This window comes from Athene noctua, chromosome 1, assembly GCF_965140245.1.
Source record: "Athene noctua chromosome 1, bAthNoc1.hap1.1, whole genome shotgun sequence".
NCBI lineage: Eukaryota > Metazoa > Chordata > Aves > Strigiformes > Strigidae > Athene > Athene noctua.
The window spans coordinates 59,141,944-59,286,122 of record NC_134037.1 but is presented as its reverse complement, the minus strand read 5'-3'; the positions used below and the strand labels follow the sequence as shown (position 1 = coordinate 59,286,122).

At 40.9% G+C, this 144,179-nt stretch overlaps 3 protein-coding genes across 11 annotated transcripts; all 3 read right to left on the bottom strand.

Moving 5' to 3' along the window:
• Positions 1-39,236: 39,236 nt before the first annotated feature.
• On the bottom strand, positions 39,237-52,448 carry SMPDL3A (sphingomyelin phosphodiesterase acid like 3A). Of its 3 annotated transcripts, XM_074896231.1 has the most exons (9): positions 52,113-52,445; positions 51,518-51,570; positions 50,434-50,647; positions 48,795-48,939; positions 45,726-45,822; positions 44,277-44,455; positions 42,927-43,107; positions 40,869-40,993; positions 39,237-39,695 (listed from the first exon to the last, which is right to left on the bottom strand). In XM_074896231.1, the coding sequence occupies exons 1-9, from the start codon at positions 52,259-52,261 to the stop codon at positions 39,384-39,386; spliced, it is 1,455 nt and encodes a 484-aa protein (XP_074752332.1). In that variant the 5' UTR covers positions 52,262-52,445; the 3' UTR covers positions 39,237-39,383. The 3 variants fall into 3 exon arrangements, with proteins under 3 accessions (XP_074752332.1, XP_074752333.1, XP_074752334.1); XM_074896232.1 differs by lacking the exon at positions 51,518-51,570 and having other exon boundaries at positions 52,113-52,448; XM_074896233.1 differs by lacking the exons at positions 51,518-51,570; positions 52,113-52,445 and adding an exon at positions 51,803-51,875.
• A 2,688-nt stretch (positions 52,449-55,136) lies between these two features.
• Positions 55,137-58,631, bottom strand: FABP7 (fatty acid binding protein 7). Its single transcript, XM_074896230.1, has 4 exons — positions 58,502-58,631; positions 57,681-57,853; positions 56,959-57,060; positions 55,137-55,503 (listed from the first exon to the last, which is right to left on the bottom strand). Exons 1-4 carry the CDS (start codon positions 58,572-58,574, stop codon positions 55,453-55,455), a joined length of 399 nt encoding a protein of 132 aa, XP_074752331.1. The 5' UTR covers positions 58,575-58,631; the 3' UTR covers positions 55,137-55,452.
• A 13,535-nt stretch (positions 58,632-72,166) lies between these two features.
• Positions 72,167-133,822, bottom strand: PKIB (cAMP-dependent protein kinase inhibitor beta). Of its 7 annotated transcripts, none has more exons than XM_074896223.1 (4): positions 129,471-129,587; positions 79,209-79,275; positions 77,462-77,636; positions 72,167-72,986 (listed from the first exon to the last, which is right to left on the bottom strand). In XM_074896223.1, the coding sequence occupies exons 3-4, from the start codon at positions 77,607-77,609 to the stop codon at positions 72,901-72,903; spliced, it is 234 nt and encodes a 77-aa protein (XP_074752324.1). In that variant the 5' UTR covers positions 77,610-77,636; positions 79,209-79,275; positions 129,471-129,587; the 3' UTR covers positions 72,167-72,900. The 7 variants fall into 7 exon arrangements, with proteins under 7 accessions (XP_074752324.1, XP_074752325.1, XP_074752330.1 ...); XM_074896224.1 differs by lacking the exon at positions 129,471-129,587 and adding an exon at positions 129,214-129,341; XM_074896229.1 differs by lacking the exons at positions 79,209-79,275; positions 129,471-129,587 and adding an exon at positions 133,722-133,822.
• Positions 133,823-144,179: the final 10,357 nt, after the last annotated feature.

The window sequence follows — 144,179 nt, the reverse complement described above, 5'->3', positions numbered from 1 at the left end:
GAAGAAAGTACAGAATTCAAGAGTGTATCAAATTACACTGGATCTCTTTGTCTGAATCCAATGACATATTATGAAAAAACATGGCAACCATTTGTAATTTGATTACAGGAAAACAGAGTTTTAGAGAAAATTTAGTAGGTTGATTTATTTTTAAGTTAAAAATGTCTCTTTTACACTGTTGGAGGGGGGTTTCCCATTTAAAAATGGAAGCCAAAATATTTAGACAAAATCCACATTTATAATGGATTTCATGAATCATAGAATCATAGAATGGTTAAAGATCATCTAGTTCCAACCCCCCTGCCAGGGGCAGGGACACCTTCCCGTCCAACCTGGCCTTGAACACTGCCATGGAGGGGGCAGTCACAACTTCTCTGGGCAACCTGTTCCAGTGTCTCACCACCCTCACAGGAAAGAATTTCTTCCTTATGTCTGACATAACTCTACCCTCTTTCAGTGTAAAACTGTTTACAACTCATCCTATCATTGCACTCCCTGATGAAGAGTCCCTCCCCATCTTTTCTGTAGGTTCCCTTTAAGTCCTGGAAGGCTGCTATGAGGTCTCCCCGGAACCTTCTCTTCTCCAGGCTGAACCACCCCAACTCTCTCAGCCTGTCCTCATAAGGGAGGTGCTCCAGCCCCCTGATCTTCTTCATAGCCCTCCTCAAACAAGTCCATGTCCTTCTTATGTTGGGGGCCCCAGAGCTGAACACAAAACTTCAGGTGGGGTCTCACCAGAGCCGAGAGTGGGAGAATCACCTCCCTCTACCTGCTGGCCACACTTCTCTTGATGCAGCCCAGGACACAGTTGGCTTTCTGGGCTGTGAGCGCACATTGCTGGCTCACAGTCAGTTTTCCATCCACTAATACCTCCAAGTCTCTCTCCACAGGGCTGCTCTCAATACACTTATCGCTCAGCCTGTATTTGTGCTTGACCCATGTGCAGGACCTTGCACTTGGCCTTGCTGAACTTCATGAGGTTTTCATGGGCCCAGCCCTCAAGCCTGTTAGGGTGCTTCTATTATCATAGGAAAAGCAGTTTTTACAAAATTACTCAGTCACTTGTTAGCAATTTTGAAAATGTTACACACAGTGTACACTGTAGTGCAACCAACATAAGCACATTATTTTGGTTGTGTGTTTATAGACATGTCATGATTTTGTTGCAAATCATAATTTATACTTTCATTTGAAATGTGTTTTTCCTGAACAATTTTACATATTACACTAAGCAGTGTTTTGTTTTTACTTAGGAAAACCTTTCTCACACAGTTATGGTTTTGCATCTCACGAAGATAACAACGGGAGATGCTCTTTTACATACACAAGAATCAAAATACAGGTATTTGAGTTTTTTTCTGGAAAGCCTCTGGAAGATTATAAAGTGAAATGAGCACTGTGACATGTTCAAGTTTCATCCCCCTTTTTCATTTCCTAAAGAACAGTGAGTGCTTGACATTTTCTTATCTTTATGGTGTCTCAGCAGTAAAATTTCAGTTAAATTATAGTTTGAGATGTTAGCATTAATATGTTAATTGCTTGAACATCGATGTTTAAATATACTATGACAGCTACTGAATAGCACAAACTATGTATGTATACTAATGCACTTTTTCTCAGGTTCCTGTATTCTTCTAATCTTGCCAATATCTTTGAACAAAAAAGGTTTATTTTTAGAGAGAACATGTTCTTCTACAGGTTCTGCTTGTTTATGAAGGTATTGACATAAATGGAACTTGGAGTCCTTTCAGTTTCAAAGAGGTTTTATCAGAGAGATTTTTAGAAATCATATATCCTACTCCATAGGTTAAAGATATATTCATTACAAAAGAAAGGTCTGTGCACTTATTGACAAAGCTTTTAGCAAACTCAGGCAACATGTACATGGGTTTAATTCAACTTTGATTTCATATCTGCGATGAATAGCTTCTAAATCTATCAATGCTCTGTGTATTCCACACAGTCTAAAATAACCTGTGGGTATTTTACCAAAAGCATTGCTGCAGTGAAGTACCTTGTCTTGTCCTCTTCCTCTGTGTAAATCTACTACTTCTCTCCCTCTCTTGTGCCCATATAAATCTTCCACTCCTCTTCATCTTTCTCACATTACAACTGCTCCTGAATGGAGCAAGCTGTTTAACATGGATAAAGAATATAGAAAACAAGAATTTTTACCTGTCCAGTAATCCCGTGTCTTTGGCTCTTGGACCAAGACAAGAATTACCCTTTTGAAACCCACCATTTCCATGTAACCTTAATGGTGGAAGAGGAAAGAAAAATCTTTTTCCTTGTACTTGGTGGAAGAAAAGTGAAGGAGTTAATCTCTCCCTGCTGCACATCTACAAATATTAGACTGGGACAGAGGATAACCCATTTTCTACATCCAGTGCTTCACAGGAAGACACCTGAGACAAAACAGCCACACTGATACAAACACAATATGATTTACTACCACTATGTAGGAAAGAGATGCTGCGTATAGCACTATGAATATGTCATCCCTGCTCAATTGTAGTCAAAAAATCCATAAGCAAGGATCACAGTTCATGACAGCCTCACATCTGGAGTACTGGGTGCACCCCAGTTACAATATCTTAAAAATACACAGTTGACTTGGAAAAGGGAACAAAGACAATGGGAAGTGTGGAATGGCTGTTTAGGGGAAGAGTTTCAGAGAAGAGCCCACATAGACCATGACCATTCAGCCTGGAAAAAAGGCAAGTGAAATAAAGCCTAAATGTCTGTACAACTAGAAAGACAACTATAGTATCTTTCAACACACCAGCCAAGAACACATGATCTACTGATTAGACAACAGTTGCACTCCATGCATAACTAAACTGGGAAAGTCACTCCCAATGTCAAAATTATTAATGGGCTTAAAAGTAGATGAATAATAGAGGACTAATTTAGCTTGTAGTTGTTAAGCATAATGGTCTTAATAAAGCCTCAAGAAAACCCTATGCCACAAACTGCTGTGAACTGGGAGAAGACCAAGGGAGGGAACGCTCCATTTTCTCAGCTCCACAGCATCTGCTTTACAGCATTGCAGGAGGCAGGATTCACAGCTGGATAGAGCTTTTGTCTAAACGAGCAGGGCAAATATCGAACTCTTATGATAACCCATAACTGACAAAGTGCTTCTACTGAGACTTGTTTAAATTCAAAACAGTATGTAAAGCAGCCACCTGCTTCCCTTTTCACCATAATGGTTCTGGTGACAATTGGAAGACTCAAAATGAGCCAGATTATGTTTTATGCCTTTCCCCAGAGGCCCTTCTTTCTTAGTGCAATAGTACTCTGTAGCCTATTATGATGTCCCCATCTGTCTTAGTCATCATGCAGCCAAGCTATTTGTATTTAGCTCCTTAACCTTTCCTAATGAATCAATTTCTCTAACTCAGTAATCAAGACTGTCTGACAGGAAGGGAAAGTAAATCTTGGATTTGGAAATAGGGCTTCAGACAGCAACTCCTGCAACAAGAGATGTAGAAATTCTCTAGGTCCTTTTTATTACTTTTATTTGGGTAAACATGTATATTTACAGGGGGAAACAATGACGCAAAAGGGATTGACCATGTTCGGAAAAAAAGTGGGCACTGTATAGGAAAGACCATTGAAAAGTCTAAGAGCAAAAGTCAGGATGAAGATGTGCTTTTTTCTTTTCTGTTGGATTATGAAAAAAAATCCATCCATCCTTCTGTTCCTCCTTCCTTCCTTTGTGCCTTCCTTGCTTCCGTCTTTCCCTTCCTCACCCCTCTTTGTTTGTGCTATGGCTAGTCCATAGTTTTGAGACCTTTGAATCTCTAGAGATTCGTGCCCTAATAGGCAAATGTGTTGAGGAAGAAACAGGGCAAACCTTTGGTTATTCAGAAGAAACTACCTATATTCTAGAATGTTTATTTCAAGGCAGTCTTTTACAACTTTCTTGACTATTTCCTTGAAATTGTATTTAAGTAAAAAATTATATCTAGCTGTGAGGAATGTAAATCAACTTGTGCCCCATCTTTGGAAATTTTCTTCTTTGTGGTCAGTGAAATGCCGTTTTTCGTTGCTGATTTAAACTAGACTTTGACAGATGCTGAGACAGAAAATTTCCATGGAGCAAAGCCCACATGAACTGCATTTTATGATGAACAAGAACCACTACACACTGCAATATCAGCTTTTGAAGTGAATTTACAGATATCTTTGATAGAGCTCATTTTCACGCTCTGTAGATTACTGACTGTTTAACGATACTGAATTAGAAACAGTATCAATAGTTGGTATGGAGGTGTTGATTCTTATACCATATACTTTTTTAGAAAGGTATGCATATTATATATCTGGTATTACATTTTTTCCAATTAATTTTGTCTTTTTAATTCATCAATTAAATATGACTTATATTATCCAAGGGAGCTTTCAGTTGCAGAACACCACAAACCTTGATCTGAACCTATTTCCCCGTACATTTTAGGAGGTTACATTGAAACAAAAACTTTTTAACTAGGAAGGACATGCTGTTACTAACTGTGATTTTGACTTTGATCTAAGCAACAAAAGTATACTTGAGTTATTTGACTTAATGTTCACTTAGTGAATGTGTACAGTCTAGTGTGGTACAAAGTTTGTCCTGTACAGAATTTTGTTTAGCAATGTGCTGCCTAAAAATATGAGTAACAGCTTTCAAGAAAATTTTAGAATCAAGTTGAATGCCACAGACTTCTCATGCAAATGAACTAAGTTTTTGTCATTGCCCAGTAGTGAGAGTAGTCATTAATGAAGTATTAATGAAGCTCAATAGCTGTTACAGTTGCTTCTAAATTTGCCAAGGTTTAACCCTCCACATTCATGTTCTTAGCACTTCTCTGCTTGAGGGTTGCTTTTAGATAAGTAAAAAAATCTCACTCTATCCAGTTCCAAAATCAATTAAGGAAAAGATATAACATTGCTCTGAAGCAATTCCTTGGATTGAAGCCAGACTTCCTCATGGTTGCCTTTTCATGGACTGTTTGCCTAGGTTATGTTCATGATTGTCTCAACAGTTAACATTACAAGACTCAGGGTGTGACCTTATGGAAGGGGAAGTGGTAGTCTCTCACAGGTTGCACTTGCTCATCTCAAACTGACATTCTCACAAGCAGCAGGATCTATGTGTCAAAGTTATCTGTCCGGGATTTCTTGTGTGTAGCCCGGAGAGCAAGGGACATCTACTGAGTCCTTGCTATGTCTCCTAGGTTCCTCTTGGTTGGTAATGACAGGTTTGTGTTTGTGCAGGCCTTTTAAGTCTCCCTTTAGGAGCCAAATAGTTATTACAGTGGGATCTTTCAACTCATAACATTCTTTACCTCATCCTCCATCTTAGTCAAGGTTGCCAGGCACTGCCTTTGGTTGCTTCTTTGTGGCTACCATTTGCGTTTCGGTTTGGAAGAGGAGAGTACATGCAACATGACCTACAGCCTGTGTGTAAAATTTGTTCACTGAACAAGTTCAGCTGAAAATCATTACTCAAACATCTCGGCAGAATGAGGACTAAACAGCACAAGCTCATGTGTGGGGTCCTCTCTGTGGTGATAAAGTGATCATCACAGTACTAGGACTGAGGGACTATAAACAAAAACTGACAAGGTATGCTGCAATGTTCATTACCCTCAAACAGAACAGAAATGTGAGACTTACTTCATGCCTTGTTTTACTGTCTCTTGGAAGCTCTTGCTCAGAAAGAGACTATGAACTGATGACCATGTTAAAGACAAAATGGAAAAGTTTAGCCCAAGAGGAATTCATCCTTTTTTTATGGACTCTCTTGCCTCTCTCAGAATAGAAATAATCCACAGATTTTAAGGATTTGATCCCTCCTCATATAGATATCTCACCCTTTTGGAATAGGCAGAATTTCTGGCATTCTGAAATGAAATAATCTTTTATTCTTAAATCTTTTCTTCTCCAAAGAAATCAAAGAGGTGTATTGAATGATCAAGACATAAAATCCCTTGGAATGGTGGAACTGGCTGAGTTTGGGGCTGTGAAAACTGGCTTTTCTTCAGAACATGCTATGCTGAAGAGAAAGTTGGTATCTGCACATAAATTAGTGCTGCTGGTCTGTACTGCCTCCCTTTCTTCTAATAGCATGATCACAGCCATAATCTTGGCAACTTTACCTGGATATTACTGGCATAATTAGGGTTTTTTTAATGCACAGAATGAAATTGTAAATGAGTAGCTATTAGTAGGAAGCATACTGTGGACAGGGGTGATTTAGTTTAATGCAGCCTTCCTGAACTGTATTTTCTATCCATTCCATGTGACATAAACGGCTCAATAGCTGAAAATCCCTTTACTTTAATATTAGAAATTTTTCCCATTAATAATGTGTAACTCTGATAAGAAGAAAAAATGATTATATGAAGGCCAGAAGTGAAATAGAATAATATTGTCTCGATGATAAAATTGAAACAGCAATAAACTTTGATGACATTTTGTGCATAACAAAGGAAGGGAAAAATGTGTATTATAGACCAATATGCAAGGGACTGGGGGATTTATAATAAATATGGCTTTATAAAATAACATTTTAGCAATTCAACTTGTGACAAATTAAACCTTTAAAAATCTCTTAATATTCCACCTCACTTGCATTATTTAAACTTTACCTTTGCCACTGAGCAAACAATACTCTACTAATGGACACATAAATCTTTTGTCAGAATTATTTCAAGACACAAGGATTGGAAAAATCATTAAATATTTGATGAGAGTTACAATATCTGCTTGATTTGGAAGCAGATCTATTCCCAGGACAATACAGAGAGAATCATAAAAAGATCAATAAAACTCTGTTTATATGAATCATATGAAGGAAATAAAATGAAGTTATGGTAGATGCAATGGATTCATAAATGAAACTGCAGATGGAATATGATTTGTTTGTTTCCCTCATATGTTTGTTCCATTGAAAGAACAAAACCAAAACAAATTCATTTAAGACATTTGAAGGTAAAAATTTTACCCCACTGAAGTCCAAGGGCATTTTATCACTACCTTCAGCTGGGACGGATCATCAGTTATGCTTAGCTCTTGCTATAACTGGACCCTTATCTTTCTGGAAGTAAAAAAAAATTGTTGACATGATATAATTCATCTACAGATCTCTCAACACAGCTTTCAATCACTTAGCCCATGTTCAGAATAGAAAGCATATTTCACCTGCTTTTCAGTAACATAGCTACAATGAAAGTTGTACTATGGATAGGATGAAGACATATCTATTGCTGTTTTGTCTCATTCTACTGATGTAGCTAAGTGAGATAAAAATTATTTTAGACAGAGATGCATGTGCTTCAAATCTGTTAACATTAAGCCTTACACATTATTTTTTCCAGCTGTACTGATAGTAACACCTGAGGTAGGAAAGCAGAGTGCCACAAAGCAAATTAGAGCTGGAAAAGACAGAAGTTTATTTATGTTTCTATGGTAAACTCAAACTACTCTTCTCCTTCGTACCTTAAGGTCCCAGGATACCATTTTTGGAGTGGTGCTGGTTTGCTGGGGGTGGAGGGGTGCATTAGGAAAAATGCTTGTAGTACATGGCTTGAAATGATACACAGCAATCGGCCTGTGAAAAGTTTCAACTGCATATTTTCTTCTTTTCTGCTTCCATTTATCTTTATGACCCTTCTGACCCTTCTTCAACATATCTGAGCATCTACTTATGAATAATGAGAACCAAAAAATAAATTTGCTTCCTAACTCTTAAAAATAGCAAGATTCTCTTCTTTCTTACGTGTACAAGCAATTTAATTTCTTTTTCAAGTTCAGAGCAATTTCATTTGGCTGCTTTGGTTCTCAGATAATTCATAATTGACTTGGAAAAAAATCAAACTCAGCTTGAATCTAATCCATATCACAGGAATCAAAATCACAGCTGACACTCTTGTTAGCACAGTCAGCAGAGAAACCCAGAGCCTGCTCCTATAAACATTACTCAAGCAGAACTCCTATTCTGAGGAATTTAATGTTAAGAATTTTGCTAGCATGAGGACATCAGAAATTGAGACATCCCTCCCTTGAAATAGACCCTATCTGTTCCCAAAATTGCACCAGTTTAACCAAAAGAGTGCTTTTCTAAACAGTTTTTGTTCAGTGCTTATGTAGGAGTTAGAAATTTTTTTGGTTGAAGCATGATTTCTTTTGCTTAGAAATAAACAGAAATTAAATATTTGACATAACCTGCTTTCCATTTGAGTAAGAATATTCACAGTGGTTCTTGTACTGATTTTAATTCAGCTGCAAATAAAAGCAACCCACTTAGGTAAGCTAAGGCAGGACCATCTCCTCAGTAGAAAGGTTAATTCTGCCAGGAAAAGGATAATGCTTGGCCTTGTATCTAATCAAGCCACTGATAAGCTCTCATTAGTTTTACTTAACCTGTAGAACAAACTGGAACGCCACAGTTTGTGGTGTGCCCATCTGATAGATTGATTGCTTCCCTTTCCCACTCTTGTGCCTGGGTCTACAGAGCGGTTACACAAGCTCAGCTACATCAGATGTCACAGGAGCGTATGTGCAGCACCAGTTGGTGCTAATGCAACGGGCTTAAGCTCCTTATCTCCCTTTCATCCCTAACCTTAAATCCATTCTAGATTTTTTATCATTCATGTTTGCCCCTTTTAAAAAGTAGAATAAAAAAGACTTTTTCGGTAATATTTCTTCCTTCTTCCCCTACTCTTTGGTTTTAGTACTGCGTCCCTTAATTGCTATCTTTCACTGAAGGTTTCCAGACTTCATCATGCCGGTAAATAAATTATTTTAATTTATAACTCCAAATGTCTGTTCATAGCTGTCAATAGCTAATGTATTCGTTTGAATCCTAAAAGGGCCCCAGGCTGCAAAACCTAATTAATATTTACTAAGCAGCAGAAAATTGCATGGAAGAAATCATTTCTCTCTAGCATGTATGTATACTTGTTCATTCTGTCTTTCCTCTTTCTCTGTCTTTTACCCATATTTGAATGAATTTGTCATGACTCCCTTTTCTTTAGGCGTGGCACATACAGATCCCCCTATTACCCTGTAGATGCCACTGAGCAGACATCCTCCTGAGAGCTGGGAGTGTACTGGTGGCATGGGAAGGCTTCCCACAGTCTCCAAGTTCATTGTGAGCTGACATGAAGAGCCATGGCCCAAGCTGCATTCCTGTACTGCTCCTGCTGGTCCCACAGTCATATGTTTGAGGAGCTCATTTAGTATACAAAATTTAGTAGTTAAAATTAAGATCTCATTTAGTAGAAGAGGAAGTAATTCTCCAGTGGTTCAGACCATCTCAAACTGTGTTCATTCCATTCTGGGGAGCATCCCTTTAACTCACTGTGACAGATTTTATTTTCTCCCCTGGCAGTGGACAGTTAACAACCTAACGTCCTGTCCTAAACATCACAGAGATGCAGGCTAAGTGGACTGCATCCCATGGTGTGAATGCATCTGTCATAGACCAACATGTCCCCTACCATTCAGCTGAGATCTCTCCCAGCTGCACAGTTTCTTTGCTTGGGTCCTGGCAGCTGGAAACTTGTCCTGTCCCCACTCCAACCTCCCTGAATCTAATCCAAACAAGACAAATTCTCTTAGCATTCAATATGGGAACTACGCAGCCAAGCCTTCAATAATTTGGCACTAATTCAATACCAACTCTCTTTGTTGGAGGCGCCTGGAATTTCTGTTGTGATAAAAGCTTTCCCGGATTGAACTTCGTTCTCCTGCCAGGTTTTTTGTTTGGTTTTCCTTTTTGAGAGTGGCTTATCCAGAAGAATTTATATGTATACACACCTACCCTACTCTTTCACAGGCAGAATTTGCCCACAGGAGTGGGAGAAAATTCAGTGATGTCTATTTGGTTTCCAGCACCAGTACTACCTTGGCTGAACATTGTAGAGGCATAGCATACAGGAGAACCTGCTCATTGTTATCAGTTTAAAAAAGTCAATGTAAATCATTTAAGCAATTAACCAAAGGCTTCCTTTTTTACAGCGTGGTCTAGTAAATTGGTTTTGCAGAAACATAATCCTCCAAATGCAAAATGTAAGTAATTGCCTTACTGGATCCAGGCCCTGGAGACCTCTCTGTTGTTACCTACAGAGATTTTTTTGGAACACTGTGATGGAAAGGCAGATAATAAGATGAGAGTCTGGTAAGTTGAGGTAGGGAACTTTAAAATATTTTATGAAGAAATGAAGCCTTTTCTATGAGTTCCAAAGCTGAATTTGATATGCACAAGAGAAAGCAAACTTTTTTACTGCAAGTTAATGCCTTTGTCCATTGCAATAAGATAATTATGAATCACTCTTAATTCTGGGGAAAAAAAAAAAAACAAACCACTATATTAACTAAAGAATTTATTGATTATTTTAGCATTTAAAAATTTCACCTTGTCTTGCTTAAACTGGAAGGGCATAACCCATTAGATAGCAAACCACAGATGAAATGTTCTTTCTTGCTTTTCAGTGAGACTGTTCAATGAGTTGTCATAAATCTGTGAAGTGCAGCTCTTTCTTTATGAACTTTGGACCTATTGTTCCTATGACACAATTATTATTCAGTTTTTTATTTGCATGTAAAACTTAAAAAAAACCTGCTTGCAGATTAATTTTGTCCTTCAAAGGTCTAATCCCAGAGTTATTTTCTTTGTAAATATTTAGAAATTAACTACTTGGTTATTTTTAAGATGCAAGAATAAAGAAAGAAACTACTCTTTTTTTAACTTAAAATATTTTGTCAGGTGTTTTTTTTGCAGGTTTTTTTTAAATTGATTTTACTACTGCAATGTCATTAAGGGGTTCTGTTTAAACAGATATCTTCTAAAAAAAATCATTTCCTGTGTTGTATCTAAATAACTCATAGCCACCTCAGACTGTAGCATCAGTCTGCATACAACAGTGCTGGCCATCAGGTGTACCCCCTCTCTGTGGGGCTGTTGTAACAGGTGTTATTCAGGTTTCTGTTGTAAATTGGTGTTTTAATTTGTAAGCTTGAATGCCCTTGCCTTAATAATCCCTATGTATAGCAAGAGCAGAAAGGCACCCTCTTAGAGAAACATGGCAATACCCAAATACCCTAGAAGGTTCAGTATAAAGCATGGTGAAGTCAACAAAAAAATTACTTTAAAATTAATCTATTTTTTAAAATGGGTGTTTACTGTAGAAGTTAATATATTTTTCTTGCATACCTAAATTTTAATAGCACACTTAAGTACAGAAAATAACATTGGATGGATTCCAAGGAGGAGGATAAGAGAAAGAAGCCACTGAAGCAGAAGGGAATACAGTACTTGGGAAAACGCTGGGTACTAGCCAAACTGGTTGTCTAGACTCCCTGTGTATGGAAAGAATACCCAGAGGGCAATTCATGTCAACCTAGATACCTATCTTAGTCTGAGATGAAATGAATATGCTCTGAAAGTATACTTTCTCTCCACTAACTATAGGGGAACTTAAACACCTGATTTAGCCATTTGACTCTTTAAACAGCAAAGTTAGGTGAGATGTATGGCATGCAAAGGAAAAATGGGAGCAACCCCAACATCTGAGAAATAAAAGGAAAGCAAAGCGCCTTTGGGGTAACAGGAAAGAATACAGAAAATGACAAATAACATAATTAGGTAATCAAGTGGGGCCACACAAAAGGATTTGAAGAGCACAACAAAATTATTTTGCAGCAATTAGGCAAATCTGAGCTGTCATATGATATAGAAGAAAACAGAAATTGCAATAATCAGTGCAAATGTTGCTCAATGCATGAATACAAGAGTCTCCTGTAGGGATGCAAAAGAATTGCTGATCTTTGGGATATTGTGAAAATACAAAGAGTATTCAACCACAGTATCTTCAGAAGATGAGAAAGGGACTGAGGGTGAAAACAGGTTGTATTTTCACTGTAGTGGAGATAAAAGATATGATATGCAAAATGCAGTGAGAAAAGATATTTCTTCTCTTTGAACTGGATCTAGACCTCAGAGTGAGCAATAGTCTACTGCATATTAGTATGTATTTTTTCTGGTTGCCTATCATGGCAAAATTGCTGACAGAGATACTAGAAACACTTAAACAGGAAATCTATCAAAGGGAATCTATTTTATTGAAGGAATAAACAAAATTGACATGATCAGATAGAGAAATCTGCTCCCTGATTATGCATTATACTACCTCATCTTAACAGTCTGACTACACATTTAATACTATCAACCTGTAATATAACAATAAATATTACACAAATCAGATTAAGGAAGAGCAGAATATTTGATTAAACCAAATCTTAATTGTGAACGGATAAATATTGAGTGGCTGCAATGGCTTCCAAAGCTGGCTCGTTTGGATGTTTTGGGATATTGTGCAAAGTATTATAAAAGCCTGTGGTGATCATCAATACCCTGTGTTATTTGAAACCAATCACAGGGTAATTGAAGGCACTATTAAAGGAAATTACTGGTTTGTGAATCTTTTTATTCAACTCAAATATTTTTATCTTTTTCTTGCCCATCCTCACAGCTTAAATCTGAGCTGTACTCCTTGTGTTTCTCTAGGAATTCATCTAGGGTTGTTATTTTTCTCTGTGATGTTTTGACTATATTTTAAGCATAAATATTATGAATCCTTTCCCATCAACTTTTGATTTACCAAGCATTTGGCCAAGTCAATGAACAGATTAAGCTCACTACATAATACCAGATGGCTTTACGGTTTTGTGTCCTCTCCTGGGCAAGTCCTGCTGTCATCTTTGAGCATCTGCACAGAGCCACAAGGGATGTGTGCACTTTTCATTCATTCAGCTGGGTCACTCAATCATTAATATTCGGAGGAGGAAAGTAGGTGTCAGACAAGAGAATTGGTTCTGGCTTCTGTTAGCACATTGACATGTCAATCATTCACCCTAGAGGCTGCCAGGCCCAATTTAGAACAAAAGTAACTGCTGGGCTGAGCACATCACAAAAGGAGATGAGATTTCTTTGTATCAACCAGTCCCTTCACAGGGTGGAAACGTAATTAGAGTCTTCCTCACCACCAATAACACATGAAACCCAGTGATTAGCAGGACCTATTCTGAGATAAAATCGCTGACCTCAATCACATTATGAATGATTCTGCTGCAGTCATAGGGTGTTCTCAAAATGAAATTGTATTTAAAGCACCTCTCTTAGGAAAGCAGTCCAATCCAGCTTGAATATGTTAAGTTCCCTGCAATTTCTTACATGACAGCTTTGATCATTCATAAAAGGTACTGTTGTTTTCCAAATTAATATAGTCACCTTTAAAAGAAAAAACAGCAGAAACAAATTAATCCTCAAACCGTTTGATCTCAGTGCAATTTCCCAAGAGCTGCACGTGTAATAGCCTCTTAGTGCACCCTACTGGACTCCCTAAAGAATGCCTCCCCTAAAGAATGGAGCAGCTTTAATGGAAAAAAAGGTGGGTACGGTGGCAAAGTCCACATGGGCTGAGATGCTCAGACTAGAAAACAGGAATTCCTGTTCCATAAACCCTTCAAACTTTTCCTGCAACGTTTTGATCCTTTTTGGCACCTTGAGTTAATCGAAACGAAGCATTGCTATCACAGTTCATATCTGTCCACCTTCAAGGGACAATAGTTTCATTTTGCTCTGGTGGGCAGCTTCTCTTCCAACAGACAGGCTAACATAGGACAGCTTTCAAGTCTCTGACATTATAATAACTCAATACATATATTATATATATTATATATATTTTAATGCCATTATATATAACTCAAATCTCTCAGACACCAGGATCTGAATGCTAAAACTAGCTTCTTCTCTGGCAGAAATTGAACCAACATCCAGGCCACAAATATTCTAAGGATGGTTAAATATTTACTCTATTGATCAGCTCTATATCTGTGTGTAAAATCTCCTACCACCCAGTGTCAAAGAAACATTTTCTCAGGACAAGTCACATGTAAACCAGTAAATCTCTATCACAATCAATAGACACTTTTCTATACCAGCTGCAGAACTGATCTGTTTGGTTTTAATACAAGGTTGTCAAATATGTGTTTTCTTCCCTTATGCTTGCAGTTATCTTCTGTTTACTATATGTGGCACAAGCAATCCACCCTGAACTTCTGTCTTGGTCAGAAGTTTGGAAACATTTCATCTCCAGCATTTCTCATAACAGTCATTGTTTCATATACTTATTCCCTCAAGAAAAGAAAAAGAAGCATTTCAGTGTCCTTTATTCATTACCTCCTTTAGCCCCACTGTCTGTACCTGACTGCATCATGAAAAATGTATTCTAACTGTGGCCTGGTTTTGTAATGAAGTTTTATGGCCAGTTAAATTTAACCCCAAGTATGAACCCCACATCTCTAGTTCAGATACTGTAGAACAAACACATAACATCATCAGCCAAAGGTTGTAGCTAAACTGCAGGAGTAAGAAACAGTGACAGGGGGAAACAATAAAGCACTTCTCTTTTAGCTCTCATAGGTATATGTTACTAATGCTGTTTAGTAATAAATTTATTTGAATGGCTGCAACTCATGGGCAGGTGAGCAGAAAACTAGATCTCCCTACTCACATAGCCATCCTGAGTACAAGAAATGACAAACCGTAAAATATTTGGCTTTGGGTCTTATTTATACTGCTACTTTATCGATACAGTTATTTTGCTATTCAAGTACCTACAGACTGATTGTATGGCTGACTACACCAATTATTCTGCATCTCAAAAATCCGGCACCATGCCCACAAAAAAGACTACAAAGACAGCGGTTTGATGAACTTTTAATAGTGCATGTTTATCATTAGCATAAGACCATTTGCCTTTTATAGTCTAAGAGACTAAGTAGGCAACACAGTGGCACTTTTACGTGCCTTAATGAATGCTACTATTATGTAAATTATATTATTCCTATTAATAAAAACACCTTCAAATAACATGTTCTTGACTATTTTATGTAGGGTTGCAAATTTACTGAAAGGATACAGCACACAAACTCTGGCTGAAATATCTGGCAATGTCAGCAAAGTATATGTCATGGCTAAAGAAAGAGGTGCAGAGGAGATTTTGTTCTCTCTCACAAATGGCCAAAAGTCACTGTGTGTCAGTCCAGCATACTTTCTGAAGCCATCTCCTCTAAATTATGTGAACAGCCAAGAAGCTGATGTTCACCTTCTTTTTAAAAGTTTTTCTTCAGCAAAATTCTGATCCTTCAATATTTCAGGCAAAATTATTATGCAAAGAAACTATGTACATCTTAAGTCATTCTTAAGCCAAATTTCCCTACCACCTGTCACAACATGAAGAAATGGAGGCTAACTACAGTACAATTCTGGATAAACGTCATCACTAATAATGTAATCCATTTGCATGGTAAGTAACTCCAAGTTCAGTAATGTCAATATATGTCAAAACTATGCTACAAATACATGCATATGTAGGTAGTGTATCAGAAAGAAAGAGCAGATCGGTGGTAACCTGTCAGAAAAGACAAGTTCAACTCTTTGCTCAACAGGGATTTGCTCTTCAGTTCCTCATCTCTAAAATTGGGATGACTGTATTTTTTTACACACTAGAGAGATGTGTGAAGTCCTTAGAAACAATACTAATAGCATTTGTATAAATATCTTCAATAGATTGACGGGGGGGGGTAGTTGAAATTGTTTTTCCATAAGGAATGCTGTTGTTTCAGTATAAAGATGCTCCAATTTTCAATGTGCTGACAGTATTTTGATTAGTAGGATTGTATTTTCTTGCCCTCATTTCCATCAGCTTGATTTTTACATAAGACACAACTGGTCCCTCTGTAATTCTTCTCCCTTACATTGCATTTCCATAAATAATTTTATGACTTCAGAGACAAATAGTTTGAGAAGGTCATCTGCTTTCATTTGCATCATTCTTGTGCTCTGCTCTGAGGTATGTTGTGTTTAGCAGCTGCTTAAATACTGATCCCAAAACTGAATTGCCTCTGTTACTTTAAAAGAGGATGAGAACTCTTTTTATTATGAAACATTCTATCTGCTGCAATACAGGAGAGTGGCAGATATACACAAGATGTGGGGATGGACTTGCATTATTGTTCACTTAAATATTTAGGGAATTATTTTCACATTTAAAGAAACTGCATGTGCAAAGTAACTGTATCGGAGTACTGAAATAATCAAGATTCCTGAGTTGTATTTTAAAGAATGTATTACCTATGAAAACTCAGATCAAAGCTTCAAAGAGAGCATGCAGTATTTATTTATTGTTGAAGATAGGTTTAAGAAAATGTCCAGTAGAGACTTCTCAGCTACCAAACAGAACTTATGTTGAAAAAGTGAGGAAATAAAGTTACTAAATTAAAGAAAATTTATATAATACATTGATTGTCAGAGGACAACAAACTGACTAAAACCCTGTATTACAACAATATTGAAAATAAAGCATTTCCTGGTGATAAAATCAGTTGAAAGTCATCTATGGGACTGACAAAAACATGGCTTCTTACAGTGAGCGTTTAAGATAAAAATTTCTCTGAGAAGGCTATGTCTCTTGATTTTTGATTAAAGACATAGTCTCAGCAACCTACATCTTCATAACATCCAGGATGGATTAATACTCCTCATCGTACTGCCTAACGCACATGCTGAGATTAAAAAGAGCTTCAGCTAATGTAAATCCCAGCAATCTCTTTTAATGGTACTAGGCACCAAGAACACAACCCCCTAGCACTCTGCTCCATAGCACGTCTCCAAAGCAAACAAAGAAGCCAAGTAGCCTTCTGTGGTACAGGGTTGAGCTCTCTAGTGAGTTTTCTCAGCAGATGGTCCAAGAGCTTCTTGTTGGAAGAGGTGTTCATCACATTGCAGAATTAGAGGCTGTATTCACAAAGGAATTTAAGATTGGAAATACCTCTTCAGGTCCTTAAGTCATTGGATTTAAGCACCACCAGCATTCACACCTGTGGCTAACACTAGCTCCTACCTCACAAACCACCACAGAAGATTCTCCTGTAACACTGTGGATGGACTCCTCGGGGTGTTTGCTGTAAAACAAACCTCACCTCAAATGGTATCTCTAAAAGAAATGTGCCATATTAAGATTGCCTTAATACCAACTATGCTTACTATAGAATGGTCCTTACTGTCCTAATTAACTTCTTTTCCTCAACCCCACCATTTCCTTTTTAAAAAGGGACAGGGATGGGTTGTAGCACCAGTAAAATCCTGCAGACCTTGTGGTCTGCAGTGGTGGGCCTGTGAAATTCCAACAGTGTGGTATACTGCACTGTGAGTCATCAGGGGCCACCAGCCCAGCTGTTCTGTCCCCACAGTGAGGTGCATCCCAAGGGTCCGGGGACCAGCTCGGACAGCATCATCGTCCTCACAAGATGGGGCAGAGAGAAGAGCAGGGTTCTCCCTCATATCTACCACTGCAAGTGCTACAGTGCTCCTCTGCAACGGGGATCTTCCCATTCCCCTGACTGTGCCCCCAGCTCTGCATGAGGCTCCCACAGTCCTTCACATGGAGGTTGCAGTTGCAGGCCTCCAGGATCTGGCATACAGGGAGAAGGCAGGATAAGAAACTCAAATCCTGAGTGGCAAAAGACAGGTGGCGGCTGCTGGTGGGATAGAAAGCCCAGAGGTGACACAAAGGGAAGGCCAAACGCAGTCTGGACAGGGAATGTCTTCTGGACGCCAGGCTAAAAGAAATGGTGTTGCAAGAGAAGACGTGCCAGAGACTGGCACAGGAGGAAGAAACCAAGTGCAAGCAAAACTTGAAAGATGAAAGCTCTAAGGTGAGTACAGGAAACATGTTCATGAAAATCAGCTGAGAGAGAAGCAGATCATGGAGAAGGATACTAGAGACTTGAACCATAATCTGCTCAGAGGTGAGGTTGCCCAGGCTTTTGAGAAAAGGTGTTTGAACGAAACTGAAGGGAAGAAGAGACAAGAGTTGATCCAGTACAAAAAGACAAGACAAAGACACCCAAGTGAGTTAATCACCAAGTCAAATTTCATGAGCTTAGCAAGAGACTTGCTGTGGAACAAAAGCTTCAAAGATCTCAAGAAATCCTTGATCAGCTGATGGAGGAAAGGATTAGGGAATCAAAAGACAAAGCTCTAAAGAAAGAACAAAGTTTTATGGCCAAATTTAGAGCAAAAGAGAAAGTGGAAGATGAAAGAAGACATAAAAGTATGTTGCTAAATATAGCTGAAAGTTCAGCAAGACCCAGAAATGCTGGCCAAAACTATCCAACAGAAAAGTAAACCACATCAAGAAAATTAACAATCTGAAAGAAAGAAACTACCACTCTCAAACACAAACCTCGATGGTGATGAAAAATGTCAACTACAGTAAATAGAAATGCAATCAGCAGAAGAGATCAGAGAAGTGATTTAGTGTTAAGAGATAAGGATTCTGTTGGAGAAAAAGTTTGAAAAAATACCCGAAGTGTCTTACAGCCTGAGACAAAAAGAGAACTGATGAATAGTTTAAAAAATTACTAGATGGCTTCAGATGCCTCTTAGAGTCTTAAGACTTAAAGAAAGATTACAGCCATTTTTGTGCCAAAAAATATTTTGCAATTTATTCTTTCTGTGATTTGGCAAGAGCTCTGGGTTGTACCATGCTATAATGGCTTCATTTTAACCTTGCTGCATCCAATGGATATGTCAATCACCACCTGAGATACTACAGTTCTGGCAGCCTGGTCTACGTGCTTGTTGTTCTGATATTCTTTGGTGACATGACATTTGGGCATCTGAGCATCTATATGACATACCTTTACAGCAATGTTCTTTACCCAGGTGGAAGTGTCTTGCCACAGTGCAGCAGCACGGGTAAGTTTACTTCTCCACTGCCAGTTGGTCCAATTCATATTGCTGTAGCCACCTCCACAGGGAATTTACCACCATCCAGGAGACAGTATTAGAGATAGAGTACTGGCCACTTTTCTCATTCAGCAGTCCCTAGGGCTAGATGGATGGCTTTCACTTCCACAAACAGACTTGATTCACCTTTTCCTTCAGTGGCTTCTGCAACTCATGTGAGACTCCACACAGCAGCTTTTTTCCACTTCTGACGGTTTCCCACAACATGACAGGATCCATCAGTCAACACAGCATATTGCTTCTCATGTTGTGGGGCCACAGCACAAGTTACCTCATTGGGAAGTACTCCAAAATCTCTGCTTTCTTGCCAGTCTTTCTCAATTCCAGGACTCTTGGGTGGTTGGGGTTCCGCATTTGGGCCTGTTGCTTGTTCAGCACTACCCACTTACTCCACATAGCTTCAGTTGCATGATGCTCCCTTTGAACATCCAGGGCAACACAGGCAATCACGATGCCAAGAGGAATTGTGCTTCTGTACCATCTACTTTCACAGTGGCTCAAACTGCTGCTAATACCTCCTTTTCAGACACGGTGTATTTTGTATGACATTGCCATGAAATATAATTTAATTTATAAATAATTTATATTATATATATAATGAAAATAAATTTCAAATGTATTACTAGATAACCCAGTTCACCTATGTAATAAACAGACATCTCTTCACAAATAATTCTTACCCCTCATTAACTTTTGCAGCTTCGAGGAGAATGAATTACTTCTATCTGTCACGTAGGTCGGCTGGTTTTGCCTTCAGTAATGCACCGTATACCACTAATGCAGCATTAATATAATGCAGAAATATGTTCAGTTTTTTTCTCAAATTAGAAGAATTAGTGGTCCTAAAACAAAAACGTAATTATGTTTAATCTAACATGTAGCTGTTTATTAAACAATCTGAAGTGAAAATTTATTTGATAAATTGTTGAGTCAGTCAATTAGTTGACTCATTGCAATGGTATTTTCTTATTATATGATTTATATTGAGTTCCAGTAAAGGTTTTTTTACAGTATGTTTAATTTTAATTTCAATTTTTAAATTACTATATCATTCACAGTATGATAGATATAAAATCCAGCTTATAGTTTTTAAGAAAAAAGAAATCCCCACGATATGGAACTTTGGAGGGTGGAATTCTGTGCATATCACTGAGTAAAATATACCCCAGTTCAAAGGCTCCAACTTAGACCTATTTACTTGAATTCTTTTTTTAATCTTTATTTATGTTGTTAAATATACCTATTGTCAATAACCTAGGACAAGCAGCAGTGTCATCTGAAAATGTATAGAGCTTCCTTTCCTGGAGAAGGAAGGCTGAAACCGTTAGTGGCATTAGGCTCTACACCTTAGTGAGGAAGAGCAGCTGAGCATCCCAAAGAGCTGGCAGTTTCAGCTGATGTCAACTACACAGGTAACAAGTGATGAATGAGAATCAGGCCAAATTTGAGGGCAAGCCTTAATCTGAATGTCATCAGAGATCTTTGGAGGCTTCTACCTCATGAAACCAATATTGGCTTCTCCCAAGCACATGGTCTCTTTTCTAGAAAAGCAAAAATCTGAGCAAAGCAGAGAAATTTAGCAACTGATAGAGCCTTGCCATTTCACAGCCACTACTGGAACATCACTACATTGATTTGTTTAAGTGTCTGTGTGAAATTTCCTAGCTTCAGGCTGCAGCCCAACAAGTCAAAAGCACTTCTTGCCAGAAAAGAAAGTAAAGCTGTATTTTGCCAATATAAGTCAACTACGATTTGAAAACCTGTTCCTGCTGAAAATTCAAAGAGATTGTAGAAGTGAGATAACCTGTCTAAGAACCCCAGAGTTGGAAATATGCCTGCTCCCAGCAGAATTGAGGAATCAAATTTGTAAATCATAACAGCAAGATATTTGCACAGTTAGAAGTCTACAGTATTTTCTACACTGCTTTTGAACATCATAGTCAACTGCTGGGAGATTTTGGTTAACCTTTCCCACTTTCAGCTAGAGTCAGAAAGGATAATATGGTGATTCTGATTTCTGTGTGCCGAGTCTCTAGTGATGCACAAGCAATGGACTGGTTTGATGCTTGCCACCCACTTAATATGCAGTACAGAAACTCACTCCAGCTCAGTGAGGAATACTCTAATACTATGCAGTTCATAGTATTTCATGATATATGCAGCATTATAACCGATCTCTCTCTTTCAAAGAAAAGATGACGTTACCTCTTCCTAGCCTGAGCAGGTAGCCAAGAGTCTGTGGTCTTGTGAGTTATTTCACAAGGAGGAGAAACTGGCAGAGTCCAGCATTTCTTAGATTCTTAGAATCAGTTTATTACAAAAAGTGTTCAAAGTCACCTTTCCTGAATGCAAGAGAAATTAAACAGCAAAAGCAGGTTTCTTAGCACACAAGTCAATAACATCCCTTTCTAAACAACACTTAGACCAAAAATTCTGTCTATTTTCACCCATGCCTTTTGCTAGAAAATTGCCTCTTGTAGACTTTTCTCTCAGCTATTTCAGTCATTCTGCATCCCAAAGATCTGAAAACCATCATATAGCAAAACCCATCCATGCTGTGTCTTTATTTTATGTGGAAGCTGTTTTCATTTCAGTTCTCTGAATACCTACAGAAGCATAATCATTTTTTACCTTTATACCTCACAAAGACCTATTGTTAAACCCAGAAGCTTTTAATGACATTTAGCCAACTATAACAACACCTTGGTTTTGAACACTTAGCAACAGCTACAAAATTTCTCATTGCTCCAAACAGTAGACACATATGACCCCGTGTCCCAACATTTATCTTCAGCAAAAGGCAGATAAAGATAAATTATCCTGGTCTTTGGAGATAAAGAAATGACAGCATAATAGTTCTCATATGTTTTAGTGCTTCAGCTTCACAGTGGTGCAGTGATAAAAAAGGAATTGACTCAGAGTGGCCACAGGCAGACAGCACAACCAGACAATGCAGGTACTGGTGGAAGGCAAGCTCACTGGTAGTGCTGTCTTTCAAAATCCTGTCAATGGGTAAATGCTATAAAATATACAACAAATAATAGTATTGATTCATGCTTAGCAAAGCCATGAAACATGGTATTACTTCTCGTTCGTGCTGCATTGCTGGAATACTGTTTTCTTTGTTCTGTAATTTAAAAAATCTACTTTTCCTAATTAGTCTTATCTGAGAAGGGAACCCACTGTTCCTTCTAGTTTTGAACTGATACGGGCAGACATCTATCTAGATGTGTGTAAGTATGTTTGCAGTGAATGTCAATATCTTGAAGCCTTCATCTTAAAGTGAACTCTGCACAGATTCACGGGTAGAGATGGTCGTGATATACTCAATGCCAGAATATAAACTAGCTCCTGGTTGTTTTGGATGTTCTGACAAATGCTACAAATCTTCAGTTCAGACTTGGCACAGTCAGTCCAAATACTTGGAAACAGAACATTTTCAAATCACCATTTGAAAACATTCACTTCCAGTAGCCAACAAGCAAGATACATATTTTTGGTATTTACTTTTTTTTTAATCAAGATATGTAATATTTACAAAAATATTTTAAAATATAAACTAAAATCCATGAGGGATTTTGAAGACATGTTTATAATTGATTTGAATAAGTTCAGCTTTAAGGATTACTTTCGGCTTCTCTTTAAACTAACTGGATTATCTGAAGGATGAAGAAATCTTTGACCTATATATTCTAGTTACTGTCTTTCTGTCTTCCATTTACTCGTCTTTAAAGCATATTAAGACAAGCCAACCCATATAAATGTCTTGCGGGATATAAGATCCAATTTTAGTCATGCAAAAAGTACCTGTGTACCAAAGGAAGACAGATGGACATATTCTTATTTTAGCACACATTGCATGGCAGAAGGAAACCAGTGGAAAACAGGACTTAAATTTCTCTCTACCCCAGAAAATTACAATCACAGAATTATACCAGAAAATTATAATGAATTAACAAAGAGACAAAAAGCAACAACAACAACGAAAAACCACCTTCATGCTGCTTATACTGATACCTCTCATATCACAGCTCATCAAAGCTATGAACTTAACATATTAACAAGGAGAAAGGACAGACCAGAATGTGGCAGCTCAATTTACCAGTGAATTCCACTTTCCGTAGGGAGGATGTGACAGGCAGATGAGAGAGCAGCACACGGGGAAATTGTTCTTTGCTAGGAAGGAAATGAGATGCATGTGGTGTAAGTAAATATTATTGGAGCAGTGGTCCAAGGACATGAAGTAATAATGCTTTTGCCACCAAGCACCACAGCTAGCTCAGATAACCTCTCCCAAAAGTCTAAGGAAATCGGAATCTTTTGGCTGTGCATCAGAACTTCTTGCCCTTGCATGGGACTGTCCTGCAGTAGCATGCGGTGGGGCTGCACAGATACAGTCCCAGGGCAGACAGGCAGTGGACATGGTGCCCTGGCTACCCACAGTGAGGGTAAAGCCATCTTAAAGTACCAATGAAGTGAGTCTCCTGCATCTGCAAACACAATAGATCTTTTTCTTCACTCTCCTGTATCTTGCCTCCACCTTCCTTCTTTCTTTGATTAATGCATCGATTTAGATAACACGTATAGCACACCCATCCTCTCTCTAATCCACATGAAATGCACACCATGTCCAATGCTAAATGACCCAGATGAAAGAATATTTGAATGGTGAGTTTTAACTGTTAACTTGAATTTTTTTTCCACTTGCCTCTCTGACATACTTCACTGAGAAGTCACTACCATTATGACCACTGAAAAACAATATGCAAAACAGAAAGATGGCACACACACACTCCTTTAGTGGTCTTTGGTTTCTTTTTCTCCAAATGAATGAATTGCCCCCTTCCCCGCTTCTGAGACAAATAGATTAAATTGGAAGGAAAACAGGCAACAGTAATATTTCATTTTAGGAATGAAGTCACAATATTATTTTCTTAACCAGAGGCAAATAGTTTCCCTACCAGACGTAGGCATTTCCAAACTGGGACAGGGGAGGGCACTAAAGAGTTACACATGGATCTGAAAAGTTGAAGAAATGCTTAGTCCAACACCTAATCTGGCCTTACAATTATTTCAGGCTCATCATGTATACTTCTTTCATGAATAAGAAGCTTTGATACAGCCTATTTTAGCTGACTGAACTACTTCCTTAATCTTTGGGAAAAAGCTGCTGAAGCTAAGCCTTTCTTTTGTGTTTTATCATCTTTCAGCCAAGTAAGGAAAAATACATCGTTGTCAATAGTTTCTAAGAGTGTGTTGGTCTCTGAGAGAAGTAGACACATGGTGTGAACCAGACTAGTATGTTTTGGGATTAGTTTTATTTGTCTCCAGTCAATCAAATCAAGTTCTAGGGTAAAAAATGTTTATAAAGTCCTTGCTCTAACTGGACTAATACCACTAAAGAACTGACATATTTAGATAATGGACTGCAACCCTCATTGCACTTCCGAGAAATCTACTGCAAGGTTATTTGCAAATTTACTACACTTGCTCAGGATTTGGCTCCCTATGGGAAGCAAGGATTCATCTTCATGTGCAAAGGGAGTGTGTTTTGTCAACAGAAATCAACAGCACACATCTATTTACATAATTAATTACCATCAAGTTCACAGTAGCATAAGACACTGAGACAATTCTTCCTATTTTCTGCCTGTCAGAATGTACTATCACAATTGAGAACATACACTTCTTTGTAAAAGCACATCTGAATGAAGGCTCTGTTTTAATTATAGCAACTTTTTTTTTTTTTTTTGGTAGTGGATAATTCTGTAACCAGTGGTAACATTTGTAATGGTGCAAGGCTATAATCAGATCTCATGGATTAGTGGAAAAATTTATCACTGCAGAGATCAGTAAGGCTTTATGAATAGATGTTCAATGGAAGTACAAGGTTGTGTATTTTTCTAGAGACCTTTTATACCACACAGCATGTAATAAAGAAGGAGTAAACCCGGGTGTGTTGGTCAGTCACAGGATAGTTATGAAGCAATGGTATGCAGTGTCTGTTAGTGTTAGGACATGTGAGGAAAAGCAATTCTAACAGAGAATGAGAGGTCTGAATGCAGCTTTACAGGCCACCAAAACAGTTCTGGTCCACCGTTCTGGTCAGCCCTGACCAAAAAGATGAGATATAAGTGGAGCAGATCAGAGGAAGACTACCAAGGAGCTCTGAAACACTTCTCTTGTAGGCAATGAACACGTATATACCCCACCCTTGGGCCTGATCTTGATATGCATCCAATTCCACATCACAGTTTTCTCTAAAAGGAAATCCATACGCATAGGCTAGACAAGAATCACATCAAATGGTGGTTTAGGAAGAGTTTGGCTTTTTGGATGTCTCCAAGAGAAATCTGGGAAAGAATGATTGCCTCCTATATATAAAATAGAAGGCTAAACACTGGAAAAGGGTCAGACTAACTTAACTTATGTGTCAATGTTGTCACAAAAACATACGGTAAAAGACTGACAATAGTGAAAATGTGTCTGCAAGTTAGAAGAGAGCTTCTGATACTTCTCAGAGGTGTGTGCAGCACGAGATCTCAATTCCCACATAAATGTTTACAATGTCACTGTCACTAGCACAACTGCAAAACAGCAACAATAGATGCCCTACGGCAGATGAGGTTCCTCCCAGCCACCCAGATGACATCGTCCTTATTGATGTTTTAGAAGGAATATCACATGCAGAAGTGGAGCTAGGGGAAAAAGTGAGGCGTGAAGGAGTGTGCCTGCTGGAGAGCCCTAGAAAACCCCAGCCTCTGCAAAGGTGTAGAGGAAGAGTCCAGCAGCAGAAGCCTTCCAAAAGCTCACTGCTCCACAGCCAAGCTCTGCTCTGGTTTCCAGAGGAGCACAAGCTTGCTGCCTGCCTTGATGATACAGACAGAGAAGTCCCCTAATGGCTCATGAAACTTGTTTCTCTCTCCGTGATTGCAGTTTCCCATGACAACCATGTTTCTCCATAAGGACACTACGCCTGGCTGCCAAGAGATGGCTGTTTGCAAATGCAGAAATTTCACAGGAGCTGGACCTGTCCCCAGCAGATGGAATGGTTCGGGTGCTCATGGTGTCCAAAATATATACAAAGACAATCCATTTTCCCATTTTTGAAAGAAGCAACAACTAAGACCCATTGCAAACAGAAAAATTCAAGTTCTTTTGAATTTCAAAACAGAACAAACAAGGTATCACTTTCTCTTAAGATAATATCACAAGCTGTGCGCATGTACCCATCTTGACTTTGTGTGGGGAACAGGAAACTAGAAACACAAACACACATTCTGTGTTACAATCATTTATTTGAAGGAGATCCAGCTGCTGTGCTACTGTATCGACACAAACTCCCCAAATCGATTGCAAGGGCATCGCCATGAAAAACAGGAATGAGGGAAGCGCCCTTGGCTGCTTGGCCTTCCCAGAAGCTGCAGCGCGTTTTGCAGGTGAGCTGCCCCCAGGTGCTGTGAGGGGACTGGCACTTATTTCCTCACCGCGCTGTGCTGCCCTTGCCCACTCTTTCCGATTACACACCCCGCTTTTGTGCGTCCTGGCTCGCAGCGGGGAGAGAGCCGTGTGTGTTTTGTGGTTTTGTTCCCTTCATTACCATGCAGACAATATTCGGCTGTTCTCAAGGAAGGTCTGGGATCCCTGCTCTTTTCCCAGGCTTTCTTCTTGTCCATGAAAAGAGAAAAAACAACGAGGAGCCTGTTTGGCTCCGTCCGGCCGAGCCATGGGCTGATGGTGATGTAACGCTGAGCCCGGCGGTGACTGGCTGCAGCCAAACTGGTCATGCTCTGTCCACACATGGCGCGGCCATCGGCTGGCGGCCGCCTCACACCTCGGCCCCCGCTGCCGCACAAAGGCTCCAAGCGGGGAGCATTCAACGGTGAACAAAGCGCCAGCCAAGCATGAAGCTGAAGGGATCTCCCCCTCAGCACAGAGATGGCTCCCAGCCCTCACCCGACTGCCTGCCCAGAGCTCACACGCTTCCTGGCTCACACAGGGGCACCCGCCTGGGGCTCAGGGGATGGTGATGGTGACTATTATTAGCTGATGGAACAGGATTTTGTGAAATTGGGGCTGGTGGGGGAAGAAAGCGCAGAAGGAAGAAAACCGGATTTGTTTTTGTTTCACAGGATACAAGGCCAGAGCTCAACTGATGTAAATCAGCATAGTCTCATTGCTTTCTGTGGCAGATATATTCAGATACATAAGGGCACAAAAGGTGATCCATGGTGTCAGATAACTGAAGGCGATTTACCTCTAGAACTGTTGCACAGCTCCTTGTTGGACAATTAGTAATCTAAATGGCTACTAACATCTATTTAAACAGAAACATTTAGGCAGTGGGTTTAAAACTAGTTTGCAGCTTTTTGTCATCTTATGACTTTCCATTTTGCCTAAAAATATTCATTATTCTCAATGAAAAACAAACAAATTCTTAGTCAATCCTTCTGTGATGGCTTATAATCAATTTTTCAGTTTTGATTTCGAAAATTATTTACATTCCTATAACTAGAGATAGTTTACCACAGGAAGACACTTAATAATTCTCACATTGCTTGTGTGATCTTAGCAGACACTTGACATAAAAAGGTACTATTAAATATTTGAGGTTCCTTCAGAGTAGAAGGTAGTAAATACAGGATTTACGTTTGTTAACTAACATGTAAACTAGCTTTACTTTTTCAGGCTTCATTGTGCCTTCACTCAGACCATCAAAGACTGACTCCTGCGGTGACACGTCCAAACATTTTGTTGCTCACAATAGTTACAGCCTCTTGACAGATCCAGGGGGAATGAAAAGCAATGGAAGCTTGAAGCTTGTTTTCAGAGGGGCAAGACACTGAAAGCATATGATCAGATTTTTCTAAGAAAATATTAGACCTCAACTGAAAGACAAGGAGTATGAGTGGAAAGGATTAAGCACTCCACGTTATCTGAAACTTTTGTCGCCTTTAACTGGATGAACTTCCAAAGTACCAGTCAACTTACCTTTCAGATAGGTAGCTACCCAAGATATGGTATCATTTAAACTTGCATAATAGGTGTCCGACAGCATGCAGCTTCATCCTTTTAAATGCCTTCCAGAGCCCTGAGTTTGAAACATTCTGTATTTAAATTCAGCCTAATTAAACGTTGGAAATTAATTCATTAATTGTTAATTATAATGAAAATAAGTGCCCAGATACTCGATCTGCATGCCTTTGTATTCATTAAAACATAGAGTCAAAGTACAAATAAACACTAAAGCCCTACTAAGTAAACTCATGCTTATCACCCAGCAACACGAATATTCACTAAAAAAAGCCCTCCCCTCAACATTTTCATCAGCCTTTTTAAGTGCTTCCAAATCCATTTGTAATCTTCTTTCTATTACAGACCATTTCTCAAAAGTATGCAGGTGCTGCCTATTTCTGCAGCTCAATGACATACAGTGCATGCACACAAACTGTAATGAACATTTTCATTCAGGAGATCAGAAGTTGCCTTCCGGGCAGTTCAGTCTCTCATTTCCAGGTATTGGCATTTGGAGACTGACACATAAAAAATGATGCAGCCAAAACAGAATTACAGCAAACCCATACATCCATTAGTATATTCAGAGCCTGTTTCTCTTTACCTTGGTATACCTATCTCATACACGCACACGCACATACATGTATATTTATGTATGTGTGTGTTATACATTTATGACAGCAGGAAATTTATGCAGCAGAGGGGCTACAATAGCACTAGTAAAATCAGAAATTAGAAGTGCCTGGAAAATGGAAAGGATTTCTCTATTAAAAAGTAAAGCTTAAAAAAAAAAATAACTGGTGAATTCCCTGAGCTTGCCACTGTATGTTTTCACACAAAAGGGAGCTTGAAAGAGCAATGTTTGGGGTTGATTTGTTATTGAAAGAAAAAAAGCAACACAATCTAGAAAATTTGAAAATCTTCCCCCAAGCAGTTTTCTTTGATAATTCGTGTTCATCATTAGACTTTTTTCTTTTCCTATAATAACAAGCTCTGTTATGACCTCTCCCAGTTTGTTCATGGTACTTTTAATCTCAGGGCTTTGCTCTTCATTGCTGCTAGCTAGCAAAGACTACAATTAGTACAAGGTGTTACTTGCAGCCCTGTGCTGTCAGAATTTTTATTAAAACTTAGCAATTCACAGTTCAACCTGATTTTACCTTACTGCCAGTAATTCCTTGCCAAAGCCGCCTTCCAAGCATGAAACCTGAAAATTTAACAACAACTTCTTCAAGACTTGAATGTCTAGTCCTGGTTTTGGGGGCTATCCAAAGAAACGGCATCTCTTGTATTTCTTCCACCTCCCCTATTTTTTTCACTGGGTCTTCTATTTACAAAGTCAAGAGCTGCTTGAGCTATAATTTTTAACAACTAAACACTTCAAGCAGTGTACAGAAAATGTGTCCAGAAAGGAGTAAGATGAGGCCTGTGAGTTGCCACGTGGCTTTGTTTTTATCTCCTTTGTTATTGTGCTTAAAATTTTCTTCTGTACTGTAACTATTTCCTATGCAAAAACTACCCAGTTTTGATTCTGATAGTGACTGAAGAGCAGCAGAACAAATAGAAAGTCTTGAGAACAAATTACATTCAAATAAACCACAAAAGGCTTAAATAGGGCACTATGCCACTTGTGAATCCTGGTTTGCTGTGGTAAAATTTCTAAATAATGTTTAAAAAAAAAAAAAAGAAAAAAGAAAAAAAAGTAAAATTTTCATAGGCCTCCAGAGAAAAAAGAAGGCATCTATCTGTACTTATATGTATATGTGTTTGGTTGCTTTTGATAACAGTGAGCTCTACTGCTGGGGAATAAACATTTCCAGTTCCAGAGAGGAAACCTTCACACTTCAAAAAGGCAGAATGAAGAAGAGGCTTTTCATTCTGCTGCGAGATGCTGGGGTTTGTATTTGTTTTCTGTGTGGGGACCCAAGTTTTCATGCTGATGGGGAAGTAAAATAGGTCTTTATGGAGTATTTTATAAAGGACTATCAATCATTCCAGTATGAGTCTGAAGCAGAAGGAGAGCAAAGGAGAGGTCATGCACAAAAAAGGTTGTTTCAAGCCATACGACAAATGCAGATTTGACTGTGGGAAAGTAGATTCACATTCATGCAGACCCTGAACTTGGCCTTACAGAGCAGATAAGTGCTGCTTGTGCCCGCAGTATCCTTCTCGCTGAGGTCTACCACCTATAAAATAAATTCTGTAATGAAAGCAGATCACCTCATAATGCAGTCCTGGAAGGGGCTGATTCATCTAATATCTCTTGCTTACAAATGTACTGTGGGGTTACCATAGTTCAGGCAGCCTCATTAAAAGCAGTGCAAAACACGCAGAGCCTGAATGGAGATGAAATAAAAGCCCTATAGATGGCTGTTACGCATAATCCATTTGTTACTATGCTTCAGGCAAACAAAGGAGCACATTGTTTATAGGGCTGCTTTCTGCCAGCAGCAGGACAAATTCTTATATGATTCTAGTGAATATTTTACAATATTCAACAAAACGAAGAGTGTGCCTTCTTCATAACGCCAGTAACTTATAACTGGGAGAGCGATGAAGGCAGAAGAGAGAAAGCAGGAGTAAAAATGTGAGCTAGGGTAGTTAGTAACATTTGTACAGTGAAACTGAAATTCTTACTGTTTCTGAGCACCTGAAGACCTGCAATAGAAAAGAGAAGGAATTTTTTCATTGTTTTACATGCATTGCATATAGTAAGTATGAAGTTTAGGGTCTATTCCCTAAACACTAAATTCAAGTGGTTTATAATTTTGCATACCAGTGGGTGACAAAGTCTCGCTAAGTTTGGATAGATAAAAATAAGAGGATATACTTGAAATAGAAGTTGGCCAGACACTGAAAACCTCAATGGCAGGCACTGAATGAAGCAATGAATTTAACAAGTATAGGACCTGTCTAGTTATACAATGAAAAAGTTTAAAATAAAATTCCTATTTCTACTTCTACATTTGGCATATATGTGAAGGCTTTTTTTCACCGTAACAAATGAATGGAAAACATACTTTGCAGTCTATCTATTATTTGCTTTCTCATACCCTGGATTAAATGATGTAAATGCAGACTTCACACTGACCTCACTGCAATTGCTCCAAATTCTAAGCATGCCAACCTAGGTGTCAACCTAGCCAGTTAGCACCGTAATTCACATTTTTCACCACTCCTTTCTTTCTTCTCCAGGAACTATGTCTTCAAGTGTACACTCTCATCGCTCATATATGTGAACAAAACAAAATTCCTGAAGTCAGATTTTTAAAAAGACACTAAACACTCCTTATGCTGGCATAAACAGAGAGGTGGGGTTTATGCCTAAACAAAGGAAACATGGAGATTATACTCAAGATGGACATGCAGTACACTACACAGAGCTAAACCCTGCAATTTAAGGATAGGACACTGGTCTGTCATCCCACCTACAATCATACAAGGTGTTAGAAAAGTTTATCACCTGAAAACAAACCTAAGAAGAGAGGTATCAGGGGCATCATCCAAAAAAACCTATTGTGAGGTTTTGTTTAGCAGCAGTATAGTAATAGCTGTGTAACCAGCTGAAGCAAGAGATTTTCACCTCCCCTGGTCATGAAATGACTTACCCCAGCTTAGAGGTGGAGGGAGAGAAAGCAAAGCAGAGACCCTGAATGCAGTTAGGGGCCGCAAAAGGGAATCACCATGTCTGCAAAGGAAACAGCACTCTATGAGGGCCTGGCTGTTAATACAATCTTTGTCCCATGAAGAGAAGTGGTGGCAAAACATGGCCTGGTGTAAAGATGCAAAGAAGACAGCACCAGGGCAGATATGCAAATTTCTGTGGGAAAACATCTCCTTGGAGGCATTGAGAAGCACTGACATGTTTTCACATAAATCATTAGCTAAGACGGGGTCTTATTTTCCATCCAAACAGCACTCCAGAAGACGGGGGGAACTGACAGCCACCCCTCTTTCATGCACAATCAACCACTTTCGTCTCTACCCAGCTGATCACACAGCAATTGCTTTTCTGTATAATGGTATAAAAGTAGTAAATATGATCAGGGCATAGAAATACTTTCTGTTCTATGGCATTTGCTGTTTGTATATCTGGGGTAAATACTGACAGTCGGGATACTGGAAGAGCCATGTTCAAATTTCCTAATTATTCATTTTTCTAGACTCTAATTTTCCAAAATTATCTGAGGTGATGTTTGTGCCATAGATGGCTAATATCTTCAAAAATACAAACTCCAGGGGGCTGGATCTCTGCTGCAGTTGGGAGATGTTGTGGACTAAGTAAATGCAGTGAGTGAGTGGGAACTTTCTGACTGTTTTGATGGGTCAAAGCTTAATTGCTGGCATGTTTAGAATGATGGGCTCCACTGAAAACTCGATTTGAACTGGTAATATGCAAAAAACAAGAAGTAATAGCTGACAGCAATTAAATAAACGAGGAAATATGATTTGGTGACAGGGAGAAATCTTAAGACCTCAGGAGTAACTTAAAAATCCCGAGTAGAGAGATGGCTGAGGAAAGGAGTGGTGGCTATCCAGCTAGCTGCCGAGCGCGGGGAGCTTGTGTTACTGCAATGAGTAGAGGCACCTAGTGAGCAACCAGCAGGTCTTCAGCACCCAACCCAATGGAAAACTGCCCGGCTGCAGGCCCTGACAAGACAGCTAAAGGTGTGCTGCCCCGCCAGCCTTCCTCCAGCCTGCTCCCCAGGCAAGCGTCCTGCTCCGGCACCTGCTCCGGCTCCTTCTCCCCCTGATGGGACTGAAAACTCCTGTCTCCTGGTAGTAGGAATCCCTCCATCCCTAGAGCCCCACAGGGCCACACGCACTACGAGTAACACACTCCGCTTTCCCCATGGGTCACTCTGAGAGGAGTGCTTCACACAGACAAATATTTAGCAACAGTTTTCAGCAGAAAATTCCCAGAAACATGTTGGATGGGGGCAATATAAGTGATTAATGGGTACTCTGCAGAACAAAACCTCCTCAGCTCTGTCACAAGATAGTTGCTATGGTTTTTTGACACTGCTTAGCAGAAATTTGCTTTGGCCAGGGGGAGGGAGATTGGAGGAGGGGAGAAACACAAAAAATACTATAGAAAAGCCGTCCATTGTACACTGGCAATTATTCTGAGCAAAATCCTGTGCCTGTCTAGAATTTCAAGTTCTGTATAAATACTTTCAATTAGATCTAAAAAAAAATAAAAAACAGAACAAAAAAAAAAACAAATGAAGAGACTTTGTTAAGAACAGACAGCTTGAAACACATCTTGTTAGCTATCAACAAAGTCTGCTAGAAATGTTGGAAGGTTTCATCTAGGTTGATGTAAAAACAACACCAAATATTCCCTCCTGTGAGACTAAGTTAAATGCTCTTTGCAGTAACTCAGTTAAGGCTAGGTAAAATGCATGCTTCATTGCAATTCACTGCAACAATATCAGAATCTTTTACCAAAGTTTCAAGTTTAGACTGGTTTAAAAATGTTTTGTGGCAGATGGTAGTTTTCATAGCTGTAAAATATTCTAATATATGGGACAAGTTCTGCCTGAAATGTCCAACAAAATAGGAATGAGAAGTTGGCCAGGGAAGGCTTTTCAAGTGTCTAAAAATGGATGCTTCCCATTTTATAAGGCATAAAAAAGCCAGAGCAGCATGCAAGAGTTTTAAGGTACCCTACCCATCCGGAAGAAGAATCTTTCTGCATGCATTCTGAATGACACAACTACAGGCTTTTATCACCACCCCCACTTCAAGGAAGATCCTGCTAGACTGAACACTGGAGATTCTGGGTTCAATGCTTATACAAGAACCTAAAGAAATTGCCATCCCTTAGGAGACTCGGGCCTTTCTAAATTGTCTTGTAAACTCCAAAATCTGCAAGATGCAGAGTGCCCCACCTCCCTAGAAACACTGCATAAGGGTTGTTCATCTATAGTCAACAATCACCAAACCAGAAGACCTGGGAGAACGATTGATTTGGGTTTGTATGCTTAAGTCTGCCACTATGTATTTACATGCCATAAATTAACGCTATATCGGCAAACATCCAGGGTAGCTTGGAAGGGGAAGCAGAATAGCTGTGTTATCACGTCACTCTGGGCTACAAGGGGAATTGCTCCTGTAAAAGCAGTATACTGATACAGCTACTCTACTACTGCTACCTGAGTCTGCTTGCTCAGTTCCAGGTGGGACTGCTTTATGTCACACAGAAATATTTTTTAGGCATTTTTGAAAACCCATTCCTGAATCTCAAGTAGGATTATTCATTACTTTATTAATTAATTTATTGCTTCACTTATTTCAGTGCTCTAAAGTCAGTTTTTACCAGCTGATCATCAGGCCCACATGAACTATGAAAAATCATAGATTATACAGGGCAAAAAAAGCTGTTGCAGTGTATCCATTGGCATGTACTGTGTTGGACGGGCAAGGCATCAAACTTTATAGCGTGTGGGAGAAGTTCTTGAGAATTGCTTAACAGTTTTCAGTGGAAAATGCTGTGTCAATATCAGGATTTTTTATATAAATGTACTAGTTCCAATGACAATTTTAATTTAGAAAGCTGTTCAGTTCCAGGGTAGAAGGAGAAGGCATAGTCAACACCATGACAGATGCACAGCAAGTGTGTCTGAGGGGGAAGGTGGCAGGCTCAGGTGCAAATCCCAGCCTAAAACCTCAGCAAGGTCTTGATTTTATTCCAGTGGGAAATATTGAAATCTCGGGATGGTTTTCAGGATGAGAAAAACTTTTTTTCCCAGCTCGACATTTGAAACTTCTCCAGCTTAATTATTCCTTATGTCTGAGCGGTTGCTTTAAAATCCAACAAAGAGTTTAGGGTGCAAGAACAATGTCCAATTTTCTTACCCAATGCAAGCTGCAAGACATGATGGAGGAGTATTTCAGTAATTAGCTGTAACACATCTGACAGGTAGATTTGGATCACCATTCAATAAAAATGCAGATAATAGAAGAAATTTTCCAGTCAGTCTTTCAATGTAGTTTTACCACAGAAGGCAACGTAAATTGCACTTGAAAAGCTGTAATTTGGCCATGTCTGTAAGCACATTAGTGCTCTTTGCACTGCTTCACGAAGTGCTTGAAGCTGGGGTTTGCCACATTTCCAGTGGTTTCACTTTCATCATTTTTGGTTTTAACCGATTTCCTTGTTATGATTTCAGTCATCTACCTACTGCATGTTCCATCCTACTTATGACCACTCTCCTGATACCTACTTTTTATAGAAATTGATGTACAGTGTTCAGTAGCACACCAGCAATGTTCATTCAGTACTCAGGGCCTTTGCCATTCCCACAACCACCAGAAACTAATTAAGCATACATATGATAGTTAACATTTTTGTTGTTTTTTTTCTCTATGTGTTTTCTTTGAATTTCTACAGTTGTGATATTTCACACACAGTACAAAAACAACATTCATTTTATACTAGGCTTCTTTCCAGAGCAGCAAATAACAAAACTGGTAGAATTCCTAGGTAAGATGTTCCTACAGCAGAACAAGAAAGCTGGGCCTGACAGATGACAAGTGAATTATCTAAAGCAGTATTTTCTTGTTAAAAGCTGTAGTGGTAAGCAGATAAAAGCTAGTCTTTAGCTTTCAGAAAGTAAGGAAGGAAACCAACTAATCTTGTTTAGACAGTTACAGTCCCTTTCTTCATTGACATTGTCATAGTTGCTCTTGACTGGGCATGACAGAAATTTTCAAGAGATTTTATTCTCGGACCGATGTGACAACTCACCTTGAGATTGCTGTTTCCACAGAGGGAAACATGACAATGTTAAACTAGATACTTTTCCTTGAAGATGTGTGCTCATCATTTGTCCACACAGGAAATGGACCACAAAGGACTACATGTACTTAGTTACTTATTTCTGTCTTTAGACAACTTAAGTTCATCACTTCAATTTTACTAACAATACGTTCACTCACTGCCCATCTCCTCCAGTCATTTCAATTTCTTCAGGCTGGCAAGTGAAAAACAATAGAAATGATGAGATCACATCCAGACACTACTGAGCGCCCCAATCTAAAGCAATTAATGTTGGCCTCTGGGTGCACCTTCACTTTAGTTTGGATCAGAAACAGGCCTTTGAACAGAGTTTACTGATCATCCCCACTTACTGTGCTTTTATTCAACTTGCAGAGTGCTCTTGGAGAGCACTCTTTCAGATGCAACTGCAGCTGGCAGCTGCACTTCAAGGGTACGACTAATATCCTCCAACTGCTTAATGAAATGTGCAGCAGTCGCATCAGCTTCTCAACACCAGCTCTCCTGTTAAAGAAGGCACTCCTATTAGGCTGCAGTACCTGTTAATGTAGACATAACCTCAGCTAACTCCAGGAGAAAATTAAAAGCACAGAAGTTAATTGGAAGGATACACCAGCCTGGTTAGTAATAGATCTTTAGTTTACATCGCATGCCTTTTCTGCTGGCTAGCTGAGCTGGACTCTTGAGCATCCCTTACCTAGTTCTTCCCTGGATGCGGGCCGAGACCTGCACATACAGCAGGTTCAGGACCCATCAAGTGGCATTGGCCTCTAGGAGCCAGCAACCATTCAATACCCAGAGAAAGTGTGCTACGTGGCAGTACTGCTACAAAGAAGTAGCAGCGCTTCCTTCAAAAACTAGAAGTTAAATCCTAGCATATTTGAGAAATTATCCTCCTGGTTTATATGTCTCAAGTTTAATTGCAGATAAATGAAATAGTTTTTACTCCACTAGGTGGTGTAATTTGTCTTTCTGTCAAATGTGGCCTTACTAATATTCCCCCTAATCCTTCATTCAAGATGGGACCACAAAATACCATATGAAAAGTGAAACGGGAATCTGATCTATAGGAGTCAGCAACTCTTACTGGGTCATGTCTCTTTGATGTTTTCTATGATTACTTTAATAAGCTCCTGTTGGGAAAGGGTAACTGGCCTTTAGAACACTCCTAGATCCATGAAGGAATAAAGTATGAACCTGAAACAAACATATCATGGTAGCCCTCTATTTCCCCTTACACCCAGGTGCCATCTAACCTGTTCATGTGATTTATCTTTTTTTTTTTTTTTTACAGTGTAACATTTCTAAAAGCTCTCCTTCCTTTATGTCCGAGTTACAAAATAATGCAGTCAAATATACTCTTGGATCTTTCCTGGCCAGTTACGCTGGCACTTGCATGAGCATACATAGAGGAGAAGTAGAGAATGCTAGCCTGCATAACAGGGTGTATCTTGGGAGGATACATCCTGGTGGATATATCCCTCTGGCTGAAGCAAAACCAACCTCCTTGGTTGATGCCATCCAACTCTTAGCTTCGATTCCAGGTTTTAAAAAAAGTATATCAGGATCATAGCTTGCTAATCAGATATTTGTAGGCATTTATTTATTCATGCTCACTAAGTAGCATCTACTGACACACATACAATAAAGAAATCTAAGCAGCAAGATGCCCAACAACCCATCAGCAGAGTACCACTCTTTCTAGAGTTCTGTAGCTACTAATGTGCCACGTGGTTCAGCTGTCCCTAAAGTTCACCACACTGTCTGCTGTGAGTCAGTGCTGCTGCCATTGCTAAAGTTCAGCAGGAAAGAAGTCCTTAATGGAAAAATATAACTTGATAATTTTCAGTGTTTCCAGGATGTCTTGTAGGTATTAAGTTTAAGCAGAAATCACAGAACTCACAGAAACAAACCACTATGAGAATAGAGACACTTGTTCAAAGCACAAGATTGAATTGAACAAACCCCATCTGGCAAATTGGAGGAAGCTCAGCTATCCTATCAACTGCAATTGCCCTTATGCTATCCGCCCACAACTTTATCTGCTTGCCCGTGGAGAGCAGATACTGGCAACATAGGCATTTTTTAATGAACATGAGAAACGTCACCAAGAAACACATCCAACACAGAGGGAATCATCAGTTTTCAGCACTGAAACTTTCTGGTACTTCCTCACAGTCACAGTCTGTACAGAACCCACGTCAATTCAGGTTATTTACATATGCAGACACATTCAAGATCTGCCAGAGCAGATAGTTCTAAAGAGTTAACATGCCCACCATACTCTCTCCAAGCAGCACAGAATCTAAAATACAGGGCTGCCTACTGTGCATTATTAATGGCATTCCTAAACATTAATGCCACTGGAGGATTTGTTTCTGAATGCAAATTTAACAAACCAACATTTCCTCTGTGAATGATTGATGCATGACAAATCTGAGGTATCTGCGTCTATGGTTGTGAATACTAGACTTAGGACATTTGTCTAGAAATATTCTGCTAAATATTTCAAGCTTGAGTAGAAACAAAACCAGAAAGTTCCTCAACAGCTACAGCAAAGCCTTTAATCTCATGAAAATAAACAGTTAGCAATTGGATTTGTCTCATAACCATTTCTACAGCTCTAGTTACTCTGGAATAATATTACCTAGAGTAGAGTCTGTATGGTATTATATTGATTGAAGGTTCAAAAATTATAGCTCTTGATGTGACAGAAAAATGGGTAAAGGTCCTTCTTGACTATACACACTAGATAAATGGCCACCTTAATATTATCTTGTGCACACATTTAATCAGAAGAGGAAGTGGTCTATGCAATTGTAAATTCATACGTGTGATATCCTTCACATTAAGTACTAGACTGCTCTATGAAAAACAAAACCTGTGACACCATGATACATGCATGTTTCCCTGTGCTACACAGAAAATGTATACGCTATGTCTTATTAGTGATGTTCATCGATTTAAACCTGATTTATGGTCTGCTGCACAATCTCGTACCAGAAGACTACTTGATAGCAGTACCAATGTACATAGCTCTATAATTAAAAAAAAGCTCTTTGTGCTCAGCAAACACATTCTGAAAAAACGCATTAAGTATTTACAGGATGGAGGTTTGTGATCCATTAAGTCACTTTCATGCTGGCTTTAGAATATGCCTCTAAACAGAGGTAGGTTTAAGGGGTTAAGAAGGAAAAGGAAACTTGGCACAGGGAGATACCTAATATTGGCACTGCATCAACAACATAACTGCACTCCACTCTCAGCAAATGCAGGTTTTGCAGATTTCAGTTTGCAAATTGTGACAGCAGATGGTTGAAACCTTCCCCCATACAAATCCCATGCCTGAAATGGCATTGCCTACGTTTACACACCCTGAGAAATGAGAGTTGATTTCAAAGAACCGAGTGAGCAACTTCTATTCCCACTTACTGGTACAGCCTGATACATAGGGTACAGAACACTTGAAACAACAGCAAAATATCTGGCCACTATTACATAGCCAGACTTTAACTTTAAGCAGCCATAAACTTTTATTTAGATGTGAAAGGAAAACACATTTACAAGAAGAAAGATTTAGGAAGATTTATTGTTCCCCTGAAATTTATAGATGTCCCGCAGGCTCCCTTGTCTGCATGTCAGTGCTTGAGCGAAAGGATGAGCAGGTTCTTTAAATCACAGGCTAAAATCAATACCAGCATAAATTGCACAGAGACTTTATCTCCACACTGCTTCCCGATTGATACAATCTGTGTATGAGGAGTAATCCAAATATTGGATTGCACATATTTGGCAGGTCTTGCACCCCTCTTCACAGACAATGGTTTTGTCATAACTCACAATGAAGTTACTGTAATACTTCTCAAACAGTGTGCTGTGTGGCACAGACAACTGCTTGGCCATTTCATACAGGCTTTCTGGCTTCAAGTCTTCAATGCCGTAAGCTTTAGTCAGGATGTATTCTAATTTCCAGTTTGATTCATTTTTCTTGTTGGCATCTCTGAGGTCCAGATAAAACTGCCAAAGATCCTACAGTTAAAAAAAAAAAAAGAAAAGAAAAAACAGGCATGGCTGTATTGCTTTCTTCCCTGCTTCATTAAGTCTCTAGAGTGATATATTGATTAGGAAGCTGTCACTCCTTATTATTCACAACTCAGTAGAAGGTCACGTCCCACCCCAAGAGCTGGGCTTACACCCAAAGCTGGTCCTTGCAGTGTGGTAATGGTGGGGGGATGGGGAGGAGAAGAAAAAAAAGCCACAAAAGGCAGCAGTGGCAGTGTTAGAGGTCTTTCCTGTCCAAACTGTAAACCAAACTCCACTATGCTCATGTCTGCTTTAGGAATGAGGCAAAAGGGAGAGATCCCAAAGTTTCTTTTCTGCAAACACTGCTTGAGGGGCAGAATGGACAGAAAAAGAAGGCCCAGGGAGAATTTAAGGGAAAGGAACAGATGGGAGGCACAGGAGTGAAATCTGCACAAGAAAGGAGCAGCCTGTATTAGCACAAGTCTCCTGAGGGAAACCCCCAGACCCAGTCAAGCTGCAAGATGACACATCACTGAACTCAGGGAGGTCAAGGTTTTACCCTGAATTAGAGTATCCAAGTCATTCAGAGTCAAAATAATTATACAGGATTCACTTTACCTCCAAAATCACATGAGACTACAGAATAGAAGTATTGTACCTTTTTCCTTCTAAATTTATCTACAATTTCCTATAGTATAAATTGTATATTTCTACAGTATAAATTCTACATGATTATGAAAGACATCACCTTGTTAAAAGTCCTTTTCTTCATCTGCTCTTCTACCCCCTTTAGAAGCATTTCCTGGACTGCATCCCAAAGCTCAGGCTACCACCAGCAAATAACATTGGTATGTAAACAAGCCCAGAGTTTAACCTTTTTCACCTTTGCAGAGTTTCCTGCAAACACTTTTAGGATGCTGCCCAGAAAATTTCTGACTGTCTTTGATTCTACGTCATAAGTATATTACATAGAGAACAGGAAGTATTGGGGTAGTCCTGCAGGCACAGAAAGACTCACCAAGTCCTCTTTCAGATTTCCTTTCCTTTGCCCAGGAAGAAAAATAACAGTAAGCACCAGTCCCACCAATAGATATAATGCCACAAAGGCTGACATCTCACTGGCATTTTTAATGACACTATATTTAAAGTCTTAAATGATGCTTTAAAATCTTCACTTACCAGCAAACTATAATCAAGATGATCATATTGATACAATCTGACACCAGGGTTATTGGACTCCATTTGCCATACATTCTTCACTGGAGTTACAGCAGGTGCCACAAACAAGGAATTTACTGGCTTTTCTGCAGGAAGAGGGAAGGTGAAAAAAGAGTTTCCTTTCAATCATTTGTCTCTCAAACAAATGTTTTTGTAGAGAACCAACACACCAAGAACCGGAGTGACTAGCTTAAATACATTAGCATTTTTTCCTTGGATTAGCTATATCACTGTGAACTCCTTCTATACTTCCACTGGATAGATCCAAATCTGTGTAAAACACCACAGTACACATTCCACTGTGTACCAGTTAAGTTTGTCTACACTAGAGGCTTCCCACCAATTCAACTACCTGTGCAAAATGGTCTTGTCTATGTGTAAGCTCTCCATATTTTGCATATTTCTACTGCAGAAATATGCAAAACCTTCAGCTGCTGTTTCTATGCTATAAGCATTTTTTGGTTTATGTATCACTGATGTTATTAGAAACAGCAGGGTATCATCACCTGACCTTGACTTCACTTATCTAAACTAGCCCAGCACCTATTATGTGAATGCCGATCTTCACAGCAACTGAAACATGAGGATGTACACAGGTTTTAATTAGACAGAATATGCAGGTAAGTATATTGAGAGGTTCTCTGTGGAACAAAAAAGAAGCCCTAACTATACCTTTCTCTGACAACATCACAGTAGTGAAATCACAAGGTCAGTTTCCACATATGAGCAGAAGCTTTGAAAGCATGGAAATCAGTAGGTTCTTCTGGAGAAGACACAACTGAGCTCTGTATCTCAGGACACTGATGCTGGTTACAATATGACATTTATCTTGAATTCTGTGGAATTTCGTAAAGAGTAAAATAGCACGAATACAAGACACCCTAAAACTGTACAGATAAACTCAAACTGTATTTAGCCACAGGTAATTTCACTCTTTAAATTTTGTCAAAACATGCAAAATTATTAAAATAATTTAGACGCAGTTACTTGCACACGCAAACTCTAATGACAAGGCATCAAGAACAGCCTGTCCTCAGTGAAATTTGCAGTAGAGGTGATTATTTCACACAAAAATGGGACACGGTACAAATATATGTAAGTATACGACTGCCCTGAATACCATTTTTAAAAAATATAAAAAGCCAGCACTTTCACTGGGGCCAGATTCCTTTTTACTGAAAATTAATTCCATGATAGTGCCATGTAAAAAGGTAAATGATTTAGAATACTGTTGCTCCAGTCAGCATTTTGGACATTGCTTTTATGAGTGCATATAAAACACACAGAAAAAGTCAATAAATATTTGGGTATTTTACATAAACCAAAGCAATCTCTCACTGTTCTATGGTACAGACACAAATATTGAACCAGTTACTTGTTAGAGATCTTCTGTTAGAGATGTCAGAGTGCTCCATACAGCCGTGCCCATGCTTAAAACTAAGGGATTTCAAAGCAATAAACAGCATTTTTTAAACCTGGGTGCTTTTCCTGAAGGGAAATTAGCTGATCTAAGAGATGCAACAGGCAGAGACTTTCTTTCCCCTGCCTCCTGCTTACTCTTATCTTAATTAACTTCGAAGCAGCAGGGAACTCAGCAGAGAGGCACAGTAATGATGCAGGAAACACAAGAACACAGAGCATGTCTAGTTGGCCTGAGAACATTCCCTTTGACACACTACACAATAGCAACTGGCTAGTATAATTTGCCCATGTCACTAAGAGAGCAGAGAGGAAAGACTAGAAATTCTTGTCTAGGCATAAGCATTCATTTAAAAAAATAGGAAGCTTGGGGAGTCTCTTCTGACTTCAAAAAAAAAAAAAAAGACAGTCTGCCTTGCAAGGTTCTCTTTGGAAAAAAACTGGGTGTGTGAGGCTTGAACACTTGTAGATAAAAAGCAGTATTTCTTTCCTTTTTCAATTATTTATAACAGATGCTGACTAGTAAGAACATGCAAGAAAATATTAATTTGCTTTTAATCAAGAATAAAAAAAGATTAATGATTCAACAAGCATCATTACCTTCTTCATCCAGGAGGACCATGATGCTATCTCTATGTGTATGTCCAAAAAACTGCCCCGCAATAACACTACTGTATTTGCGAAAAATCTTTACCAGTCTTTCATTGTAAAACTCCCTGATAGCTGTAGTATTCCTTGCATATGGCAAGTATCCTATTGGTACATGTCCTATTATATATACCTAAGAAATCAGATACAGAAAGCACAATTAGCACCTTCATTTGAAACTTACACTTTCAGCTAGAACTTAGAAATGGTTACCACAATTTCATAATAATGCTGTCTTAGGAATGGCACTCTGAAGGCTGTAAATCACAACAGTTTTGTTATACAAAATACAAACGGCAAGAAAGTTTACATTCATAATAAAAACACAAATTTTTTTTTTAGTGAATTCAGTATATTCTTGGGAAAAAAGTTCCAATAAATCTGTATGTGATTTTTGGGCCAAAGAAAATCTGATCAATTATTTCAAATGAAAAAGTTACTAGGGCAAGACTTATAATTTGGCATCTCAAGGGGATAGTAAGAAAAACTTCTGTTAGAATATTACAGAGCCTGCATGGTCAGTCACCAGAAACATGGAAGAACTAGTTAAAACCCCTCTTGTCTGAGGGCAAGACTTGGTTCCAACTCACATACCAACCAATAGGCTGTGAGGTTTTATGAGGAAGGGAAATTCTCTCCTTTCTCCTGACTGTAATACTGTATTTTTAATATTACAGTACCATAGCAAAAATGTAAACATGTTTCAAATTAAACAGTTTTTCTGGTCAGATGATGATCCAATCCCCGCATCAATCAAGCCAACACGAGCAAACAATTTATAACCTCAGTTCAAAACCTGAGTATTATAAGACATTTTATTATAACACTCAAATCACAGCAATTGCTAAAGCTTGGCTAAGTTTCGTGGTTGACAAACTCCTTTATAATATCTATTTTTGATACTTGCAATTACATAAAAATATAAATTAAATATGCTAGCTTTTGTCTCAGGTCAAGGGTGCACATTTCAAAATTAACAGCTATCAATAAAGAGTCAGAAACAAAAATATTAAGTATTCTCATCCTGGCTTCTACAGTATTCTACACAGTAGGAAAGAAAAGGTATTTTACTGTATAATTTAAGCTGCACTCAACTATTTTGTTAAAGTGTTGCTGTATAATGTGCATATTCAAGGAAAAATTCTTTTTAAAATTAAATTTTGATCTTGTGGTATCTTTGGCAGCATTAATACTCTTCTAGACTCATGTTTATATTTTCAATGTCTCTACTTCTTACTTCTCTTTTTTTTCTTTTTGAAGTTTAAAAAAATAAGGCTGATGGGCTCTGTTCACAGCACCTACCTTTTCCTTCTTCTGTGAAGAGGTTTCTAGTACTGCCTCCAGCCAGGCAAGCTGGTTGGCTGGGTCAGTGATATTCACAGTTACACTGTTGGGGCTGTAATATAAATTTGTGTTCAGACTGATTATCCTGAGTGGTTGAGAGCTATCACTGGATTCAAACAGCTGTGTATAGAAGCCACCTGTGAAAATAAGATCAACATAATCTGAAAAATGAAAAGTTTCAAAGCACAACTTCAGAATGAAAGTACAGCACTGACAAAATACCCAGCCTTCCTCTTTCTAATAAAAGAGTACGGTATGTTTATTCAAGCCATGCATCACCTCATCACAACTGATCATCTCAACAATCTGTTTTTAGCAACATTTTAGTAGGAGAAGCTGACACTGAATTTTTTATTAATTCTTGCCTGTAATTGCCTTTGTGTTTATTTGACAGTTTTCAGATGCAATTATCCAACTGACATGCAAGAAGTGCCCTGTAACATTTCTTCTACACCGAGACATTTGGTAATTGTTAAAAAGTCCACATTTCTTGAAATACTGCAATTCCTGGTTCCTCCAGGAAGAACTGACTGAGTTTGGTAGCCTTGTACTTTTTAAGTCATTTAACTTCAGATTGGACTATGATGAAAAGAAGCCATTTTTCAAGCTCCTAAAAGCTTGATAGCATACAGAGCTTCTTCAATGGATGCATCTTCGTAGTTCACGGACTTCAGTGGAGCCATGGGAACAGAGCTATAACAATATACCTTAATGTAAGGTCTGCCCCTTTGAGCTTGATTTTTCCTGTTAAGAGTTTCTACTTCCACTCTTACCCAGAATTCCTTCTCATTCAGGACACAATAACACAAATTAAACTTCCAAATCCCTAACATTTGAGTGGATTGGAAATTGGGTTGAACTTTTCAGTCCTTTGCTAAAAAGAAAAATCATAATCAGGATATCAATATTCTCCCAGTTTAGTAAATTTGACACAAATACAATGCAATTAACAGTATAATCATCAAGACTATGTGATATCATAACCTGAACAAATATGTGCCTATTCAACATGTTCTAAAATACATATAGTATCAAAACAGAAACAACATTTCATCAATTTTTTTAAAACCAAATTTAAATCTTCTCAAGCATCAGATGCCTTTATATAATATTTATCAAGATTATGAGATCTTGAAGGCAATAAGGTATTTCACATGATTTGGTACAAAGCCAATAATACCGTATATGTTACAAAAAGCAATAATTATTGCATCAGAAGAGAATAAATGTACCCTGAATATAAGCACTGCTATTCAAAAGGACAAGTAACTTCTTCCAGGAAAAGCATTTCAGATAATCCATTGTGCTGATTCATCCTACGAGACTTAGCTAAACAAACAGGACAATTCTACAGAAACATTAGCTCTCTAAGCCCTATCTTTACAATGCATTACTGTCATATTTTACCTTTTCTGAAGGTATTGATTGCTTCATCAGTTAGCCAAGGTTTCCAGAAATCTGCTACAGCATTGTAAACTTCACTGGTAGTTACAGGAAGCTGATCCTGTGAGAGAGCAGAACCTGCCTAAATCTTAGTGTTCAGACACACAGACAACAAAAAAAAATCACTAAATTATCCCACCTGCCCTCTCGCGTAACACGTAAGTGTATCCAGTCATCATCAGGAGGAACTTAGAAAGGAAAAAAGACTTCTGAACATCTGGTATTGCTGATCAGGAACAAGGGCCTGAACTTAGTCAGAACTGACTGCATGGCCCTGTTAACGCATTAATAAACTAATGCCAGAAATATTTCAAGCCTTAGAAAGGCGCACAGCAGAGTGGAAAGCCATACATTCTGCAAAATATATAAACTGAAGATTCAAAGGCTAAAAATAAACACTTTTGGAGGAAAAGCCAGAAGATGAGCTTCTTTCATAGCAGGTGAATTTTTCAAGCAACTTGGGGTTCATAGCAGCTCCCCAAAACTCCACTATGGCCCTCAGAAACATTCTGGTGACATTCACAAATATTTCCATGATATCCTGTAGTTCTAGTAACAAAGCATTTAAAACATAAATGGAAAGTTTTGTCTATGTTTTCTCCCACCAGTTCTAATTAGGACTGTAGCACTCTTCAGTCTGAGCCAAGCAATGCCCAAGTGCCACAGCCTGAGAAAAGCCACGCTCTCATCTAACCCTGACAGGAAGATCCCAGCCTGTCCTTGCCTTTCCTGAAATATGTGCTTGGATTCTTGGTGCTAGAAGAAAAAAACAGAGGTTGAGAAATAGGAACGGCATTAGAGTGCATGTTGTCTTAAACAGAAAATTTGACCTTTCTAAGATCTTTGAAACTAGAGCTATGTTATTAAAGGCTTAGGCACTAAGTCTCTGTCTAGGAGTAGTGCAATCAGAAGTCTGTTCAGACATCTGTTGCTTGCAGTGCACAGATACCAGTTATTAAGAAAGCTGTGAGCCACACCAGTTCAACCAGAGCTAACAGTCACTAACAGACACAGCAAAGCCTGATCCCAGATAAGAGGCCACATTATGGACTGAAGGTGGTTTGGACGTAGGAAAGTCAGTGCTGTGTGAACTTGTGGATTAGACAGCAGTTCAGGAATTAGTTTTAAGCAGGAGCAAGGATCTGAAACAAGTAAGACTATGCAGAAAGACCAAGGTCACAATATACAATCTGAAAGGTACCCCAATGCTTGATTAACCTGAGTAGTACTTTTAATAGGTTCTGCAAGAAAAATCACCCAAGACCATTAAATTGTTAAGACAGACAGGTCATAACACAATAGAGAGCAATAAAATTCTTCGGCGCACAGTGAGCGCACAGCTTTCACACTTGCTCTGAAACAGCCTACTGTGTGTGGCTTGCTCCACATCGCTTCCCAGTCTACGGGACATTTGCCAAGAATGTCCCTATGAAAAACAGAAATGTCATCAACAGCAAAAAAAAAAAATAATCCAACAACCTGAAATGACCCCACAGTAGGGAAATTCTGATCCCAATGGTCTCTTTCAAACAGTAACAGAAAAGTATGGCAGTTCTGCGTACTGGTGAAGCCTGCCATTTCAAAGCATCACAGAAACACTCCTCTGTGGTTTTGTGCGGAGAGAACTACAATGGTTACTCCAATCAGCAGCCTACTTCAAAATATTATTTGCTGCCCATCTGCCCATCCTTACCATCTTTTCTCATAAACAAAACTCGTATTTGTTGGAAAAGTCACTGCATTCTTTGTCTACAAGGTTATTGTATACAGTTTTTTCTTCTATATCAAAGGAGACTGCTGAATGACAACTATTCTCTGTCAAGACTTAAAAAACAAAACAAAAACAAAACAAAATGAAAACAAAACACTCAGTGAGGTTTCAGTTAAGGTGTTATTTTTCAAAACACTCTACTCGTGGTTTCTGGTGAACCAACCTGGCCCCCTGTCAGTGCATATGACAAGCTGAAGCTATACTACCAGAGTGAACACACAAGAGACTGAAGTTCCAGCTTTGTTTGTGCACTCACATTTCCAAAGTACCTTTAGATCTTATTTTGTCTCTCACATTTCCCTTTCCCCTGTCTGAGCACCTCTGTTACTCCCTGATTTGGGAATCACTAACACCAGTAATGACAATGATACAATCACCTAGTACACCAAGATATACCCTGATAGGCCTAATGAGTAAGACAGCAAGCTGAACTAAAAGTCTTAGGGGGTGTTACCGAATTCCCATTTGGCATTTCAAACAAAATATTTTAGCTGACCTGCTCCACATCCCTTCCGATCCCCTCAGATCCAATGACAGAATTTGCTTCTCAGTCCTGTGTGCTGCCAGATCAACCCGCAATAAGCTTTAAAGGACACATGAAGCAACTGTTTACTTTTGAGCTATGCCAAGAACAATATTCACAGAACACTGAAAGCAAAAAAAGCACTGTCCTCAGCTGCAATCCAGTAAATCATCAATGCAAATATTTCTAAGTGTCCAATAAGGAAAGAAAAAAGATATATTTTTAATATTAATTGCAAAACTATGGGAACATTACAAAAATTCTGCTGTTACTCTGATAAAAAAAATCCAGTGTCAGCAGACAGATTTCCAGCAGGCCTTTCAGTAGGCCTTGAATCCTACCACGGGCTTAAAGAACCATTAAGAGTGCCATTTCTGTTAGATTAAGTCATTGCACACACATGCATGACTTACACAGCAAGAAAAAAATAAGCGTGTATTAACTACGATGAGACCTGGTGGTTCTAAGCCAAGAGGAACGATTAGCAGTAAATCTGCATGACCTCAGACAGATTTTACTGGCATCAGTGTCTGTTTGGCTAACTTAACACACAGAGAGAGATGTACTTTCTGTTCTTGATTGGAACTATTTGTAACTTTACATGCTAATTGGAAAATTGTAGAATGCTCTTTCTGGAATAACAGTCTCAGAAATTTAACTCTTATTTTTCACACCTGCTTTCTGAGGGGTTAGGAACACAGTCAATATGATAGATAAAGAAATTTCTAACTTGTTTTACCTGTGGCCAGTAGTCATGATTGCCCAAGGCTGGGAAAACCTGAAGATCTGGAAAGAAATTACGAATTGTAGAGCTCATATTGCCAATGATGCTAATGACCAACTTTGTGGAGAGTTCTTTTACAGGAACATGAGGAGGGCTATCTCTGAAAAAGGAAAATGCTTTATTAACAAAGGTTTATTAAGCAATATAAGGAAAGGCAAAAAATTCTGCAAACAAATCTACATTCTAGCAGCATGTAATACTACTATAGACTCTTTAATTAAAATAATAGAACTGCCCAAAAGGCTCTCCACAAAGGCGCTTTTTTTAAAAAAAAAAAATAAATCAAAAGAGTAATGTGTTTTGTATGATTCACATTTATCATAACTAAGACTTCTTAGAAATTAAATCAATTCAACTCAATCATTTTGAGCTACTATGCAGTTTGGGTTATGTATCTTCTGTCATCTGCACAACCTCGTAAGTTTATTTTTCCCCTTTTAACAATGTCCTGTGGAAAATGAAGTACAATAAGTGAAATAAATTAATCACTTGTCTTTACATATTCATATTTCTTAACACCCTTCCCCCAGCAAAATTAAGTGACGTAACATCCATAACCTTTCCAGCAAAAAAGATCCCATCGATAAACTAGTTCTCGCAAACACTCAAACCCACTAATCTCGTCGATAAATTATCTATTGATATATACCATAAAAAAAATATGTGATGGTAGAATGGAGAATTTTGCAATGGCAGAAGGGTAAATTGATGCTACCTTTTATGAATACCTAAAAAGTAACAGAGCATGGTATTATCGAGCTACTCATATGACTCCCTTTCACACTTCATTCTCCAGTCCCAATGCTAAGGCACACAAAGCCTCACAGGCAACACCTGTGTGAGAGAGAGAGTAGTATTATGCCCATTTTCTAATAAGGAAGATCAGCACAGAAAAGGTAAACATTTTACTCAGCAGTGGACTGCACACATCCAAAACACTGCAATGAAGGACTGTGAAAACACATTTTCTTTAGAAGCACATGCAGCTATGAGTGATAGTCATGAAGAAAGAGACACCATCTACAACACTGTTATCCTGCACCCTGCTAGCTCCCGATCCAGAATTCATACAGGCACTGAACTCAAATGGTAACTTCATACACTTTTTTTTTTAAAAAAAAAAAAGAAAAAAAGTAAGCCTTGGTGTTGCATGATTCTAGTTACCTCTTAGAGAACCAAATAAAATGATATTTTGTAAAAAGGGATGCACTTTAATGTCCTTAAGACCTACAAAATCCAGTATGTCCCACAGTTGTTCCAGTTACTCCTCTGACCTTCTGCTTTCTCCACTTCCCACCCTCCCTGCATCATTTCTATTAACTTACGCTAATACAGTCATGTGGTCAATGTCCCAATGAACAGTCTAACAATATCCAGAAATTATTACAGTAATCAAAATCTGTTCCTGAGGCCTTATACTCTCACTCAGTCTTCCACTTATTAGCCATTCGGACAACTAAAGGGACTATTTAAAAGTATCATTTGTGAGACACTACACTCAGATCTGTTGGTGCAAATATAAATTTGTGAATTACTGCACTATACGGCTATCCAGCATTAAAAGCTTTAACTGCAGAGTGACCTGAACACTTACCCAGTCCAAATCATGAATGAAACCTGCTGTTTTGAATCCTTCATGAATGCAAATGCTGACAAAATAAGTTGATATGGAGAATCACACAAAAAGTCTCCAAAAGGGCCTGGGTTGGAGGCATTGGCTCCTTTGGAAGAAGAACAAACTTTGGTGCGATCAGCGGTAATGTGGTAAGTTGGATCTAAATGTAGGTCAGATACATGCCAGAACTGCCCTGTTTCCAGAAAACAAAGATTAAAGAAAATGCATTATTTGCATTTGAACTGGATATACACAGGTAATGCCAAGTTTGCTCCGGTTTGTCTACTGCTATTCCTCTTTCAAGTTTTGAAAAGAATAAATTTAACAAACTGTTGATTAGCTTGTGTGATAAGTGTGGGTGAGTTCTGCATTCCTGACAAGAGTCCTTCATGTAGTCAGCTTAGAAAAACTGAAAACAGAAGCAGCAGCATAGGTTTAAGCCAGTCTGCAGGAAAAAAATGGAGGTTGGTAGGGACAAGAAAATCAGCTCCTTTTCATTAATAACAATCTGGAAACTGGGCAGTAAATGAGGGGATAGAAGGACTTCTGCACTCCACCTGAAAAGAGAGGGACTTGCATTTTAATTATTTTTATAGTACCTTCCAGCCAGGGAAGGTCTGGAGAAGATCAAAGTGTAGAAAGAAAGTTGAGAAACAGCATGCATGCAAAAATTTTAAAGTTCTTCTCCCCAACAGTCACAGCAGCAAAAGAGACTGGGCTTCTCACTGAAGAGAGGTGTGTCAGCCTTACCTACTCCTTCTTTTTCAGGCTGACACATTCTCAGCCACTGCTACTTAGCACTGCATGGGTAAAGGACAAGTATAGCAATATGGTGAACACGATGAATTAAGTTTGTATTAAACTACCAGCCTTCGAGTTTTAAGTAAAACAAAAGTAATTTATTTGTGTCGGTTTCAAAGCACTTGGGACAGGCAGCGGTGTATCTGGGGTAGTGGTTGTGAAAGCAGGACAGATATAAATTGATTGTTCCCAAGGTCACATGCCCATTCTGTGGAAGAGCAGACACCACACTACATGGACTCCGCAGAACTGTAACTCCTACCACCAGGAGAGAGGGAAACGCCTGGACACTGCTGCGAGCTTGTTCCGAGGCACCTACGAGTCACAGGGAACGAAAATCCTTGCGGAGGCCACTTCGGGGCACTCACCTGCCCTACGCTACGGCAGCGCATGAGTGTGCTTGCTGACAGCACAGAAACCACATGTAATGTTTGCGGTGGGTGCCTCGACACCGCGCCAAAGGCAGGGCAGGGCTCACTTCACCCGCACCGTCCTCAGCGCCGGCCACCCCGGCTAGCTAAATATAAACCCCTTTGGCCCCGCACACCGGAACAGCGCTGTGTTTACTCATCGAAAAGCCCCGTGAGGTTGAAGCCAGCTGGGACAGGGAGCACCACCCAGCAGTCTACCTGCGCGCAACACCGAGGAGGGGAGGGACAGGAGGCGAGCACATACCCCGGAGGGGCGGGCGGACGGCGCCCCCCGGCCCAGCCTCCCTCAGTCGGGCCGTCCCGTCCCGTCCCGGCGGGCGGCGGCTGCGCGCCCCGGGCCGGGCTGCCCCTCACACCCCCCCAGTCCTCCACGGGCGGCCTCGGCCGGGCCGACCCCGCTCAGGCGGTGCCCCCCGGCGGACTCACCCACAGCGGAGCGGGGCTGCGGCGCGGCCGGCGCCGCCTCCAACGCGGAGCAGAGCAGCGCCAGGCCCAGCGCCAAGCGGGCGGCGCGTCCCCCCCGCCGCTCCATGTTGGCCGTGCCGGGAGCGCCCTGCCCGCCGACGGCTGCTCATGTGACCGCCCCGGCGCGGAGGAAAGGGGCGAGCCCGGGGCGGCTTGTGCAAGCCCCGGCCCTTCGCTGCCTCCCCGGGGCTGCCGGAAGCCGACACCGCGCCCCGCCCGCACGACCGGGGGCCGCAAGCCGCCCCTGGCCGGGGCCCTGCGCTGGCGGCCGGGGGGCGGTGGGGGCAGCAGCCGCCGCCTCGGCCGGCCGTGCCGGGGTGACCTTCGGGAGGTGCCACCCCCGGGCCGGCACTGAGACGCTGAGGGCCCCGTAGGAGCCAGCCTGGCCGCGGGCAGGGCTGAGTTCACGGCCCGGGCGGGCTGGAGGCGGCCTCGAAGGAAGGTGAGGCGGGCAGCGGGAAGGAGGCGGGAGTCTCTTCCCCGCTCGGCCGGTGGCCTGTGGTGCCCGGCGGGCCTGTCCCTTCGAGCCCTCCGAGGCGGCTGGGACCTGTGGCTGAACACCCGCCCCCCCTACAGCCCGCCGTGGCCCCGCCGGTGCTACCGGCGGGCGTGGGACGCCCCTGAGGGCCAGGGCTGCTGCCTGCCCGCCGGGCCCTGCCCTGTACAGGCAGCCCTCGGATGCCTCGCAGGAGTCTCAGGCATCTTTTGGAAGGAAGGTTTCTCGCAGGATACACAAAAAATGGATCCTGGTTACTTAATGAACTTTGACATTTAAAAAACTGATGAAATACATGATCAACTAAACCTCTAATACAGCTTAAGGAAAATGCTGAGGTCTAGTCAATACGAGTCTCCATTGCTAAAGGCCTTATGGTAGCGGAGCTGATACTTATTTCTGAGGTACGAGCAGTTTCCAGTGAAGGAAAAGGACTTGGTGTCAGATTTAGGATAAGACTAGAATTATGATGTTGTGGATCCTGTAGCTGCCCCCAAACATCCCGCTGCTCACTGTGCTGTTCTGTTCACATCAGCTCTCCAGGGTGTTGAAAACCCATTTTACCAGCAGCTGGAAGTCCCATATGTGAGAGTTTTCCTCACTTTTCCACTCCTCAGAGCAGTGCCACAGGCACCACTTCTCCACTTTTCTGTCCCTTATTTAATTTTACATTAATAGTTTAGAATAGCAAAAGACTTCACCACTAAGCTTCATGATAGTTTCTTGTGACTTACAGAACATATGTATGTAGCCTTTGTTTAAAAGTGACTGTAGTGTAAAATATTTACCTTTCAGGGTTTATTTGCAAACCAAGTCTTAACAATCTGTCTCTGAATTCTTTTCCTCATATTTAATAAAAACCTTTTTTCTTTTTAACCCGTGACCCTAAAAATCACTTTTGAAGATGAATGCTGGTACTGGGGACCCAAATCTGTTTTCCCCAGTGACCATGGGAAAGCAGCTGCTCCCTCCTTTCTGAGAAGGTGTGGCTGAAAAGGACAGTCATATGGCAAATGCACCCGTGTGGGCAAACAGGCAGCAACAGGGGGAAGGCAGATGAAAGCAGTATTAGGTACTGAAGCTGAGGATTAAATGAGCTAATAAAATGGAAGGGCAGAAGATGCAATTTAAACATAACTTGCTCTATAGCAGTTGAAGGAGCTGAAGCAGACCAAAACATAGAAACTGCAGCTCCACATACCACTGGGACAAGTTCTACTTCCCATTTTTCTGATGAAAAAAGTTATCTCCTGAATTTTAAAAACTATCAATATCCACCAAGTAAAACATAATGGCTCATAATTAAGGACTGTCTTCTAGATGTATAGTGTTCCCCACAAGAGAAAACAGAACTTGGATGTTCCTTGTAGGCAGATTCTTTGTGAAAAAGTGAAGCTAATAACATTAAATTTTGTATTTGTGTTGGTTAGGTCCCATAGTTAAATCTGAATTTTTATCATGAGTGAGATGAGCTACCCATGTTACCCAGGGAAACAAGAAGCCGCTTCCCATGATACCACATGGCAGATCTGAAGGATGGCACATGTGGTGCAGGATGAGGCCTGGGAAGTTGGGCAGGACGCCCATCCTGCACCTCCCTCTGCAACCACACAAGCCCTCAGAGAACAGACCAGCTAAAGCTAAGCTCAGCTCTGTCTTTGTGTGAAAGGCTGTAGGTAGCTGCACCTCCATATGGTCCACTAAGTCAGTGTGTCAGAAAACATGGACTCTCCAAAGAATCTCCTTCATGCTGCCAGCCATCTGTTTCAATTCTCCTAATAATCTGAAGCATAAGGCAGTTTTTCCCACCCTGGTCTCATAGAGAAACATTCTTCAGGTTTTAATTTATCTCTTTTAAGTAGCATTTTATTTGAAATTGCTCACAGTGAAATTCTTACCCCCTATACAGATTAACTATGAAATACAGCTCAGGGAGAGGAATCTCACGTTTCTCTTGTACCGTTTTCTCTTTTTCCTCCCACACCTGTGGACGCTGATGAAAGGCAAGTTTTATACTTTAGGTTCATTCCCCGAGTCCTGTCCTTTATCATGTTGGTCCTTTCCTCCCACCGTGGGGAACACTTCAATCTTTACACTTTGATTTCCTTCAATCTTTTGTATATTAACAAAAATGACACCAAAACAAATTAAAAACTCTCATAACTGACATCAAAGACTATCTACCTATTGTCCTTAGCATGCACTGGATAACAAGTTCCCAGTGAAGAGAGGAGCTGAAAGTGGCTTGAGCTTCTCACTTCTCTGACTACACATATCACGACAGGGGCTTTAAATTTCTCCAGCAAAAAGAAGCCACTGAAGTAGAGTGAATGCAATTTTTCAGTTCCTATGTACTCTACACCACACTGAGATGCTGCTACAGCACTGTGCACCACATGATTTTCTGTTGTTTAACTGAAAAAGGAACTTTCAACAACTCCCTTCAGAATACTGGAATATTAGCTGATTAAATGCAAAAGGAGCACAGGTTGAAAAAACTTTTTAATTTCTGTTTGATCTGCATTCCAAAACAATTCAAACAGGTTCCATTTACTGTAAAAAAAGAGGCAAGTGTTTCAGAAATATAATGCCAAGTTTAACCTGTTTCACTATACAGCACAAGCTTGTCAAATTGATGGCATAAAGTTGTTCGGGTTTTTTTTGTTTGTTTTAGAAAAACACGCCCCCCCCCAAACTCTTTATTAACCTTTCATGTCAGAAATGTGCATTTCAGCTATGTTCGATTATGGACAGTACATTAATCCATCCAGCAGAAGTAACATCTGGACAGAGGTGAGGCAAACTCTACGCTTTCTCATAGTGGCGAACAGCAACCACATCACCAAAGGTGAGAGTCTGCAAGTCCAAGGAAAAGACAAGACACATTAGATGCTGGACCATTCTCTGTCATGACTTAACACATATTCAGAAGTCCATGCTACAGCAAGGCAGTTCACATTATTTATAGAAAAAACAATTGATCCAGATTATTGATATTTTAAATGAACAAGAGGCAAGACCTTAGTAATGGTTCCCATAATAAACATTTCTCCTTGCTACTTTCAAACCCAAGAAACACATAATGCACATCTACAATGCAACTAAAGCGAGGCTAGAAATGTTTAATTTTTCTAATTTTCATTAATTTGTTAAATATAGCACAGTTTTAATACAGATATAACACTTATTTTCCCAAAGCTGATCACACTGCAAGATGTGCAATCTAAAAATCCCAGTCCTCTATACCCATATTCTATACTATTATGCATACATATACTTAAGGAGAACCTTGTAATTAATGCATTCTGTGAACTTATGTAGCCAGAACTACCAAACACTTAGCTGCTGCAGTTGTGCAGAACACTAACGACAGTGTGTGAGTTCTGGCAGTATTTCCTGAAGCGGAACAGGGCATCTTGTCACGTCCAAATACCAAAGAAAAAGGTTTTCTGTATATGCGTGTAGCTGTTTCCAAAAACAAATTTTCCCTTGAATCACTTGTCACATTGTGTTGCACTGAGTGTAAGGTTTTAATTATTTGGAAGTCTCCATACATACAGATACTCCCTAAAGTATTTAGAAAACAAGCTAATTGGTTTGCTCCAACAACCAAGTCAAAGATTAGTACAACTAAACAGGTTTTATTTTTAAAAGTTACATCTCTGTGCCAAAATTAAGCACAAGAAGTGCCACCCTGGACATTAGCTATAGTACTTTACAATATTTATTCACCCAATACTCCTGTTCCTGAAAAGTCAGGAAAATAGTGTGAATTTAAAACAAGACTCTTCTTTACACAATTGCTGTTTATCGTAATTTTTAACAAGACAGGAGGAATAAACCCTTTATTATTAAATACAGAAGTGCTATTACCTCCTGCAATCTTTTAACTTTATTTTCCTAGGGCAATACTTGTTCTCTGTAATATTATTTATGCGTGCATATATAAGAGACGTTTTTAAAGAAATCTAAATTAGCACTGGCAACAGACCATTGCCTATATAATCAAGAACTCTATCTTTTCCTGCTCACCAGGACTTTTTTTGCTTGAGCATTTATACAAACTCTAGAGAGAACATATACACTCCAAATCCACAGGCTGACCTGCCTAAAACCACTAGCGATTTTTTAGTTGTCAGTAAAACAAGACAAAAATCAAAATAAATATTTGAAAAATCTCTGCTAGCATTCCCCACCAATTGGTTTAAGGGTTTGTGTATAAGTAACACTATCTGTTCATAAAGCCTGAGATAAATATAAGTGAGGAGTGTTAAGTGGGATATGTGAATGCCCAGTGAACTCTATACTTACCATTACCATTTTGCCATCCTTTATTTCTCTCACAAAGTTTGTCTCTTTGCCGTCCCACTTCTGTACGTGCACTAGCTTGTCTCCATCCAGGGTCACAACTGACTGTGAGATACCAAGAAACACAAAGACATTCATTTATTTGGAGTGTTTGGGATTCCGCTCACTTATACTGCATGCACTATGCTATTGAATTCTCTTCAATAGATGGATGTGGATCTAGAATGATAAACTAGTCCCAGCCATTTTAAAGCCAAGCCCATGAATCATCCTTGTTTTAAGCATGAGCTCCCTACAATTCTTGTTTGTGTCAAAGCATGGAAAAAGTTGTTTCTTTTGAGTTCCAGCCTCACACGAACCACAGTTTCTGATGTGCTTTGGGATAGCATTTATGTTAAGCCCCCAAAGATTCAGGGAAGAAGGCATTTACCCATTTCAGCCGGAAAAAGTTACTTGAAAACTCTAAAGAGAAGTGGGCAGCTAACACAATTCTTCGACACTGGAAGGCAGACGAGGGCTGGTGACCTAACACATTGCTTCAGACAAGACACGGTGTAAGTGGGCAAATAAGATGCAATCTTGCCTTTTTTCCTGTCCTTCACAGTACTACAACTGGCAGTAGCAGACCTTTCATTTCTTCCCTTTGACCCTACCAGAGATACAGCCGCGGGGGTGGGGAGGAAGAAGAGAAAGAAGAAGCCACTGCAGCCCCAGAGTTCACTTACTTTGCAGTTTCTATCATCGGGGGTAGTTTCATCAAATTCCTCTCCAAGCTTAAAGCTGATTTCTGTGTTTTTGAAAGTGCTTTGAGTCCTGATCACTACTTTGTCCCCCTCGCTGCTGATAATCACAGTGGGTTTAGTCACATTCCCCACCTGCCGTGTTGCAAACCCCACTCCTAGACCGTCAAGAGGAAAAAGAGAAATCCATCGGATCGTGCCGGTTTTTCACTTTTTTTTTTTTGCCACACATCAAGGTACAGAAATCTCTTCCCCCGCTCTACAGCTTTAAGCTATGACAGTGAAACGCTACTTTCCGTTCCGCTTGCGTCCTTACACCTCAGGTACCCACAGGCACTCCCACCCCGCAGCTGTAGCTCTGCATCCCCCCTCACCCCGCGCACCGTGACGAGGCACCGACCCCGAGGCACGGCGCGCCCGGGCCGCCATCGCCCCTGCTTCTCAGCCCCTCATCACGAGTCCGGCACAAGGATCGCTTTTTTGTCGGCGTGTTTCCAGGTCACCTGCAGGCAGCATTTGCCCTTCTTTCACAGGCTTTCCCTAGCCCGCGGGCACCTCCCGGAGCCTCTCCCCAGCAAGACGGCTCACACACCACCACCACCCCCCGCCCGCCCGAACGACCCGCATCAAATTAACTTTATTGGCAGAGGCACAGCCGCCCAAACCTCCCCCGCCTCCGAGAATGCCTCACCTACAGCTCTGGCAGTGGGGGGCTTTTAAATTTTTTGGAAGGTTTTTGGTTTTTTTTTTTAGGACGGTGCAAAGTTCCATATCTCCTAACCGTGCCGCCGCCCGGCCGTACCTACCCAGCGCCTTCATGTACTCGTCGAAGTTGTGGCTGTCCACCAGCTTCCAGGTGGCGCAGAATGCCTCGACCATGGCGGCCGACTGCGGGTGGCGGTGCCGGTGGCGGGCAGCTCCGCCGCGCCGCCCCCCATTTAAAGCCGGCGCCCGGCGGGGGGCCGGGAGGCGGGGGGCAGCCGCGGTCCGCCCCCGCCGGCCGGGCCGGAGACTCCCCGCCCCACCGGGGGAGGGCGCTGCCGCCGCCGCGGAACGGGCAGGGGCGCGGGGGGCCCGGCCAGGGCCGCCCCCCCGGGCCGGGGCACGGGGCGGGACGCTGAGGGGGGAGGGAGCGGGGCTGCCCCCGTGCGCGGCACCTTTGCCCGCCGGAGCCGCCGCGGGGGCGCCCACCCGCCGCCCGCACCGTTGCTCCTGGTCAAGGAACGCGGGCAAAAAGAGCGGCGGGCACCGGCGTGAAATACTCTACGGGCTAAAGCTACAGGATCGCAAGGCTACTGCAGAACACCGCCCTAAAAGCTCGCCCGTGAAGGTTCTCAAGGCCGGTGTGGTGGTGGGCAAGTACAGGTCCCTCTCCCCCACCAGCGCACGGCACCTACACGGATGCTGCCTGAAACCGGCAGCTGCTACTGCTGGCTGGGAAGGGCGTCTTGCCTCCACAGCCGGCAGAGCTGGAAACTAGGAATGAAGAAAGAAGGAAAAAGAGCTCAAAACTATTTCATAATACTTTTTTTTCCCCTTTCTTCTTCTGCTAGAGAGGGAATGTTTTCCTCCTTCTGGTGGTTCTTTGCTCTTCACTGAAGGCGCTAGGTACTCATCTTGTCTCCGAGTGCTTTTCAGAAAGCAGCCTGTCTCCGTGGGACAAGCCACGGTGCCGGCTTTTCCAGACCTACGGCTTGGATAGATTCCAGAGTCGTGAATCTAGCTCTTCAGCTCTCCTAACAAAACTCGGGGACTAAGTGAAAGAGACTTTCTGTGATTTAGGAACAAATTCTCGACATTTTTCTACTTGGTCCAGCCATACAAGATAAAAATAATTATAAATGTTTTCCTAATACTTTAAAATTAGTTTTTGACTGTCATTTGCATTTCTTTCAGGCTCTTGTAGTATTGCACATTCTTTGGGTGTAGGGCAAGTGATGCTTCTGATAGGATTTTAATTTGATTTGCCACTTTTTCACTTGTCCTCAGAAAGAATTAACCCCTCTCTGAATTAACCCCAGGAATAAATTCCCAATTCCTTTTACCACACAACACAATCTGTGTTAGCCTTGATAGCCTAGGGGTATGAACTAGTGCATCTATTTCTCTTTAGCTTTCCCTCCACTTACTTGGAAGCACAGAGGGAGACACAAAGCGCCCTCCTGCAGCTGCTCAGTCTGTGTATGACCCGCACTTCTGAGACTTTTCAGCTAGTGCTCAGGAAGCCAGGGAGAGCAAGAGCACCACTTGAAATAACAGACCGATAGTTGTTGTTCATGAGGCTAAAAGGGATCAAGTCCCTTTTTTTTTGGCAAAGTTGAATAATGCTGTGTCTCCAGAGTTTGCACAGAATAGCAGCCTTACTGGTGCTTCTCACACGACATTCGGTAACCTAATGTCTGCAGCCAGTCAAGCCCTCTAGGATGAACAAGGAATATGCTTTGTGGGCACACGGGGTTGGCATCGGGCATGGCTCCAGTTCCGTTTGGGAACTGTTTCCTCAATACAGTGACATTGTCAAGTATTTAGTAGTGTTCACCACTCGCGGACAAACTCTGCAGCCGTGGTCTCACAGAGCTTCATTGCCGGCTCCCAGGCAGCTGACACACAAGTACAGGCAAACTGACCTCGCCACTCACCTACTTCATCTGAGATGCATCATGTATAACCCTAAATGGTTTTACTGACATAATGGGGTCTCCTCTCCCAGTACTGACGAGGCAGAGTTATCTGCTTGGGCAGATTCTGTTTGCAGAAGCCCTGGAGCCTCTGCTGCTCCGTCTGGTGCAGGGGTGTGCGCAGAGCCCTGGGAGAGCTCCACGCTCTCCATGCTCACTGGGGCTTGTTGTGTACAACCAGCCTCACAAACTTGGTGTGATATAGAACTCCTGAAAGTGATTCAATGCCACTGCCAATCCTCAAGGACACTTGTGCCTTGCACCTTCTTCCAGACATGGCTCTGCAGCTGGTCCTTGGGGGTTAGCCACTTCAGGATCCTTCATAACTTAAGCAATCATACCTACACTGATGGCTCAGTTCTGCCAGGATTTTTCAACATACTTAGCTAAGACATGTATCTAGTCTCAAGAAAAATATATTCTTTAACACTTTGCACCATGCTTCGGATGTAAAACAGGGTCTGCTAAAATGTTCACAATCCTTCTGCTGCTTAGATAGATTGCCAAAGTCATCACACCAGGTTTTATGATGGTGAGATCCCACCTGTCTGTGTTAGTGATGATTTGGGAGCAGGATAAATCACAACAGTAGGAAATGTTACATTATTGACACTTTGTGGGGTGACAAGTCACAGCCAAAAATATTTCCAAGGCATCTTATGCCCTATATTTGCTTGTGGATCCTTATGTGAGAGTTGTGTTAATGTCAACAGCTAGTACAAATCACCCTATCTATATAAATACTTTGCTATGGCTGGAATAGAAGTAGCAGTGTGAAATGCACTGACCTGGTGTGCATTTTAGGTTGCTGCACAAGAGACCACACTGAAGTTTCTTTTACTCTGTCAGCAGAGTTCGAAGGTTTTAACAGACTGCATACTCCCCTGTAAGAAGCCTGTGTGACGAAAGATGTTTCTGGAGATTCCTCTCTGGACACTCAGGGACTCATTCTTGTTTACACTAAACTCTTTATGCCACCTGAGGAGTGTAAGTAGGCACATTTACATTCTCTGTGCAAGGCCTGCTTGAAAGATGAAAATGCTGTGGCAAGACATCCCTGTGTAATAAGTAATCCTTGCTTCCGAAGGCCATCCAGGGTGAATGTGGGACTACTGTAACCTTTAGCCTTTGAATACAGGACACAAAAAACTGCTTTTGACTACCTTTTCCTCCTGTTATATCCCTGCTCCGCATGCCCTTGGGCATTCAAAGAACAAGGCTCTCAGCCTCCTTCAGCCTTCATTCAGTTCTTGAAAAAAAAATTCATTTGTTCAGGATAAAAAAAAAAGGCACCACAGGATGGCCACCAGGCTTCTGTGGTAGAAAAGTCTGACAAAGAGGTTTTCTCACTGTGGATTCCTCATAATCAGTGTCAGGAACTGCTGAGCATCTAATCACTGTAGTCAGTCACTAAGGGCTTAGTACCCTGGTTATGGAAATGCTGTGAAACTGGTGAAGCTAATGTTTGAAGTCAGGTTTATCTATCCTTCTGCTGTGTCCCTCTGTGGATCTATCACAGAAGGGGCACTCTTGCTACACCAATTCAATTAAACCTACCCTTTCACCATCTTTGCAGTACAATAGCCAGGAATAATGTATTACTCTGTAGAGTTTTAATCAGTAGTTAGGGGGATACTATGCTACAAGACCTTTAGATAATTTAGTGATGACTGCATTATGCAAACATTTCTGTGTCCGGGGCAACAAAGACCCTGGAACTGCAGAGCATCTTGTACCCATGTGTGCAACAAAGGTGCAACTCAGTGACACCAGGGCCTAACTCCCCTGGTACGAAGCAGATGTAGGCACTCAAAGGCCTTTCTGGTATTGAATCCCATTGAAAGTCAACATGATTCAGGGTCCTAACTCACTTGGGCATTTTGGCAATCTCTTAGCATTCTGAAACATACAGGGGGATACTTTTGAATTAAGGAAATTGAGAATAATATGCAGCTGAAAGTAGAGGATATTTCCTCTATTTATGGACGGCAGACTAGGATATTCTCAGCACATTTTAACCTTGTGTGAAGCCCTGCTGTGAATCTCTGTGCAGCTTTGATCTCAGTATAATGCAGAAATGACCAGATTTTAGGAACTATTGTGTAAGATTGGATGATGTTGCTTCAGGGCTGAGCGTGATTGGGTTTTGGTGCTGTAGAAAAACCTAATGTCAAACAGGGCAGTAGAATGTCCTTAACTAAAATCGTTTCACGTGTCCTCTAGCTGTCTAAGAGATTTGCTGATCCCCATAATAAAAACAAACTATCTCGGTGCTGTCAGTGAGTCACAGAAAATCACTGGGTTTACTCTATTGATGGGCAGCTCTTTAGAAATCCCAGTCTAAACAAAAGAGATAAATGCCTTATGGAGAAGACGCCTGATTATGCAGCTGCACAAGCAAGTGGTCACAGAAAGGCCCCAGGTACAAAGAAGCTGTATGAATCCAGTCTTGTGCTGCGTAAATGCCATGGGAAGGTCTTTGCTGGAACTGCGGACCAGATGACAGGCAAGGTGCAAGGTAATAAAGGCAGGAGCAGGGAAGACATATTTATACCGTATCCCTTCTAAGAGCGTGGCATACCTTAGGCAAAGTTTAGGACCATGTTCATCAGACTCCCTGCCACTGTAAAAGATCAACCAAAATATTGCCAGGATAGGCTAACATTGGAGCACAAGTCATGTTAAGGTCTAATTCTGGTATTTCTTGCTAACTGGTGAAAACGAAGTTGTCTGTGATCATGCATTTCATTCTTGTAGACTCTCTCTTAGGGTTACAAAGTGGTGTGACATGAGATTAGGAGAGTCCTGGAAAGTAAATACCTGCTAATACCTCGTTACGAACTATTAGACCTTTATTCGGATTGCTTTAAGCTGAGAGGACAGCTGGTCTACAATGGTTTAAAGAAGGAAGCAAATACTACTAAATATCTCCAGGGTCTTCTCTGCTTCTTAAAGGTGTTTGGGGCGTTGTTATCTGTTGTCTAATATTACTACATGTACCATTTAGAGGACTCAAGTTAGAGGCTCTCCTTAAAGAATTAGCCTGTGCTGAAGCCAACCACCTCCCTGGCTCCCAGTTCTATTTACGCAGTGATGCAGTTATTTTAACTTTGTACCATTAGGCCTTTGGTTATTTTAGTATGTGTTTGCTTTCTTTTGTGTTTAAGGGTATAAAACTATTTTAAAGCCTCTAAAGTGAACAGAAATGTCTGATACTGGGTGTCACAATAGCTGTCTAGTTACTGTAAAATTAATACAAGATATCAACTTTCCAGACTTACAGTTTCAGAATGGCCAAATGTAAGGTCATATACATGGAAGAAAAAAAGACAGTCTTACAAATAAGCAACTGACTATTTCAGATGTAATAATGACTCAGAGAAATTTGGAATGCATATGAGTAAGTTGAATGCACTAAATTAAAATAATCCTTATGTACATAAATGGAAAAAGAGCACATAGGTTTAAGGAGATTATATGACTTGCATTTGACTTGTTGCAACTGATTCTGGAATATTTGTGTAGATTTGGTGTTCAGAGCCACCCAGTGAGAATATTAGTGGAACAGAAATGCACTCTGTATTAAGGTCCAAGGATTCCATATTCTAACAAAGGTAGGGAATGATTTCTACCATCATGAATACAGTTTTTAAAGGTACAGTTGATCTCTAAATGTCGTCTTCTCTTTCTGTAGCCCTCATATATGCTATGGAGGCTGTCTAATACTTAATAAGTGCAACTGTTCAGTGTAATTGATCTCAAGCTAAATCCTTGCAGCATAACAAAAGACAGCTTTGCAGTCTGCACGGCTGGATTTCAGAAACATTTGGAATAGCTCAATACACGTTTGTCCTGTTTGTCTATACTGAAGCACTCCATTTGCTGTGATATCCTGAAATCACGCTCAGTACCAGCTGAGATTTAGACAAAAAGTAAAATTTGAGTGAAATACAAATTTAAGAAGATAACTACTGAATTTGGAAAACAGATGCAAAATAATAACTCAGCGCATTAACTACCTGCATTTGGATATTCCCAGGGTCCTCCTCTGTTCCCCTCAGATACGGACTGACAGGACAGTCACAACCTGCTGGAGCCAGAAATGGTGCCTCAGATGCAGCTGGAGCCACACTCATCTGGGTCTGCCCCCTCTCACCTGGAGCAAGCTCTTTCCTCAGAAGTTCTAAACTAGCAGAGGGTTACAGGGAATGTTAATGTACCCCCAAGAAATGTCTAAATTCCACAATCTTGATAAATAATTTAATTAGCTTATCAATTTATGGGCCTGTCATTGAAGAAAGAATGCCTGACACAGATCAGGCAAAGATGCTTTCAAAATGAAATCTCATGCTGGGTGACCCAGACAGAAACATGCACCTAACTTGATTCATTCAAGAGTGCGACTGTATCCCTGCTTTGCATATTGGTTTGTGACTAAGCATTGAGTCATTTCTGAGTTTTCATGAATCTAAATATGTAAACTTCCTGGAACACAAAATTCTAGATCAAACTTGAAACATGGCAGGGTTAAGATAGCTCATTAGTAGCTTTAAATAGGGACCAGTACCAAGACAAACTCGGGGAAAACTTCGATCATCCCAGCTGTTGGGAGACAATCACAGAGAAACAGAAATAAGAGTGGTCTCTTCAGTCTGGTATACAAAACTCCAGTCACTGGAAATTAAGCCTAGAGAGACTGATATCAAAAATTAAGTGCATGTTAGCTGTGAGGAGACTTAACCCCTTGACCAACTTTCAAACAGCCTTACTACTAGACTTTTCATCCCTGCAAGCTGTAAACTGTGCTAACAACCACAGCTATTAGACATTATGCAGGAAGTAATTCAGAGAAGTCCCATATCCTGGATTATGCAAGAAATCACATGAGATGGTCACAATGGGCAAATCTAAACCAGGAAACGTAAAAACACATCCCACTTGCTGAGTGTGGGTTAGTAGTTTGCTAAATCCAGAGTCTGCTATGGGAAAGATATGGATATGCACAGAAAGGAACATGGACATGTAGTCCCTGCCTGGATAGTCACAGGACTCACTTTCTGGACTGTACTGCAGCAAGTGCCAGTGGGGAAGTATAGATAAATCCACTATTCCTTTACTTTCTATACATCCATGTATACATGTTTCAAAAGATTTCCCCCTCAGTGTGGCGGTGGTAAACATAACCCAGACCCTCTATGTATTACAAAATCCTTAACTAACCTTGTAATAGTTAAAAAGGCTTCTAATATCATATTCCTTCAGACCTTTGAAACTTTCTTGAGCAGCTGATCAGTGCTGCAGACAGAGCTCAGAACACCCAGAGTCCAGAGCCTGTGAAGGGTGCAGGAGCAGGCTGACTCGCTCACACCATGACTGGCTCAGGTGTTCTGATAAAAGAAGGGCTATGGAGAGGAAACATGGCACAACTTTCATGCCTTTAACTCCATCTCATTGCCTTTTCTCTTCCCCACCGTTAAATATCCTTCTTACATGTCAGCATTTAATTTTTTCCTGTATAAATTTACCTAGACATTTCCACTTGTGACTGCCCACGTTAAAAAAAAAAAAAAAAAAAAAAAAAAGGGCAGAAAAAGCACAGCAAAGTCAAGAGTTCAAAGGCTGTCTGAAAGAACATGCCTGAAAGAAACTTATTTCTGCACTTTCTTATATTGCAACACTGTCTGTATTTGCATAATCACATGCTTTTTTTTTTTTTTTTCTAGAGTGGCTTTCCCTCCCTCAGAGCTCCAAAGCACTAAGAGTTCATGTTGGGCATAAGAGGGTATAAGTAAGCGAAGCAAGGGGGTGAGCACTGAAGAAAGGAGTAGATGGTTACGAGCTCTGAACAGAGTTGGATGAGGAATTCAGAGGGATGGAAGGAATGGGATGGGATGGTTGAGCAATTCAAGTAGAAGACGGGTACAAAATTGGTGGGAGGAACAAGCAGGTTCAAAACCTGTAGCTCTCCTGTGAATGCAGGTATGGCAGTTTTCCTGGTTTTCCCTCAAAGGGCGTTTTCCTTCCATGGTGCACAGGATACCATGGCTCAGCCCCTGCTGTCTGCTGGAGGTGGCCTAGGGCTGCCGGGGCAAGCCCGGCTCCCCGCGCCTCTGGGTGCGGGGGGCTGCTGGGCCGTGGAGGTGCTGCTGGCGAACGGGGGAGCGTGCAGGAGCGACTTTACTATCTATGCTGGGGAGCAAGAAACAACGTTACTGTGAATAAACTGCTTATTTAGCTGACCAGATGGATAGCGCTGCGGCCCGCGGGGACGGCGCCTCTGAGGGGAGCTCCCCTGCCCTCCGCCGGCGGCTGCAGCTCAGCGGGACCTACCCGACGGGGTGTGGTGGGGCAGGAGGGCGGCACATTCCGAACCCGTTTCCCCCCTGCTTTTGAGGACGCGGGGACTTCTGGCGTCTACGAGCCCTTTGGAAGATGAGAGGCCGGGGCAGCGCAACGGGCAGCGGCCGGCCGGGCGACGCTTGGACGCCGAGGCCGAGGCCTGCCCAGGGCGGCGGCGCCCTCTGCCGGTACCGCCCGGCGCCGGCGGGGAGCCCCGTCTGTCCGTCCCGCCCGCGCCGGGCGGGCGGGGCGTTGTCACCGCTCCCCTTCTTTTTCATGTTACGGCTGACACCGAAGAAGGCCCAAACTCAGCCACCTCCGAGGCGGTGCGAGGGGGGGCGGAGAGGGGCGAGGCTGTGAGGAAGGCGAAGCCTCGGCCTTCGTGTGCCTGCCGCGGGCTCGGGCGCCATCTTGTGTCCGCCGGGCGGGAAGTGCCCGGCTGCCGCCCGCAGAGCCCTCGGGCAAGAGGAGCTCCTGTCCCCTTAGGAAACTAGGTGCATGGCTAGAAAATGACTTCTGCAATACTGCTAGGAGTTTACGTGCTCCTTCTTTTTGTGTACCCTGCTGATGTATCATTTACAAACGTGCCCAAGGGGTCTGGAAAAAATTAAAATACATGGGGAGGTTAAACCAGTCTCTCACAGATTAGATTTTCTGTACATTGTATGATGAGCAGTGGATTTACAGCATCAGTCACTGCACGGCAGAGTCCCAGGAATAAAGCACTGGTAAGGATTGTTCAAATCCTCACATTAGGGGCCTTTATGTTGTGCAGGCAATTGCTGAATATATGTTTAATCCAGAAAAACCCACAGCACCCAGGCTCTGTATCAACAGCCAAAAAAACCCCATTTTCCATCAGTCATAAATATTGTATTAAAATCCAGAGATCTGGCATCAGGACAACGCACAGGGAGGGTGGAGTGAGGGCCTTCAGCCCTCCTATTGCTCTGGGCCATCTTGGGATATGAACTGGTACCCACTGGGCTGAACAAGGAAATAAAAATAATGAAATAACAGATCTCAGCATTTATTGCTAATTACTATCCAAAGTAGAATAGCTTCAGTGGGGAAGATGAAACAGAGTTCACCCTAAAAAAGGTTAAAACCAGTCATCTATGGTGGTGTTGGTACCCCTAGCCCAAATCGCAGAGCAGGCGTTTAAAGCTGGGTAGGCTGCAAGCCAGACCTGTTTTATGACAGAGTTTACAGGCTGAAAATGCTTTTGGCTAGTTCACCCCTTGGTGCCCAAGCATGTCATTTTTCCTTTGCCCGGGCAGCATGAGAGTTTCTACTGAGAGGTCATGGGCCTCTGAACCAGAGATGATGTGCTCCTGCTGACTGGGTGAGGCAGTAAGCTGCAAGGGGCAACAGGAAGAAGCACCACACATCTCAGCACAGCAGCCCTGTGGAGTGGAAAAGCTTCAGCCGGCATTATTTTCCCAAGTTTACGTAAGCCATTGGAGCAGTGCTCCCAGCAACACAAGATATCTCTTGTCTGTGATCACCCAACTTTCTGAATACACAGAGACACCAAGGTAGTGGACCCTTAGTGAAACCCTTGAAGTGAAAGTCTCGGTTTAGCTGGAGACAGACTACCTCTCACCAGGCCTGGTCACACCCTCTTTGCACTTCCCCTCTTAGGCAGCTGCCTCCCAGCTCATTTTGAGGTCTCCCTCCACTTACTTGCACAAACTACCTGGCAGTCTGAGGATCCCACTAGATGGCAGGACAGTTTAAACCCTTGTTTTTTTCTATCCAAACCACTTCAGAACAAGTGCCCTGGTACCCCAGTGGGCTCAGCCTCAATGGCTTGTGCTGTGTGGACCCTGGGGAGCCCACATGCACCATGGTGGTGGGTCTGTGGCTTAAGGGGTTTATGATTGCTGAGCACAGCAAATATAACCTGTGCCAAACCAGAGGAGAAATCCATGCAGAAACTCAGTTCAATTCATTTTCATGGGCTTTATCACACTTAGAGCATCAGCAGACAAAAGAGAAGAATACAAACTAGTCCCAAGTGATTAGTTACATCTTGAAGTATTCCTCTCTTTATGTGTGTATACATAAAGGATACTTGGAACACTGATGGTAAAATGTAATTTAAACCTCTTCTAGCCACTGACCTATTGTCATTTTTAACTAATCCAAGTGCAGTTATAATATTTTGTATGATCGCCATTGTATGAAAGTAGCACAACAGAGAAGTGCCCACTGTGGGTCAGACCATCGGTCCATGTAACCAATAGTGTCTTGGACAGTGCAAAATTACATGATGTTTCCACTGACTGGTCTTCTTGCCTCCAAGCATTTGTGTTCATGGACTTTCTGAGTTGGGAGAAATTTTCTGTACGATTAGCAATTCATGACTTAAAACTAAAGTTAGATATAATTCACACTGTAGTTAGCATAAAACTGATCTTTGTCTTCAGTGACAACTAGATCTGTCTTGTACACTGCTTTACTATCAATGATTTGGAAGTTTCCTTTAAAATACACCACTTTGCGACTGCTTTGGCACTCATTTCATCCATCCAAGCTCAGCCTATGCAATGTTATACCAGAATGATGGTATATGGCACAGGTGGAGATAGCTGTATGAGGAATCATAGCAGCTAAACTTCACTTTAAGAAATACTTCATTACTTCTCTTAATCTCTCCAAATTAGAACATTCTAATAATCAGTCCCCCATATCAAAACCTATTTAGTCCTTTATTGCATTCCAGATAACAAATTTAACTTCCCTGTTTTATAGCAACAAAAGATGCCCCCCAGCATGTTTATCCACCTCTTACATGAAGCTTCTGATGAAGAGCTGACCAAAGAAAAGTACCTTCTTAATGACATATGGAAAAGATTGAGGCCAATTTTCTGTATAGTCAAAGTACCTGAATTATTATATACGCACAATGTAGTTACAAGGGTATTTGCTGGTTGGGGGGGGGGGGGGGCGCTGTTGTTGTTGTTTTTGTTTTTTTTTTAATATGCAGAGTTGCTAAGAATAATTGCTTCATTAAGTTTTAAACTTTGGAGAAAAAAAGTTACCTTTTTTTTTTTTGCTTGGTACTAAAATGAATTTCTTTGCTCTGTAAAAATCCAGGATAGTGCTGTAAACTGATGAAAAAGATGCTATTACTTGTGTCACACTTGCTGGAATGGAAATTGAGATTAATGCATTATAATACCAGATTAGCCTTAATAGAAATTTGGTGCCATAATTTATCAAGGTAGTTAAGTATGTACCTAATTTTAGGCACTAAGTCGTTCTATTGACTTCTGTGAGACTAGTCTGCATTTAATGTTAAGCATGTTTTAAAATAGTCTGCTGATTCAGGGTTACCCTGTGGATTAAGAGAATGCATTGTCATCAATTACCCACTAGCTGAGCTAATGTGAGGGTGGTATCACCTGGATAACGATTGGAACAGGACAAACTAAACTGGTTCAGTGAGAAACTTATTCAGAAGCACTGCGTTTGCTCTTTAAAGTGTCAGCCTAAGTTTAGTAGCTCTATCACCTATCTTCAAGATACTAACAATAAAACAAACCAGTTTTCCCAATTTTAGCTGTGCTTAAGATAGTGACCCTGCCTAAACCCTAGACTACTGTACAGCATGGCATAGAGACCCCCAGACAGCTCTAAAGGGGCTAGCTCCTGTCTGGTTGAATAAAGTGTAACACACAACTAATAAATTCTTCTGGGCCAAAGTTTATATGGCACAATATCTACCACACCAACCACTATTTGTGGTTCTGTTTATATTGGTCAGAAATATGCAGCTGGCTCAGAACTGGAAAGGTTTATCTGAAAAAATCCAGGGCATAACTAGATATTCCTCTTGCATATCTGAACTAACTACAAACGAGCTCTTCCATGTAGCCTAGACTAGCAATTGTTTAGACACAAACTGTACATGCTTGTGGCAAAGAAGTATTTCTGCATCTCTAACTTGGTTAATCTGCAACTAGATAATACACAAGCAAATAAGGACCGCAGGTGACCCACATATTATAGATCAAAAATGGTCATCTTGCTTTTAATTGCATTGCATTTTAAATCTTCCCGTTCTTATGCAGTTTTTCTAATTTTCTGTTAATATTATTCCTTCTGCGCAGCATTTTCTCACTGACAAATTCATACAGCTGAAGGACAAAGTAAAAACCAGTTTTCCAGAGTGTTGAGCACTCTGAATAGTTCCAAGCTGTACGTCTGTGAATAGTTAATTCTATGTGTGTATATAGCTGTGGAAGTTTTTATGCAGTTTATCACATGAATAATTTGCTAAATTCAGCTGGTACATAACTGGTGTTTTAATAGTAAAAAACTTCAAAGCATCTTAGGCTAACAAAATACTTAAGTATCTATTCCTGTAACCCAAATTTCAGTGTCTTATTCTGTAAGAGAAGAATCTAAATATATCCAGCACTGCAACTGTGAAAGAAGAGAATTCAATATAGGCCATGACCCAGAAGAGCACTTCAGCATATGCTCCACTAAAGCATATAAGGAATTCTGTTTCAGCTACTCGATTTCCACGGGATTATTTTAACTTCTTAAAATTGAACAGTTTAATGCACTGTGATGATATAAAGGAGGCTGGTATATGAAAATGGGACTGTAAGCTAGAACAAGAGTGTGCAATACAAATATAGTTAGCTACGAATCCCTCTCCAACATGGTTTTCAACTCTGGTCCTCCAGTGTCAGCCAGTTTGGTCCCTCAGCCTTTCTTAAGCCACCTGTTTTGCTCCAGTGGAGTAAATTATTTTATGTTTCCAAACCTGAAAGTAATTCTGGGATGTTGCACTTGTTAAAGGAATACAAGTAAGTGGAGGGAACTAAGTGTCAGTTCAGTTGGATAAAACTGAATCCTTTACTGAATGGTCCCTAAAAGACAGTGCATGAGTAAAATGATCAGTAGGAATGGTAGGTGTGCAGAGAGGCCTCTTACAAGCTCTCTGCCAGCTATAAAAGACACAAATATTTTATAGATGGAATACCAGTCAAATGTGGAATGTACCCATCAGAGATGCTTCCTCTGCCTGCCTACAGCCCAGCAGAGAGATTGTGTAGGCAAACAGAAGCATTCGACTGTCAGTGTGGTTAGGTTTCAAGAAGTACGTAAATGTCTGCTGCCCCAGGCTGCAGTAAAGGTGCAATTCTCTATCTATAATGAGGTCTCCTGCAATAAGGGAATGAATGCTAAGTATTTTCAGGAGCATGACCTCCATAACAAAACAATTTCTTTCAGCAGAGAAAAACCTTTGCTTAAAAATATTTGTAAAAATCACAATGACTGAAACACCTTCATTATTAGCAAAAAACACCAGATGAAATAAAAGAAATATGTATTATGGGGTTTTAAGTCTTGTCATACAAGAGAAACATCAAGGAACCAACTGAAGCCGGAAAAGATGATAGCTATTTAATTTCCACAGTGAGATTAAACAAATTTAATCACTTACAAACATGGCTACTTTATTTTAGACACATGTGAACAGCTATAATATTCAGCCTGAAAACAGAAATGACAGAAGTGGCAAGACTGCTAAGAGTGTGAGAACTGAGATGATCTGCCATAGTCAAACAGAGTTTAAAGAGTTTGAAAATAAACACTGGTGTTTAAGTAATTTACAAAACCTTTTGGAGACAGGAGGAGGAGAGAAAAAAATTGCTTCTTTTTTTTATTTCTCACACCCATCTACATATGCCTAATGAGAAAAAAGTCTCATGAGATAAATTACAGATGTCTTTAATCTAATGTATACTTAATAATATCATCTTAAGGTGGGGAGAGTGAATACACCTCTGTGTCAGAAATAAGCTATTTTGGGAAATTAAGAAACAGGATTTTTATTCTGAAGCAATCATTAGTTGGGAGTACATCTGCTAGGTATATTAATTGAAACTGTCAAGGAAGATTAGTTAGGATGAATACTATAAGCATGAGAAAACCCAAACCAAGGGATACATTCTTTAGTTCTCCTCCCATTTGGATGTGTAGAACACTGGTTTTGAATGACGATAGTAGAAAAAACGGTAGTTCCACGTTAATGTCATCTAGGTACAAGTGTGTTGCAAAATCTTGTCTGTGCTGCTAAAGTTGCTACTACATTTCAGAAGGGGTGACACAGGGAAACTGGAAAGTCTGTCGATGGGTTTCATTAATCCAGCAGTCCTTAGGTGTTAGGAACCATTGCTTTTTCCTTCCGCCTCTTGACTTTCCAGCAAGGCTTTGGATGATGGCACTTCTCCACCCTCTGCTCCTTCATCTGAAAAAAAGAGAGAATTAAACAGTTATGCCACACACTTTTTCACACTTTTTTAATGAAGCCAAATATTTGGGATCATGGATCCTTTCTGTTCAGATTTGATTTTTTATTACCAAACTCATGGGTGCTTTAGAAAGAGAGATTAACTCTAGAACATAAAGAACTTGCAGAGGCAGTTTCCAAAAGCAATTGCCTACTGGTGTCAATTTGCCTGCTCCTTGCACATGCTGATCAATGCGCATTCGGTTGTAAGAAACAGATTGGAGATAAATTTTTACCATTGTTATTCTTTTTCCTGAGTAATTTCCAAAGCCAAGTTAGAATACTGCATTCCTCTCAGCATCGTGTGATTTCGGGTAGATAACATTACAGTTTATGAACATGTCAGTTATCTGTCTGACCTTCTCTGCCAAGAAATACCTCGGAGAATTCACCCTGTCTTCACAAGATGAGGGGATTTTTTGTCACTCTGATTTGGAAGTTCACTCTTCCATAGGTTAGAGTTGAATGCTTACATGACTAATATAAGTAAAAGCTCCCCAGCATGCAGGGTCATTAGATGAAGAGTTTCATGCTGTTGCTTCTGATGCTCAAGTTCTCTCACTGAGAAACAGGAACTCCTCTTGCCTCGATTTCCTTGCAAAGCATAATAATTTTCACACTACCTTCAAGTCCCACATGGCATTACCAGTGCTAACAGAACAGTTTGTATACCCAAATCTAGCACAGCCCATAGTTTGTGGGGGCAAGGAGAGGTCTGCTCAGCATATCTGACTATACTGTCTTCCACTGTAATAGTCGTAACCTAAGGGGTACATTTTCAGCTATTTGCCCTGAGACTTGCTGTAAAATATCACAGCCAAAAAAGTTATATATCTTGATCTCTACACATCACAGCAAATATATAATACAGTACACAATTCATCAGCTAAAGTTCTTGGCAGAAGTTGCTTGATGTTCTAAGTCTGCTCAGAAGTTTGGAGACTTTGGAGTTTTACAGTGGTAAATTAAAAACTGAGTTATTTGACACCATTCCGCATTATGGAGCACAGCAGCATTGAGGGAAAGGAGACAGCAATCTGGATGTCTAATATTAGTGGAGTCTTGCAGACAGGGTAGAAGAAAACAGTTTGTTAGAAGAAATCTAATCTTAGTTGGTAGTGCTTAGGTGTGCAACAGGTGCTAAACTGCTGAGTGTATCAAGATAGTTACAGAAAGTCACGTAGAAAAATTTAGCAAACAATAAAGGTTATTGGCAGAATGGTGCCCTAACACAGATTAGCGAGTGTGGGAGACCAAGTATAGCCTCTCTGCTCTCAAACTTCTTGCAGACTCCTCTTCAGCCTGTGGATCACCAGTGACACCAATCAACTGTTCAACGTGGTCCCAGTATAGCCTCCCACTGGACCACCAGTGGAAAGTCTCACCCCTCCAAAACTTACACACCATCAGAGGATGATCAGACAGGATACAGGTGGTCTTTATTTCAGAGTTAGGCTCTGAGATAAACAGCTGGCGCCAAAATCTCTACTGTCCATTTCATGAGAACATTAATTTGGTGCAGCTTGCAGAGTACATGGAAATTTATATCAAACAGCTATGATACTTGTATATTCATAAAGAATAAAGCAAAGTCCCTTTTTCTCTTCTAAGCCAGACAAAAGGTATTAGCACATCCTGTTCCTGACCTTTCACTATGACAGCAGCTGACAGTATTTTAGAAGAGAGGAAATGTATGATCCAATGAGCATTAGCTAAATTTGAAGCAAGATGGAGAGAGTTCTCTCACCATTTTCCCTAATCTTCACTGAATCTTTCAGAGTAGAAAAAAAATAGGGCATACTTTATATAGCCACATGTTCTGTCTTCTCCACTTTTCTCATTTATCCATCTTCTTTGTTCTGAGCTGGAAATGGCTTTAATTTTTTTAACAATTTAATGTTAAAGCCAGAAACAGGCAAAAAGAAATGCCTGTTAGAGCCCCAAACATTTCACAAACAAACTGTTTCCCTGTCACAGCATTTGATCTTCCAAACTTTCTTTCCATTTTGATAAATTCACCTCGATTTGCTTGCTGTCTCATCAGAAGTTTAACTTACAACACAACGAGACTGTAATTCTCATCTCATACTTGGTGGAATTCCCAACCCCAAAAAGCAGCCAAGCAGTCAGAATAGACCTAACTGTACCCTGTATTCATTTCCTTTATCATTACTGCAAACTGCTGATAACAGAAACTGCTCCTTCCAGGCCAGCTCTGGCACAGCTGCATGTCAATGACAAAAGCAAAGGATAATCCCATACTCTTAATTGTTCTTCAAATCCTGGCCATGCTGGTCCTTGTATTTGTAAGCATCAGTACATTTTGCTAAAACTACTGTAGCTGTGTTTCATTTCTTCTTCTTAATGCATTGGATGGGTACCAGGAGAAGATTATTCTGTCTGGAGGGCTAAGTACTTATTTTATGCTGTGCTGTAACATTTCTTTTAACAAGACTTTCACTCTTTCATGTTTATTTTTATCCAGGGGAAAAAAAAAAAAAAAAGATCGAAGAGAGAAATTTTGCATGCTTTAAAAAGTATGTTCTTTCTAACTACCAAACTTCCCAGCGGCCAAAGGGAAACAAAGAGAAGGAACATATGTACAGCTGTTGTATTCTTCTGTGCTTTGTTTAACATGGTTAACATGGTGAATCTCCCTCAAGGGTCACTGCTCTAAACAATACGAAGGTTAGTTACACATAATGTAGCAATGAATATTTCAGTGGGTTGGACTGGTCACTTCACTTTTACAGCTCCTGATGCTAATAACAATATAATTCCCATCTGCCTCCGCTTTGATAAGGGAAACAGTTCTCTCCTGCTGGAGCCTGACCGTGCCAGACAAAAGAGCTATTTGGAGTAAAAAAAACCCATCGTATTTGAAAACCAAAGCATTAAAAGTTAAGTGACTGTCTGCACTTTGGAATGGATTTCCAGTGCTTCAGTCAAACACAACAGAAGGATAAAATCTGTAGGGACATACTTTTCATATTCCTAGGGAAAAATCTCTCTTTGAAACAAAGGGAGTTTTAACTGGACCCACGGGGCTCCCAGCTTTACTTTGAATGTACACAGTGCCCGCTGTCCTTCCCACCTGCTCTTCCAGAATCTCCCCATTCCCCCTCTAGTGCCCTGCAGTCTGAGGCTATCTGACCTTGTTGACTTTCCCATTTTTCTTTATGTCCACACTCTCTCCTTCATAAATCTTTGTGCTTTCCTTTTGCAAAAGTAATGCCTCCTTCCAGCACCCATTCAGATTCTTATTTCCCTCTCTTTCCCAGGTTCAAGCCATGATGTGGTCATTTGGTCCCTTCTCACTCCTCCTGAAAATGTTCCTTCTACCTGCCAGCAGTCCTTCCATGGGCCCGTTCTGGGTTTAGATTATGGAACCCCGAATGAATATAAATTACACCACCAAAGCAACAACAACTTGTAATCAACAGAACCGCCCCTCAGGCCTTCATGGTGCTTTAGGAGGCTGTAAACTCAACATCCTGCAATTGCTTCAGGCAACATACAAGCAGAACATTAATCCCCAGAGCCTGGGAATCCCTCCTATAATCTACATCAGGTGGGATTCATGGGCCCTCCACTCCTCAGCACAGGCCTGCCCTCCCGCTGTGCTGTACCCACACCATCGCTGCTCCTGGATGGGGGGCTAGCAGTTGAGGTGGCATTTGTTGACAGCACCAACAGTGATGGGCACAAGAAGAAAAAGTTACTTCCAAATCAGAACCTAAAGTAGGGGCAACAACCCATGTCAGGACCAACCTAAAATTTTCACTTCATAGGCATTAGAAACCAGATTTTCCTGAATCTGAAAATCCCCCTGAAAGAACTCAATCCCCCCTAAAAAGAACTCAAATAGTAAAGCTGGTGTTGATTAGACCTGTGCTAAATCAACAGAGCACCTTATCAAATAAAAGGACATTGCAAAATAGGACACTGGTCTCAGACAGCAAAGCTGAAAGCCTACTAGCAGGAGTAAATCACTGTAAACCCTACTCTTAATGTATATGCCCGAGTTAGGATAGCTGTAATTGGATTAAGAGTGCAGCTTGCTGTCTTGTGCTAAATTATCTCAGTGCAGAAGTAGACCCTAATTCATAGCTGGAGTGATGGTTTTCCAAGCTGCCCAGCAATGCAACTGTGTTTGCTCGTCCTCGGGGGAACTGAAATTCAGTTCCCAGCACCTTTCCCCAGGCTGCTGAACACTGAATCTGTGGGTGGATATGGTAGACTTAGTCTGGGTTAAAATTAACTTGTCTCATCAGGCAGCAGAAGTGGTAACTGCTTTGGAAGGTTGAATTTAATCCTAAATGAAGAAAGAAATATTAGTATTGACATCAAAACTGCATGGTGGCAGAAGTCTTAAGGAGAAAGCAAAGGACGACTGCATAAATACGTCTGTTTCTTGAATGTGCAGCCATTACCTTCTGAAACGGAGAGCTCAGCCAGTTTGTGTGGCAGGTCTGAAGTCCCAGCTCCAGCAGGAGAGCCCAGAATATCTGGTAAAGCGTTCCGGCGGCCTGCCCGTCCTGATGCTGCAAAATCTGTGACCACAGGCTCCACATCAGTCATTGCTGACTCCTTTCCTCATAGCAACATCTGCACATGAAACAAAAGAAGAAAACAGCTGTAGCCCAGGATGGATGTTAATCACCTGCTCAACAATACAACAGCCACAGGCTTTGCCCAATAGGTCTTTTGTTACTAAAAGCTATATATTTCAATACCAAGTGCTTAAGCTTTATTTGTGCCCCAGAAGATAAAAAGAATCTCTGTGCATTTCCTTACGTTGCCATTTGCACATCAGACTAGCACAATGAACAGCTCTGTACCTACAAGGAACCTGTGGATGGGGTGAGAGACTGCCAGCCGCTTGTATGGTTTTTTTATACCTGATCTCTTTTTAAGTGGTTTTGCCATACAACCACTCAGAAGGGAACTGAAACTCTACTTTGTCCTACTGTCTCTACGAAGCAAAGCGTATTTATTATGAATCTTGTTTAGATTCTTATTCAGAGTCTTGTTAGAACAAACCCCTTTCACAGAGAAGCATATTATACAAAAAATACCTCTCAAAAAACAAACTAAAATTCTTCATAAAATTTCTTTATGCTGCAGATATCAAACCATTTGTTTTCCTCTGCTCCTTGTTAGCATGGTTTAACCTCAGCTTGTGCATGTGATTTTTATCTAATAAAAAATTGAATCCCGGAAACAATCGAACTAAGCGCTCTGTGCCCTCGATCCCTGTCTCAAAGCCCATTGAATTGCATGAGAAAACTCCTGCTGACCAAAACGGGCTTTGGATCAGGCACAGAGGGGTTTGCAGGATCACAGCCGGAGGCACCAGCCTAAGTGAGAACACCTGGAAGCAGGAGGAAGTGATATTTTGCTGCAAGTGGCACACACGGATAGTCTGTGGAAACTGATATTAGCAACTATATTATTAAAAATCACAAAAGACTATTATACCAGCATTGTACACAATAATTTCTGATAAGTAACTGCGTCATTTCTAATAGTTAGACATAAACGGTTCAATTAAAAATAATATTTGCTTGCTCTGTATGAACACAGTTCTGTGTGCAATGTGGGAACAGGAATATTGTCTCTTTGTTTAAAGATGGTCAGTGCTTTGCGTGGGAAGGGATACAGATGGGGCTGGGGACCAACCTAATGGAAGGCTGTAAGCTTTCGGTTGACAACTGGCTGTATTTAGAATAAGAATTGGATAAGGAAAGTCTCAATCATTCTATTGTTGTTCATACAGGAAGCAAAGCACCACAGTCTCATTTCTAAAATTCTGCGAAGGTTGGGAAATATCAGTACTCGCATTTCAAGGATAGAAAAAACAAGGCAAATAGAGATCAAACATGATTTGCTGATGTGCATGAAGGGAGGGACAGAAATTTGATTACTGATGCTGACCTGGTGTTCCCACCACAAAGAACAATTTCCTTTTCTCCCTCAAAGTGCCTTTCAGCTGTGTCACTTCAACAAGAAGAATATATATTCTTAATCATATTTGTATCTCTAAATACTTTGTAATAAAAGACATGAATCCTTCTTGGCAAGAAGCAAAGGCATGAGTAAAATCTGCAAGTCTGAAAGACGACTTGAACATGCAAATAAACCACTTTCTTTAACCAGTCAGTAACTGAACATTCTGACCTGGAGATTTAGCAGAAAGTTCCTATCTTGCATGAAAACAGTCAGGTCAGGTCCAAATAAATCTTTCCTATAAGTAGCAAAAATAAAAAAAAACTATACATGGACATTCAAGAATGCAACTTCGAGAAAATATACAAAGTATGTGTATCAACATTCTCGGTTAGATACAGCATTATACTATGTATTCATTAAAATGGGTGAGGGCTGCACTTGACAAGAAATATTAAAATGACAAGAATGAATCCATATTTACAGACACAGTCTCATGGGTTTTTGTGGGTGTTCACATTTTCTTAACTGTAGGTGTCCTAAATATATTTCTCCACATGCTCACCAGAGCAAGTAGAGACTGCAAATTACACTTCAGAACAGAAAATACTCAGGATCTCCTTTTGCTTAGTAAATCTGTTAAAATTTGTTCCCAGTGACAAAATAACAGTGTTGCTGCAGTTCCTGCCCCTTTCATTTCAGCCATTCAGTTGGTGAGACAGTAACACTGTTGTGAGCTGACTGCTGTTCACATAAAGACCTACAGAATGACATTAACATCAAAACACACCACAAACTTCCTCAAACGTGTTGTGTGGACTTGTTTTTTTCTCTTTTCTCTCCTGCATGGATGTTTGGTCCCTAAATGGTTACTTTTTACATGGAAAAAAATCTGCCCTACAACTCATGCTATATGAAACTACTCGCTTCTGCAGTACAGTTTCATCTTACCCACCATGTGCATTTGTTTCAAACCCCTCCCTTCCCCTCCAGCCCATCTTCTCCTCTGATGTAATCTCCCTTCACTGCATTATACTGGACAACCCAGGAAGATGATGGAGGACACAGTCCCACACACTTTCACGTACGTGAATTTTGATTTATGCACATCATTTAAAAGTATGTAGAGACAAATCTAGAACATTTGTCAGACAGAAAATCAGCTGATCATTATCCATCAGTCCGGTGGCCATAACTCAAATGTAGCTATCTAAAAATAATAAAAGTACACCATCCCTTATATACGTAGGAGTTACCATTATGTTTTCACCTTTGGTTTTTCTATACTGCACTTAAGGTATTACAGGCAGAGAAGACTGAGTTCAGAAGTTCAGGGCTACCTACTGTGCTAGCACAGGATATTCTCTAAGTATATTTGAAAGATGAGGGACTACCCCAGCAGGCTTAGAACTGACATTAAAAATAAAAACCTTAGTTCATTTAGGTCCATATAAATCAAAACTTAAGTCTACCTCCAAACATATGACAGACTATACTCAAAATAGCTTGCTGCTATACTTTAGATAAATGGCACTTCATTCTTTAATGTTCTAAGGAACTTCTCCAATTTCATTCTCATGCTCTCTTATAATATTACTTTCTGAGGCCTACATCCAAGTAAGAATGTGGTTTCTCCACTCTTTATCTGTTTCTACCTTTAATTTTTTCAACATAATCATCAGGAAATAACTATCTTGGCATCCTCTTGAATCTGTTATGTGTAGTATTTTTCATGGTTCCTCAGAGACTAAATAGTAATCACAATGTGCACAGCACCTATTTTCTCAATTCCACTCCCACTGGCAACATCTCCTTCAGCTTCACTGACCTCATTTTGCTGTAGCCTTATTGAAGTTAAAGATGCTTACATCTTGCCAGTGCCAGCATGCAATTGCTTCTCTCAGCTTCCAAATTACTGTTGTCATTTTTCTCCCATGTCACTGCTCACCAGATTAATGGTGCGCATCTCTAAAAGAACACTGATAGATTTCCAGGGCAGAAGGTTCTGTACTTCCCCGGCTCCCTTTATTCCATAGCAAAAACAAGGCCACCCAAAAGCAGAAGGGGGCTAGGTGGAGAACAGATTTGAGCAGGGATGCAGTCTGTCTGCAGAAGGTCAACAGCAGGAAGGCAGGTGGACATCCCAGAAAAGCTCACCTACTAAAATTAAGAGACCAAAGGCTTTGACTGTCATCCCAGCTAGTACTCCATCAGTACTCCATGGCACAAGACTAACCTTTCAGCCCATTACTGGGCCATGACATAATACTAAGGAGGTTTTGGGAGTACTATTCTCATATACGCCTCTGAAATCCCTGCAGGACCAATCAGAATGCACAACAGGTGTGCAAGGGGGAAGGAAATGCTCTGCTTGTGAAAACTGACTACAACCAAAAGTAAAACTCAGTTACTGTATCTATTGGACATTCAAGTGTCCTCAGACAAAGCAACGGCAGGTAAACTACCAGCGGGATTTTCTCTGAGACAGCTAGTTTGTTAATCCTTAAATCTTTTTTTGTTGGCAGCACAGCCAGACCCTTGGGGGGAAATGAGTCACAGAAAGTGGTGAGATTTAAATAAATGACAAAGGAAAAGAACAAGTCGGGTCTCCTGAAACAACTTGTGTGGAGGATCAAGGGAAAAAATGCTTTACGGTGCTCAGTTGTAGCAGGTACCATGGTCCACATTAAACGTCAGTACTGTCTCTTCCTCACCCTATCTATCTGTTAGGAAGTAGACAAATCACCGCCTTATGTATTTGTGAAAGCTCCTTTCTCTTCTGATCTTTTTTACTGTCTTATACAGAGACAAAATACTGATTTTGTTCTGTTTGTAAGGACAAACTATTCCTCAGGAAATGTCAAAAGATTCCTGACATCGGTATTGTTGCAACTCCACGCAGGAGACTGAAAGACCAAACACATCACTCCTTGCCACTCAGGCACTCCTCTCAAAAACTTTTCTTTAGGTCTTACAAAAGTCTCTGTCTGTGATATCAGAGAAAGCTACACTTTCCACTGTTCCTTCTGAATGCCCTTTAGAAGGAACAAACTGGAAAGCATGAAATCGTCTCACAAACACCTGGAAAGTACAATAGCCAAATAGGACCTTTAGAGCCAGATTAACTGATTTTATGTCTTGATGGTCTCTTACTGTAAAATGAGTTTCAGCATCTTACTTTATTGAGAAAGAACTTTTGTCCTTTTAGTTGTGTTTAGTTGATTTTTATTTACTTGTGAGCCATGAGTGTTCTCCAAGCACCTTTACCCCAAAAGCCTGTAGGTACAGAAAATTTATTGAATTAAGTGCTTCCCACTGTGCAGCTGAGATGAAAACTACATCTCCTCGCTACACAGTTGCCACGCTTTCACATCCTCTTCTGCACCAGCTGTATCCTGACAGCTTTGCCTCCTCTTCCCAAAGATCTCAAAATAAGAATGGTCTCATTATACGTGCTCATGTAATCCTTATGCTTTATCCTGAAGTATTACTGGCCCATAGAAAAGGAAAAAAGCCAGGAACATTCATGCTTTTAAAGAAGACAGTCCAGAGATTATGATGATAACTAAGAGTAACCTGGGCACTTGCATAACAATTTTTGTGAAAGAAATTTCTACGTGTTTTTTCACATCAATTACATTTATAACACACTCATAAGCCTAGTCCTGGGAAGCACACAGAAAAACAAGCAAACGGTCTTTACAATATCTGTATCAAACATAGGAATCTCAATTCTGTTTGGGGCTTCAGACAAGAGACCACACATTTCTCAATACACAGAAGCAATATAACTAGCTATACAAAAGTCAGAAGTGAATCACGAGGTAAAAAAGTAAATTTGTTAGCTTTCCACTTTTTAAATACATCACTAAAGTTGAAACGAGTTCTTTTTATTATTTCATGTTAGAAAGATGATTTATGTTTCCTGTACCAGTGGAGATGGCCTCTTTAGTGCATGTTCTCTGAAAAATTCCTAAATTGTTTCGAAAAATTCCTGACTTGTTTTCCCATATAGGGAAACTAAATTATATCCCATCCCAGTAAATCTACAGTGCAGAAGCATGTCTAAGTCCTTCTACATATTCCTTCTCTGTCTGGATGTTACAGCACATATAACACGCTATTTTTGGTATGATATTTGAAAGTTTGGTATATTGTATATCAGATTTTCACTTTTGGTTCTCTTCAGCATACAGAGCCAGACAGGCATTTGACACAAATGTTGTGTGTTCTGCTCTGGATATGTGACTTAGTCTTGTACCCAGGGCAACATCCTTACCGATAATGTGCAAAAATGGCTTCCATACATGATTTTCCTAGTCCCAAACTGGTCAGTCTGGGATACCAAGATTACACCATTCCTTCATTTCCTGCCTCATGCTCTCAGAAGCACTGAATGAGGGTCCAAGATCTTGATCATGTTGTTCTGATGCTCATCAGTTTGGGGCACAGAATCTGAAAACCTTGGCCAAAGCTGTAGGATAAAGACAGGAGCTAACAATTTTTGCCCCTTGCTAAGTGCAGTTTCTAGATAAACCTTGTTTATGCTTTCATGAGGAATGGCTGAAGATGGGGAATTAATTTTATTAAGTATTAAGGACCATCACCAACCTCACCAATCTTCAGCTCCAAATGCAACATATATCTTAACTTTTCCTGCCTCCCGTATAGTACCTAAAAAGCATATGTGTGCACTTGTACAGATACTCCAGCTGAAAGGACTGGTATAAGCCAGTATGCCATGACAGCATTACAAGGTATCTATGGCATGAAACCACCTTCTATGCAAATGAAATGGGATGGACATTTTTCTTCCTCAGACTGGTAATTTGACTTTTCTTAGCACTTCCATAAAGCCAATATTATACTCATGGAAAAGACAAGGAAAAAAAAGCCATGTAACTTATTAGTCATTCTGCCTTTACACTTCTGGAGAACACACAGATACCATGGTGTGGTTCACCCTCTACAACCCCGTACAGAATATAACAGCTTTACTGTGAGCTGTGTTTGACCCTCAGTGTACACAGTGCTCTGATGCACGGAAGAACACATTACAAAACTAATAGCAGTTCTAAGTAATGGTACAATTTTTCTGTTGTGAAAGAAAATAAGAGAAGAAGGGGTCATGATACCGACAACTGAATCAGAAGTTATCTGCAGCAAGTAATAAATGAAGTGACATTAGCTGAAGGCAGTCAATACCAGGCAAGCGAGCAAGTCACTTTCCAAATGTCTCTGAGCAACCAAAAGCAATGACAGACATAAGCTTCAGTCGACTTCATGGAAACACAATTCAACAGGGAAGAAACTTTAATGCATCAGCTATTCTGGAGAGAAATGAAATGCATCCCCTACTATGGAATAAGAAATGAAGCTCCGTGGAAACAAACCAACCAGACTAATTCTTCCTCTTATGTTTTGGCCATTCATCCTCACAAGAGTTTTCATTTCCTATTGCAAAACGTATAAATATCCCTTGTCCCACACTCACTTTCTGAGTTCAGTCACAGAGCTCAACATTCCAAATCCTTTCTTAAGATTTGCGTCTGGCCTGAAATCCAAGAGAAGTTTGCCCACCCACAGGAACATACCTGAGGAGTGATTTAGGAATTATTTAGGTTTTTAAGGTTGATTTTGCAGAGGCCCTGCAACTACAACATTGTAGTTAACTTGCATTTAATTTTTCTCATTGCCAAAGGCACACAAGGAAATTAGTATCCTCCAACCTCTCCAACTGACTTGTTCTGCAGTGTCTGAACTGGGAAGTCTTTAGGGAAGAATCAAAGGACTTTTTCCTCCCTACTGTGATACCTGCTGCCCCAGCATCCCACAAATGCCTCCTGCAACACAGACAAGTCAACAGCTATGTAAACCAGCATACATGTATGTCAGAACTGTATTCTTTATTAGAAGCAGCGAGGGATTTGGTTTTCTGCTTGCCAGCTCCGTGGAAGAAAACTATTCTGGAAAAAAACACTGAGACTAAGGCAGCAAACAGCTTGTGGCATACTGGAGTCCACTTACACAATGAACTCTAGTAAAGCAATTAGCAATATGTTAGCAATATAAAATGCCATTGAGAAAATATTCATTTACAATTTGGCAGATACATGAGAATCTGATAATCCTATGCACAAAACTAATACACGTATGTACCCAAATTCTTACTGGAGAAGGCCCAAGTCTTCTTGATAGCTCACTGACATGAATTAGGAATGTTTCCATCCAGCTCAGACTGCATCAGAGGGTACTGGTGTGTACAGGAGGCTCACACGAATGGAGACTGGAAATGGAAGTGCTTACAGAAGAGGAGTTACAGAGAAAGAGGATGAGTTGGCTGGTAGCAACATGTGGGCACAAAGGCTTGAAAATCAGGAGCACAAGGATGACAGGGAAGAGGCTTTATGTGAGATAAATGACATGGCAAGCTAAAGCGACACAGGAAGAAAGGAGAGCTCTGGAGCCTTAGTGAGGAAGAGGAATGATTATCAGTAATGAGGAGCTTGTTTTGAGGGCAAGCGGATTGGAGGCAAGAAGGAAGAGAGGCTTAGTAAAGTCTGGGGAGCATTTCAGGATAGCAGCTGTGCTGGAGGATGTGCAGAGACGAGCACAACAAAGAACCTATGGACTAGCAGCAAACTAGATAGGTAGCAGTAAAACAGGTGCTTTTTTTTTTTTTTTGCTTGAAAGAATTTGTATGTAATTATCCCAATATGCCCACATGTAGGAAACCTGAGGAGTCTGCATAAGAAATATAAGGACAGTTTACTTCTTCCCTTTTTTTTTTTTTTTTTTTTTTAGGGGAATAAATTATTTTGTTAACATGACATGTGCCACAACGTCTTGTTAACTGAATTTTGTAGTACTTGTGAGCACTCTTACAGACTGATGTTGTATGGAGTCCTCAAAAGAAGAAGCAGCTGCAATGTGAACTTCTGCACAGACGTGTCTCTTTTTTGCCCTGCCAGCAGCTCCCTTCCAGGAAGAAAAGTCACTGTTTACTTCATATTCAGACCTCCAGAGGGTTCCCTGAAGGCAGAGGTGGGTTTGGTGAAAGAGTTACCTTGCCATTATCAAACTCAGAAAGGACGCAAGCCAGTGCTTCTCTTTATCTAGCTGATTGTGGCAACAGTCTGGCAGTGAGCAGGAACTGCATGTAAACAGCAGCAGGCACCTTGTTAAATCCCTAAACCTTCAAAGCATGGGATTATTTCCATTAAAAAGCAAGAACAAGCTCTCAGAAGCACTTTATTGTTTTAGTTATGCAAAAGAAAGCCGACTTTTGATTTTACTATCTTTGTCATGACCAGATAACATTCCATAATTGTATATAAAACGAGATCAATCATGTCTTATTTCTATGATTCTTCCTCCTTCAAACCTATGAGCTCTATTTTATATGGCCTGGATCAGACCTGGAGAGCATCCTACCCTATCCGTGGACTTCTTCCCTGGTTAGCTTCAGTCGCACCTTACTGATGCGGAAATACTTGTGTTTAGCCAGTTTTGCAGTCACTCCCTTTAGTGCTTCTTCGTCTGAAGATAGGAAAGGTTACTCTGTCTTGTAATGATGTAGTTCATGTCTGATGAACACTTCAGAAAAGCTGAAGTGTAATCAAATCCAAGCACCATTTTTCTCCTTAAGTCAGAGTAAAACCTTCCTGTTTAATTTTTTCATTTCTGCATTCTGGTTTCATAGTGCCAAACACACACAAGGAGAAGTCATTATTTCCAGACAAAGAATTACTCATAGCAGTCTGTTACATTTAAAAAAAAAACGAAAAACAACAACAAAAAAAAAACAACCCAAAACAAAACAAAAAACACAAAAAAACCACAACAAAACAACAAAACACAGCACAAACCAAACCAAATCACCAAAAATTGAAGTGAAACTTAGCAATTAATTACTACTTACTCACAGAGGTCTGGATATAGCATTTAAATGAAAATCAGCTTAACCCTCAACTCTTTACTGAGCAAAGTACTAATGTACTCCTACAAGCTAATTTTATTTTCTTTAGGACGGCAAGCTGCAACAAAGCTTGTCTTTGTCATGAGTGAGTTTGTAAATCTAACTCCAAGTTTTTATTATTCGCACCAGCCTGAAAGGTAAAGCAATTGACAACTTCAGCTATTTCACTAGTGTTTACTGTTGATGAGAGAATCTCTTCCACCCTGTTCACAAAAAGCAAATACCAGTCTGAGAGCCACAAAGATACCTTGTAGACATCGCCCCAACACTTCACTCAAACGTGGTCCTCGGGGTCTCAGCATTCTTTGTTTTCATCATGAAGCTCTGCGTAACTATCTCCCTCCATTATTATTTATACTGTCTCTTGCTTCAGTCGCTTTTCTATCCTCACATGATCTGGGTTTCCTAAACTATTCTTCTGGCTCATCCATGAATGCTTCTGGAAATCCAAACTACTTCGTTTGGCATTCTTCACTGGATAGGATGTTGGAAAGAAAATCGTGTTTGCTCAACTCAATAAATGTTTATTTAGTTAGTTAATAAAATATTATTTTATTAACTTGCTTCGAGGCTAGGAAAAGGTTTTTGTTTTTGCAAATATAAGTGAACTACTGTACCATAATCCTATAAAGCCATCTCAGCTTAAAGGAGAGCTGGTCTACCTAAAAGTTTTTCCAATGGCATTTTTATAAATAAAAGATATTTTCTCTCCTTAAAAACTTTGTCTTGACCATGTCCTTAGGCCACCACAGGTGCTGGAAAATTATATGAAATCATTTTGGTTCAGTTTGCCCTGAGCCTGCACAGAAAACAGCCATTTGGCACATAAAGTCTAATACAAACAAAATGGAACTAATTCCCAACTGCAAGTCACCCTTTAATGAGTTACTGAAGCTTTCTACTGCCGTGCTCGATATGTCAGTGACGTAAACATTTACAAAGATGAAAAATCAATAGGACATACGGTTACATTTTGAGAAGTTATCCTATAGGACTTTTCTGCACTGTCTTCTAAAATTGCTTTTCAAATCTGGACCCTCAGTTCCCTGCTCTGTATGTTCCATTTGCATTTTATCTATGCTTTAGCATACATTTTTACTTCAGATAAATATTACTTCAATATTAAATGAATAATTTTTCATTTTAATTTCATTCTCTGATATACATCATGCTTACTCTAACACAATTCCACTCAGGTCATATCCTCTAGAGCATACCTGTTCAATCTCGGTAGTAGTCCTGTATACTGATTTTAATGAAATTACAGGTAGAAAAATCTGCCCCATCTCGCAGTGACTCACCAAGAAAGCAGACTGAGATTCGAGAAATTACCTTGACTCACAAGACTTCCCAATTATATTTACAATAGACTTTTAACATACAAATAAAAAAAAAAATTAAATCCATTACAATTCACTGAAACATACCCAGATAGGATAGGATTTACAGTTTGATCGTGCAATTATGCATGTACTTTATCTAATTGCAAGGCTTCTGTTGCTTCCATTGAAATTTGATCATACAGACAGGAATGCGCTCTTTAACATTCAAGAGCAGCACATCACTGGGTCAGATTTCTCCCAGTCAGATTTGGAGATAAGAGTTGTCTCCAGCAGATCAGACACCTGTCAATACAGTCTCTGGTTATTTGTCTGCACCAGAAATTCTGTGACTTCAACTTAACGGACAGAGACTGCAGAATACTTACATGCATGCAGAGTCACAACCAAGCAAAACAAGGCAAGTCTCAGATTTACTCCTCTGCCAGAAAATTCTGTGACTGTGGGAAAAGCTTACCAAAATTTTCCACAGAATAGGGAACACTGGGGCACAAATATCTGAGAGCATCTTGTCCTTAAATTTTCTGGGAATGAGCCAGCTACACCCTGCTCCACTGATAAGCACCGATGAAACAGAATTTCAAATAAATGAAAAAAAAAACCCTGAACCCACAATCTCTTGAGGACTAATGATGGGAACAAATAGGCTATATGATTAGCCACAGTATGCACTAAGACCCTTCTCCTTGCAACTTATTTTGGATTAATTTTACGCTTCAGGTCAAGGATTTATCTTTAGTACTACACTTGCTCCGGCCTTCCTATTTTTAGATGACTCCATTTGTTTCCTTTGTGTCTCTGCTGAAAGGGTACCATTCTTCACAGCGATTTATAAACCTTCCTGAATTTCATGCTATTTCACGAGTGTCTCTTCTTCCTATGAGAATAGGCCTAATAGGTGAAATTCATACTAGTTATAAGGCTAAACTAGTCAGTAGAATTACACCTGGGATTCATTTGGTTTAATTTCTTTAGCCTTTCAATATACTTCTATTTTATGAAAGTATGAATCATCTCTATTACCCTCCAGTGCCCTTAGGCTAGGACATTCTAGGACATTAAAACAGCCTTCCTATCTCAGAGCTTCACAGTTATAGACCAGTTTGGTAAAACAGACATTTTTTGATCAAAATTCTAGTAAAATATACTAAGAAAATTATTTTATGGTCTCCCTGAGCTTCCTCGACAATTGAGGAAAATTATTGTCTCTCAAAAAAGTAAACCCTAGAAGCAAATCCCTACCTCCAAATATTACAGCCTATCTGTTGTTCAAGAACAAACACCGAACAGTCATTTCCAAGGCATGTACTGGACTGGCAGTCAGATAATTTCAACACAGTTGACTTAATGTATTTTAAATTAAAATGATCTCTAATTAAGGCAGAATGTTTTAAAAGAGTCTTTTCCATTCGGGTTAATGATCCTTCAGTAAACATGCCCTGATATAAAAACACCTGGACAAAGTGCTTCAAATAAGGATGGAAAATAGTGTATTTATATCCCAAATGATAATGAGGCTGTGAAAACCACCATTATGTATAGGACGATTTAAAAAATGACAGAGTAGAAAGTAGTAAAGTGTACTCTTTATAAATTACTTAAATGAAGTATGGCTGGACCCTTAAGCTATTTTAGCTGGAATGCCACTAGGCATAACACTTTTATATAACTTTCTTAATCTACATGGGCCACTGACACTTAAGGAAAAGAGAAGGGATGGAAACCAAAATATAAGGGAGCTATCAAGTCTTGTTCCTATTTGTCATACAAACATCAGTTGGGAGGTCCACACGCTGAATCTTTTGGTTTTAGGAGCCTAAGAATCAACTTTCTTTTTCCTTGTCCTTACTATTTTTAACATTTAGTCCGTTATATTCTGAGTGAGAGGTCGGTTTAATTTTGACGTCAGACCAGAGCCATTCTTCCACAAGAAGCAGCAAAAGCAACAAGCAAGATCTGTCTGAGGGAAAGTTTTTACTTTGCTTTCCTTTGAAGCAGAATTGAGCGGGATTTTCCTACTGAAAACTGTTTTCCATTGTAAAGGTATCTGCACTTCTACTGCACAGGGGTCTGTTGGAATCATGCCATTCCTGAATCACGTCAATTTTAATATAACTTTTTTACTACATCCAGGCAAGAGAGAGATCACCAACTTCTGCAAAGAGCTGTTTGCCTGTAATCAGGTGCTGGCACAGGGTGGGAGGACAGTCATCTTGACCTACTATGGATTAGGTGAGTGCTTTAATCACTAGGTTCTTCATTATCTCTGAAGCTCTCACTTGCTGCTTTCATACTTGCAAGCACACAAACCCTCACCGGGTTTCCTCACCCTGGAAAGTGCCTGTGTACAGCACCAGTGGTACAGGTCATTTCCTAAAATGTTAGGAGGCCAGGGAAGCCCAGACCTTTCTCAGCTTTATCACAGGAAGGTGGTTCCTTTGCGCTCTCATCTGGCACCGAGACCAAGATGGTCAAACCCTGGCAGCCACACATGCCATGTAGGAGACGGGGCATCTTCCACCTCAACTCCTCCATCCCTTACCCTGAAAGATGCAGCACCAGCCCTGCCTCCTCTCTTCCTACCTCCCATGGCAGCAAATGCCTTCTTTCCTCTTTCTCTGGCCTTCTACAGCAGCAAATTCACACACTACCCCGAGGACACTCTCACTCCATGGAAAAAGTGCTGGTGCTCCCCTCCCCATCCAGCCTCTCCCACCCTGCCCCACAGGAGGAGCACAGCAAGAGCCCACACCATCCCCGCAGAGGCTCTTCCCCAGGCAGCACCAGACGTGAACCACCCTGCGGAAAGACAGAAGAATGAGCAATGCAACCCGGAGAGGGGGAGTTAATCCCATCTGCCATTTCACTCGCTCACTGAAGGCACTCTGAAAAATGAGGCACCTGAAAGAACCCACTTCCAGTTGGTTAAAAACTACTGTTTAGTGCTGACATTTTACAGCCTTCAGATTTTATGTTCAGTTGGAAATACCACCCTTGCAAGCTCCTCTTAGGATTTTGCAGCCTCCACAGCATTTGGCCAGTGTGTATACATACCTGTGTAGTATGTTGTGTGAGTTCAGGAACTGCTGAATGCTCAGAAAAAAAATTTCCCATCTGCTAAGCTAATGACCTCTTCTAAAATGTCTATGAGCTCTGAACATTTCCTTTTTTAGCTCTGCCAGCTTAATCATATTACAGCCTGACACCTGGCAGTGTAAATTAATCTTCTTTTTTTTTTCCCCATGCAAATTGCTCAGAAGTGGTTTTTTTTCCCCATTTTGTCTTATTAAGCACAGAAAGGGAGGGAAGGAGAAAAACAGATAGGCATTAATCACTGAGAGAATCTTTTTACAAACTGATAGTTCTGCTTCTAGGCAGACTGAAATCAACACCAAGACTGTTTTGGAGGACACATTCTACAGAGATGCATCTTTCCCAGAAACCCACAGACCTAATTCATTGCTTAATGGTAACTCCACAGGAGTTTTGTTTGTGTAAGCATGGAGCTGAGCTTTTCAAAACAAAAACCTGGAAGTGATACTGAGTGGAAAGTACAGATCTTTGGGGGTTATGCTGATGTTGTAGTACTCAAAACATTTACTCTTTGTTTTATGTACAGGCATTTACTTCTGTATTAAGACCTATTATTTTCAAAAGGTCAAAAATAAGAAGCATGCTTGCCATGCTTTCCTGATGAGCACATATCCTTAGAGATGGTAGATTCCCTTTTTCTAAACTCCATGCAACACTGGAGATGAGCAGAGCCTACACCTCCTCCCTAGAGTCTTGCGTGAATCTAGGTGGAAAGCTGCAGATGGTGTGATTTCAGGGGACTCTTTTTTTTCTGCAGATGACCTCTTGTTCTTGAAGAGCTACAAAAGACTACAGGCCCCATGGGAAACATTTTTCTCTGGTCTTCTCTGCTACATTTTTACGACTCACTAAAATAAGCAGTTGCATATTTTATCTTGATTTTTTTCTCAAAAAAAACCCGCAGAAATAATTCTGAATTTTCTTGATTGCAGGTGAAGAGACATGACTTTTCACTAAACAGACCTGTATGCTACATTCATTTTGAAACTATGGGCCACTCACATTCTGTTCCTTATAACATCAAACCAACCACTACAAATTTCTTCAATGAAACAGAGGTTTAGGGGAGAACTGACAGAAAATAAGTATCTGTAGATATCCTTCCACAAGAGCCTTGCTCATTTATTCTGATAGGAAAAAAGAAAGAGTAAGATTTGTTCCTGCCTTAGAAGTTTTAGCACTTCTCCCTAAACTGTGGAGAGTCACTCAAATTTGTGAGGACTCTTGTGATGGCCAGGTCTGAGCACAAGCAGCTATTTGTGCTCACGTCAGAGCTGTTAGTGTCCAGTGCTCCATCTCAGACTCCTCCTGGTCACAGAGAGCTCCTGAAACTTGGCTGTGACATGGGTGTCTCTACAGGACTGATTTGACAAACTGCATTTGAAGACCCACATAAACAGTTTTGCTTGATGAATCCCTCTTCGCCTCTGAAGAAGGAAGAGATGCACCCACAGAGAAACGGAACCCATTTCTGTACTTCTCAGCAGGCAGCTCCCTAAAGCACTAACAGTCACGGCCAAAGAACAAAATTTTAACATATAATCTAGAGTCTTTTTTGGTTTTTAATATAACCACATTTATTATACCAATCAAGATGCTTACTCTAGTGCGTCAAAGGAGAGTCTAGAAAGACAAAGACAGCTTTCAGTGTGTAAAGGCCAGCAAGCAGGAGAACATCGGCAAGGCTATGAACATTTATATAAAGAGGAACTTCTCCGTTCGCTTAGTTTGTTCAAGTCGGTATGGAGACAAGCACAGGTCTTTAGTTAAAGTTCATTAGGAATAGTAGATGCTTATGAAATCCTGTTAAAGTATTTGCAAAACAGCCTAAAAGAGGTACAGAACACAAATGGTAAAATAGATAAGAAAAAGTTACTTACAGGACAGCAAAAAGGGGTTGATGAATACCAGAGACACGCAGAAACAACTAGAATGTGATCACAATGTCCGGCTTTCAGCTGACGACAGCAAAATGCCAAGGGAAAGCTGAACTGGTGCCAAGAGGGAAACAAAACTTGAATACATTCAAAATAAATAAATAGAAAACAAAGTCACATACAGGAGCACATACCTTACAGGTAGACTTCTGGACTTCAGCCTTTACATTCAGGGCATTTCTGGTACAAAAATAACCCCTTAATAACCACGTCATAAAACAAATTCTCCATCCTCCCGTAAAGGAGGGCGAATCTCTCTGCAACAGCAGTGTTGCTACATTCACCCCAAAGGTGGCAACTGCTGCCTGGACACCGTGCAGGAAAGCAAGTCGTGTCTATTCAATAGCATTCTGCTATCTGAAGTGGTAACACGTGATGATGGCATAACAACTGCTAGAAGATAAATAATACTTTCCCACCGCATTTTCAGCAAATGTCTACAACAGAGTTAATATTTCAGCATCTACACACAGAGAATTTCACAGCGAACAAGAAAGCTACCTGGAAATAACCATATTGCTTAATTTTGTATTAGCTGTCAACAGATTTGCATGGAGAACCGACCAGCCTGAAGGGAAGAGGGTCATCTAGCATGGTTTCTTGGCAATCTGCCCAATTCCACACCCCAAAATACCAAGTACCTTAAAGTTCATGGTTCAGGTATGCCTTCAGCCCCACAGCACATGGTGTTTCTTGAAGTGGGGCTGGGCTTGAGCTACAGAAGGAAGTGCTTGAGCTGTGGGCAATCATGGAGAGGAACATCCAGGGAAGTGCCAGCAGCTCTGGTTCCACTGTCTCCTCAAAAATAGCCTGCCGTCACACAACTACCAGAGAAGCAAATCACCACTGTAAAAGCCTCCCTGCTTTTAAAAATCAAAAAGGCTCAAACAATTTGAAGCTATATAAATAAAAAAAGCTTCTTGTGTGCTGAGTACGTCAGCACAGGAAAAAAGGGAAAGGAACACTTAAGAAAAATTAAATTCTCAGTTAAGGAAATGACTCAACATTTTGTACAAAGTACAATGGTCTCCACCTGATATTTTTCAAGGGTCAGTCACCCACAGGGGGGGGACGGACTGAGGGGAAGGTGGAGTTTTATTTACCACTGGATAGGTTTCTTCCAACACAGAGGACCCAAGTTTGAGTAAAACTCAATGCCATAAATCTAGAGCAATCCCCACAGAAGTTATGTTCCTCTGGATGGACACTGGGGCAACTGAGATAGGGGTCTTGCCACAAACTCTTCACATGAGCCAATTAGTTACTAACTAAAGTCAAAATGGGACATTTCAGTGGATGTCAGTAGGATCATCAAATCAGGCAGCAGAAAGAGAGATTAATTTGCCTAGATACATGTTCCTTTTTTTGTACAGCATCATCTCTATTTCAAATGTCTAAAGGAAGCAATTTGTTTAAATGGTTATATTAAGTAGCCTTCAAATCACTTATGTATTTATTTGGGTACAGTATGAAACCACACTAAAGTCTAAACTGATCTATTCAACAACTAAGCACTTGCCAAGTATAGCCTTTTCTTCCCCATATTCTCTCTTGGACAAACATTCTTCCCTGTGCACTTTCATATTAAGTGATAATACGTCATGAAACCCAGTAAAAACTTTGCAAAGGGCTCAGTGAACACCTGCCTGTTCCACAGGTACTAGTTATAAAAAAATTACACTCCTGAAAGTTACTAGAATAATAACACAAAGCTCAGCATCTTGAAGTAGGTAGGGGTTCATCACGGAGAGATTAATGAATTCCAAAATACTGTAAAATAAACTGCACCACTTCTCAACCTCCACCTCAATATTTCTGCAAACAGTAGCTGATACCATAAAAAGAGCATAAATCTATAGGAAAAACTGCAATTTTCCCTTGAAGCTTTTAGCACTCTGTAAATTCACTTTTCTTCTTGTGTCTGTCGATTATGCCTATTATTGGTTTTGCTTAATTAACACTATCCAGAAGAAATTTCAAAGATGTAACCATCCTGGGCCACTAGTTAAGAGATATGCTTCATTTATTATTTATTTGTGGGTTTTTCTAAAGTTATTAATTTAAATTTATTACTTATTTATTATGCCAGTATAGCTGACAAGGCAAACTAAGTTTTCTACTTAAAAACCAGGATCTAAAGAGACTAACATGAATAACAGGAGACAGAAAATGTTACCAGGGTCACACCTACCAGCACTGCTGCAGCAGAAAGGAAATGTGTGGTTGCCACCATGCTGATACACACACACAACCCAGCTGGGGTAATGCAACAGATAGAGCCTCATTAGCACCCTTCCCAACCTCCTTTTCTCCTTTTCTATTCCCCTTCCCTTCAATAAATCAAGCCTAGTATCAGCAAGGAAGCACAAAATTGTGAATGTTTTTTCAGGTTAAAATGTTCTCTTGTTCCATATCTGTTGCTCACCTGAAGACTAAAAACCATGGTTCTACTTCTGCTTATATATTACTGGACAAACTGCTGGTACAGTCACTGTTCTGAATCACATCCTTAGCCCGAAATGCTTTCTTTGCACACATGCCCTTTCAAACCTGACATTTTATGTGTTGATTTTAGCTGCTTTATAGTTACCTAAGTACTGAGGAGAGGAAGAAAACAACATGCACCTACAAAAGGTCTGTTGATGGGTTCTCTCTTTTCTGTTTTAAAGTTCAAAAGCATATATATTACACATCTTTGCAGCTCTCCAGGGCTTCCACCAGCTAAAGGATAGATTTTTCTGAACTGTTACTGCATCCTCCAAAACTGTGACTCAGCAACCACACTTTCACACTTAGAAGTTTGGCAAGTGGCTTGGTGCCAGAAAAACTAATGATCTAAGAGCTTCCTAATATGCAGCAGGATGCTTTAATTAAAGTTTGCCCATTACATGTGTAAGGACAGATTATTTGCTGTAAACTCAGATAAACTTTGTTGGGTCTCGCAGCACTGAGAGCATTCATAATCTCCCAAACAACATAATGTTTGCGTTGGAAGGTCTATTCTGGCATGTCAGCATTCATCAAGAAACCACTTCTGCACTTTCCATTTCAAGAAATTTATTTTCCAAATAATATTGCTGAGACCTTTACTTGATGACTTTTTACACACTAAGAAGTTCTATTTATTCATTTTTTAACAGATGAAGAAAGTCTTCTCAAGTTTAGTGCATTTGAGAAGCTCAATTATGTCCTTTTATAGACCAAAGTATCTTGTATGAAGTTTTTAAAGAAATTAAAATTAGACCATGAGATATATTATTGGATTGATGTCCAGAATGGTCTTTGGTTTATAAGATCCATATAAAAGCTTTCAGGTTATTTTAAAATCGCATTTATTTTGTATTATTAGGCATGGATACCTCCACATCTCCTACACTGATGTCTCGGGACATATACCATCCAAATTACTTTCTCTCTAAATGCTCTTGCCATAGCCATTAAGTGAGATAACTATGGATTAAAAGAAACCTCTCTAAATTTCACTGGATATGGAACTGTTCAGGGTCATAGTACAGCTGATAAAACCCCACTTTTCTCTGAAATGTATAAAGGTGGAGTCAAGTCTACTGCAAGCAGCCATACACAAAGTGAAGCTTTTTGTGTGCTGTCATGAATAAGGCCTACTATTGTCCCTGGACCTCATCTTGCTTCTTTTCTTATTCCACACACAACAGTTCCTCATAGCATTTGGGAGTGGATTTTATTTCATTCTTTAGCCAAGAGCATGTGTATGTATGAGACAGGTAACAAGACACCTTTGCTTGAGGTACCAGACCTCCAAAGTACAAAGAAGCTGAACTGCAGAACTAGATGCCAAAGTTTCCTCTACTAAGTTGGATGCTTCAGAAAACTGTTTCAAACCTACAAATTTCATACTTGAAAGAAGAGCCATCTACAACTAACCAACAGGTAATACCTGGGAGAAGGGCATGTCTAGGGATCCTACCCATCAGACATTTTGCCTTGCTCTGGGTTGCCAGAAAGCACCTGCATCTACTCACCGCTCACTTCGGCTGACAAAGCAAGTATCACCTCTGCAAAGACTCCTTCAAATCACCAGGCACGTTCATTCCTCCTTTTGAAAACATGGCCAGAGGATAATACCTAGTGATTTGAAGAAAAACTGTCTTGAGCTTCTGTCTCCTATGTGAATGCTTTGATCTCTAGGAAAGAGATTAAGTCGAACAATAGCACTTTTCACTGTGCAGAAGTATTTTAACTTAAATTCTGCTCTTTTTCATGTTTTGGCCCGGTCTTTACACTTTAGCCTCTAATACAATGCTTTATTCAAGGGGGGAAAAAGTGTGTCACAGAAGTTCAGGGTCAGGACACCACTTGAAACACGGAGGAAAAAAGTATGCTTGAAACCTAAAGCCTGCTCCTGTAATTTATGCAATGACTATTTCTTATACAGGAAGAAAGAGGCCTTGGGGTCAGTCCAACCTTCACAACTTCCACATTTCCAGCTGAGTACTGTAATGACTGTGCTCATTTTGTCCTCACAAACCATGAATTCTTACCTGTCCTCTTCTCTAATTAGCTCCCAATTGACTGGATAAAAAGCATCTGCAGCACTGAGCTGTTAAAAAGGGGTTAAACCAAACATGAGTAAAACCAAAACAAAATTAAGCTGAAACACTATATATTTATTTAAGTCTTGACACTAAAAACATTGACATGCTGCAAGGAACTGCTGAGTACTTCTTTGAAAGAATATTCTCCTTGCATTGTCAATATTATATAAGCAAAATACTGATAAAGAAAGTACTAAAGAGGACCCCAACAAGACGCTTTTCTCTTGGAGGCAACGGTTGAAAAGTATCGTAGGATATTTACATGCTTTTTGTAACTGAAAGTAAATGAGATCAGTCACAACACAGACCTGCTAATCTGATGACAGGACAATTGTAGTTGCCTCTGTAACTATATGCTATGTTGACTCACTGCAACTAGTAGTTTGACTTTTCTTATCTCCCTAAGAGAATGGTTACTAGAATTTGTCCCTGCCAGTGAGGAGCTACCACACCTACAACGAAAGGAACAGCATTAAAAGAAAGTTGAAGAGTCAGTTTTCAATTATATGCATTATTTGCATGTACCAAACTCAGAGAGTGATTATTTATTCTGGAAAGTTTTTAGACAGTTTTAATACAACTACACTCAGGAAAAGTTATGCCACTTGCCAGCCTTTGGTGAAGTTTAAATGCATAGCATACATTAGATTTTCAGGAATACTAGAGCTAGGAGTCCTGAAAAAAGTAAAGGAGGTCAGCGTAAGCTGTTAGACACACAGTACTTGAGAAAAATGGACCACTAACATGTCCAATATAAATAGAAGATAACTATGTAATTATTTTGGAAACTCTGAGCAATTTCTGTGTTTATCATTTCTACATCACCTGTGTGTCTCCTACCCCCTCAATCACCGAATACTGACAAGCCACACTGAGTTCAAGAGCTGGATCATCACACAGGCAAGTCTGAACTGATGCAAACATATACTTCATCATACATCAGAAAAGGCCCCAATCCTCTCACCAAATCGAAAGCCCTATTTTCCTAAGTTCTGCAAAGGCTTGTTCACACTGCTTTTCTGGAGTAGTTCTCAGGCACATCCCAAGTTAATCATCAAATTTCAAGTTGGTGAACTCTTAGCAACTGCTAAGAAAAGAGTGATGGCCAGCTGTCAAGGCAGCATACCTAGATGAAGTGCTTTTTGATAGACAAACTGATGTTCCTACCTCGCTGTCAACCCAGAGTCCTGTGTCTCCTGGAAGAAACCCTTTGCTCTCCTTATTGTCAGCCAAATTTCAGCTCCAACAATAACATTTTTTGGGAAAAGATGCAATACCTAACATTCACAGCAGCCCTAAAAGAAAGTGTCCTTGTTATATACTTTACATGATCACAACCTTAGAAATTTTACATGTCACTAATCCATATTAGAAATCTTACCTTTAAGTCCCTGTAATTTTAGGAAAGAAAATAAATTCTGCAATTTTCCTAACTTTATTTTGTATTTGTTATTCAGTCATTATTTCAGACTATTCATGGGCACATTTCAGATGATGTCCGTGTATCTGTGCATTCTGTATGGATTCTGACACTGCTGCTGCTGAAGAAAAGCATGAGCTTTCTGAGTTTTTCTCAAAGTCAGCTGAGGAGGGGATGGGAACAAGTAACATAATTAGGAAGAGCACAAACTGGTTCAACTTTATTCTGTTTAGTCTTCTAAAAAAAGAGTTCTGTGTATGAAAATTAATTAGGGTCACTGCTTCTGGGACAACTACAAAACCTAATTAAATCACAGCAAGGAATCCTACTTGACTTTGCTGAATACTTTATGAACAGATGGGGTGCACGAGACATGAAGGTAGGTCTGGGGGGAAGCAGACCCTGGTGGCTTCTCGGAGGCCACAGTCTGCTGATGCTTGCTTCAGAATATCAAGCACAAATAAAATCAGGAATAGTCTAAAATGTCTATCTCCTGAAAAAAGGAGCAATCACCTCTTTTACAGTGAAAACAAGTTAACAAAGCAAAGTTCTTCTGTTCAGATGGGAATAAATGGATGAGGCAGTCAGATGGAAATCAGTAACTTACACTGCTAGCATTGTTCAGAACCATCTTCCTTACCAAGCAGATTTACAAGGCCACAGGGATAGACTGGCATTTGTAGGTTTGGGACAGAGTCAGTCAAGGTGATGACTGGGTGTGAAACGTGCTTTTACACTTCCCGGACGCAGCAAGTCACTCCGTCTCTTGCCATGACTACTGTTTTGCTGTATGTGGCTTTTTTTTTTTTTTCCCCCAATCTGTCTTTTTGACTAAATGAACATGTATCCACTGTCTTTGGCTCATTTCCTGCTCTTGCTCCCAGAAATTGTTCCAATTTGTTTTGACCCTGAATACAAGTTCTTTGAATTTATTTGAGGCTAGACAGTATTATTTCTTCATTTGCTGAAGCAGAAATGAAACTTCATTTTTGTTATACTAAACTACCTCAGCTAAGTGTTTGTCGGAATGCAGTTCTGACTTCCTGCTAATTATTGCTATGGCTTCTTGCCAGGCATCATTTTGAGAAGTTAAATACTAGCTTCCAGATGAGCAGCAATGCTAAAGACAACAGAACATTCTAAATAAAATAGATGGCAGCATGAAAGGAAAGCATTTTCCTGCTGGGACAGTTGCCTACAAGTCCTGGCTAAGCAATTCCCTTACAAAGACAAAGAAGGGTTTTGTCAACCTCTCAAAACCAGCACACTTCATCACGTCAGGGCTCCACTTCGTGGAGAACAGCAGTGATACCCTGCAGTACTTGTAGGCCTCTGAGAGTGGGACAGGCTATGCAGCCAGGAGGAGGTGTCTGCGACAGAGCCTGTGAAGTAGAAGATAAAGCAAGGCTGAAACCTCGGTGATACAAAAACACAGAATAATTCAGATTGGAAGTGACCTTAGGAGGTCATCTACTCCAACTTCCTGCTCAAAGCAGGATCAATAATTAATTCAGACCACACTACTCAGGGATTTGTCTAGTCAGCTTTTGAATATCTCCAAGGATGGAGACTCCACAACCTCTCTGAGCAACCTCTGTCACTGCTTGACTGTCCTCATGAAGGCTTTTCCTTACTTCAGGTCCAAATCTGCCCTGTTCTAGTTCATGATCACAGTCTCTTGTTCTCCTGCTGTGCAACTCTGTAAAGAGCCTGGCTCCATCTTCTCAGTAATGCCTTATAGGTATGGAAGGCTGCTCTTAGGTCCCCCCAAAATCTTCTCCAAGTTGAACAAGCCCCAGACCCTCAGCCTCTCCTCACAGGGCAAGTGTTCCTACTGTGACCAACTTGGTGGTTTCCTGATCCAGTTTATCAACACCCTTTTGGTAAGGCAGGAGCAAAACTGGACAGTCTTCTATGCACGGTCTGATGGGTGCACCTCAGTATGTCATTACACCTTCCTTGGTAAGTAATGTTTAGCTTCTTGCAGACAATCCACAAAGCAGGGTAAGATGGTCACAGTTACCAGGAGTTTTCAGGTTAAGCAGCTCACCCCAACAGGTGTGCAAAAGATGGGGAACTATCAACTGATCCAGCAGGATTTTGTATTCTAAGAGCCTTCGTCTTTTGGAAAATGGGCATGGTGACAGATTTCCAGTTCGGCTGTGAGACATGTAGAGCAAAGCATGTGGTACTCCAAATCAGGCATCAAAAATCAGCTTTTTTATTCTGAATAGGGCTGGCACTGAGTCTGGTTTCCAGATGGTTTTCTGTTGTGTGTTTCTGTTGCTTAGAGGAACACAGCAAAATCAGAAGGGAAAGCCCTTCCCCACAGAGAAGCAAGAAATCAGGGAAACAGAAGTAAAACCACAAAGAATAAGGCAATAATTAGTAAGTTAAGTCACTTCCGTGTCACAGTTTTCTCAAGTAAGGAACCAGCTGTGGAAGATCTTATTTTTATGCCAAACAATTCAGTGTTTGACTCTCCTGTCTGTAGTGGCTTTGGCTGGCAATTTCCAGTCTTATTTATACAGTTAGATGCAAAGCAGCCAATTAACATGCTTGTTATTTCTTTATTAACAAACACGGTCTTTGAAAGGACAGATGCTCTTGTTTACCATCCCCTCAGATTTCAGTCAGTCTCCATATTAGTACTTGTGCTCTACGCTATAGAAAATCTGACTTCTTTTGCTATTTATCTGCTTTTGGTACTTAATTTTTGAAACTGCTTGATGCCCACATTAGGGTCTGTTTTAGTTATTTCCATATTTGGAAATGTTCCTTACAGCTCCTTGATCATTCATGACTACCATTAAAAGTCAATGGGAAAATTCAGTTTAAGAATTTGACCTCTGGAATAACTCGGGCTTCTAAAAGACTTCCAGCACAGCTGAAGGGCACACACTTAATACAGTGGGGACATGACAAAGCTGACTTAAAGGACTGCTGCTAACCACTCACCTTTAACTATTGGACTATGTTACATTTATTTATTGCATTAGAGCCCACTTACTACCTAGCAAAAGACAACTCAAATACAACAGGGGATAATGTCAAATCAATAAACTGAAGTCCAATATACAATCAAATGCCACTTTTAAGTCCAAGTTGTAGCACTATAGAACCTTGTACTGCATAGCTCCAGTACATAGGAGCACTCAATCAAGTGTTTAATTTTCATAGTGCATGCTTAAAAAACACCTGCTTAAGCACTCCATACAATTGGGGCCATATTCTCTTATTTTATCTTAATTTTTAATTTCATCTTTCAAAATAGTTGCAGGCTTAAGAGAGACCACCAGGACACAACAGGTCCAAATACTCAACTTTCTAGTCTCGACTCTGAAGAGCACTGAGTATTGCCTTCTACAGATACCAGGGAGAGCTGAAGTTATTTAGCAACTTAAAGGATCAAGCTCTATTAAAATTGCAGGAATGTGCAAAACTTCATCAGAAAGGTTTCTTTCATCAGGGAAATTTTCTAACAGCAAACCTCTCCTTGACATCTGATCTCCTGTAACAGTGATACACTGACACACATTCTTGTAGGTTTATTGTGCTGCCATGGCCTTGAGCCCAGGCCCTCTGAGGAGATCAACAGATCAAAGACATAGCAAGTGATCAAAAACAGGATTCCCTTTGCTGCTCATGCCATCCTGCCTAAGGTCAACCATAGGAGGCTGAGCCTGTAGCTCCTTCCTCCTGCTGAGAAGCGGTAGCTGGGATAGAGGAATTGGGGCAGGAAGGTACATTACTGCTCCTTCAGCCCTTGCCTCTTGACCTTGAACCCATGTTACAGTTTCCTCACTCTGTAACAACTTTTCTCTTTTCCTCCCATCTTACTGATGCAGAATTCAAGCTAATAAACGTTGTGAGATTATTACTTTTCATGTCAACTACAACTTAACTTGGCTTCAAGCAGAAACCCAGGAATTTACGGGCTGTAGTAGCCAAAAGGTCAAACTACCTTTGTACAGACATAAGCCGTGTATGAACAAAGAGGCCAATCAACCTGTGTCCCTAACCCTGCAGAAGTTAATGAACAAGTGTAACGCTATTGCCAGCTGCATTGTGAAAAGGCAAATATGTGGCTGCAGCATTAGGACCCATGAAATACAAAGGGTGAGCAAGCAGCATTTTGAAGGGTAATTTAATTACTGGTCACAGATTTGCCAAAGGCAGAGAAGGTGTTTTAGGCTTACCAGTGTCCACAGTACAACCATGCAGATGCAACTATGGCAGTAAAACACCTTTTTTCACATGCCCTAGCACAAAGTGGACACAAGGGAAGCTACAAGGACATCAGTTGGGCATATCTGCTAGACTGAGACTCAGAAAGAGCCATAGACACAAAAGGGGCTGGGGACAGATGGTAGTCAAAAGGATTTAGTCTTTCCTCTTATACTGTAAAGCCAATCCTTCACGTTGTCACACAGAAAGGGAGAGGGAAGAGAAATCTCCTCCAAACATCAGTAAGTAATCTTCAGTGGCTTGCAATCACAAATCAACAAATTCACACAAGACTGACCTAGGTCTGAGTGAGGCTACAGCTTATATCCGTGCAGGTTATCATACTGTGCACGGGATTTTTTAAGCACAATTATAGTTTCTGACATCCTATCTAAAAGAGTGGTCACCATAGCAACGCCTGAATCACATGGCATTGCACACCTGATACCAATCAATCTTGAAAACATCTTTTTAAAGAAACAGATTTCCTGGAAAACTGCAGATGGAGGTTTCTTGTGGAGACTAAGATGCTCTCTTATAACAAAAAAGGAAATTTTACCTTATAATCTTCTCATTTTACTCTCCCTCCATGTAATCCCATTCTCCATCAGTTTATAAAAGTGATAAAAAATTTAAAAAAAGGGCAATGGTTCTGTGCTGAAAAGAGTGACAAGCAACGCAGTACAGCTGGCATGTAAATGATACATTGAATTTTTTCCCCAGAGAGTTAACTATGACTTCTGAGAATACAGCCAGTCATGCTCCGGTTGCTGAAACAAAACATAAACGTGCCCACCATACTGTCTCTCCACCCTTCCCAAGACATCAGATTTTCCCTCAAATGTTAAAAACCCGAAATTTCATCAGCTTCTTTCTCCCTTTTTGCTTTCCCAGTCTGTAATTTAATTTAGTTGATTAGAGTCGTGTTCTTCTATGTGGGTAAAAGAAGAGCACGTTTAAAGAAATTATTTAACTTGGCACCGTGGCTTTTTTAAGTGCATTCTGCCACCAGTCCTCCAGACACATCCAGCAGTTAAAGAGTTAAGTTGCTGATGTCTCTGGGGTTTTTGGTGGGTTTTTTTTACAGCTCAGCCCCACCCTAGCAGCCCCTGTGCTCTCGTGCTGTGCCTGCTTGTCTACCTGTTTCAACAGCCTAAGGACATTGCTAGGGGTTGATGAAAATAATCCCAGCAAATAACTCATGCACAAAGTTCAAACAGCCTCAGCAGTATTTCCATAATAGTCTTGATATTTCCTATATGATTCTATGCCAAACTATCACTACTTTCATTATTTGAAAGTCTAGCACTTCTTAATTTTCCTTTGAAAAAGACTGCTTCTGCTCAGAGGGCTTCCATCTTTTGTCATATTCCATTCCATCTATATTTTATTTTTCAAATAAGTCACAGCTATAATCTTTTATTCTGACAGTGCTTCTCCTTTATTCGATGTGATTTCAGAACAGGAGAGACACTGAATTTGTAAATGCCATCGACTGACAGAAGTTGCATATCTCACTGCCATAATGCTAGCAGCAAATTTACTTAGAAATTATTTCAGCATCCCAGAGATGATAGGTGTAAAAACAACAGGAGTAAACATTGTATGAGTCTATGGTGGTAATGAGACATCCTTTGCTAAGCTTACTGAAGTCACTAGAACTTGCTCTCCTTTTCCATGCCCTCATTGCTGACCCACCAGAACAGGTTATGTGCACATGAACTGCTACCACACATTGTCTGATCTCATCTGGGTTGACTGTACACTAAAACTGATTAGGAAAATGCTCCCACAACTCATTCCCAGAGAGACAGTCATATCCAGGACTAACTACTTAAATAATTAGGTGACCACTCAGAAAAAAGTTGTAACTATTGCTGTTCAAGAAGAGTGCTACCAAAATTTTCTAATAAAGGAAGTGCAGTAACTGGGTGGTGACGATACATATATATGTCACTTCACCTGTATCACAACTGGAATGTCAAATTGCACTTGTTTTGCTTAGGTAGAAAAAAAATCCTGTTGCCTCTAATTTTAGCATAATACCAGCCTCTATCCTACAGGTGTGTTCCACGAGCAAAACAAGAAGCAGAGACAGAACTAAGGTGCATGTTGCTTTCAAGCTAGAAAAATAAAGGGAATTGATTATATGTAAACAGTTGTGGCAGTTGTTTTCTGCACTCAGTATGTTGTCACGCAATACAGACACCTCCTACCAGCTGCATGAGGTATTTGTACTGTCTGTAATGCCTTAGAAGTCAGTGCTAGCAGTCATGGAGCCTTATCACACACACGGAAGTTGGGCTTTAGATCTGCTTTCATAGTGTGTTAGTTACATTTATTCAGCTGTGGTTCTGATGTGTGTCTCACAGCAAATGGCGTTGTTGTTCGACGGGGCAACAGACCCCAATGACAGAAATACAACATTCCAAAATCAAAATGAGTAAGTCAGTAACAGTTTATTGAGTTTGAAGCTATGCCAGGGCCCAATTATTGTTTTGAAACTGCATCAGAATCGATAGCAGAAGAGATCTATTGATTCTGGTGAGGATCAGAGACCATACTTTGACTACATCCAGTATGTTTTGCAAGGGTAAGTGGCAGGAGAAGATCAGGAAAGGGCAAGTGATCTGTTATAGCAATTGAGAAAGCTGCCTGTGGCCTCCTCTGCTTTATCAGCCTGTAAGAAAGAACTCAAAAGCCACCCTTCCCAAATCCTTAGTTTAAAGACAACAACATAATCCATGCAGTGAAACACACACAACCAGTCTACCCTCGTCCTGAAAGATCTTTGTCATAAATAACTAATTAACCACACAGTTGAGCCTGGAAGGCATTCAGACACAGGCACCCAGGAAAAACCCAGTTAAGGAACAAAATATCATGTTATACTTGCCCCCATGATGATTCATTTGTTTGCCATATCCACTTAAAAATTGAAGGTCATCATAAAAAAAAAAAAAAAAAAAAAAAGCAGTGAGGGTCAAAAACTTCATGAATATTTTCATTACCTTCTCTAGTAGGTCTTCATATGCTTTTGCTGACAGCAAGATGACAAATCTTTCACCCTGGTGCAGCTGACTCAGCAATGCTGTAGAAGTTGTCACTACTGCAAGTTTTGAAATGTATGTTAAACTGATGCTTTCTGTTAAGGTTGTCTTTTTTTACTATTGTCCCTACGTGTAGTCAAATACTAAATACCAGACTACAGAGATGCCATGTGCCTTTTAAACTGGGGGTTGGGCGGTGGGGGGGTGGGGTGTTTGTGCTCCCTTAGGAATACAATCTTTGTAGATGTGTAAGCAAATCTACACTGTGACTCTTTTTTATTCCCTGATGCTGTACAGTAGAAACAATAATAGTTTGATAATTATTTATACAAGTGCAAACAGAAACCAACTAGATTTTGAATATATTTTCCTTTTGTACTAGTGTAAAATAGTGAAATAAAATCAGCATGATAAAAATCTGGTCCATAAAAAGCAAACGGCATCAGAACAGCAGAACTAGCAAGCACAGTCTGCCCTCTGAGTTCCCCTCACAGACTCAGACTTCTATCCCTGGCGCCTACAGTGAAGATTTTTTTGCCTTAGTCCGGTTTTAATTTCTGAGTCTCAGTACTAGCACCTAGAAGCATTTGATAGCTTTTTTCCCTCTTCTTTTTGTGTCTTGGAGAAGAGTAAAAAGCAAAGATAAAACCTGGATTCTCTGACAGGGTTTGTCTTCATACTGTGATTGATGAGGCTGACGCTTTACTGAATTTAAACTTGAAAACGTCAAAACCAGCAGCATTCCTCTGAAACAGTGAGGAAGAAGGGCACCGATTCAGCCCATTGCTGTAAGTACCACAGCCTGAATAGGCTCACAAACATTTGAAGACAGAGGTCTATCTCCTAGGAGAGATTTATGGTATTCATTTACTCACAATTCAGACTGAACGACCACTAGTTTCTAGCTGTGAAATGTAAAAGGAATTATTACCTGGTGCAGCTCAGCACTCCTCTCCTCCAGCTGCATCAGGGAAGGATTTCAGCCACACATTCCTGGCAAGAGCCACCTCCCCCAGTGAACAGGAAAGGGGCAAGTAAGTCACAGGAGAGGACGCTCCCTGACAGCCCGCATACAAAGCTCCCTTTGTCCCCCAAGACTAAGAGGCCTTACTCTACCCGTGGTTGTTCCCCACCTGTGAAACACATAAACAGGAGCACTGGGCAGAAGCCTCCAGCTAGCTGGCCGGTGAAACAAGGGGGATGTTGGGCCCACTCTGGGCTGGGGACATCCCTTCTTATAAGGCCCGAGGCTTTCTTTAGATCTTTGGTGCACACAGTTTAGGAGTCCACCTTTGCACCCCATCTGCACTTCTGTCTGTGCTCAAATAATTTGTCCTATTCGCAGTAAAATGAAACTTCTGGGGGATTTGAATGTGGTTTTTACCTAGAACTGTTAAATGACAAACACTTTTGAGCGCTGCCTTAAGGACCCTTGTGTCTGCTTTATCCATCATAGAAAGTCACGGTAAATACCAGTGCATTCTCCAGACGCTCACCTGTCACTGTTTTCCCAAAGTAGCTACGCCTTTCCCAATCATTCTCAAGATAAAAATGTAAAAGGCAATTGGCACGTCAACAGAGAGGAAAGAAATGGTCTCTTACAGCAATTCTTTTGATTTTTGTTCACATTCTGTTTCCAATGAAGGCATAAGCACTCCTAACTGCCACTTGTTTTGAAATGAAGGGTGAAGGCACCTCCACACACTTATCACCCAAGTGCATCTGTTCCTTATCCATACCATGGACTGGAGAAAAGTAACCCAGAGGTGACAGCTCTGTCCCATCACACACAGAAAGAGGCAGCCTACAGACACTGCTAAAGAAGTGCTTTTTATACAAGGAGTCCCTCACAATTAGGCTCTTAACATACTTAACCAGTTGCCTCATTCTGCCTTCAGGTGAGTTTGCATCTTTACTAGGAGCAGCCTCCAAAGTGCTGACCTCTACCGAAAGGCATTTTATGCCAACTATTGAAATGCACAGGCTTACTGGCTAGTGCAGCTCTACTTACTGCCGGGGAGGGACCAGAACTTCAGCCTTTGGACAAACCATTCTCCTTAGGCTTCCTATCTATTCCCATGACTGCAATTACAATATCGGTTTGGCTGTAAGAGGCCAACTTGCTCTTTCTTCTGAAATACGTAAATATGGCATCAGTTTAGACTGTGTCATGCTTTTACAGGAAATCTTCAACGTGCACACTGAGCAGCTTTAGAGATTCCACATCCTTTCTTGTGAGATATTCAGATGTGGTTGCTCCAATGAGAAAATCCTTTATCACAATTCCTCCTGGGTCCAGTATAATTCCACTGACCTGGCTAATTGTTCCCCTCTTCAGTGTGGTGCCCATACAATCCTTGGAGGCTTTGAAGCAAAAAAAGGTGTCTATATTAAAGAAATGAAGATGTGACGCTAACATGGATTGAACACTTGATTCAATTCATGCTGAAGTTGGGGAGCATTTGCAGGATCTTAGATGCAGGACAGGGCTCAAAGAGGAGGGTTTTGTATAGACTTGGACTAGCACAGAGAGGAATTCTGCCTTCTGGGAGCATCTTTGAACCCTGAGAGGATGCACAATGACTTAATCCTCCTCATACAGCCTATGTTGAACATGAAGGATATTTCAGGCATAATATCCACTTTATAAACTCATATTTGAGGAGTTTATCTTTCAAAAATGGATGGAGCTTATCAATTTGCACATTTTTACCATTCCCAGACACAGAGATATGTGGGCTCTGCATCTAAACAGATAAAGGAGGTCAATTTAATTTCTGATTCTACGTTGTAAGCTGTTGCTATACAACTTCTGCCATAAGCATTATCTGCAGTGAAATATGTAAAAAACCCTGACATTTCATGAGTTCTGTTATCAAGTTTTAAAAATTTCTATAGCTGCTCAGTAGGTTAATCTTATGCTTAAGCCACATCTACTTGCAGGTGTAGCTCTTTACCAGTAACTTGCATAGGCAAGGGCATTCTACTACTTTCAAAAGAAACTTCACAGATGCAGAGAGAAAACTTTTCTATACCCAGTGCTATTAATACTTAATGATAATCATTTCAAACTCAAAATCTGTTCCAAACATTCAGGAATGAGCACCCCAAAGAAGACTGTTTTCAGCAACAGAAAACTAATTTTTCAAAAACAAGTTTGTCTATATTAATGAGGCCTAATTAAGCATCCTTCCCTTAACAGTCCTGGCTGTAAGTACCAATTGAATTACTTACTGATCTGCAGAATTGCTGAATGCACTTTTTATGTGGGATCTCTAAGAACTTAAGTTAAATGATGCAGTGTAATAATCATCTTACTGTAATTAGGCTTCAGTTTTAATTACACAAGTTCAGATGTTTTGTTAACATATACTTTCCTCAGATCTTCAAATACAGTATTAAGAAGCTCTTCTCTCCTTTTCAACTGGATTATAAAAATCACCAGGACTGTTTCTGTGTCTTCCAGAGCTGTGCCTAGTTTCTTTCATTCTCCTGGGACATCTCAATGTATACCTTCTGAAAGCAGAAGAGTGGGTAGATGATCTGAAGGGTGTTCACTGCGCAGAACACCCTTTCTCACATCAGTATTTCTCCGTGTGCTGAGAGGCACACAAGCAATGCTTCTGCCTCCAAAACTGCTCACCCTGCAAAGCACTGGCAACATCCCTTATATACCTAAAGGGGACAAGAAAGCAATGGCTGTAGTAGGGACAAGGAGACAATTACACCAGCTGGCAGAGGGCAATGAGGAGGTAGCAGTGACATCCAAAAGAAAAATGAATTATGGCAGCAAGTGAGGCTTGGCTTTGAGAAGACTGTGGCTATCATTCTGGATGTCCTGTCCCTTGGGCAGAATCTCTGTCAGAAACCAACACTCTCCAAATTCCCACACCTTCGTGGATTTACGGTTTGCTTTCCACAACACATGATCTTAGCATTTCAAATGTCCACAGAATCATTAGGCAACAAATCTCAATTGTTTCCAAGACAGAACTTGCTTGATATCACACAGATGACTTCAGGGAGCAATTTCTGGATGTCTGTGGCAAATCTATCCTGAATTTGAAAACCAGGTTCAATCTAAAGAGATGATTGAGAGGCCCGAGGTAATTAATAATGTTGAGAAGGTAATTTAAAAAACTGAAGAAACAAAACCTATCAACAGCAATTAAACATAAAGATACTACATCTGTCTCAAGTAACCTGTGAGCTGCTGAGCACTGGACACATGGAGAATACACAGGGTGAACTACTTTCATGTGTTCACAGTGTTTTTTCTAGGTGCATACTTTTGACTTCTCTCAGCAGCAAGACACTATGCACTAGGTAGCCATTTGATCCGAACCAGTTCAGCTGTTCTTATGCTCTGGAGGAAAACATAAAACACCCACAAATAAAATCCTCATTATGTCAGTTCAAAGCGAATGGAAAACTTCCCTCCCCTTCCATACCAAAAGCTGTCCAAGTTATTTAATCAACACTGATTTAAGAAAACCCATTCCTCTCTGGACACCCAAGCAGTGGAACAGCACAGCACACCAAGGTTTCTAGTCTGGTGTTTACTGTCTGGTGCTGTGGCAAGGCAGCGCATCCAAGTTTCTAAGTGAAGAGTAGACCACAAAAAACATTTTCAGTTTTGATTTCCAGCCTCAGAAGCTGGTGTGCAAGACAACCACCTTCAACTAGCCCCACAGCAATAGCCTGCAGAGGGGAAGGACTAGTCCCTCCTATGGCAAGAAGTCAAAGGTGGCTGCTGATTTTGGAGAGGCAGAAAGCACAATCTGAAAGTGGAAAATTACATGGGTATTTTGGGCTAATAAGACATTACCACTTTTCAATGAAGATGGGAAAGGATCCTATTAACTGTTCATTCAGTTTAGGGTTTTTTTCATTTCAAAGAAGCATTAGACAATGAAGAAGCACTCTGAAGATTGAAAGAGGTCCATCAGAAAAGAACATAAGATTACCAATTTTGTCTTCCTGTCGAAACTCTGTGACCCCTCCACTTGTGCTGAACTCTGCCTCAATGGTAAAGTGGGAAGTTTCACAGTGCATAGAGATGAACAGACAGGTTTTTCCATATTGATCACCCCTGAAGCCCAGCAACTCTCCACTGATGACTGCAGAGGCAGCCCTGTAGTATTGCAGGTTGCCCTTCTGAAAGGGCAGCAACAGGAGCAATCAGTCCCTGAAGTGCTGCTCTTTAAAGCAAGGTGGTGCAGAGGAAATTTAAAAGTCAAACACCCCAAAGAATCAACACCTGCTCTCCTGTCTACAGAGACATCCCTGACATTGGGCAGTCAGGAGATGACAATCTATGTGCTGTATCTGCTGTAAATAAAGCCATCAGCATAGATGTGAGAGCTGAAGTCAGCAGTTTCAACGCTAGATCCCTATTTTAAAACCTTTGATTATAAGGAAAAGGATGTCACAAGCCCAGACACACTCCAGCTGCAGCTTGTGGTCACCTGCCAATGTTCAGCTGAAGCAATCTGCTGCCACACCAGGGCTTGCCAAAGGTTGAACAGCATTTGGAGGTGAGGGGAAGGTGGTCCCAGGGAAGACAATAAATCATATCTGATCCCTAAAGAGGTGGAGAGGGACAGCAGAAGTGGAAAAGCATTTTGTTCAGTCTTTGTTCTTGCACTATGCAGGCCAGACACAGCTGCAGCCCAAGGGGTTCCCTGAGGGTTAGGACAGCACCTCTTATCTCTCCCTTCAACAAGAGCATCTCTGCAAAGAGCAGGAGAGGAAAAGTGGGAATTATTAAACCCCAGCCCTAACTTCTCCATTATAGCTTCATCCATCAAACAGGATTTTTACAAGTGCTTTGCAATCCCCCCCGCAAGACTCCTTGTTGCTATCAGTAGGGGAATGCAATTTTACGCATAATGAAAACACGGTATTAGTATTTGTATGTAGCAAAAAATTTTTTTAAAAAAGCATAACTGATGTCAATGGCAGAAGGATGATATGCCTGAATACGTGATGATAAACCCGAAGAGAAGCACATGTGTTTGAAAACTACTGCCCTACATCCAGATTCACTTCTGAATCCACCACTCATTTTCCCCTCCCCAATTTCATGTCACTGTTAAGGGAGAAGCCGCTGTCCGAGCATTCGCACACCCATCAAGTCACACACACACACACCCCCCCACCACCCAAGACTTTCAACTGCGAGGACCGGGTCCCTTCACAGTGGGTGACTCCAGGGCATCAACAGGTGCCCTTCCCGACTCCTCACACACACACTCACCCTCAGGCACATCTTCTTCCCTCAAGCTCTACCCTAGGTTTCCCAAAGCAGAATCTGTAATCAAGGCCTTCAAAATAAAAAGTGTAATATATTCTATCTATGGTGCACAAATTTAGACAGCTTGAGCTACGTTCCTCTGGAGAAGGACTCCAAACACCAAAATCCCTGGGCAATTATATCCTTACAATCTCAGTTCCTGCCTCTCACACTATAGTCTGGTTGAACACTAATATTCCCACTCTTCTCGCTCACTCAATGCCTTTTCTTGTCTCTAGGTACCTTCTTTCTCGTTCTTGTTTTTTAGGCTAGTGGTTACTATGTCTGCTTTTCCTGGCTCAAACTGTTTCTGGGGCTTTCCAAATCTTATTCCTCCAATCAGAGAATAGGTCAATGTTAAGCAAAAACATTAGACAATCTTTGAATTCTGCTTTATCATGAAGAACTACTTTTAAGCAGTTAAACCAAGACCTTAAACCCCTCCAAAACATATTAACAGCCTCTATAATACAGCCTCTATTAATATAAACAGCCTCTATTAATAGCACATGCCTGTGCTATTATAGCCTCACAATCTTTACCCCATTATCACCACCCGCTGCTGATGTCAGGCTCGGGTGTGGTCAGCATGTTCATGTATCGCTGCTTTGCCACCTTCCACAACACACTTAATCACTGTGCTTTCTCCTCCCTTCTCCCCCACCCCAGAACATTCTGCACAACTACTGCCTTTGTTGGCACATGGGTCTCCATCATGAAGGCTCCATAATCGCATTTGCTAACATTCGTTTTAACCTAACAGGCTGTGACTGACCACACGTTATTCCATGTCCGGTATCACTGAGATCAAACCTGAAATAAAACAACAACGGAAGGAAGCCTTGGCACACTGTGTATCCAAGAATATCACGTTGATGATACCTGAAGGTCACCTCCGGCTTCAGCGTGCTGTGATACCAAACCTCAGACAATCTGGTGCTGTTCTTGCTCTTCTCTCTGCTACGTATACCACTTAAATGATGGTATTACACAGCTTTTAGCAGCCTGTGAGTGAACGTAATCCTGATATTAATTCACCTGGTATTATTCCTTGTCCATCTCTCTCTTGGGTTCATTCCAGGAATTAAACCTTCCCTTTACCCACACTGAGGAAAAGGACAAATGCGCTGGCTTATTCTGACCACAGTTCACATGTCAGTGCTCTACATAAGGATATATTCCAGCCACACATCAATCAACCATGCAGCTTTACTTACAGTGACAAGCAGGCAGATCTACAGATTTTTGTAATTGCCTTTGGTATGGAGAACATCACCAAAGAAAAAGCAGAGCCAGTGTACCACTGTGCTCCAGAGATCCATCTGAGGGGCTAATGTAGCAGGCACAATTTATAACAGATACTCTGAATTATATCAGAAGTCAAATTAGCCTTCATTTACCCTCAAGCTCAACAAGGCAGATAGGCACCAAGACTACCCACCCTTCAAGGCCTGGGTGGTCCATTCCTTAGGCCTTGATGAGCTGTGGGTCTAAGCTGGCTAAAAGTACCTTGAGGCGGGAAACTGTTCTTGAACGAGCTGCTAAAAGTTCTTCTAAGGATGCACTGCTTCCAAAGAAATGTGTAAAACCCCAATAGATACAGAAATAGAGTAGGCTACATCCTACAGAAATGAAGAGACACATGGCATAGATGTCAAGATTTCATGTATTCAGCCAAGTTCCTTTCAGGGTTTTATTTAACATCAGAAAAATATTCATGCATAACAATTCAAGCATGCCCATTCCCACTAACGGATGTCCAACATCCAACACACTGTACAGCCAACTGCTCATACAGTGCTCTTGCGCTTTCTCACTATTTGTCCTTAGTAATGTTTTGTTTCTTCAAACAATCCTCAGGGCAGCATGAAGTAGAGGAGACAGCAGGTATTTAGCAGTAGTATCATGTCTGTTAAAAGCACAGAAGCTACCCTACCACAAACACCATTGGTCAGGGGTTTGTGCGTAATGCCCAGGTTCTTCCTACCAACATGTTCTTCTTAGGATGCATCAGTCAGCCAGTCCTACACTGTCCTCTCAAGTTTTCATGCTCACTGAATTTCATGGGCTAACATTCGATTATTCAGAGATCTAGGAGTTGATGGTCAAAATACTCAATATATATATGAAGATTACATCCGGATGAAGAGGGAGGAGGAACATCTACAAATAAAGTACTCTCCTGGAACTGTGGTCTTTCAACTACAGAATTGGAGGCTGAAAAGTGGGTACCAGCTAAGAAAAACCAACACAGACAAAATAACTTAGTCAGAGGAGAATGAGCTGCAAGTTCACACTGAGTCCTTTACCAGTGCAAGTGGAAATTTTCTTTGAAACTCTGTATGACTATAAAAAGAAAAATCGAACTCAGGATATACCAATAGCCTTTCTAAGATTTCATGCCGCAAGAAAATATGCTGAATGTATGTAACCAGGAAGGCTGTATTTAGTATTGTTTCAGATTGCTTACAAAGTGACCTGAAATAGTTCAATGGAACTAGAATAGTTCAGTGCCTGTAGAGAAAAATAAATTGAGTGAAACAAAGGTGCCCAGTCAATGAGATAGCAGAACAACATTTTACATACATGCCAGGAAATGTTTCTGGGATAATAAACTTTTTCACAAACAATTATTGTCCATTATCACCCACTTGGCACAACTGAATCCGAAGTATGTCACTCATTTGCCTCATTAGAAGAATATAAACTCCTCAGTCTTTCAAGAAACTTTCCTGATGACACTGTTGTCTGTTCTGCGTTTTGAAGGCTTCACCTCACACTCAGAAGGAAACATCTTCCCATTTTAGTGAGGACAAGCCGGAGAGTCATGAGAAAACCTGCCCCCACGTCACAAATCCCCAGCTGAAGGATGGCCTCCAGCCACAGGGAAACACTTCCAATGCAGGATGCCCCATAACCAACTGGGAGGAGACTCACCACCAAATCGCAGCATGGAGGGATCTGTGGGGTGCCACAATCCAGACCCTGGCACAGATCAGCTCTGAGAGCCAGATGTTGTTCATCAGCAGGCTGGAGAACAGGCTGAAGAACAGTGCAGCAATTTGGGCCACAAAACCACCAATTTGAGTGGGGGGAGTGAGGCTGAAGCCAACGGTGTGAATGCTCAACAGATGCAATATGACAGGCAGCAAACAGCTGCAGACCTTTCTCTCCTTCCCTATGTCCCACTCTTAGATGTGGAGGAGGTGTTGCTACTCTGCTGGGAGGTATTGCTGCGCTGCACATCAACATCTGGGATTTGCTGAAGCCCATTCTGGATTAATTAGATAGCTACCACCCTCTCTACTCAATCCCAGAGAAACAAAACACAAATAAAAAAAATCAGGATTACATGGTAAAAATGCCTTTCCAAAATCAAGTTGTTTAAATGAATTTCTGAATTAGAAATAATCAATTTGGTGTGGTAATAGAAAAACTCATTTGATCTGCTTGGTCTTGGGGGGTTTGGGTTGTTGGGTTTTTTTCTTATCTGAACGATCCATCAATCTAAAGTTCTGTACAATTCCTACATTATCTGATTCAAAGTGCTGATTCAAAACAAAGATTAGTAACAAAACTGTGCCACCCCAGAGCCGTTAAAATAGCAAGTTAGTGGATGTGAAAAGGGCAGATGCATCTGTTAAGTAAAATGACCTGTCCTACAGATTTCCATGTTTACCAGTATCTTCTCTGGTCATACAGATCCACTGGTACACTGTAACATCAGAGCTCTTCCGGAATTGCGGAGACAAGAATGTCTTTACCACCAAAACAGAAGCCTCACACAGTGCAATCCAGTAGTGCATATACAGTGCAAAACACTGCAAAAGCAAAACCACCAGTACAATTTTATTCTTCTGAATAGTGAAGATAATTTAATAAAAACTATTAAACCCAAGCATCAGTACTAGTCCGAGTATTAAATTGTTGAATATGCAGCAGTCTTTCTGGGGGAAATTTATGACCAGAGGAAATGTTCTAGCCTTGGTATTTTTATAGCATCCTTTTTTTTTTTTTTAACGAATAGAGGGGGGGAGATCCAAGATTTCAAAGACTATTCAGTGTCCTCTACCTTGGAGGAGGGCAGTAGCCTACATGAGGACACCTGCCACAGCTCCTGAAACATGAGATGACAACTGAATACAACTGCTGTTGCCAAGGCACATTCATTCAGTCAGCCACTGTTCTCCTCAACAGACTAAAAAAACATTTGCGAGGTCTCCTTGGGCGTCATCCTGCACATTTTGGTTATAAAACCAAATCATCCCGACCTTTTACTGTACTCCTCTGACCAGTATCATTGATGCCCATCATCAAAGCTACAGTGCACAGCCCCAAGGCCAAACAGCATGCAGCAAGGGGTCCTCAAAGTCCTTTCCACACGCTGCAGACCTTGTTCCCCAAGTGCCGCCAGCCCGTCACCCTCACCCTGCCCCCTCCCACGAGTGGCTGCCCTTCCCAAGGCGCTCAAGCAAACATCCTGCAAATTCAGCACCCAGATTAGAAGTACAAACAGATCACGGGCTATTTTCTGGCGATTTATTACCAGATGCAGCATGACTTGAAGGGAAGGGGGAAAAACAAACAAACAAACAAACAAACCCAAAAAACCCCACAAAAAAACACACAAAAAAAACACCACAAACAAAAAAACCCACCACCCTGTTATTTTTGTTCCTCTAATTTAGAAAATGAGGGTGAAATTTCCTCCAGAAAACAGATGCCACAGAATTAGTGGTCATTTTTTCCTGGTATCTTGTTCACAGTTTAAACGTTCACATTGGAGTCTCAATAAGAGTTTGTTGAATGTTTAGAACAGTTAAGCTCTTATTTTTACGTAAAGAAGTATCTTTCAGATGTCACAGTTCACCATAACATGCTGAGCACAATGTTCATGCAGGGTGGCATTTCTCCTAGGATCTACAACTCCAGAGCTGTTACTGGAAACGCCTTTTTTTTCCTGAGAGGCAGCTTTTCCACTGAAACATAATTAACAATATAACACATCACTGCAGCTCCTCTGCAGCTTCCACTTGCAAACCAACTGGTGCTAATCTCTGTCAGATCCCAGCATCGCTCTCTCCTCAGACTCCCTTCCTCCTCACCCTCCCTCTCTCGAGACACACAAATCTACAGGAAAACGTGCGAAGACACTTTCTGAAGAGATATAAAATGGAGAACAGAGTGTCTGCTATCTTCCTCACTCAAAATAAGCCTATGTGCCTTTTATACAGCCTTTATGCTTTTTTTCTTAACAATTTTTGAAACTCTCATACTGATACCAGACATGACTATGTTGTAATATTTCTTCCTCAGCTTCAGGTTTTTTTCCCCTCCAAGGACTTGCCCCTCTGAACAAACTGCAGAACAGCTCCAGCCTCTCCCAAGTAAGGTACTGGCAGTCCTGGCACCATGCAAGCACAGCTCCAACACCACTGAGCTGTTTTTAGCTCCCATGCTGCCTGAAGCTGAGCATCTTCCCCCTCATCACATCCCATTCAGTGATGAGCCATCTATCCTCATGCCTATGAACCCTACACTCTCTCTTATGAAATCAAGCCTTAAAAAGGTCTCCGTCAAAAGCATGTCACTATGTATGCTTCTGTTCAGGCCTTTGCCCCAAAACATAGGATAGGTCAACACTGATGCTAGAAAATCAGAACTAGGTCTTACCCTGCACATATTTTGTTCAGCCATCTAGACTGGATCGTTGTCTTCTGAAACAGTTCAGACTGGCATGGGAGGAGTGGAGTCAGATCCCCCTGACAGCACCCGGTAAGACATCTGAACAAATATCCCCATTTTGGGAAAAGTTTAATTTCAAATGGTAATTACATCTCACCTTCGATGGGCTCCCGCTTTTCTAAGTCTAAACTGCTGGCCTACCTCACTTGTCAACTGACACAACTAACCAATCCGCCGCCATCTATACATGAAATGTGACTCTCGTCAGGTGGTAGCTTGGGCTGTCAGCCTCACTTTTCTTCCTCTGTGAAATACTGACATTGGAAAGTCTTAACGAGGAAACCGAGATTACGAAAAACATCCTTTGCTCTAGAGGTGGCAGTGCCGGCTGTTATCTCTGTTCTCCAGTTTTCAACCAGGAATAGAGCAGGAACAAATGCATTCAATCCTACCCCGAATGATAGCTCTACAGAAAGGTCTAGACGGGAAATTCCACCTTTTTGGTGGCTTTAATCAAATGGAACAGCAGTGGGAAAAGGGAGGAGTGGTGGTGGAGGGGCTGCACCATCCAAAATTTAATTTAACCTTTTTTTAATCTACTTTGATTCACCTCTTATCTTACACATTTTTTCCTAAATTCTGAAAAGGTACAGAAATGAGGCCAAGATACAGATTTAAAAAAATAAATTACCATTTCCTTTCAAAATGTACACTTAGAAAACTTACGTAATTAAAATATTTATAGTAAGAGCTGATCAAGTGATTAAGTATACTTTAAAAGTTTCCTTTTTAAAAAAAGTACACCCCTGACTCCCATCTTTCAGTTCTTCCAAAGTATAAATCTCTATTTAATTTTAAGCAATAGAACTTCAAGTTCTAGGTTTTACAGAAATCTAAAGAACAAGCAACTTTTAAGATCATTATGGTGCGAAGTTTTAATTGATTTTTTTGGGTAGTCAGAATCAAGAGGCAGATATCACTCCACATGGACTTGCAAAATAGGTCAGCTGGGTAAATTTGTTCAGCTTTCTTCTACACTCTTTCTAAAGTAGCATCCAAATGTGTTTGTTCTCTTTAACTCCCTACAAGGGATGGCTTGTTAGGCAGCCACTTAATTAACACAGTGAATATACAGTTGAATGTCTGGTTATATCCATTCAAGATAGCTAAATTTCTGTGTCATGGTTCAATCCCAGCCAGCAACTAAGCACCATGCAGCTGCTCACTCACTCCTCCCCCTGCCCCAGCCCCAGTGGGATGGGGAGGAGAACCGAAAACAAGTAAAACTCGTGGGTTGAGGTAAGAACAGTTTTATAATTTAAATAAAAATTAATATCAATAGGAATGAAAAGGAAGATAAAAAGTCAGTGAAATAAAACCTAGAAAAGACAAATGATGCACCATGTAATTGCTGACCACCTGCTGACCAATGCTCAGCCAGTCCCCAAGCAGCAATCCACCCCTTCCAGCCAACTCCCCACCAGTTTATGTATTGGACATGATGTCATACAATATGGAATATCCCTTTGGCCAGTTTGGGTCAGCTGTCCTGGCTGTGTCCCCTCCCAGATTCTTGTGCCCCTCCAGCCTTCCTGCTGGCAGGGCATGAGAAGCTGAAAAATCCTTGACTTAGTACAAACACTACTTATCAACAGCTAAAAACATCTGTGTGTTATCAACATTATTCTCACACTAAATCCAAAACACAGGGCTGTACCAGCTACTAGGAAGAAAATTAACTCTATCCCAGCTGAAAGCAGGACATTCTGGAATAACATTCAATTTCCATGGTAAGATTCGTGAGTTGTTACAGTTCACTCAAATTCCCTCTACCCAAGTGTGATCATAGCAAGTAGGTTTCCACTTGGAATTTTAATAATCAGTAAAGGTAAATTAATTAGTATCATGAATGAATATTATTTCTTTTACTTTCAAAACTTGCTAGAACAGAAAGAATATACTGACTCTATTGGGAAATCTGTTTGAGAAACACACCATCCTGTTTATTCTGTTTTAACTTTAAGTGCTACTTCCAGCTACCTTTAAGTAACGAGAATATGGAAGGAGAGAAGGAACATAAAATGCATTAGCCCATTAATAAAAGAAACTGCATGGACATCATGTACACTCTCTTCAAGCTGTAAATGATAAAACTACGAATTCAGAACAGAAACAAATAGCATTGCCTTAAGCCTTCCTCCTAAAGACATCATGCTCTGACTCTATGCTAGACACCTTGCACGTTGAAGTAAGGGAGCTTCCAACCACATCAGTAACAGGATGTTTCCATTAGTAATTGGCTGAGATTTATTTTTATTCAGTTCAGTTCCTTCCTCAATTCTAGCTTTTCCAGCAAACAAATGCAAGTTCAAGGGGAAAGAAAATAAATATTCCTCCAATCCTCACATGTTCATCTTCTTAAGCTTTTCTAAGCTCTCTGAGGTAAACAGCAAGCACTTTTAGTGACAGTTTCTGAGTAATGATGGGTAACAGTGAGGAGGTGGCTGGAAGCACCGCTGGCTTCTTAATGTAAACTCTTTTATACTACTCAGGGAACACATGTTCAATCACTGCTTATGAAACAGCTTTTGACAACACAGAGAGGACCTTTTTGCTTGATGTTTGTTTAAGCGAGACTATCTATTTTAGAAGCAATTGCTTTCATTTTACTTTTTCGTCCTTCACATTTTTTTGTTAAACAGAAGCAACCCACAGTCTTAATAACAGATTAGTGAGTGGCTGTCTTCTCTAGAGACTTCATTATCACGAGATTTCACCGCACTCCAGTTCTCCTAAGAAGACATTTAAAGGAAATATAAGAAGGGTAGTATAGGATTTCTAATACCTGAGCTTCCCAAGAAGGCAAGGCATATTACAAGAACCCCATCCACACTGAGGGACCTTCCTTTTAAAACGTCAAAATATGATTGCACATGATGCCTACTTCCAAGAAAGCAATAGGATCAGCATTTCATTTTTGAACACAGAACATAAATACCACATTAACACTTCAGCAGAACATGTTTACAGAAATCCCTGCATATTTATGGTACCATATTGTGTCTTGAAGAAAGCTCTTCTTAGGTGAACAAAAGCAGCAGCAAACTGAATTATATTTGAAGCCTGAAAGAGTACGTGCAGCACACTTAGAAATTATTTTACAACACTGAACCATATTTAAGACTGATTATATTGGCAAGATATTTAAGGCAGGGACTGCAAACCACTATGCTGTTGTAAACAACTATTTTTTATTTCTTATTAAAGGTACTGTCACTGGCCATCTTTCAGTCTGGGAAATAAGGTTCCCTCTTCCCTGTTATATTTTTCATGCATAGATGGTAACAAGGACTTTGCAGCAACTTTCCAGAGGCTCAGCTCTGAACCTGGAATGATAGTGTCACAGGACAGCACAGGCTGGACAGGAGCTCAAGAGGTCCCTGGCCCAGCTCTGCCGCAGCAGGCTCAGCGCAGAAGTCACAGAGGGGCTGCTCAGGGCTGTGTCCCCTCGGGGCTGGAAACCCCCCAAGCCTCCCTGGGCAGCCTCTGCCTCTGCCCCCCTGGCCCCAGGGGAAAGAAAGCCTTTTCCTCAGGTCCCATGTGAACCCCTCTCTCTTGCTTGGTCCAGCCAATGCCCCTTGTCTCTCTGGCTCCCTCTTCTCCACCACTGCCCTGCAGGTACCCGGGGCTGCTGTCAGCCCACCCCGGAGACATCTGCCCCCAGGCTGAGCCAGCCCCATCCCTCAGCCTCTCCTCACAGGGCAAATGCCCAGATGTGACCATTGCACTCTTGATACACTAGAAAATGGCTTCTTCCCCTGAGGAAAGTCCTATTTTACAGGGAAACAGGTAAGGTGAATCGTGCTGACAGCCCCTGTCAACTCCACAGCACCATCTGGCTCCTTCTGTCAGGGCTGGAACAGCATTGCTGTGTCCAAGCCCAGCTCTGCTACAGGCAGGATTACAGTTAAACCAGTGTCTCGTCCTCCAATTACAAGTTGTCTCTGTTAAGAGCATCCCATTCATGCTCTGGAAGAAGTGGCAATAAAAACACAGAGCTGAGCTCTGCTCCTCAGTTCCAGAGTGGCTTCCCTGTTTTGCAGAACAGTTTATAAAACCAATCCTCCAAATTTTCATTCATACAGCACCAGAAAAGTTCCACCACTCCCACTATATCCTGGATTTAAATTAAGATGAAGTGCCATCTTCTACTTGGTACCATGGGGGAAATTCTGGTTACATTTCAGATACTATTTTCAGAACTGCTTGTCCACTCAGAGACAGAATTTCTATACATCATTTTCCCGTCTTCTGCTTCCTTTAGTCCTCTTACCTAACCAAACCCCATCCACTACAGACAGAAGAGATCTTCCAAGGTCTCCACATAAACATTTACAGGACACACGCTAACGAAAACTCTCTTAATTAAGGACTGTAAAATCCACCTTTGTAGATACAAATTGCTTATGAACAAAGCACACCCCATATTGCCCAAGAATTAAAGCTATTTTTTATGAGGCAGAGACTCACCTTAATGATAATCTCTTTGGCATCACACAGTGATATGTCACAGAGCACTTTCATTTGTTAGTATGAAATATGTAACAGCTGCCAACGCTTCTGCTTCTGTCTGAGCAAAAGCAAGATACCTTGTAATGAAGAAATTATAAGTATATAGATGGGTGAGGTGCTCAGCTAGAGGATACAAATGACACAAGATTCAAAACTAGGCAAAACAAAACTTAAAGGAGGTGTCAAGCCTGAGCAAAAGGGAATACTTTATCCAGACAGACACATACTTCCATGAATTTTATTAATGCCTGTCTGGTATCTTAGCCTCAGTCACCAGACAACATACAGAGATCATGAAATACCACACTTCCAGGTGTTTTCTGTAGTGTACGCAGCCACAGTGCTTCCACATAAACACTCCCTAGGATACAGGATAACTCCAAGATGTTTCCTAATCAGAGTATATTATGTCGCAGGGAAAATGTACATGCTCTAATGCAATATTGTCATTAAAGTATGAAAAAGTAGCACTATTAGAAGCTCTGGGCACGCAAACTGAAACTTCCTTCCTCCCTGGTTCTCATTTTAATTTTTAGTAGTTCCTTTTCTCTTAAGGCCTAATCACACAGGTACTGCTGTTTAGTAACCAACACAAAATACTGTGAAGAGTATCCTAGTGACATTACCCTTCAACAAGTAGGCCTGCTCCATCAGGAATAATAATAATCACAAAGACCAAACCCAGAGATCTGAAGGCTTTGTCTTGTGAAAATGGCTTGCATATTCCAGTGATGTTCACTTTAACAGTTGTTTTTATTGACCTGCTGGCTTCTGTTTATGCAAACAGAGTTGCAGGATGTGGATCTGATCCAAGGCTGACTCCAAAGGAGGGATTTTGATTGCAGAGGAGGAAGAGGTACCTACCCAAGAGGTGTTGAATGCAGCATGCCTTCCAAGGGCATTTCAACAACTCTGCAGCTGCATTACTAAGCACAGCAAACTAAAACAATTCCAGGTTACTCAGAAGCCTATGGACAAACATGTGGGTTTCCCACAGAATTTTCATAAACCAGTTTCAAAGGTAATTGAAAAAGGCTAAAACAAAAGGCTGTCCATTTGCCCGTGAAGGCTGGAAAGCATCATAAATTACTCCTCTGTTCTGCATCTGCAGGCATTTAGATCATAACCTAAACAGTACGGTGTACTACAGACGCACTTCACCTTTCTCTGTCAGATGGAATATGTGGACAGGATGGGGAAAGCCAAAAGAGAGGAAAATAATGCGTTGCCATCATTACATATACAGCAAACAGTGGTTAATCTGGGTTAAAGAAGCAAAAAGCAAGTACTCCCTGATCTGCAATTGCTTCTCTAGGATCTTCCTAAAGACACCACAGAAAATGGAAGGTTTTTAATGAAGAGCTGTGTCCTTGCAGCACAACCTAGCTCAGAACTGCCCCCACCTGTGGGGGCTGCACAGAAAGGGGTGTGCTACATACCAAAGGAAGCACATGCAGAAAAGCCTCTGCGGCATATATTACCATGCTGTGGCCAGCCAGCCAAACACCTCCTCTCCAAATGCCTCAGCCTGGATGCACCTGACACAGCTCCGCACTCAACGGCTGCTCCCCTTGAGTACAGGACTTCCCGTGGGCAGCGCAAACCTGACCCAGCTGTTAAGACCATCATCATACCCCTTCGCTGACACTGGTCACTGGTGTTTTAGGCTGCAGACTGACGTGCTGCCTCGGCCACAGCTGGACCACGTGGAGGGCTCCTGCTCTTAGCCCCACTGCTGGCTTCCCACCCCAGGGTCCAGGGGGGTGCTCCCCTCCCTGCAGGGTGTCCCTGCCCTTCTCCCACCTGCCAAGGTAAGGGCGCACGGGCTTGCGCACTGCAGCAGTTCACGTTAAGCACTTCCCCAGCAGGGTTTTAAGATCCCTTGAATGCACCTTAAGCAAAACAGACTGGGTAGCACCTAGGTACGCTGCTACCCCCTGCGTTTCTGGAAGCAATGCAACTGGTGGTGAGGGGTGAGAAGCCATGGTGGGAGTTGCCTCTTAAACCAGCTGGTGGGCACCCAGCCCAGCGGTGTGCCTGGTGGCAGATCCCCGGTTGCAGCGGGACCTGCGCCACGCTGCCAGGAGGGCTCAGGTTCTGGCTGAGGAGAAGGAAGGCTGTTTGGCTCCACTGAAGTGCAAGAAGACAAGGCAGGGTAAGATGTTACAGAAGCATATGTGCTTGTTTGTAGAAAAACAGAGTTTCTTTCGTGCCTCATTCCTCCTCTTGCTAATATAAACCAGGAGAATAAAGTCAAATGTAATTGCTATACAAGCACAGCGCTCTCTCTTTAGTACAGTCTTTAATAATGTATAAACGACTTCTAAAAGATGTAAAGGAGAGCTTAGTGCAACTTGAATGCAGATGAATATTTAAAAAGAAATTAACATTATTCACTAAGCACTTTACTAAATTGGTTTCATTTATATGTGTACGTTCATGCCCAGACAGCAAGTCCAGTTGATGGTTTCTACAATAGGAAAAAACCTAGCAAATCAACTTACTATACTATTAAGGATTTCTGAAAAACAACAAAACAAACCAAAAAAACCATCCCAAGCAATTTTTCAGGGAGGCGATGAAAGAGGGAAGACAGACAAGTATAGCGATGGTATTAATGGTGGTAAGACAAGGAAGGAGAAAATGGGCAATTACCCATAAACACTGCTCTTAACTTTAGTTATGTAACAGAACAAATAATCAGAACAATAACCACCACTTAAAAGTCAATAAAAGCATCATATATTTATAAAGGTCTTGCTAGATAAACTCACTTTTCAGATGTCTCCTCCATTATCCTTCTCCTGTCATGACACAGGGAGACTGCTGCAGCATCCCACTATGTAGATAAAGCCAAAAGGGACGTTTGGATGCAGCCGTAACCAGACGAAACAGCAGTGGCAGTAAGAAGCAAATTCAAGTCTAATCAAAAACTTGTAAGCAATTTGGAGAAACTGATCGTGGAAGAAAGAGTGTTTGCACCGTCAGGGTAACAAAAGAAAATTATTGCACTGCTGGCTTTCAACACTGTATAAGTATTAAATTATGGGCTAGGAAAGCAACAAGTTGGTTTATGAAGTTGAGAAACAACGGCATTTATATATATCTCATTACCAGAAACATTTCAGACGAATGGAGCTTATTTTGAGGGGACTACGGAGGAGAAAAAGAAGGATCAAAACTTCCAAGATTGTGCACTCTCAAGGAGCACAGAAATTGAAAAATATATCACCAACCCTGTGAGTAGCAGCAGCAATGAAGCTCAGCATCCTATGGAGCACCCACACAAATTTTCACATGCCTGATAAGCTGAATGCTTGCTACAGCTCTTCCCTCAGTGGGGGCATCAACCCCATCTCTCATCTCTCTGGTCACCAGCAGTTTTTGAGGTTTCTAAATATTTTATCACACTGAAATCTCTACTCTTCTACTTATATTGGTTGAAATTGATCCACGGGGGTAAAAAATTACTCTGGGGCAATGAGGGGAGCTATCAGTCAAGATGGCATTATTAGTTTAGCTGAAGCTGGAAAATCATGTTAGGAATCATGTTGAAAATAATACAGTCAGGACAGAGGGGAAGGAATAACAAACAAAAATCTCTAATGGAAAAAACTTCTAAAACCGTAATTATTAAATCAAGTACAGAAGACATTTTTTCATGTGAGGAAAACCAGATTTTGGAGTTTTTCACAAACAGATCACCATTCCTGACTTTCTAGGATTTCTGCTAAACCATATACTCTTAGGCTGCAGTGAAAATCTGGATGATCCCCCTGTAAAATTGTAAAAGCCAGAATCTTAATCCATTCTAACACAGATGTTTGACTGTCCAAATACTTCTAGCAGACAAGATCGTTTGGATTTACTTTTGTAATTCTTCCCCTTCAGCACTGGCGGCGATCCCATGAGTCTGAGTGGCCAGTCTGGATGCCAAAGATTGGAACAAATCAAGCCATCGATCCAAAATCTGCACCTGCACTGTTTCACTGCTCGCAAAACTATTTGGGAGAACAAGGAGCACACTGGAGAGACGTTGCAGTGAGCAGAGGTACTTTCGCCATTAAGATATGGAGAGAGAACAGAAATTTCCCTTACTTTTTCCCCAAAGCCATGCCCAGAGAACTGAGCAAGGTCCTGGAGCAACTTCACCAGAAAGAGAAATCAATGAAGTCCAACAGAAAGCCCGGCAGGACTTCAGGGAACATACAACCTCCCACAACAGTGATCAGCTGATGGAGAAAACTACACGTATAATTCCTCACAGATTTTCATCCCAGGTTTTAGAAATCGAAGTAGGTACATTCTGAATAATTCATTTAGAACACTCATTATACTAACAGAAAATATTATTTGAACAGCATAGATCAATAAATGGACACAAGGGAACAATTTTGCACTTCAGACAGATAAACAACATGACCTGACTGAGTTTCTCTCTCTGCATTTCATGATTTGCATCAATATTTTTTAAATTTGTCATGATTTTGAAGCTTGTGTATATTTTTATAGCATACTGATGTGTTATGCTGTTTTGCTTAAATTTGTTACTGTCATTGACACGTCGAAGACAAAATATAGTAGGCTGGTCTCTATTCCAACAGATTGCATTTCAAAACCAATCTACAGAACTAAACTGTAGTTTCACTAGTTTCACTCTCATGGTAAAGTGTTTGCTTTTAGAAGCTTTTTGGGTATTTCTAGTGAAGCTTCAATTTATCTTACTTCCATATAAATATTTTTTATCAATCAACCACAGTGTAACATTTCATAAACATCACAGCACAAACATTCAAGTTCATCGTTTCAAAGGGAATATTAACAATTGAAGAAAAAAAAAAAAACACAAAAACAACCCAGACCATTCTCATTGCCATGACTTCTTTAGGGAGGAAAGGTGAACAAAGCGTCATGGTCTTTCCTTCAACTGTTTTCAAGGTCTCTGTTCTGATCAAGTATTTCACCCCAACTGCTTTTTCTACCTATAAAAGGTGATGAAGTTATACTTAGGTAAGTCAACATGCCCTATATATTTTCATATTTGTCAATCCTAACCACAGTGCCCCCAAAACTGGCTAGGAGTTTCTTAGAATGACCGAAGTCTCATTACTTTTCAAATTCAAATCTTTAAGAATCGGGTGTATCTGTACCAATAAGACACACAGCATGCTGTAGATAATTTTATCTACTGCTTCAGGAATATTTTGAATACTTTTACTTCCTCCTTTGCTAAAAGCACTTGCCTGCTCTTCAGAGACCACAAGTAACTTAACAAATGCAGAGGAGCATCATCCATAACTGAATTAAGAAAAAATTCTCTTACTGCCAACATTTTTTTGCGATCAGAAAGAAAAATTCCTGCCCTGTGAGTGATCAGAGTAAAAGGACGCTCCCTGCAATCACGCAAAGATGAAAGTCAACGATGTATCTTAACTGATTTTCTAGGAACATCTTTTGCATTAACAAGCTCCATGTTAGTTGCACACTATCTTGTCCACGCAACTTTAATTATGGACTTTGTGCCCAACGGTTATTTTTCAGAATGTCTTTTAATGTAACTGAGCGGTGTCATTCTGTAAATAAAGCTGGTATTTTCACTCTCTGCTCTTCATGTTCTTACCGCTGATTAATCTGACCAAACACGATTTCAGAGAGGAGCTGTGGATAAAAACTGCACCTGGAACACTTCTGATTGCTTTTCTGCTGGAGAAAAAGTCATTTTAGTTTTCTTCCTGCTGAGAGGCAGTCTATTTATAACACCTAACGTTAATAAACATTAAACCTGGTCGCTCAATCGTACGGAAGCATCTAGGACGGGGAGGCACGGAGAGATTATCCGCGATTTATCCACGGTCACGCAGAACACCCGGGCCACGGTCGGACACGGGACCCCACGTCCCCCGGAGCGCCCTCCGCGGCTCCTTCATCTCTCCCCTCCGCAGCACCGGGGCTGCGCGTCCCCCGCGGTACCTGCCCCCCGGCCCTCGCCCCAGGCGCCCGGGGTGCCGGTCGGGGGGCTGCCCAAAGCCGGCGGGGGCCGGGGCGGGCAGGGACGCGCTCGGTACCTGCTCATGCCGCTCCGCCGGGGCTCGGCCGGCCGGGGACGCTCCGCCGGGCCCCCGCCGCCCGACACCGGCACCGCCGCCGCTCCCGCGGGGGCGCCCCTGCCCTCACCCGGCCCGGGCGGCCGAGCCACCCCCGGGGCCGCGGCGCGGAGGGGAGCGGGTCACCGCCCTGCGCCGCTCCCCCTCCGCCCGACATCCAACTTGCCCCGCGGCCGCCCCCCCGGCGCCCCCCCCGCCGCCGCCGCCGCCGCACTCACCCGGCGCCGGAGGTGCCGCTCCCGCGGCCGGCGGGTCCCTGCCCTCGGCCCGCGCTGCGCCGGGAGCCGCGGCCGCGCCGGGAGTCGGCGGGGCCGCCGTGCCCGCCCTGCGGCCGCACCGCCCCCCCGCCGGCGCGCCCGTCCCGGCAGGGAGCGGCGCGGGGGGGCCGGGGCCGCGGCAGGGGCCTCCCCGCAGCGCGGCCCCCCCGAGGGGCTGGAGGGGGCGGACCGGCTGCGTGAGCTGCCCCCCGGCGCTGGCCTGGGGCACCGCTCCCCAAAGTGCCGAGCGTGGGGCGGCGCAGCCGGGCCCCCCACCCGACCCCCCAGCTTGCCTCCGCCGCCGGGAGAGGGGACGTGGCCGGGGACCTCCCCGCACCTCCAACAAGCGGGCAGGGACGTGCCCCTCCCCAGGGCCCCTGTGTCCCCCTGGCCCTCCCACAGGCACAGGCTGCCCCTCTGCAAACCGCTGGCGGCGAGGGGAGCAGGTCCCGGTGCCCGGTCACTCAAAAATAGCGGGGGGAAAAATACAGCTCTTACCTGGAGCCTTGCTCTTTTTAGTCTCAGTTCTTCGTGTTACACTTTTTTTTTTTTTTTTTTTTTTTGGCTGCAGTCCCTCAAACTGCACCAGCAAAATGACACAGGACATCCTCCCGCTCCTTGCCCAACGCAAACAGCCAGTGTCTGACAAATTTTGGTGTGAAAACAATGCGAAAAGTTGGCACCTGGACGTAGCCATATGTGACCCCATTTGGCTACAATTTTTATTATACCGCACACGCAGAGGCCAGGGTGCAGCTGCAGCAGTCCTGTCCTAAGGCTTCTGGCCTTTGGGACGTGCCCTTATGCTGGAGCTTGAAAAAATCCAGCCTGGGCCTGAAATCGGCAGTCTATGCATTTTTAACTCTTAAAATGTTGCCTTGTGAACAATATTGCAAGTTTTCTGTTTTAATTGCTATGTTTCGGTGGAAACACAAAAGTTAACACCTGGCATCTCCGAGTATATCGAGGCACCAGCACATTCCCTACAGCTGAATGCGGAGGACCGTGTGATACCAAACTGGCTTTGAAAGTTTTTTAGGAGATCTAGGAATTTTAAGCATTGATTTTTAACATAGTTTTTTTACATTGTACCAAAAGGACCCTAGACTATATATTTTGAAATCCCTTTAAACTGTCTTGAAAATCTCACTACAGACAATATATATATCTATCTCTATATATATATATATAACTATCTCTGAGCCTTTATCCAGCTATTTCCCTAGATCCGGTCATCACCATGCGACAAGAGAACCTGCACAGAGGTTTTCCATTTATACCTGATATCCAGAGAACTGCACAGATTCAGCTAAAGACGGGTTAACATACCCGGGTTTTTCAGTGCTTACACTACAAACTATGTCAAGCTTTTCATCATAGTTATTTATGATAACAAATAAAAGGAGTCAGAGGATTAGAATTTTATTTCGTTTTGAAACTGAAATTGGTATTCCTGAACATAAAATCCCTTGGGTTTACTTTTAACATTTTTCTGGCGTGACCTAGAATACTTAGGATCTATTTTTAAGACTATTTAAACCATGTTATTGCAGTAATCCAATTTACAATGGGAACTTTAAGCACCTAATAACTCAGGTGATGGCTTAGAATTGGTTGATTATCTTGCATTTTTATTGGATCTTTCCAAATGTCCTCTTAAAGTATAAGAGCTGTAGTTTGGAGTCATGCCAATACTCCCTCTAAAATACTTTTCTTAGAATGTAATTCATTATATCTCCTTTAATGATTAGTCTCTTTGTCATTTATTTTATTATTTGGGCAGATGGTTTGATTTCTCAAAAAAACCCCTTATGACTACTATTTTTAGTTTAATGATGAAAATAATTGGCAGAGGTCTTTTGTTTTCTGGGTTATAAGAAAGGTTTATTCAGAATGATCCTGCATAAAGCTAGTATTTATATTATAGATTTACACTGAGAAGCTCATTTTTCCAACAGAAACCAGAATTCAGTGGGCTGATCACCTGCGGTGCTTCGTTTATGTGAGGACACATGAGGAAAGAAGAATATACCAACCCTCATATAGAGCACCGTTACAGATACTAGTGCCAGGATACAGTCCTGGACTTAGCTTGGTAATACTGTATGAAGGCCTTAACATCTTTCTAGCCCATCTGGATGTCTTCTGAGGGAAAACCCAACCTGTGTATTCCTTCAGACTGATGTAGTGGTATTATTTATTCTGAGGTGCTCCTCACCTTTCCTCATGCAGCCCATGTCTGCTGCGTACAGGTGGGATTTCAGGTGTGGTGTTTGGTGCGGAGCGCTTCGGATGCTGGTTCTGAATTAGACCCGACACAAATGTCTGGAAGAACTGCAGATGCAAGTGGGATGGTTACTACAGAACAAGAAGTTCTTCAGGGACGTGCATGTTCCCACTGTGGCACTGAGAGAAAAATTCTGTCTGCAAAGCAGCAAATCAGTTACCTTAGTGATACTCAATAGTGGAAAGCTGTTTCAAAGCAGCCGGGATCAACTTATTTTCTGCTGTGGGCATGCCTTGACAGAAACATGGAACATCCCACTTAGAGCCACAACAGGGTTTCTCTTCCCTTTCTTTATCACAGACTGCTGTTTCTTTGATTTATTTTCATTCTTCCCTCCTTATAGAGGTATCAATGTCACTTAAACAGATTTTATATCTGTAAGGCTTGCTGAGAAACTTTTCATGTTGTAGCTCTGTGCAGTTCCGATAATTTTAGACATCTGGAGGATTAGGAAAAAATCCTAGCGTACTTCAATAATATGCATGCCAAGCCTTTCTTTCTTTATATTATATTGTACTTATTGTTGGATGTTTCTGATAGAAAACAATATAAGATTAAATGCCACAGAAGCTTCTAATGAGATCGGTTGCTATCACAGGAAACAAGCCCATGAGAAAAATACTGTAGATGACTATTTTTGAATTCCACTTGAGAAAATTATGAAGAAGATTATGTTTTACTGTAGTGCCTAGAAGCCAGGGAAGGAATTCAGTAGCCCAGATTATTGCTAGTCCTGTGACCATGTGCCACCTGGCATCTAAAATTTTTCAGATAAACAGGATATAAATAAAGTAAAACCAAAACAAAAGCAAAATGCAGACTTTTATGATTATTTTGCTCCCTGTGTGTGGTGCTCTCGCTACAGCGGGCCCTGGCAATACCAGCCAGGAGAGAAAGGGAAAGGCACCTGGATAGCAGTGGAGCGCTGCAGGACCACTGTCTCTCTCTGTTGGCCACCTCACTGGATGGGCCATGGTAGCAAACCTCCTGACAACAGCCCTGAGCTGAGGACAGAGATGGGTTTTTGTAGGATCTGTGCAGCCACAGTACTGGATGCAGGAATGTGTCAGAGGCTTAGGCTGCCTTTTAAGATGGAGGCAGTCTTGCCTCAGTAAAGGCTTCTGAACTCTCTCTTCTAGAGAGCTGGCTTTAGAAAGCTGACATTTTGCCCTCCTTAAAAGCATCGTCTTAAGAAATGCAGAATATATGAATATTCCTTGTAAAAAAAAAAAAAAATTCTTAAGAGGGCTATAAATAAGATGACAGAGCTAAATAGAGGAAGAGGTGTTATCTGGAGGTAAAAGGCATTTTTCAAAAAGTAGAAGTTGGGCACAAACAAGGGAGCTTACATAGATTATAAGACCAGACAATTTGGGCTTAAAACTACAAGCAAAGATTTTGAAGAACACCTTGCTAAAGGCAAGTATAAAAGTTACTAATAAAACCTTAGACCACAAGAACTAGGAAGCTTTGCAGAGCTGAGGGATGACCAAGGAGTAGAAAGATGACAAAAAAGACCACAGAAGAGGTGCTAGCTCAGCTCTCTGTTGCTGTGTTCACTACCAAAGAGCTTGAAGACATTCATATTCATACTCTTTCTTTAGAAGAATCAGGTCTCAAGAGTTATCTCACATGGAATGGTTGGAAGAAAAAAATATCCCAAAATGGATCATAAAATCAGATGGCCTAAGTCCTGTTTACCCAGAAGTTCCTAGAGAGGTCAGATATTGAATAGCTGTTCCACTAACTGAGGTGTAAACTTACCAGTCAAATAGTTTTTGAAGTCAGCCAAACAGAAAGTACAAAATTTTGAAAAGGGCTCCAAAGAATATTTGTATTTGAGGCAATCCACTTAAAATTATTCTAAAGAGTAGTATCAGTTGGCACATGAATAACTCTGAACTAATGGGGAAGCATCAACCTACCTTTTGTAGAAGGAAGCCACACCTCACTCATCTGCTGAAGGCAGATCAAGATCCTTCATATGTAAATGTCCAGTCTATACGGGACTTTTAAATACCATTCTTGCTTCTGTCAAGGTCGTTTAGGAAATGCCGATGAAGACCTTTATAAAGAAACTCAATTATCTCGAGATTAAAAGGATTAATAACTACTTAAAGGCTCATATGGGATATTAAAGAAAATGGTCCAGATGTAACCTCTGTCTCACAACACAAGAGACACCGAGTGAAATCCTCAGACTGTGAGTTTGAAAAAATAAAAGGAAGTACTTTTTCCACATGGTATATTATTAAATGACACTTTGCCCACATAATCAGAGAATGGTGTAGAAAAAAAAACATAAGTGGGTAAAAAGGTGCAAATTGTGGAAGAAATATCTATCAGGTGCAATTAAACACAAAAATTCAGATTTCCAGTTCTTTATATGTGTGAGGCTGCTAATAAATGACCAAAAGCAGCAAGGCTTATAATAGCTATTATAATATTATAATAGCCTTACAAAGGCTACAAACAGAAAAGCAAGTGCATCACCTGTGTCCCAGCTCCCTGCAGCTTTAACACCTGCAGTCTCACGCTGACTTGGAGAAAGCTCAGATTCTGGAGACATTCAGATATCTCCTTGGGGAGAATGTTAGTTGGAAAAGTGTTTCAGTAGGAATCCTAGATTTTATATTTACTTTTTTTACCAGTATTTTCATTAAATACAGCCCTTCCTAGTTTGCATAGCACAATTACAATAGCAAATTACAATTACTCTAAGTGGCATCTTTTTCTTGTTACCATCACATCCTCATGTTGATCAAAACCAGGAGAGGGCCTCCAACATACTGGTCTCCAGCAACTAGTCTCTAAATTAGTTCAAAGCAAGAGTTAACTCTACAGAAGTTGAAAGCAAATATGAAACAAAAATCAAGCTTCTGATTCAATAGAGTACAGGTACACAAGTCTCCTGTCGTCTGTGATACAGCATCAGGCTTCAAGTCTCACTGTGACCTAAAGCAGAACTGACAGCTATATATGTGGTACTCTAAGGAGAAGGGAGGAGTTTACATTGCCTAGATTCAGAAATGTCTACTCAGAGGATCTGCAGCTGAAATGTGTGTTTGTATCAGAATGACAAAGCCAGAGTTTGAACAGAGATGCTGCTTTTTCAGCCTGAAGTTGGCCCTGACAGGTTGCATGTGAGACGTGCCCTGCAGATATCCAGCTCTTGCCTCCTACCCTTCCTCATCTCCAGGCTCCCACACACATTCATAAAAGGATTATTTAAATAGCCCAGTTACAAAATTGTATTGAAACTTAGATACTGATGCAAATTGTACAGCCTGTTGGCACAGTATGAATTCTGCCAGGCCTAGAATGAGTCTACATTAATTCCAAGTGTGCTGTATCTCCATTTCCAAACTAGTTCTCTTTTGGTATTCATATTGCGAGTTGCCTTCATTTAGATTTTTTTCTATCTTTTTGCAATTTTCCTTTGCATCTATTAATGCTCTTGCCAAGTCTCTGTATACATAGCTAATTTCCAAAGCTTCCCTCATCCTGTTCTGCATTTGGTCTCCATTTCTTCCAAAGGAATGTAAACAATGGCAATCAGAAATTGAGGTAAAGAATCACAGAATCATCTAGGTTGGAAAAAGACCTTTAAGATCATCCAGTCCAACCATTAACCTAACACTGACAGTTCCCAACTACACCATATCCCTCAGCGCTATGTTGACTCTACTCTTAAACACGTCCAGGCATGGGGACTCCACCACCTCCCTGGGCAGCCCATTCCAACACCCAACAACCCGTTCTGTAAATAAGTACTTCCTAATACCTAGTCTAAACCTTCCCTAGCGCAACTTGAGGCCATTACCTCTTGTCCTATCGCTTGTTACTTGGTTAGAGAGACTCATCCCCAGCTCTCTGCAACCTCCTTTCAGGTAGCTGTAGAGGGCGATGAGGTCTCCCCTCATCCTCCTCTTCTCCAGACTAAACACCCCCAGTTCCCTCAGCCGCTCCTCGTACAACCTGTGCTCCAGACCCTGCACCAGCTTCGTGGCCCTAAAGAAAGAGGGATCTCTTGAGCTAGCTCTTACAGACAAATCTTTAATAGAAGCAGAACCAAAAGAATGACAAAACGGTTCATTCCCACTGTAAAGTTCATCTTTGTATCCCAGATACACATAGAGTTGACGCTTGCCCTATCATTTTGGTCATCCTCACTTGTTTCATATGAAAAGTATGCGCTACCCTTTGAAGCCTGTTCCTGCTTATTCAAAGGGAAAGCAAGCTGTTCCCGTGTCACCTCCATGGAGAGTCTGGGCACACATGTAGCCTCACCAGCTGCACATACACCATGGCATCAACAGCAGTCTTGTCTCCAGAGAATGGAAGAGGACAAGTCAAGTTGGTGATACTGCCACTGGGGAGGCTACTTGTTGTGATGGCTGGTGCTATGAATGGCCATATTCAGATGATACATTTGAGAGTGGCTGTAAAGCACCTGTCATTAGGAGTTTGCATTTATCAAGTCAGATGTAACTTGGGTGAATCTGGTACATGTGGGGATTAGTGGGCAAAATACATGCAATGCTGCATGCTGCAGCAGTTAGCACGGAGTCTCCACATTTTTGTTTGATCCTTACTACCAAAAATTACAAAAACATTGTAACAAAACATGATTGTTCAGAAATTCTTGGCATAGCCTGCTGGGTGAAAAGTTCATTAAAAGTCACATTCAATTAACAAATGACTGTCATTGCCAGATGTGTATATCCTGAGGTACAGTTTAATATATGTCAGACACAGCGAGAATGACAGGGTAATGCTTAGCTGAGTATTTCACAAAGCATCATACTAAGTAAAGGAATACCTCTAAAATAAACACCCTAACCCTCATAACTTGTTAGCTGAGACAAAAATACAAAACAAGGGAAAAAAGATGAGGTCCATAAAATACAGAGAAATAATTGGAACGCGTTCACAGCCATTCATTCCTCAGGCTATGTTTCCATGTTTCACCCAGCTGGGGAGAAAACATCTTTTCAGATCAATAAACAGACAAACTTTTTGTTCAGAAGTGATAGACCACAGCAACAGAGCTCCAAGCCCATTCCCAAAAAGACAGCGAAGGCATGATAGATTCTTAAACATGACTTGCTGGACTTCTGAAGAGAAGCAGCACCGTGTACAGGCTCAAAAAACCTGCTGTGGTGGTGCCCGTAAGCCTTTCCAGAGCTTTGGGGAATGTCTTTCAGGCCTAACATGTATTATTTCAATGTTATGGCTGAATTACAGGCAGCTGAGGCTGTTTCCATTATATGAGTGTGCTGGCAGCAACATCAAGTTAAGGAGTTCTTCTGCCCCCCTCCACCCACCCCCCCCCCCCATTTCACAGATGGTCAATTTTAGCTCCATGAAATGGTGCATCATCTCCATAGTTGGTCTGTACAACTGGCAGTGGGGTCAAGCTGTAAACTGGAGCAGCACATGGCAGGTAGGGTGGGCCACAGGCACTAGTGAATACTGCCAGAGTGGTGTCATGAAAGCATGATGTCCACTCAAGCTCTGCAGCCATCTACATGGGCTTAATTGTGAAGTGGGTCCTCGAGAACTGGGGTTGACTATACAGAGCCATGCATTAGTGGATGGACTGCGCTCAAACACTGCCCTTTGCTGGGGTGAAATATCTAGTTTATGCATTAGCATTTAAAGAGAAGACACTGATTCCTTTCATCATACAACTCGAAGCTGCTAATGCAACAGAAGCAGTGCAGAAAAGTTGCCAGGCCATTACTTGTCTCCTAATAGCTGAGTTTTGCAGCACGAGGCACAGGAAAGGTAGAATGCAGGCACTGGAAAATTGCCGCCTGCCTCCTTCAGAACCGTGAGGAAAACAATGCAAATTGCTTTTGTGTTGTGAAATTGTTTCTTAACACTCTTCGGTGTGCATGATTTCATCTTGTCTACTCAGTGCCCCCAGGCCCTCTGTTGATAGAAATTATTTAGCAAGCTAGCTTAGTTGGAAGATTTACACAGTTCCTGATTCCAGGGGAATGAGATTTTGGTCCAAATACACCTTCAATGCACCAGTTCATTTTAAATTTATCTTTTTATTTATTTTCCGTCATTCTATTGGAAAGGTACAAGGAGGTTGAATGATATTTATTTGTATGGCTGTCTGAAAGGTGTTTCTTTATGACTGAAGTGCATTCAGCCTTTCAGAGCTGCTAAAACTGGCTGCTGCAGTAATGTCACATCCTGCTTGAATTCCTGGGCTGAACATTTTGATTTTTTCTGAGCTAGATGTCCTCTGCACACTATAGCAGTTAGACAAAATGATCATATGGGATGAGGATACCAACCAATCCCAGCTGGAAATGTTGGGAAATTGTCCTAACAGAAGCAATCTTGTCAGACGTCCAGAACAAGCTGTAATTACTGAGGTAAGTTGCTAAAAAGGCAGAGAACCAGAGAAAAAAAAAAAATAATACAAAGAATAATCTCCAGTTTTCTCACGCCAAAAGGGACAGTCTCAAGGATCCCTCTTGTCCTCTTCCATGTTTCCCTCTTCCAAGGGTGTTTGAGCTGTCCCTCAAACCTGGCCACGTAAAGCATATGCCTGTCACATGTACACGTTGCTCAAACCACAGAAAGGCACACAGCAGCGGGACATCCCTTCTGCCTGCACAGGAAGCACAGATGTGATACAGCACAAGATAGAGCATATGCAGTCTAACAGCAACCACAGTCAGACAGTGCTCTTGGCACCAGATTAACTCCACCAGAAGTCAGGACCGCTTGTATAGCAGCATAGGGTGAGTCAGTTGCAAGAAATAAAGCTAGAAGAGTTATAGCACCTGATTTTCTCCTATAATCCCAAAATAACACATTTCTTCATTTCCTCATCAAATGACTGGACACTGTCTGTTGTCATTCATTTATGCTATGAATACACAGGCTACAGTGACATCTCTGTAAGGTCTTACTTCTTGTGCAATTTATAACATATTTTATACTTCTGTAATTGCTTTATAACATTATTCTCTCTGTTTTCCTTTCTATTTTTAAAGCAAAGCAAGTAATAACTTCTCTTTCAGCTATAAATTGCCAAGACTTTGGAGCATTGCTCTTTTCAAAGCCCCAGTCCCAGCTAAATGAATGCCACGTTAAGGTACCCAGCTTACCTTTGTCGTCTCCAAAAAGCCAGGTTCTTCCTCAGACTTTTGTTAACTAAGGACCGCTCTTCAGTAAGAGCTGCACAAAGGAGCTGGAGCTTATAAAAGGATATAAAGCAGCCTCTCCATGGCTGCAAAAGCTAGCAGAGCAAACAAGCCCTGAGACACATTAATAAGGAACAAAGCACAAATCAGTAGAGAGACAGAAGAGAAACAGCATTGTGAAGAATTATCTGCATGTCATCACAAGGTGATCAGAGAACTAAAATTTTTACAGGCATCCAAGCACATGACTATCTATTAATTTGGCATTAGTTGTCAATTTAATTTGATATCTGAGTAATCTGGACTAAAAAATGACAACTAAACAAGACACTTAATGCACGTAATTTGGAATAAAAAAAATTCAGAGAATAGAATGGAATTGAATCTGAGTTCCCACTTCAGATGTAGAGATCATGAAGTCAGGAATGACGTAAGCAGTAATAAACTTGCACTGTGTCTTTCTGGGGGGTACTCATTTCATGGCTGTCTCAGAGAAGTCTCCACGGAGAGAGCACATGGATACTGAAAAGCAGCAAAAAACAGTTCTGAAGAGGGGTGAAAAGACATTTTGTCTTAAAAAAAGAAGCCAAGAGAAGATGTTTCATGAAAGAACCTCTCAGAATGAATCAGCTCTTTCGAGTGCGTCGAGTTAGCTTTATAAAACAGACTGTTTCTATGTATTCACTATTCAGAAACCTTCAGTGAATCAGTGAATTAATTTCTTTCGGGAAGTTTCTCAAAAGTGTCTCGCCAACATTACTGGAGAATTAATCTTTATAATTCCACTGTCAAGCCGTGTGACTGATCACCTACAGTCTTATTCTTGCTCCCTCATTAAATGACCTCCACTTAAAAAATACTTCTTCCCCTAAAAAAATTCTCACATATTCACAAAATTAATCTCAAATTTAAGCAACCTTGAAGATCACAGTTCTTGACCTTCTGTTTATTAGTCTCAGCCAGAATTATAACTATCCAAAAATACTTGGAAAGCAAAAGTTTTCTTCCTCAGAAAGCCTGGGAGGAGAACATAACTAGAGCATAGATGATGGATTTGAAGATAGAGGCTGACCCTCTTAAATAACCTCGTACAAGACTCTCCTGTAAAACAGGAATATTAATAAATCAGAAAATCGTTAAGAGAATGATCACTGTGGGTTTGGAGGTCCAAAACATTATACCTGGTAATGAGACTATAGGGCAAGAGGTTAACAGATGGACATATCTGAGATATGATCAGTTCTGAGACAGGCAGTTTGATCAAGAATCTAGACAACAGAAAGACCATCAAGTGAAGGGTTGGAAAGAGAGATGAGCTTTTAGGAAACAAAATGGAAATATTTCTTTCCCGATGGTAATTAAAATGTGGACTGTCCAACTGAAACTACCAAAACAGTTGCAACAAAAGCCATATCCATGTATGTATGTATGTATGTATGTAGTTCCTGAATGTAGTCAGATGGTACCAGTTAGAAACCGTAACTTCACATAGAACCAATGAATGAGTGTATCTCCAATTTATTCATATTTTATTAGGATGCCACAGCAGTGCCTCTGTTTGCAGACTTTCCATGACTGTGAAAACAGTTGTAATGTTTCACACAAAATTTTGACGGCTACAAAAATGATGTATGTGGTCCTTCCATAATTCAAGCTTACCATGAAGTTCCTTCCATGCCAATTTGGCAACAGTAAAGAGCTTGGTTATTGTAGAATGCAAAGTTTTCAAATCATCACTATGTAGAAGTCACACAGCCTAACTGTTTTTCCACTCTCATAATCCCTGAAAGATATGTCTCTTCTAACTGTCCACTAGAAAACATTATTTCATCTTCAGAGTTCTAGATATACCATGGGACAGTTCACAATATGCAGAGATGGCTGGTCTTCTAAATTCATAACCAAATGATTTGGGGGTTGTCACTGGAAAATTTGTTTGCGATGTTATTTAGAGTTTATGGAATGTTTACTCACTTGAATGTGCTTCTAAATTTAATAGGCCTGCTCCTATAAGTCTTCACCTAGAAGACAGACAAAGTGGTCCTTGCTGTATGGAAAGTGCCAAATACTGACTTACATTGCTCCTGTTCTGGTTTTGTGCAACACAACAGAATTGAGTTTCCTTTACTACACTGCAGATGTGAAATATAGCATCAGAAAATCTGATTTTTTTAATTACTATTATTTTAGTTTAAGTCAATTCAACCTGATTATGAGGGAGTAATATTTGGAACCAGAAAGTGACAAGAGCAAAAAACCACGAGTCCTGGTACTGTAATGTTGAAATACAGTTGTTGGAAGTGTGGGAATCGCAAAACAGCAGAAAACCTGCAAAACACACATTTCCTTAACATATGGTGCCCAGAACAAACACAGGACGGGGTGAAGATCCAGTGATTTGTGTTGCCATGGCATCAAGGAGGAATGCAAAGAGAGGTGGAGGCCACGTGGTCCCACTCTTCCACTTTTCTCAAGGAATATTTGACACAACTATAGACACCTATCTCCTGCTCTTCCACTTTTCTCAAGGAATGTTTTGCACATCTATGTGGACATTATCTCTCGCTCTTCCTCTTTTCCCACAATAACTATGCATACATCATGCCAAGGAATGTGCTGTGTCATTACTCAAGAAACAATGGCTTGACCACAGTCCCATCCACTCACACATACACACTTAGATAAATACTGCTCTGAGGTTGTATCTAATTTGGACGGACAAGAATCCAGTACCAAATTGGAGGGACAGATCAACGGGTTTGTGCTTCTCACCCCACCCTCAGAAGGGACACCTTTTGGAAAGATTTGTGCCCTCGGCTACAAATGGCGAGTGATTACCCAGGAATTAAGTGTGTGATTGCAATTGGTTTTGTCTATAGTGCTATATAGCCAACCTGCAATTCGTGCATTTATCATAGGCAATCTCAAAGAGTCTGTAGATGTTGCATAAGAATAAACCGTACTATTGGTGAACCTGACTGCTTCTCTCGAATGCCACCGGACCTACAGCACACGGGCTGTTTGTGCGTCTGGTGTCAGGCCTATAGTCACAGTAATAACTGGCATGCCTATTAAGAGATAAGTCCAGCTGCCCCTCTGATCTCTGAGGACCAGCTAGAATGCAAGGGGATTCATCCCTTACCAAATTAATTTGTCATCTTCAGTGCAACAATGGTTTTGGGTGTAAACTAATGCTAGTGCATCCTTTGTAGAATCATAGAACAGCCCAGATTGGAAGGGAGCTCAAAAGATGATCTGGTCCAACCATTCATGGGAAAATAATTCATCAATTACAGCCAGTTACATGATTAATTCTTTTCTAATTTTCCATGAATGTAGATTTACTGAGACCCATGGAGTACAAATGCTGGCAACATTAAATACATAAACAAAGCATGCAAAAGCAGACATTTCAGCCACAGCATCTTATGCTTTTGTGTTTTCAGCTTTCATAAGCTAAAAAATATGATATCCTTAGGCTGTACATTTACTTTCATTGAATATTTTCTAATTTTGTTGAAAAACTGTAAATGATGCAAAAAATATAAATTCTGGGATATTCTGGGTTTGTTGGGTTTTTTTGTTTTTTTTTTTTAATAGTAGCCTAAAGGCAAAAATCATCTGGTAGAAAGAAAAAAATACTTTTCTTTGAAACACTAAAACATAGGGAAAAAATATTTTAGTTTTAGTTAGCACTCATTATAATACAGCCCCATATCCAAAGCAAAAGTATCTTATTCAGCAAATATTTTTTAAAAAATGCTGATGGCAAGATAAAACTTCCACAGGGTTTTTCCTCCCTTTTAAGGAACTTCTAAGGATGTTTAAGTGTGTATGAACCTTTTAAGTATTTTGTTCTTAAGAATTAACTGGATAACCTCTGCTACAAATATCAAAAACTGAAAATAAAATATATGATACCAAACATAAACACTAAAAACTAGGTGAAGCTAGTTTAGGCTGAGTTGTTCCAATATCCATTTTTGTTGTAGGTGGTTCACCTCCATATTCATTATATATTCTTATTTCATCTAGGTTATCTTTCCCTCCTAGATAGCACAGCGCTAACTGAGGAGGCATTGCTGCCCTAAGACTCCTTTCCACAAAATCACCATGAGATGGTCACTGATGTGCCAGGTAGGAGTACAAAGGATCTATAGTTTGCTCCCTTCTTTTCATTTACCAGGGCATGAAAGTTTCTGGGACTGACATTTTTTCTTTCCTGCAATCAGCTTTAAAAACACTGTTTCTGCTAATGGCATATAGAGTCTTGACACAAGGATGCCAGAGTGATCTATAAAATGGTTCCCAGTCTCCTAAGATGGACTACCTGCGGCCCTTTCTTCAGAAAGATGTGTGTGAACACTTGTATAAACACAAGTTTCAGAAAAAATAAGCATATATGGTGCTTGGATATGAAAATACCTGCTACTAAATGGAATGCTAGTGTTACCGAAAATCCGGAATAAGAACTTATCTACACCAATTTGATGCAGATAAGCAGACACTTCTTTATTGACGGTCGGACGTGTAGGGGAGTGCGCTCACCAACAACACGTACCAGGCACCAGAATCATACACCTTATATAGAACTTACTCATACATATTTATTAAGTATTCATACATAAACATACAGTTTCTAAGGAATCATTAACATATTCTCCTCCTATTTCCGATTCTGCACAGTAAAGTTTAAAAATGTCTAGAAATGGGTCTGGGGTGTAACGTGAGTAGGTGGTCCATGAGTCGGTGGTCATGATCTCCCCCTGACGGAATTACCTTCTGCTTAAGGACATTGTTTTCTTGGCAGGTACTTGCAAGCTGTTATGGTTACTTCCCTCAGTTCCCATTAATCCTGGACCTTGACAACTACTTGCATTCTTCTAGTCCTATATATGTATTATAAATCAGTTTACAAATCACCTTGTATTTTGTTACCTAGATTCTAACCATTCCTACTACACAATTATGACCAATCCCTTTGGCCTTGGTATGGGGCTGTACAGGGAATTTTAGAGTAGCAGTCAGTTGCTAGATTCAAAATACAATAAATGTAAAATGATTTTTACTAAAATATCTCTTAATTCTATACTTATATTAAAATAAAACACAATTTAATTTCAGTTTATGATAAAATCAGTAACACTAGGGATGTTACCTGTGATCCAGAATGGCATCTGTCACTAACTATTCTGATAAAGATAAAAACAT

Bases quoted from the DNA above. Each gene is read 5' to 3' on its own strand.
- FABP7 (XM_074896230.1), bottom strand. From the start codon at position 58,574: ATGGTCGAGGCATTCTGCGCCACCTGGAAGCTGGTGGACAGCCACAAC. The intron at 57,854-58,501 runs GTAGGTACGGCC...TTGACGGTCTAG, and splicing joins CGAGTACATGAAGGCGCTGG to GAGTGGGGTTTGCAACACGG. The intron at 57,061-57,680 runs GTAAGTGAACTC...GGTATCTCACAG, and splicing joins CCGATGATAGAAACTGCAAA to TCAGTTGTGACCCTGGATGG.
- SMPDL3A (XM_074896231.1), bottom strand. From the start codon at position 52,261: ATGAGCAGCCGTCGGCGGGCAGGGCGCTCCCGGCACGGCCAACATGGA. The intron at 50,648-51,517 runs GTAGGAGTTACA...TTCTGGAAACAG, and splicing joins CGTTTCCCTCTCTCCTGGTG to GGCAGTTCTGGCATGTATCT. The intron at 45,823-48,794 runs GTAAAACAAGTT...GCTCTCTCACAG, and splicing joins ATCATGACTACTGGCCACAG to GATCAGCTTCCTGTAACTAC.
- PKIB (XM_074896229.1), bottom strand. From the start codon at position 77,609: ATGACTGATGTGGAGCCTGTGGTCACAGATTTTGCAGCATCAGGACGG. The intron at 72,987-77,461 runs GTAATGGCTGCA...TCTTTTTTTCAG, and splicing joins TGAGCTCTCCGTTTCAGAAG to ATGAAGGAGCAGAGGGTGGA.